At 40.3% G+C, this 144179-nt stretch overlaps 1 protein-coding gene across 1 annotated transcript; it reads right to left on the bottom strand.

The window, feature by feature from the left end:
- Window positions 1–40511: 40511 nt before the first annotated feature.
- On the bottom strand, window positions 40512–134286 carry SIAH3 (siah E3 ubiquitin protein ligase family member 3). Its single transcript, XM_045839243.1, has 2 exons — window positions 134065–134286; window positions 40512–41375 (listed from the first exon to the last, which is right to left on the bottom strand). Exons 1-2 carry the CDS (start codon window positions 134197–134199, stop codon window positions 40707–40709), a joined length of 804 nt encoding a protein of 267 aa, XP_045695199.1. The 5' UTR covers window positions 134200–134286; the 3' UTR covers window positions 40512–40706.
- Window positions 134287–144179: the final 9893 nt, after the last annotated feature.

The raw sequence follows: 144179 nt of genomic DNA, 5'->3' as shown, positions 1-144179 counted from the left end.
CAATACATTAAAAAGATTATACACAAATGATCAAGTGTGATTCACCCCAGGGATTCAGGATGGTACAATATTGACAAACCAATAAACATAATATGCCATGTAAACAGAAGGAAAGACAAAAACATGATCAATAGATGGTGAAAAAGCATTTGATAAAGTAGAGCACCCATTTCTGAGGAAAACACTCAGCAAAATAGTAGTACAGGTAGCATACCTAAACATAATAAAAGCCATATATAAGAAACCTACAGCCAACCTGATACTCAATGGACAGAAACTAAAATCCTTCCCACTAAGATCAGCAACAAGGCAAAGATGTCCTCTTTCACCAGTTAATTCAACATTGTATTGGATGTTCTAGCCACAGTTATCAGAGAAGAAAAAAAAATTAAAGGCATCCAAATTGAAAAGGAGGAAGTAAAACTATCATTATTTGCAGATGACATGATAGTGTACATAGAAAACCCTATAGGTTCTATCAAAAAACTACTTGACCTAATAAATGAATTTGGCAAAACAGCAGAATACAAAGTCAATATTCAGAAACTGAAGGCATTTTTGTGTACCAACAATGAAATATCAGAAACAGAAACTAGGGAAAAATCCCATTTAATATAGTATGGGAAAAATAAAGTACCTAGGAAAGGTACTTTAACCAAGGAAGTAAAAGACCTGTACTTGGAAAACTACAGAATAGTGAAGGAAGAAATTAAGGAAGACACAAACAAATGAAAGCATTTACTGTGTTGATGGGTTGGAAGAATGAACATCATTCAAATGTCCGTACTACCCAAAACAATTTATAGATTCAATGCAATCCCTATTAAAATACCAATGACATATTTCACAGATTTAGAACAAATATTTCAAAAATGTATATGGAACTAAAACTGACCCTAAATAGACTCAGCAATGTTGAGAAAGAAGAACAAAGTAGGAGGGATCACAATACCTGATATCAAACTATACTACAAGGCCACTGTAGCCAAAAGAGCCTGGTACTGGCATAAGAGCAGACATATATATCAAGGAACAGAATAGAGAGCCCAGGAATAAACCTATGTCTCTATGATGAATTAATATTTGACAAAGGGGCCAGCAGCATAAAGTGGAGTATAAATAACCTCTTCAACAAATGGTGCTGGGAGACCAGGAATGGTAAATACAAAAAAAAGGTGAAACTAGATCACCAGTTAAATGAATAAATTCAAAATGTATAAGAGATTTAAACATAAGCTGTGATCCCATGTAAGTCCCAGAGGAGAACATAGGCAGGAAAATTTCAGATACCACACACAACAATATTTTTGCTGATACATTCTCTAGTGCAAGAGAAATAAAGTAAAGAATAAACAAATGGGACTACACCAAATTAAAAAGCTTCTGCATGGCTAAAGAAAACATCATCAAAACGAAAAGGGAACCAACCGTATGGAAAAACATTTGCCAACAATACCTTAGAAAAGGGTTTGATCTCCAAAATATATAATGAACTCAAATGCCAGAAAGACAAAAAATCCAATTGAAAAATGGGCAAGAGACCTGAACAGACACTTCTCCAAGGAGGGCATAGAGAGGGCCCAGAGACATATGAAAGGATGCACAACATCACTAGCCATCAGAGAGATGCATGTTAAAACCACAATGAGATACCACTTCATACCGGTCAGAATGGCCATCATTAACAAATCAACAAACAACAAGTGCCGGAGAAGACGCAGAGAAAAGGGAACCCTAGTGCACTGTTGGTAGGAATGCAGACTTGTGCAGCCACTGTGGAAAGCAGTATGGAATTTCCTCAAAATGCTAATAATGGAACTGTCTTTTGACCTGGCAATTCCACTGGTGGGATTATCCCCTAAGAATCCTGAAACACCAATTCAAAAGAATCTATGCACTCCTATGTCTATAGCAGTGTTATTTACAATAGCTAAGTACTGAAAACAGCTTAAGTGCCCATCAATAAATATATCGGTCAAAAAACTGTGGTACATTTACACATTGGAATACTACACAGCAGAAAGAAAGAAGGAACTCCTACCTTTTGTGACAGCATAGGTGGAACTGAAGAGTGTAATGCTAAGTGAAATACACTAGGGGACAAAACACAAATACCATATAATCTCATCTGTAATAGGAACCTAGTGATCAAAACAAAGAAATGAGCAAAACAGAACCAGAGGTATGGAAACAAAGAATAAACTGACAGGGACCAGAGGGGAAGAGGAGGGAGATAAAGGAGGAGAGACAGGGAAGGGTCTAATTAAAGAACAAATATAAATGACCCATGGACGTGGACAACAGGATGGGTATCGACTGTGGGAGTGGGGCATGGGTGGGGCAGGGGAGAGCAATGAGGGGAAAATTGGGACTACTGTAATAGAATAACAATAAAAAAATAAAAATAAAAAGCGATCTAGTGACTGAACTAGAGTAAACATTCCGATGCAATCTTTTGCACACCGGTCCTATTCCCATACCTTACTAACTATATAGAACTCAGCAATCAAAGCAGGAGAGTCTTGGGAACAATTTTGGGAAAACATCAGTTAGGAAATCATCAGATTCTGTATCAGGAGCTGTGGGCCCCCTGTGTTGTCATTTAACTGAGAAAGGCACCTCCAAACTGGAAATGCAGTTTCTTCCATGGCATGGTGATGGTATAGTCATGCTATGGCTACTGCACAGTTCTTTGGAACTTGTGACCAGGTTGAAAGCCAGGGAGGTGTTGTCTATCTTCAATGGAGGCATTCTAACCTCTCCCTGCCCCACAGACCCCACAATGCCTCCTCTGCCTCACACAGCCATAGGTTCTTAAGGCACTGCAAACACCAGATGTGAAACGGTTTGGAATAAAAAGGTAGGAAGGAGTAACCCCCTCACCAAGGTTTGTGTTCATGCTACCTCCTTCTCCTGTTGTGGTTTAATGATTCAGTTGTGACAAAGAAAGCTGGATGTCTTTATGTCCCCAAAGGAAGTCATTCAAATTTGCAAAGTCTCCACTCCAGCCTGCAGGAGTCTGAAGGTTTTCTGGACTGATGCAGACCCCGGCTCATGGGGTCCACCACATTGTGGATGAGATGAGACAAATTCACACAGACTACTGAGTCCTGTGGAGGAAAAGGGACAGCATGGCTTTTCTCTCAAGAGGAGAAAAAGCCTCAGCCCTTGCCGTGACCGGCCTTTATTTCTTTTCTGAGCCTGTTACAAGATGGTCCTCATTTACTATGCACAGGTTCACTTTAGGTGGTTACCTTTTACAGAAAACAAAAATGCTGCTGCTAATCACATCACAGAAGAAGGATATTTGCAAATGCAAAGGGAAAAGTGGTTGAACCTGTTACACTCCATACTGGGGAGTTTTAACACAGACTTTAGGAAGTTACAGTAAGCACTTGCTGTCTCAATTTAGGGTGAGGGGGTTTTAGCAAAAGCAAGTCTCAAAGCAGCCTAGGTACAATGCAGGTCTGATTCCCCACAGGAGAACCTATCCGTGGGTGTGGGTACTGTGAATTGGACCTTGCTTTCCACTGGGAGCTGGGCCCACACCATGCAGAATGGTCTCCTACACTGGACCAAATGATCTCCCTCCCTCAGTACATATATTATTTTTTTAAATGTCTTTTATTTATTTATTTATTTTTAGAGAGGGAAGGGAGGGAGATAGAGAGAGAGAAACATCAGTGTGTGGTTGCTGGGGGTTCTGGCCTGCAACCCAGGAATGTACCCTGGCTGGGAATCGAACCTGAGGCACTTTGGTTCCCAGCCCGCGCTCAATCCACTGAGCTACACCAGCCGGGGCTAGTACATATATTATTTTAATATAATGAAAAAATACAGAGACATAAAGGGCTTACAATAGCCTCCATCATTCATCCTTTCAAGCATTGCAAGTATGTTTAGTAAACAAATAAAGTAATCCGTGAGCAAAGGGCAGGCTGCTCCATTATTCAGGTTATTAGAGAATCAGAATGGACAATGTTTACTTTATTATTATAGTTTTCCAATTAGTGGGAGAGCAATAGCAATAGCCCAGCTTGGGGTCTCCAGGGACATGTCTGAAATTTTATGTGCAGCTTAAAGGGATGTAAGAAGTTATCAGGTCTATGGCTGGTGCTAATTTTCCCCTTTCATTAAGGGATTAGGTAGAGAGCTGTGGATTTGAAGATTTAATCAGAGGAGCTACTGGAACTTTCATCACAGTTCCTGAATGAAGCCCATGCACCTCCCACTTCTGATGGAGCAGGTCACTAGATCCTTTGTGCTTAGATCTAGGCTTATCTGGGCTTTCTGGAATTAGTAGCTAAGTGCTCTTTGGCTGTTTCCTGCTCTGAGTCGAGTAAACCTTTCCTCCATTCCTGGCTCTATGACACCCTGTTCCTTGGCCATGAGTATAACTGAGGACACCATACTTAGCTGGACACCTGTTGTGCTCTAGCCAGCCTCTCTGCTCCTGTCCTCCACTTGTGCCCCTCACCTTCCAAGAAATGTTCTTCTTACCCCTTTTTTAGGCCACCACACTCAGCTGTCTCTTCCACCTATGGGTACAGCATTCTACACATGTCTCCTTCCTCTCGGGGCTCTTGTAGTTGTAAATAGTCCCTTTCTTCTAAAAAAATATGCTAAAAAAGGTATGCTAAATTATGATTATAACAGCAATTTATTTTAGAAAATGTTGATACAGAATATGAAATAAACTAACATTTAGCCTCACTATCCCAAAAGATATTCATTTTCAGCTCTTTAGCAATGGTTTTCATATATGCATATTCAGTTACTTTCATCACCTGACAGTACCGTGAGATTTTTCTCATGCCATTAACAATTTTTTTACATCATCATTTTATTTATTTTTAAATATATTTTATTGATTATGCTACTACAGTTGTCCCATTTTCCCCCTTCACTCCCCTCCACCCTGCACACCCCCTCCCACCCACATCCCCCACCTTTAGTTCATGTCCATGGGTTGTACATATAAGTTCATTGGCTTCTACATTTCCCATGCTATTCTTACCATCCCCCTGTCTATTTTCTACCTACCATCTATGCTACTTATTCTCTGCAGCTTTTCCCCCTCTGTCCCCCTTCCATTCCCCTGTTGCTAACCCTCCATGTGATCTCCATTTCTGTGGTTCTGTTCCTGTTCTAGCTGTTTGCTTTGTTTTTGTTTTAGGCATGGTTGTTAATAATGGTGAGTTTGCTGTCATTTTACTGTATGTTTTTTTAATCTTCTTTTTCTTATATAAAATCCCTTTAACATTTCATATAATAAGGGTTTGGTGATGATGAACTCCTTTAACTTGACTTTATTTGAGAAGCACTTTATCTGCCTTTCCATTCTAAATGAAAGCTTTGCTGGATACAGCAATCTTGGATGTAGGTCCTTGCCTTTCATGACTTGGAATACTTCTTTCCAGCTCCTTCTTGCCTGCAAGGTCTCTTTTGAGAAATCAGCTGAGAGTCTTATGGGAATTCCTTTGTAGGTAACTGCCTCCTTTTCTCTCTCTGCTTCTAGGATTCTCTCCTTAATTTTAATCTTGGCTAATGTAATTATAATGTGCCTTGGTGTGTTCCTCCTTGGGTCCAACTTCTTTGGCATTCTCTGAGCTTCCTGGACTTTCTGAAAGTCTATTTCCTTTGCCAGAATGGGGAAGTTCTCCTTAATTATTTGTTCAAATAACTTTTCCACTTGTTGCTCTTCCTCTTCTCCTTCTGGTACCCCTATGATTTGGATGTTAGAATGTTTAAAGATATCCTGGAGGTTCCTAAGCCTCTCCTCATTTTTCTGAATTCTTGTTTCTTCATTCTTTTCTGGTTGGATGTTTCTTTCTTCCTTCTGGTCCACACTGTTGATTTGAGTCCCAGTTTTCTTCCCATCACTATTGTTTCTCTGCACATTTTCCTTCATTTCACTTAGCATAGCCTTCATTTTTTCATCTAATTTGCGATCATACTCTACTAATTCTGTGAGCATCCTGATTACCAGTGTTTTGAGCTGTGCAAGTGATAGGTTGGCTATCTCTTCATAGCTTAGTTCTATTTTTTTTTCTGGAGCTTTGATCTGTTCTTTTATTTGGGCCATTTTTTTTTTGTCTTGATGTGCCTGTTATGTAGTGAGGGGCAGAGCCTTAGGTATTCACCCAGGCAGGGTAACCCACATGGCTTCATTGTGACACTGTATGTGGGGAAGGAGTTCCAGAGGGAACAATGGCACTTGCTCCACTCTCTGCCAGATTTCAGTCACTTTCCTCTGCTTCCCACAAGCAAATTGGGCCCTTCTGGTGCTGATTTCCATTTGGGTTGGCTTGTGTACATTCTAGGAACCCGTGGGTCTCTCCAGCAAACTCTCCTATGAGTCTGGGAGTTTCTCCCGCTGCAGCCTCAGCCCCCAGAGGTGTTTTACATCAGTGGTTTGAGGCTTTATTTCCCCACACTGGGACCCTGGGTTATGTGGTCCATCCTGCTTCCCAGTTTTGCCTGGTTTATCCGAGTGTGAATGTGGGACCTCTGGGTCCGCCAACCGCTGCCTCACCGGCCAGCTGCAGCCTTATAGGCTGTGCCCTATTTCACAATCCTGCCTCGCTGGGTCTGTCAGCCGCCACTTTGCCTCGAGTCCTCTCTGCTATGGCTGCCAGAGTCCACCCCTTTTACGGGTCTGGATGAATGTGTCTTCTTTAACTCCTTGGTTGTTGGCCTTCCATACAGTTTGACTTTCTGTCAGTTCTGTTTTTTGTTTTTGTTTTTTAAATTACTGTTCTTCTTTTGGTTGTGTGAAGAGGCACAGTGTGTCTACCTATGCCTCCATCTTGGCTGGAATTCCCACATCATTATTTTATGTGGCAGAGTAGTATTTTATTATATGGGTTTCTTGCTATTGTTTAAAAACCAATTCCTTATTTTTGGCCATTTAAGTAGTTTTTAAGTTTTCTTTCATGTAAACTGCCCAGAGATGAATGTGTTTGTGTATATCTATTGCTATTGCCTTAAGACAAATTCCTAAAAGAGGATTTGCTGAGTTAAAGTGCATGCCTAGTTTGAAGGATTCTGATCAGTGCTGGCTGACATTTTATCCTGTGTAAATATTGTTCCAACTGTCTTTGGCCCAGTGAGCAATTATATTTTTATGACTGCTCCCTAGTTTCATTAGGTAAACCTGCAAATTCCTGCAGGATGGAAACCACACCTCCTCTTCATGTTCCCACACCAAATAATGGGGAATAGGTCTCTTGTCCATACCCAGACAATCAAGTCTGGACCAGGTTAGGAACTCCCTCTCAGGGTTGTTCAAAGTGCAAGGTCAGTTCTGGTCGCTATTTACAATTCTAACATTTATTTACAATTCTAATATTTCACATATTTTTGGCATTAGTTTTGATTTTTTAAATATTGCATTAAAATATTACTTATCTTAGTAATTGATTTTTTGGTAGCCCTTAAATGTTTCAACTGAAGTAAATGCCTCACTCTTCTTACTTTCTTCCTGGTCCTGTGCCAGTTTGTGAAGTCTTCTCTAGTCCAATGCCACCTGCAATGCAAGACCTGCTTGTGCTGTTTAAGGTGCACATGTGAGATCATGGCCACTTAATTTGGAAGTTTGTATTTACAGGCAATAAAAACCCCAAGTCGAAGGTGAAGAGCTAGGCACTTTATTAAGAGAATGCAAAGAGAAAGCAAGAAGCAAGAGCATACATCACCAGACCAGAAATCACCAACACCCCAGCATAGATGCTGGGGAATCCCAGAGTCAGCATTCAAGGTAAGACTCAGAAAAGTTCTGAGCAAAGCATTTTTCCCTTGGGTGAGATTCCAAAGTCTTACTTTGGGGCCTATGTTTAAATAGTTTTTAAACAAAGGTGGCTACGTGCCAAGAGCCTTACATGACTTGGTTAACAGGTCCTTCTGGGAGAGAGGCCTGTTCCCTCCGAAGGAGCGGTCAAACATTAACAGTACTAGTCTCCCAAGGAGAAGGGCCCTTTCTCCCTGGGGGGACAGCACATCAACATTCTTGTTCTTACAGTAAAAGTCACAGTTTGGTCATAAACAGGGAGGATTCTTAATGTTCCTTTAACCCGTCACTGCCCTACTGTCCTGAATGACCTAACCAGATGATGATCAGTCAGTATGTTCTGGTGCTCTTTCTGCAGGAGTGAGTGTGTCTCCCCCTTTGTAGATGCATGTGATAAAAATGACAGCTCTGAGGGTAGCATCAGCTTTGGCCCCATGTATTGTTTTTCTATGGGGTGTCTGACGTTCCTGGAGAAGTAATGACTGATGCAGGACAAGAGAATGGGGGCCAGGTAGCTGGGTTCTGGAATTTCAATGAGCAGAAGTTTGATTTTGGACAGGAGGTTTAGTAGCACCCAAGTGATCCTCCCTTAATCTTCCTGTCTAAATTCCATGGGCATCCTGCCTCATGGTCTCCATAATTACTTGGTAATAATTATGATGTAATAATAGACACTGTTATTAAGCACTTACTGTATCCTCAAGAGCTCACAGCCAGGAGATGATGGGTCCTTATGTTAACTCAAGTCACTTGGCCAGGAAGTGTTTGCAAATAATGGCTCTGGGTTTAGCTTCACAGCATTTAAATCTAATTTGGCTATTTTTAGGATGGGTGACTTTGGGCAAATTACTTAAGTTTCCCTAAGTGAGCGTCAGTTTCCTCAGCTATAAAATGAGAATAATAAGAGCGCTCATTTTATAGGTAGTGCTTTGCAAAAAAAGTACCAAACCCAGTGCTTTCCACACAACAGGTGGTGTTTCAATGTCAGTATGTCAGAGGCAGCAGTGAGCCTCCAAAATCTGTTCTCTCCTTACATATAACTAGAATCTCCAGGGTTTCTTTCTGGGTTTATCGCTATACTGAATAATCACTCTTCTTTCCAGCACCCACAAGCCAGTATGATCATCCTAATTTCAACCCTTGAACCATAGGCTTAATTACAGAAAAGGCCTTAGAAATCATCTCACTATTTATTACACAATATATGGTTTGAGGCCCAGGAGCACAGCCAGGGGATAGTTATATATGTAGAATCTGAGACTCTATCCAGTCCTGTGAAATCAGAACCTACGCTTTTACAAGATCCTTAGATAATTCTTGAATACTCTAAAGTTTGGGAAGCACTTATCTAATCGAATTCTTACCTCTGTCTCCCCCTCCCCAGTTTACCTTCTCTCTTACATCTTCTTTTGAATCCCTACCCTCTTTGAATGTTCACAGCTAGCACTCTTTCTCCTTCTCCTTTCTCTTTGATATCCCCTAATCTAGGTTCTCAAGGTGCTCCTGCCTTGCCTCACATTCTAGACATCTCCAGTTGTCCAGGCTTGGCTGACTTATAGGAATGGTGATAGCTTATGTGAAGCCATGGTTACCAATTTCTGCAGTGACTGTAGTGTTCCCAAACCTCCATGAGTAGGGAACATGTCCCTGGTGGGCCCCAGAGGAGATTGTTATCAACATAAGTGAGTCTGGGGTTAGTTTAGGCATGAAGAAGGAACAAAAGTAAATGAAAGAGCTAGGATAGTTGAGTGATAACAGAACTACATCATGGTCACACCAGCCAATCCTCAATGATGCTAACAGAAAGCCTGGATACTATCAGAAAGGCTAAGAGGTGAAATCGTGGAATGACCTTTCCAGAGTTTGCAAAAGTCAAGTTGCTCTTTGATCCCTTTCTTTGTACTTAACCTTTTGCAAACTAGTCTTCAAATTCAGCTGAATCAAAAGTAGCAAATGTTAATTGAGCTTCTACTATATGCAAAGTTGAAGAAGTGATGGTTCTTGCCTTTCTGTTCACAAATAGAGATAGAGACATTTGTGAATAACTGGAACAAAAGAGGACCTGAGATGGAACTGATATAGGCACAGAAATAAGAGGAAAGATAAGTCCAGCTTCTGGGAAGGTGGCAGACACCCTGGCCATTGACCCAGAGGCCATGGGTCTTGCTTCTTCGAGGATAAAATCACTCTAATTATGTTCAGTTGGGTGATCATAGGGTTTAAGGGAATTGGAATTCATGTAATTTTTGGCTATCTAAATAGGATAATAAGGAAAAAGGAGGGTTTTAACTTTTTCATAAACATCACTATTGGAAGCAATCACATTCCTTTTTTATCTGTTTATAAAAATCTCTATCTTTCCAATGTACTATAAGACCCTTGACCAGAGAGATTTTGCCCACTTTGTTCAGGGCTGCTTCCTAACACTTTGAGAATGTATGTCTAGCATGTGGTAGACACTCACATGAAATATGTAGACCCACCCATTTGGATAACTTATTTCAATTCAACAAATAGTTATTGATTTTCTATTGTGTTGGGACCTGAGGACAGTATGGTGAACAGACACAGGTCCAGGAAATACAAAAACAAAACAACATACTACAGGTATTGTTATGGGGCAACAGGCTATAAGGAGCTCATAGCAAAGAGCCTATGTTAAATTGGAGATGTCAGGAAAGTCCTCCCTGAGGCACAAGGTGAAGTAGGAGTTATCCAGATAAATGGAGGTGGATGAACAGGAGGGAGAGCATTCCAGGCAGAAGCAACAGCATGAAGACTGAAAAGAGAGGGTGCAGCACAAATCCCAGGGCTGTGAAAGTTGCAGGAGTACAGAGTGTTGAGGGAGAGGGTGAAATAAGCAAGATGCAGAAAGTAGGATCAAAGTGGGCCAGGTGGACAGAGCTGACAGAGCCAGAAGGGAAAGTAGGCTGAGTTCTTGCACTGGGAAGCATTCAGACCAAGGTCAGGTGACTCTTGAGGCCCACAGAAGGGCAAATGGCAGTGCTGCATGTTGGGCCCTGATATGCTTGTGCATCAACACTGATTAGACCTGACTTGGGGGAGTGTTTACCCCATGGGTGCCCTGGCCCAAAACCCACTGCTGAATGTGGATCTCACTCTTAGCAAGAAGAAGATTGGCAGTAGTCATCCTGACTACAACAGTTCCACTGGGAGGGACTTTGGGGGTAGAAATGGTGACAGTGGGGATCGTTATAGAGCAGAGCTTTGGAAGTCAAATTGGTATTGCAGTATGGCCTTTTAAGAAATAGCCCCACTTATTCCTCATTGTTTCATTGATCTATGCTTTCATTTTATTTTTAATTATATTTTATTGATTATGCTACTACAATTGTCCCAGTTTTCCCCCTTTGCCCCCCTTCACTCAGCAACCCCCACTCCTTCAGGCAATTCCCACACCTTTATTCATGGCCATGGGTCATGCATATAGGTTTTCTGGCTACTCCACTTCCTATCTGTACTTTATATCCCAATGGCTATTCCATAACTATATATTTGTATGCCTTAATCCCCTTACCTCTTTACCCATTTCCCAAACTCCCCTCCCATCTGGCAACCATCAAAATGCTCTCTATATTTATGAAACTGTTCTGCTTATTTGCTTAGTTTGTTGTTTAGATTCAAATGTTGATTGTTATGTACTTCTGCCATTTTATTGTTCTTAGTTGTGATCTTCTTTTTCTTAAATAGGTCCCTTTACCATTTTATATAATAATGATTTGGTTACGATGAACTCCTTTAGTTTTTTTCTTGTCTGGGAAGCTGTACATCTGCCCTTCAATTTTAAATGATAGCTTTGCTGGGTAGAGCAATCTTGGCCGTAGGTCCTTGCTTTTCATGACTTGGAATATTTCCTGCCAATCCTTTCTAGCCTGCGAAGTTTCTTTTGAGGAATCAGCTAATAGTCTTATGGGAACTTGCATGTAGGTAATTCTCTGCTTTTCTCTTGCTGCTTTTAAGATTCTCTCTTTATCTTTAACCCTTGGCATTTTAATTATGATGTGTATCTTGAAGTGAGTCTCTTTGCATCTATCTCATTTGGGACTCTTTGTGTTTCTGAGACTTGCATGTCTCTCTCCTTCACCAAATTAAGAAAGTTTCCTTTCATTATTTTTAAAAATAGATTTCCAATTTCTTTCTCTTTCTCTTCTCCTTTTGGCATCTCTATGATGGAAATGTTGGTATGCTTGAAATTGTCCCACATGCTCCTCAATAACCTCATGTGGTTTTTTTTTTTTGGATTTTTTTTTCTTCTTGCAGTTCTGATTGGTTGTTTTTTGCTTTGTTATGTTCCAAATTATTAATTTCATTCTCAGCTTCATTTATTCTACTGTTGTTTCCTTATAAATTGTTCTTTATTTCAATTAGTGTATCTTTCATTTCTAACTGGATCTTTTTTATGCTTTTGAGGTCCTCACTAAATTCCTTGAGCATCCTTATAACCAGTGTTTTTAGCTCTGCATCTGGTAGATTGCTTATCTCCATTTTGTTTAGTTCTTTTTCTGGAGTATGGTTCTGTTCTTTCATTTGGGCCATGTTTCTTTGTCTCCTTATTTTGGCAGTCTCCCTGTGTTTGTTTCTATGTATTAGGTTGAGATGTTTTGACTCCCTGTCTTGATAATGTGGCTTAACACATTAGGTGTCCTGTAGAGTCTAGTGGCACAACCTTCCCTATTCCCCTATAACCCAAGCTGGGTACTCAGGGAGTACCCTTCATGTGGACTCTGTACACCCTTCTCTTGTAGTTGAGCCTTGATTGCTGTTGGCAAGTCAATGGGAGGGATTTACCTAGGTAGTCAGCTGCAAGGACTGGCTGTGACCACTGGCCACCAACCTCTGCCTTCTGTGGAGGATCAGTTGTATAGGAGCAGGGTGGTGGTGCTCCAATGTGGTCTATAGCTGTCCACTGAGTGCACAAGCTCTGGGGTTTTTTGGTGGTACAGACTAAGGTCAGCTCCCTCCTGTATTCTGCTTGGGGCCACCCTGCATGAGTTATAAAGCAACCTGAGATGGCTGCTACTTGTGCTGGGCTTGGAGATTTCCAGACAAAGCCAAATTGTGAATCTGGGCTGACTGCTGCTAGTGCCGGGCCTGAGGACACTTAGCAAGAGATACAGAGGTTGAGGACTTACTGAGGCTTTCTGTTGCATGTTTGATAGGTTTGAAGAAGTTATGAAACATGAGCCAAGAGCAGCCATTCATATCTTTGGTGGGCCCATAAGTTGGGTGATTTGGAGTCTTAGAAATCTCTGGATGAGCCAAACAGTGTTAGCCAGGTTGATGGAGCCTCAGATATGGCACCTGCTGTCGATTCTGTGACTCTGTGGGAGGAGAGTTCAGAAAAAGCTCAATGGCTTCTGTCTACCTTTCTGTCAGGGAGAGGCTGTCCCCCAGCTCCTGCCTTGATGTCAGACAATTCAGTTCTTCCTTGTATGCCACTGGTGTCTTTCAAGCTGCTACCCTGGTGCTAGAGCTCAGAGGGAGTGGATCTGAGTAAATTCATGTATGGATTTTTTAAGAGGAAATGCCTGGGACTCCAGAAGCTTCTTACTCTGATTTAATTCCCACTAGTTTTTGCAGCCAGAAGTTTGGAGACTTATCTTCCTGGCACTAGAACCTGGGCTAAGGGACCTGGTGAGGGAGTGGGACTTTTCACTCTCATGATATCATTCCTGAATCTTTATCTACAACACATGGATGTGGGACTAGTCCATTTTGCATCTCTGCCACTCCTACCAGTCTGGATGGATGTAGTTTCTTTAATTTGTAGTTGTCAGACTTCCATTCAACTCTGTTTCTGACAGTTCTGAGTGATGGTTGTTCTATATTTTAGTTGTAATTTTGATGCAGTAAGCAAGGAGGTGAGCCATGTTTTTCTATGCCACCATCTTGACCAGAGGTCTGATGTATGCTTTTAATTTCAATTAAAATAACAGGAGAAAAGTGCCTGGGGGAAATCTAAGCCTTCATTTAGCTCCATTAATAAGGCTATCAAGACTTTCCTTCCTTCAGTCTCAGCCAACTGGTCTTTCTCCAGAAATATTTTAAGTTCTAGCAGGATTTGCTATTTCAACTCAACTCAATAGCATTTTTGCTGTTATTATTTTTTTAATACTCACCTGGGGACTTTTTTCATTGCTTTTCAGGGAGAGAAGGAGGGAGAGAGAGAGTCACTGAGAGAAATATAACATGAGAGAAACATCAACATGAGAAAGAAACATCAACTGGCTGCCTTCTCGTAAGTGCCCCAACCAGAAATAGAACCCACCACCTGGGTATGTGCCCTGACCAGGAATCGAACCCATGGCTTTTTGGTCTACAGGGTGCTGCTCCAACCAACTGAGCCACACTGACCAGCGCTCAATAGCATTTTTAAAATTACAATTGACAATATTATGTTAGTTTCAGGTGTACATTATTGTGGTTAGACATTTACATAACTTACAAAGTGATCATCCCAATAAGTTTAGAACCCATCTGACACCATCAATAAATACTTCTTGAGCACATACTATGTCAAAGTGCTAGGTACTCAGGGGGCTATAAAGACCAATGGGGGAAGTCTTGGCTCGGGGGAGACACGCATAAGGGAAGAGATATGTAAACAACTAAATAATGATATAAGAAGGAGTGAACTGGCTGCTATAATGGGGCTTCTGAAAAGTGGGGGATCGGGGGAAAGGAAAGGCTTTGCTGAAGGATGACCCATGTACTGAAACTTGGAGGCCTGATAGAAGGGAAAGGCAATTCAATAGGAGGGAACAGCATAAGCAAAAGTCTACAGAAATAAACACACCCTAGGTACTGCAGTGTAGGGTGTGTAGTGAGATATGTGGAGGACACATTTGAAAGGGAGCAGGAGTGATCTCATTGTCATGGCTTTACATGTCACACTCTGGAGTCAGAATTGCCTTTCAAGACAGTGGGGAGACATTGAAGACTTGAAAAGAGGAGTAAAACTACTTTTACCTGTACTGAGATGATTGTGAAGGATGACAACTGCACATTCAACACTGTATAGTGGAGAGAATTTCATGTGGCAATTTGAATACCTTGAGTGATTCCGCCAGTTGTGATGTGATTTTCTGAAACCTGCACTAGTCTTAGAGAACCAGTGATATAGGGTAAGAATAGAGGATGCAAAAATTGACTGGAAAAGCTAGTGAGGAAAAGGGAACAGCTTAAGACACCTCTGGAATTTATAGTCCAGGCGGCAGAGAGGAGAGTACTACTTCATCAAATGCAGGGAACTTGAGAAGAATGGAAGTTTGGTGGAGATAACTCCATGCAGGTAGAGAATGCAGTTTAATGTTGACTTTGGGTAAACTGAGTTTGAGGTGCCTAGTGGACCTCTCCATATAGTGTTCAGGAATTTCCTGGAAATCCTTGACCATACACAGCATCAAATATGGCAGAGAGTTTGAGTAAAACAAAGAATAAGAAGAGGCCACTGAATTTGGCAATATGTGACTTGAGAGGGCCAAGGTAGTAGAGTTGTGAGGGATGAAGTAGAACACAGAAAAGGAAGACATTAGAAGTTAATGAAGTAGGAATAGCATATTTTAAGCAGCTGGATTGTTGCAAGGAGTGGGAAATGAGTGTGGATACAGAAGGTGTGTGTGTGTGTGTGTGTGTGTGTGTGTAGAGGTAGATGGGGAAATAGAAGTAGAGATAGTGAATTACAATTTATTTGGTATGAGTTCTGTTTTAGAACTTAGAGGGTTACACCCTAGTTAACACATTATAAAATTTGTTGAATTAATAAAAACAATATTAAGATTTTTCTCCTTAAGAAATTTAAAAGACATCTAGCCCAGTGTATTATGTGCACATATTTGGCACTTTATCACAATCAGTTGAATCTAGGCATTGTTTGGCCTTCCAGTAAAACAAATGTAACCTAGTTAAAGGATGCACTGGCAATTTAATTATTGTTTTCCAATGATGAGACCAAAGGATCTGAGTCACAGGAGGTGGCTGTTGGGCTAAACCTCCTTGAGGAAGCAGTAGACAGATTGCAGATATCATCCCTTTGATAGGGGACTCAAAACTTGGAAAATTTTAGCTTAAGGTAAAAAGCTATAAGTCTAGCAAGTAATGTGTGTGTTAAGCATTTGTTTCATAAACTACAGATAAGGCCCATCCTGGCTCCAAGGAAAAGCAGCTGACCTCCTGGGGCACTGGCTAGAGATTACCACCTGGGGACATGTTGGAGCATCCACTCCCCCCCACCCCACCTTGCCCCTGGTTTGGGAACAGCTAATTGTGGAGAACAGGAAGGCTGCAGCTTCCTCACCTAATCCTCCCTGAATTTCAAAGCCCTCACTGCACCTTGCTTGTCCTCCTCCACCCACCCCCCGCCCTTATAAAAGATCTGGCCAGGAAAGAGAAGGCAAGATGGTTTGTTAGGGTATGAACCCGCCATCTTCTTGGATCGTCGGCCATCTAAATAAAGTGCCCATAAAAAATTCAATCGCTGTCATTGCTTATTGGATTTGGTAGTGACAGATAGCCCAAACGCCGGTGTCTTTTCCGGTTACACCTTCATTTAGACATAGACAAAGAAAAATGTGATTTTTTTAAAAGATCATCTGCATGGCACCAGAATGGAAACCCATGTAGGGTTGAGTTGTGAGATTAAAATACTTAGAGGTTGATGTCAAAACACATTCAAAGGCACCACAGTCCCTGAGCCCCTTCCTCTGAGCCTGCTATGGAAAAATTTATCTAATTCTATTTTACATCTCTGACCTGCTGGGCTTATTACCTTGATTTTCTCCCATTTACCCAATTGTTTAGTACAACTGAATCAAGCTGACATTTTGATAATGGACTCCAGGATGGGGTCAGTTTTCAAATTTGGTATGGTTTTCCCTAATCTGGTTTTCATTGATTCCTAGAGTTGGTGGAACAGCGGAGGTTCTTTTTAAAGTTCCCAGGCAGGGACTGAGAACACTCTTTTCATACAGAGGCAGCTTAGATTGTTCACAGCTTCCTCTCTTGTAATAGCTCAGGAAGTGTAAATGGGTTGGGGGATGGGATGTGTGTTGAATGAAACTGTTTTGTAATTTCAAGGCATCCAAACAAAATAGATCCTTCAGAATGGTTTTATTTTCTGTGGTGATCCAGTCATGGGCACACAATCTCCTCCTCTTCCTTAACCTGTGTCTGTAGCCTTTTCCATTAGCTAATCACTAGCAGAAAATAGGATTTCTCACCTACAGATGGTGAAAAGAGAAGAGGCTAGGCTGAATATTAGGTAGAAATTACTTGTCAAGATTGATCAGTTCAGAGAAAATCCAAATCCCCTTTGAGAAGGCACAGTTGATATTTGAAGATTAGTGTAAGGATGTCCTTACAGATCAGATCCATTGTTTGGTTAAAATGTCTGAATATGCAGCATGTATGCTAAATGAAGGATTCATTTGCATTTAAATGGTCCATAAATAATTGGATTCTGCTCCAGAGATGGTAATAAACAAGTCCCCTCTCCATAGTTGGACTTGTGAGATGTGTGTTAGTGTGGATACCTTTCATATTGCTTTGAGAGTGCTATTGTTTGACAAGACACTGGGGAAGGAATGCATGAATCTATTAACGAAAGCTAATCTTTATTATAAGCTGAGATTTGAGTGAGTTGGCAGAGAAGTCTTTCATAATGTGAAGCTTTTGGCTTCCAACTCTCAGGAAAAAATTTTTTAAAGAAACAAAACATCAGTGTTGCTGCCATCATAGCAAGTCTGCTTTGTACCTTGGGGACAGTGTGAAGCATTAATTGCCATCTGCTTGCTGATTTTTATGACAGCATTAAGTACCTATGCTTGCCATCCAGCACCTTGGTGAGTATTTATAGCACACATTGGATGTGGAGCTCACAATGTACATTTGAGTTCATACTCTGAGAATTTCAGCTAATAAGTGGGCACATCCCAGTATTAGGATCACACAGATCTTTCCCTCCATGTCCAAGCTGATGAATTCCAGCTCTTAATTTGGCAGAGAGCTTGACACTGACAGTTGCCACTTTCCATTTGCAGTTATGTCATGCCTGTTATGTCAAAACTGTGACATTTTATGGTCTCCTTTTATGAGATTTGTGATGTTCTGTTCTTTTAAAGGCTCCAAGGGGGTGGCATACCTTGAATTGAGGGTAAAAAAGAAAGAAAGCTCAATCTATTAAATCCAGCTACATGTGAAATAAATATAGAAGGAAAATTATTCACCTTACAAAAAGATTTACAAAAGGGTTCTTAAAGTAATAAGTGTGAGATTTGGCATGTGATTTAGTTCATTTTTTCAGGAATGGGTCTATGGGCAAATGCAGTCTACTTAAAGGGTATTGGTGCTTCTTCAGAACATTCACCCCTTATTCCCCAGAACATACGAGCATGGGTATAATCCAGAATTCAGATGATAATGTTACAGGGTGCAGCCAAGAGGGGGGACCCAAATAAGGATTTGGAATGGGGTCCAGAACTCAAGGTGTCCAGAAGATTTTAGGATGTCCACCCTCCACCCCAGGTGTGGGTTGGGGGAAGGGACAAATGGAGCAGGGCCCTTGAGAGCTATTTAGCATAGCAACAGCCTTGCAGCTAACCTCAGGTGTGGTCATTTCGAATATCTATAACCTTTGACTGATTTCATAGATATGTGAAATAGCTGTGGCCATGCTCTGAGCCAGGGGAATGGAAGTAACTTCCCCACCAAGACGTAACTGGGGGGCAGGTCCCCTGAGTTACAGCATCCGCATAGGAGCTTGGAGATGATTGGCTCCATGACATGGGACCATGCCTGCCCAGACTCATCATGATGGCAGTCCAGTAAAGCTGGAAGGACATGAGTTCTGGCATGTGAGGCCGATGTTGGGAGGGATCAGAAATGGGGCTGAAGAGGAAGATTGGCATGGAGATTTAAACCCAGACCCGGCAGCCATTGGGGAGAACCATGTGGTTTTGGCAGAGTGGCGACTCCCCACTCCTTGCATCTTTGTGGAAAGAAGCACACAGTTTTGGCTGAGTGAGGACTCTTGTGGCCCTGGGAGAGAGGATCACGCAGCTGGAGCAGTGGAGAGAGGACCACGTGCCTTTGGCAGAGTGGGTACCCCCGCAGCTTTAGAAGGGGGAACCACCACTGGCTTTAGCAGAGATCCCAGCGAGACAGCTGAGGGTCCCAGGAACCCAGGGAGGTCTACCAGTCAAGACGGAGTACTGGGAATAACCAGGGACTGCCTGAGCCATGGACTTCTAGTTCCTTTCCTGAGATGCGGTACTCTGGACTGGGCAAAGGGGGAAGGAAGGGCTGTGTCTGTTTGTGGGTGTTTTAAGGGACTTTAGGATTTTGATGAAGACATTAGGTCACTGCTTTAAGTCTGTACAGCATTAAATAAACATTTCCTTTCCTTTTCACGAATCTCTGGCATTGAGAGACATCTTTCCTATAGATGATGGACATAACAGACCTGGGGGTTTCTTTCAGTAATAGTATATTGTTCCAGCCCTGCCTTGTTTGTTCTGTAACAATAACCTCAGTGGTACCTGCTTCTAATCCCCAGTGTTGTTCCTGGAACTCTAGACCTCTTATTATTTACTGGGACAATAGCATAACTTGGCTTGCTTGGCTCTTACTCTGATCTCCTTTGAGTTTGCCTTCCTGAGCAAAGAGCCTGAAATCTAAGACCTGTATTTCAATTTTCCCTGGCATTCTCTTCATATGATTTAGGGATTTGATCTTCTAGAAAGCACAGTGAAGGGAACAAACATACTGTTCCTTCTACCCTTGTGAGTTCTTAGCTAAAACTCCTGTAATAAAAGACGCATTAACAAGAGAAAAGCAAACAGAAGCTTATTAACTTTTATACTTTATGCATACATGGTAAATGTCCAGGAAAAATGAGTAATTCTCCAAGGTGGCTTAGAATCCAGGGTTAAATAAAAGAGGACAGGGGATATAGGCCTCTGAGGGGAGAGTAAATGATTTTGAAGAAAAACTAATGAGTCTTTAGAAGAAAAGATGAGAAATAGGGTAGTTTGTGACAAAGTTTGTCTGAGTGTGGTGTTGACTTGTAATATCCTCCCATGACAGGTCAATCTTCCCTGATTGATGAAATTGCCAGGGAGGGGATCCATAACAGTTGAGTTTCTTTTGGAAGATCTGTCTTTAGGTAGATAAGGGGAGTTCAGAGAAAACCTTTGCCTGCATTTGTTGATTTTTTAAGTGCTTATAGCTCAACATAAACAGTATACCAGTGTGACACATTTTGGGGTGTATGCCCTCCTACCTTTATTTCTTCTCAGGCAGCTGGGGCAGAGTTTCTGACTATAGTATCTGGTCCCTAGCATTAAGGTATTGAGCAGCAGAAAGCAACAGCTATGCTATTTCTGCTAGAAGAGTTTTGTGTTATAGCTGGATGTTCTCTCTGGATGCTCTGTCCTGGCTGTGACTCTCTGCCCCTCCTGTGAACTTCCTAATTTATTTTCTGTTTAAAGTAACAAGCAGATTTTATTGTCCACAACTAGAAGTCTTGAATAATATTCTCCCCCTTCTTGTGCGTCCTAGGTGGTTCACACTCAGGGCTGCAGTGTACAGCTATGCAGACTGTGACCCACACAACTGCAAGAGGGGACTATTCACACAGATTGGACAACTGTTTATGAATTGCTGTCCTTTTGAAAGCTTCTTTCTGTCCCTAAGATCTGCTGCTTCCACTGACTTAGTCTGGGCCTCACTCTACAGCTTATTCAGTAGCCACCCAAGTATGAAGAGATAATTTTCTATAAAGATAACAAATCTTTTAGCCCACATGACTTTCTCCAAGAGATTAAAACACTTTTAGGCTATATTTTATTCTATCTAGACACTTAGAAAAAAATCTCCAGGGGCTAGGTGTTTTAATCATGTGTACTATTTTCTATATTTTATGATGTTTTGACATCTTGGGTTCCAGAGGAACTGTCCCTTTCAAGGTTAGCTAACTAATTCCTAGAGACAGCAAACTTGCTGTGAGCATGCCTTTGATATGCAAACCAACAAATTCTGAATTTACACCCCAACTCTCATCCTTTTATCAGGGTCCTGAAGTCTAGGATACTATCCCCTGCCCTAAATCACCCCAGGGTCAAGTATGAGACAAATTGGAAACCATTCTTGTGGCCTAGAGCCCACTGAAATGATTCAAATACCCAATATGAAACCTGCTCAGCTCCTTATTCTGGTACCCCCATTCCTTCCCATGAAAAAAAACACAATAAAATCTTTTGCCCTTGATGCTTTCCCTTCACTCCTCCTGCATCCTGTGTGACCCTGTGGCATGGCATTCCTCCTCTTGGGAATTGTAAGTAATAAACTTTTTTTAAAAAAAGCAGTTGTCTTTGTGTCTCTTCTTACTGCTCCTGATTAAATAAAATTCTGGATACATCTTAAAACACTGGGAAAGCAGATATTTGAGCAGCATCACATAGTATCATATTCCAAAGTCTTTTTCTCTTGTGATGGACTGGATTTCCTAAGACAGAACCCTTGTATTTTGATTGTCTCCTGCTTCAGGGAAGTTAGTTACAGAATTCTCTATCAACGGACTCCTCCTAAATGCTGTACCAAAGCCTTCATCTTGATATTACGGACAGATCACTGCCTCTCAGTTCAAAAGTTCCTTTTGTCATTTAGTTCACACAACACAGGAACTATCACAAATAAGGCTCTCTGTGGCCTTGTAGAATCTCTAGTTATTCTAGAATCTTGGAGGTGAATACCATATTTTTCTGTCTATAATGCACTTCTTTGCCCAAATTTCTGAGGGAAAAATAAAGATGCACATTATACATGGTTATACTGACTACATACCCTGAATATAACAACCTGTGGGTAATGTGCACAAAAACATGGGTATGCATTATACACAGAGGTGCAGTATGCACAGCTAAATACAGTACATAGATTAAGAGTCTAATAGGACTCTAACTTTATTCTTATACTTAGGAAAAGCTCAAAATACCTGTATATTTTATTGTTATTCTGCTAAGTCCCTAAACGATTATGGCATTTCAGTGATGACAAACCCTAGGAATTATATAGTTTAGATATTTTTTACTCTTCATTGTTTGCTGCTTCTCCATCCAACTCTCTTCCCCTTGAATGAATCCCTTCTACCATTTCCAACATTTGATCATTCCATTGCATCTGTGTGAATGTTAATAGTTGTGTGTTCTAGTGCATGAGTCAACAAGCCATAGCCTGTGGCACAAATCCTGTCTGCTGCCTGTTTTTGTAAATAAAGTTTTACTGAAACAGTCACTTTCATTTAGGTATTATCTATGGCTGTTTTCACATTACATGAAAATTTTCACACTATTCAGGCAGAACTGAATAGTGGACATGTGGTCTGCAAAACCTAAAATATTTATTGTTTATTTATTAATATTTATTTATAGAAAGAGTTTGTCAACCCATATTCTAGAAGATAAAATGGGCTGGTAATCTTGGATATTATTTACAAATTCTTCAGGGACAATCTAAAGTTCTTCTATGAAGAATTCTTTAACTATATCAGCTGCCATCAAGCTCCTCATCAAAGCATGTCAGTTAATCATTTCTTTAACTCTGTATTATATAAGCCTTAATCCTGATGTCATGGACATCAAGATTGCTGTTGGTCAACAATTGTTCATGAATTTCTCATGTTTCTATACATACAGGCATGAACAACCGATTTGCTTTAGAACTATCTTTTCAGGAATGTTAATATAAGCATGGGAACAGTGACTCTTTTTAGAACAAATTTATTTACATTCCTGGATAGTTAAGGTAGAGGTACTCCCTTTTCAGAAAAGGTTGGCTTACATTCCAGTAGAAAAAAAAAGAAACTTTCCCCAGAGGGGAGGATAAACAGTTTTCCTAGGAATCCATATAAGATCAGAGTCTCCTAATCTCGGGATTCCTCTCCTGCAATGCAGCCCCCACTCTGTGCTCAAGCAATGCCTGGCCTTCACTTCATCATCCTATTGGAATTAGAGCTCAGGGAACCTGCACCAAAATTTTCTTTCTGCTGTAACTGATAAGCTAAGTACATTTGGGCTCATTGTCTCCTTACTGGCCAAGTCCAACCTCAGCTACTGGGCTGCTGCTTAGGAACTGCTGGTGTTTTGACAGTTGCTCAGTGCACATGTAAGTACATTTCTTTTGTCTCCTTGAGTACACTGAGAAGTTCCTTAGGGGGAGGAATCAGATCTTCTCTCCCCTTTCTATTTTTCAGCAACCCCAACATAGAGTAGGCATTCAACAATATTTTGTTACTCAAGCTAAAGACACCCAAACATTCTTTCCTGAAGCATTCTTCCCAGTGGCTCACAGAAACTTGGGATTATTTCTAAATTGCCATGATGTCTTCTGCCCAAGTGCCCCTGAGACTCTAGGATCTCAGGGCATTCTGGTCTTATTTTAAAGCAGAGGCAAGTTCCAGCCCACCACTGTCCATCCAGAAAACAGGCCCAGCATTGATGTGGCTGCAGGGTTGAAGGAAAATGGCCCACCAGCCCTGTGGCCAGAGGGCATTAGACATGATTTTGGTTCCCCAGACTGGGGGCAGAGTTAGCAAAGAGGAACCCTCTCTCCTGAGTGATTGCTGGAGGTAACAACTTGTATCCACAATAAAAATGAATACACAGGAGGAGGAAGATGGCAGTGAGGTAGGAGGGAGCACATTCCACTTCTCCCTACACATGGGAGAAAAACCTAGCCAATCTATGGAGGAACAGAGAAAACAGCCAACAGTACCCCAGCAGATATGAAAATAGGAGACCAAAAATTGTAGCAGACATTGAAAAACCAGATGGTAAGGAAAGTGCTTCAGGACAATAAGGTCCCAGGGACCAGCTTGGGAACAAGGGCGGCTTCAGCCCCAGGCCTGGTGCCTGCCAGGTCTGTCACAGGGTCCTTGGGAGAGAGCCAGGTCAGCTGCTCCCTCCCCAGCCAAACAAGGTTTGAGCAGCACTGGGAGAGACCTGGTTGCTTGAAGTCGCAGAGAGGGGAATAAGGACTAAGTGGCAAACACACATGGAATGTGAGCACCCACGGAGTCTGTGGGTGCTGGCTCAGGAGAGTTGAGAGTCACTCCGCGGAGGGCCCTGACCCTGATAGTCCCTGGTCTGGCAGGAGAATTGGGCTGTGCAAGAGGCCAGCCCGCTGTACAGAGTGAGTGGGAGGAATTTCTCAGAAAGAAAAAGTGAAAAGGGAGACACTACTTGGGGAATTCTCCTGTAGAAGTCACTCTGGCCTCCTCCCCACGGGTCCAGGCAGCGACCCAGGGTAGTGCAGAAGGCCCTGCGTGCCTCCATAGCACTGGGAAGGGTGCATGCCTGAACCTGTGGGACTGAGGCAAACTGGCTGATCACCCACACACCCGCACCCCAGCCCACAGTGGTAACCCTGGGGAAAGTGCGCTCTGAGGAAGGCCTGGATCCCAAACCCAAGGCACCGGGGAGAGGCGCCAGGCTAGCTCTGGGGAGAGTGTTTGTACAAGGCTGACTGAGTGGCCAGGCTAACTGAGTGCAGATTGGGAAGGGAGAAAAGCCATACCAACTGCCCCTAAGCCTGCTGCAGCCAGCAAGACCAGAAAAAACAGTTGCTGGGGGCTGTGGCCTGTGGCCTGCAACCCAGGCATGTGCCCTGACTGGGAATTGAACCTGTGATACTTTGGTTCGCAGCCCGAGCTCAATCCACTGAGCTACACCAGCCAGGGCTATTTTTTATTTTTCAATTCCTTTTTCCTTTCTTTCCTTCTTTCCTGTTTTATTCCTTCTTCCTTTCTTTTCAATTTTATCTCTTCTTCCTTCCACCTTCTGCTTTTTTTAAAATACCCACAAGTGAGACAAAAAAACCTGGAACTGTGAAAAGACCAGAGTTGAACCCAAAGAGGGGGCATCCCAACAGCTGAGACAGTGAGACAAATTTCACTTTGCTATTACAGAGAACCTGAAAGTTATTGTATATTTGTATTATTATTTTTTCATTATTCTTACATCTTTTATTTTAATAGTATTTTTGTATTCCTCTTTTTTCCATATAGTCTTCTTTGCTTGGCTGGTTATATTGAATCATTTGACAGGTTTCCCCTGTTCTCTCTTTCATAGTGTATTGCTAATTTACTGTCCTTCACTTCACTTACGTCCCATTAGCACACTACTCAAGGTCCTATACTCCCTATTCTTGTTATCCAGATCACAAAGATTCTGTCATATGATTGTTGCTCTAATATTATTGTAAATAATAGCTGTTCCCATACAATGGGAATCTAAATACTTCACAACACCCCTCCCAGATCTTAGCCCAATTCACGGTTTCCTGAACACTATTACTGTAGTGGTTAACTCTATTCTCTCACACACTTCACCTATTTACTATCCTTTACTCTCACCTTACCTCAGAATCTGACCTCCTTCAACCTTACTGCTTTCTAGATCCAATTCACAATCCTTCCCTCCCCAACAGGAGTCTTATCTTCTTTCCATCCTTTCTAAAAAGTGGCTAGTTGGGGGGAAGATTAACACTATACATAGCCAAAGGATCTCCTATCTCTTCTCTACTGGCTGCTACTGTAAATATCATAGAATACTCTTTAGCTGTCTTAAACCATTTTGCCTCCCCCTCCACATAAACCTCAATCCAGGACCTATCTGTAAACACAACTAAATAGTGGAGAAACTGTCCAGTACAAACAACTGAACAAGAGCAAGAGAGAATCCTCAAAACCTTGTACACATGGAAGAACCAGCTTCAACACAACCTTCCCTCACCAGCACAACAAAATACAAGAGGTGGTGGACAGAGTGACCCTAAGTTAACCAGCTGGTGGCAAGGACCCACCAAAAAAATACCCAACAACAATAAAAACCCAAAGACAAACACAGAGCCAATAAATGACAGCCCAAGACCAGTGAGCTCGAGAGATCAACAAGACTACACCACTGAATCTCACAGGTATTCTACTACAGAAATTCATACCATAAACCCAGGGAGCCAAAACAGATCAATTTAAGAACCTGAAGCTAACAAGAAGAGTCTCACAAACAATGGGAAGACAAAGAAAAAATCCCCACATGAAAGGAAAGGGGGAAGCCTCAGAAAGAATACTAAATGAAATAAAGGCAACTCAACCATCAGATATTGAGTTAAAAGCAATGGTTATCAGGAAGCTCAATGAGCTCACTATGAATTACCAGAAAGCACCAAGAAACTACAATGAACTCACTGCGAACTATGTCAACATGAAAAAGGAAATAGAAACTATCAACAAGGACCAAGAGGAAATGAAGAATAGAATTTATGAACTGAAGAACACAGTAGAAGGAAAGAAAAGCAGGGTCAATGAAGCAGAAAATTGAAACAGCGAGCTGGAGGAAAAGGAGAAAAAAAAACACCCAGAAAGAGCAAGAAAAGGAAAAGAGGCTCAGAAAGAATGAAGAGGGATTAAGAGAAATGCAAGACAATATGAAACTTAATAATATCTATATAATATGGATACCAGAAGGAGAAAAAGAGCAAGGGATAGAAAACCTATTTGAAAAAGTAATGATGGACAACTTCCCTAATTTGAGGAGAGAAAAAGTCACATGTAGGAGACTATTCTGCATGGCATGTGCCCAGCTCCCACTCAGAGATGCACAGGACCCACACCCATGGATAGGTTCTCCCATAGAGAATCAGGCCTGCAATGTGCCTCAGCTGCTTTGAGTCTTGCTTTTGCTAAAAACTCCCTCACCCTGAATTAAGGCAACAAACATTTACTGCAAAGTAACTTCCTAAAATCCATGCCAAACCTTCCAAGGACATGTGTAACTGGTTCAACTACCTTTCCCTTTTTATTTGCAAATATCCATCTTCTGTGATGTGATTAGCAGCATCACAGCATTACCTTTGTTTTCTGTAAAAGGTAACCACCTAAAGCCAACCAGTGCATAGTAAATGAGGACCATCATGTAATGTGGGCAGAAAAAATGAATAAAGGCCTGTAATGGTGGAGACCACGACTTTTGGCTCCTCTTGAGAGTGAAGCCACCCACTGTTTTCCTCCACAGGACTTGGCAGAACATGTGATGGTCTTTCCCCCATCCACAATGTTGCGGACCATACAAGACGAGGTCCACATCAGTCACACAAATCCAGGGAACACACAGAGTCCTAATCAAGAGGAACACAAAGAGGCCCACTTCAAGACACATCATAATTAAAATGGCAAAATTTCAAGACAAAGAGGGAATCTTAAAGGCAGCAAGGGAAAAACAGGAAGTAACATACAAGGGAGCCCCAATAGACTAACAGCTGACTTTTCTATTGAAACACACCAAGCCAGAAGAGAATGGCAAGAAATATTCCAAGTAATGAGAACCAGAGGTCTTCAACCAAGGCTACTTTACCCAGCAAGGTTCTCAATCAAGATAGAAGGCCAAATAAGAAGCTTCCCAGACAAAAGAAGTCTAAAAGAATACACACCTCCACCAAACCAGCCCTGCAAGAGATGCTAAAGGGCCTGCTTTAAGGAAAAGAAGGAAGGAGGGAGGGAGGGAGAGAGAGGGAGAGAGAGAGAGAGAGAGAGAGAGAGAGAGAGAGAGAGAGAGGCAGGTACAAAAATGGCAATGAATAAGTACCTATCAGTAATAACCTTAAATGTAAGTGGATTAAATGCTCCAATCAAAAGATATAGAATAGTTGAATGGATAAGGAAGCATGACCCACACATATTCTGCCTACAAGAGACCCACCTCAGGACAAAATACCCACACAGGCTGAAAGTGAAGGGCTGGAAATAATTTTCCAAACAAACGAACAGAAAAAAAAAACAGAGTAACAATACTCATATCAGACAAAATAGACTTCAAAAAAAGGGCCATAAAGAGAAACCTAGAAAGCCACTTCATAATACTCAAGGGAACAAACCACCAAGAAGACATAAACATTGTAAATATATATGCACCCAACATAGGAGCACTCAAACACATAAAAAAAATCTTAGAGGACTTCAAGAAAGATACTGACAGCAACACAATTATAGTAGGGGATTTTTAACACTCCATTGTCAAAAATGGACAGATCATCCAAACAAAATATCAACAAAGATATTGCGGCATTGAACAATGCCCTAGATCAAATGAACTTAAATGATATATACAGAGCCCTCCATCCCAAAGAAGCTAAATACACATTCTTTTCAAATGTACATGGCACATTTTCAAAGATAGACAAATGATAGGACACAAAACAAGCCTCAACAATTTCAAGAAAATTGAAATCATACCAAACATTTTTTTCGATCACAAAGAACTGAAGGTAAAAACCAACCCCAAGGAAAAAAACCCAAAACACTCCAAATCATGGAGATTAAATAGAATGCTATTAAACAATGAATGGGTCAAGAATGAAATTAGGGAAGAAATCAAAAGCTTTCTGGAAACAAATGAAAATGAACTCACAACAACCCAAAAGTTGTGGGACACAGCCAAGGCAGTCCTTAGAGGGAAGCTCATAGCGATACAGGCATATCTAAAAGAGATAGAAATATTTCAAACAAACAACCTAACCCTACACTTATAAGAACACAAGGAACAACAAAAAAGACAGCCCAGAGCAAGTAGAAGGCAGGAAATAACCAAGATCAGAGCAGAATTAAATGACAAAGAGACTAAAAACACACCTCTAAGGATCAATGAGTCCAGGAGCTGGTTCTTTGAAAAGATAAACAAAATTGACAATCTTTAAGAAGGCTCTTCAAGAAAAAAATAGAGAAGACCCAAATAAACACAATCAGAAATGAAAGAGGAGAGATTACAACTGATACCACAGAAATGAAAAGAATTGTAAGAAATTGCTACAAAGAACTGTATGCCAAGAAATTTGAAAACCTAGGTGAAATCGACAAATTTCTAGAAAAATATAATCTTCCAAAACTCAAAGAGGAAGTAGAAAGCCTGAACAGAGCAATAAGAGCAGATGAAACTGAAGAAGTAATCCAAAAACTCTCGACAACAAAATCCCTGGAATGGATGGTTTCACAGGAGAATTCTATAAAGCATTTAAGGAAGAGCTAACCCCTATCCTTCACAGACTATTCCAAAAATTCCAAAATGATGGAGACTCCCAAACTCTATTTATGAAGCCAGTATCATCCTAATCCCAAAACCAGATCAAGACACAACAAAGAGAGAAAACTTCAGGCCAATATCGCTGATGAACATAGATGCTAAAATCCTTAACAAAATACTGGCAAACCGCATCCAACAATACATCAAAAAGATCATATACCATGACCTAGTGGGATTCATCCCAGGGATGCAAGGATGGTTCAATATTCACAAATCAGTAAATGTAATACATCACATAAACAATAGCAAAGACAAAAATTACATGATCATATCAATAGATGCAGAAAAAGCATTTGAGAAGGTATAGCACCCATTTATGAGGAAAACACTCAGCACAGTGAGAATAGAGGGAGCATTCTTCAACATAATAAAGGCTATATATGAGAAAACTACAGTCAACATCATACTCAATTGGCACAAACTAAAATCTTTTCCACTAAGATCAGGAACAAGACAAGGTTGTCCACTTTCCCCACTTCTATTCAATATAGTGTTGGAAGTTTTAGCCACAATGATCAGATAAGAAAAGGAAATAACAGGCATCCAAATTGGAAAAGAGGAAACAAAACTGTCATTGTTTGCAGATGACATGATAGTGTACATAGAAAATACTATAGACTCCCCCCCCCAAACTGCTTGACCTAATAAATGAATTTGGCAAAACAGTGGGATACAAAGTCAATATCCAGAAATCAAAGGCATTTTTGTACCCCAACAATGAAACAGCAGAAGCAGAAATCAAGAAAAAAAACCCATTCAATATAACAAAAAGAAAAATAAAATACCTAAGAATAAACCTAACCAAGGAGGTAAAAGACCTGTATGCAGAAAACTACACAACACTGAAAAAAGAAATCAAGGAAGACACATACAAAAGGAAACATATACTGTGTTCATGGATTGGAAGAATGAACATCATCAAAATGTCCATACTACCCAAAGCAATTTATAGATTCAATGCAATACCTATTAAAGTACCAATGGCATATTTCACAGACATAGAACAAACACTTCAAAAATTTATATGGAACCATGAACAACCTCGAATAGCTGCTGCAATTTTGAGAAAGAACAGCAAAGTAGGAGGGCTCATAATACCTGATACCAAACGGTATTACAAGGCCACTATAATCAAAACAGCCTAGTACTGGCATAAAAACATGCACTTGGACCAATGGAACAGAACAGAGACCCCAGAAATAAACCCAAGTCTCTATGGTCAAGTAATATTTGACAAAGGAGGCAGCAACATAAAATGAAGTAAAAATAGCCTCTTCAACAAATGGTGTTGGGAGATCTGTACAGTCACATGCAGAAAAATGAAACTCGAGCACCAACTTACACCATACACAAAAATAAACTCAAGGTGGATAAAAGATTTAAATATAAGCTGTGACACCATTAAAGTTCCTCAGGTGAACATAGGCAGGAAAATCTCAGATATTTCATGCAGCAACATTTTTACTGATATGTCCCCTAGAGCAAGGGACATAAAGGAAAGAATAAACACATGGGATCTCATCAAAATAAAAAGCTCCTGCATGACTAAAGAAAACAGTATTAAAATGAAAAGAGAACCAACTGTATGGGAAAACATATTTGCCAATGATACCTCAGACAAGGCTTTCATCTCCAAAATATACAGAGAAGTTACACGACTCCACTGTAAGAAGACAAGCAACCCAATTAAGAAATGGACAAAAAACTTGAACAGACACTTTTCCAAGGAAGAAACACAGAGGATCCAGAGACACATGAAAAGATGCCCAATATCGCTAGCCATCAGAGAGATGCAAATTAAAACCACAATGAGATACCACTTCACGCCAGTCAGAATGGCCATCATAAACAAAACAACAAACAAGAAGTGTTGGAGAGGTTGTGGAGAAAAGGGGACCCTAGTGAACTGTTGGCGGGATTGCAGACTGGTGCAGACACTGTGCAACAGTATGGAATTTCCTCAGAAAATAAAAATGGAGCTGCCTTTTTATCTGGCAACTGCACTGCTGGGGTTATATCCTAAGAACCCTGAAACACCAATCCAAAACAACCTATGCACCCCAATGTTCATGCAGCACAATTTACAATAGCCAAGTGTTGGAAGCAATGTAGGTGCCCACCAGTAAATGAATGGATCAAAAAACTATGGTACATTTACACAATGGAATTGTATGCAGCAGAAAGAAAGAAGAAGCTCCTACCCTTTGGTACATCATGGATGGAACTGGAAAACATTATGCTGAGTGAAATAAGCCAGGCAGTGAAAGACAAATACCATATGAGCTCACCTTTAACAGGAACCTAAACAACAAAACAAACAAACAAGGAAAATGTAACCAAAGACACAGAAATAGAGGACAGGCTGACAGCGACCAGAGGAGAGAGGGTAGGGAATTTCAGGGGGAACAGGTAAGGGTTTACAGGAACAAGTATAAAGGATACATGGACAAAAACTAGGGGTGGGTGGAAATGGGAGGGATGTGGGGAGGGCTGGTGGGGTGGGGTGGGATTACAGTAAATGACAGAAAACTGTACATGAAGAACAATTAAAATAAAATTAAAAAAGAAAAAGAAATAGAAGGATTGAGTTAACCAGAGAAAAATAAATAATATATAAAATAAAAAGAATGCACTTTATGGATCCTTTCCTCCTAGGTTTACTAGATTTAGCAAATAGATATACCCAGTTCAATTTGAATTTCGGGTAAACAAGAAATACTTTTGTAGTGTAGCTATGAGCTATGTCCCAAATTTTTCACAGGTTATACTACATTTTTTTGTTGCTATTGTTTATCCAAAATTCAAATTGAAATGGGTGCATTGTATTGTATTAAGCAGGACTGTTCTTTGCCTTCTGTCCTCCAGCACCCATTTCCCAACTGAACTTCACTTGCAGCCTGTGACTTCTTCTCTAAATCAGCCCCTGTAATAATGTTTTTCTGATTCTTTTTTTCTGCATAGCACCTTTCCTGGGTTAGTCAGTGCAGAGCTGGATGTTTAGGACATGGACACAGACTTTCAGAACTTCCTTGAGTTTTGCTGACTGGCCTAGACCTTCTGTCATTGTTTGCAGGAAGCAGGACCATGAGCTCGGTGGTAAGCTCACCTTTTAAATGATCTGGAAGCATTTTGACCTATTGGGGTGCTTACTGTCCTATTCACCTGTGTTTTATTCTCAAATCTGTAATTCTCAGAATTGTCTGTCAAGTCAGATCTAAAAATCAAGAAATGTCTATTTTCTGTGTATTAATAAAAGTCAAACTGGAACCCAGAAGGAGGCAAAGAGAATAGAAAATTCAATTACATTCTAACTGGTTGGTAATCCATGCCCCAACTTTGATTCTTTTTTTCTAATAAATAATTAATATTTATAACATACAAGGAACTCATATAATTTAATAACAAAAAATGCCAAATAATATGATTTAATAATGGGGAAAAATATGTAAGTAGATATTTTTCTAAAAAAGACATACGAATATCCATTAGGTACATGAAAAGGTGCTCAACATCACTAATCACCAAGGAAATGCTAATCAAAACCAGAATGAGATGTTACCTCAATCTTGTTACAATGGCTATCATGAAGAAGACAAAAGATAACAAGTGTTGGTGAGGATGTAGAAAAAAGGAAACCCTTATATGCTGTCTCTATTGTTACAGCAATATCACTGTGTTGATAACATCTTGCTGTTTTGTTCCAGCTCATTGGTACCATGTTCTTGGTGATGAGAATATTTAAGATGTAATTTGTTTTGTGGTGAGAATATTTAAGATCTAGACTCTTAGTAAACTAGTATTATTAATAGTACTATTAATAGTATTACTAATCTTAGACATTAGACTATGTACATTAGATCCCTAAAACTTAGTCTCATAACTACCTTTCAACACTTTGGCCAACATCTCTCCATTTCCCTTACTCCATAGGTTTGGGCAACCACCAATTTACACTCTGTTTCTATGAGTTTCATATTTTAAACTCCACAAGTGAGACCATACAGTATTTGCCTTTTTTGACTTATTTTACTTAGCATAATACCCTCAAGTTTAATCCATGTTGTCATAAATAGAAGGACTTTCTTTCCCTTAATGACTGACTTTGATTCTTAATGGATGCTTTTCCTACCAGTCCCCTTGAGGAGGATGTGCAGAGTATTTCTTGTGTATGTCTAGGCTGATAAGAAACTAGTTTAGTGATTTCCTTTTCTTTCACCCCATAGGCAAGGCTTACATGGGGCTTAGCTCTGAGCTGCTGGGGAAAGTGGCCAGATAATTCACAGTCACTACAGAGGCCCCTGAAATATGACCCACCTCTGCTCAGACACTGCAGGAAGACTTGTAGGCGAAATAAATGCCCCCCCTGGGGATTCAGTAGGTAACTCCCTGTCAGGGCCAGGGACAGAGATTTAAATATGAATTATCATCCCAACCTGGCAGGGATTTGCAGGATCAGCCACTTCTGCACTCACAGGGAAGATTTACACAGTCCCTTCAGCAGAAGCAGGCTGTGGAGATTGCCACTGTGTGACACTCAGCACCAGGGACCGTTCCACTGGCCTCCATTAGCCAGACCTGGTCATGGGTTGTGGCTGATGAGCTCTGGCATTCTGTCTGCTCAGCCACTTCCCCCACTCCTCTGCCTCCACTGCTGTCCGCCTCCATCCCCAAATGACCAAAGAAGTGATCTCTCTCTACCGATTGGTTGTGGGGAACTTCTGCTAAACTCCCCTCTGCTATTCTTTTTGGACTATTTCCTGATTCTCAATCAGAATGTAACTGCGGCCACTTCCCTCACCTCCTTGTCTGCTTCCTTCCCTCTTGCAGGAGGACTAGCTCTCTTCTTCAGGTGATTTTATCTGCTCCTTTGTTTTCTGTGGCCCTTTTTTCATCAGCATGCTCATCTTTGGATTTGAGAATATAATGGTCAGCCAAACACCCACAGAAGATTCCTGTGGGGACAGTGTTAAAAATCAGAATCCTGATTCCACTCCAGACCTCTTGAATTAGAATCTCTGGTTCTGGGACCCAGAAAACAAATTCTCCAGATAATTCTTAAATACACTAGAGTTTGGGAACTAAAACTCTAGATTTCAGAGTGGAGCCTGGACTGTGCCTCCTTTTCCTGCTGAATTTCAAGCAATCAGTTTCTTCCTTCTTTCGGCAGAGTTTCTCTCTAGTACTGGCAATATTATGCACATCTTTGAGGGTATTTTAAAAAGAGAAGGGAGGGAATTTCAGGGGAAAAGGGCAAAGGGCTTGCAAAAACAACTGTAAAGGACACATGGGCAATAAGGGGGGTGTGGAAACAGGATGGAGGTGGGAAGACCTAGCGGGGGTGGGCTGGGGTGGGGGAAAAGGCAGAAAACTGTACTTGAACAACACTTAAAATAAAAAAGAAGTAGAAAATAAAAGGAAGGGCAAATATCTGGGACACTGTAGGGTGCAGAATTGTCCTAAGAGAGAGATGTCCTGAAAACTAACCTGGCTCATGAATAATCATGCTGGTTGTTCTGTCAGTTTTGATCACTCAGATCAATTCAAGTCATTCTCTATAAGCCTTTGTGAGAGCAGGACACAGGTTCTGAGAATAAGAAAGTAGGAAAGAAAATAGAGGTTAAAATGAATTGACAGGCAATAGGATTGAAACTCTTGCTCAGTCCTGATCTTGCGAGTATGTAATAGTAGACTGAAATTAAAGAATTAAACCATGAAGGCTCCCTTGACAACTGATCTATCTGATAAGCCCTGAAGTAAATTTCAGGGACACTGTCATCAGACAGAAGCAGGGGACAGCTGAGATAAGAGGCGCTGGGAGCAAGGGAGCCTGGGGAATGATAGCCTGTTTCTTTCTTTGCAATCCTGTGAGAAAGGCTTGGTACTTCTTCTCAGGGCAGCACCATATGCTGAAATTATATTGGGAGCAAATTAGGTGTTAGGGCTTTTATTCATCTTTTGTAGCACTTTCTTCCTTACATCCAATTATAATTTTAAAATGGAGGCAAAAATGAAAAGGAGAGGAAGATAAACATAATTCAAATGTGGCAGCTGGCAAATTTTTTAATTGTACTTTCCCTTGTAGCATTTCATTTCTATTCCCTCATTTTACATAGTCGCCTTTGGGGAGGAAAAAACCCCCGACAATAACAGAACAACTCTGAAGGGTTCAAGGAAACAATATCAAATGCAATTTAATGATATTTTTAATAGGAGACAGGGTAGAGATAAAGTAATGTTCTCAATTTGCTTTTTCTTGTCTTTAACATTGTAAGAAAGCCTAGAAAATTGTATATACATCAATTTAAGTGAAATGATTGTTGATTACCTTTCTCTTTTGTAATACCTTAAAAAAGGTTTAAAAATGGGGAGGGTATTTATAGTATAGCACTCAAGGTAAAATATTTTCATACAATATTGGAAAAGACAAACTTTAACTCATGGAGGTAACCCACGTGATAACCTCATTTGGGGGGAGAAAAATCAGTGTTTACCTACAACAGATCTCTTGGGCCTCTTTACAGTGTTTTTCTTGACTGGCCATTTTCCAGGTTAATACAATGGAAAACTCACCAATTTTTCAGGGAAATTTTCTGAACAAATACACTGAAGGTTTAACACTGTACCAGGAGTCTCTGCCCTTATTCTTGATGCTATTTATAGCTGCACTTTAATCAGAGCATAATTCTTTGATGTCCTGTCCACAGTCCCTTCCCCTTCTATCAGAAGTTGGATTCAAGTGGAAACTTCAACAAGCTCACCTCTCCCACCTCTTGCATTGAAACCACTGAGATCAGAGTAACTGATTCACTATTGGATTTGGCAACTCTGCCTGCTTCAAGGCACTCAGCCTACAGTTTCCTGTGACTTTTAGCCTAGTGGGAACATGCCCATAATTTAGAAAAGGTATTGCCCTGGGCAGGCCATGGACTGTGAAAAGGGTCCTTGGTGGATCACAGTAAAGTGAAGTAGCCAGAGTAGAAAGGAAAGGTGCTGGGCTCTGTTCACATGACTCATCTCTTGACTCATTCTCTTTGCTGTCCCTCAGCTTTGTGCTATGTAAGGTTCTTACTTTTGTGGTCACACATTTTATATGATGTTTGAAACCACTGCTCACTATGCCCTTCTCAGATGTTGGATATTTCCCATTTCTAATTTGAAAGTAAAATATTTCTTTTGATTGGGTTTTGGGCTACATGTGGAGATAAGAAAGATGACCTATAAGAACAAATAATAGGTGATACCAGTTTTGTCTTGGTTTTACCAATGGCCAATAGGCTGGTTTGTGGAGCCATGATTTTTCTATGAAAGTCATCAGCTAAAACTTCCCACACTAACAGCACAAGAAAAGGGTCTGGAGTAGGGCAAGGAATGCTCCAGAAGCAGCTTAAAAGTCTCAGAATCAACCTTGGCTGGTGTAGCTCAGGGAATTGAGCCCTGGACCTGTGAACCAAAGGGTTGCCAGTTTGATTCCCAATCAGGGCACATGCCTGGGTTGTGGGCAAGGTTCCCAGTAGGGGGCGCGTGAGAGGCAACCACACATTGATGTTTCTCTCCCTCTCTTTATCCCTCCCTTCCCCTCTATACAAAATAAGTAAATAAAATATTTAAAAAAAAGAAGTTTCAGAATCTCTTCTCCAGGATAGTTTGCATTTTCCCAATAATTTATTGTTTCACTGGCTTGGCTGTCTACTGTGCCTCTGTCAGTGTGGCCACCAAGATCTTGCTTCTCTATCTAAAGTCCCTATCCTACTGTGTGTATTAGAGATGGCTAGGCAGTAGTGTGCTGGTTACTGGTTAACAACTAGCTCTCTGAGAGGAAAAAGCCTAGTTTATAGCACTTGCCAATTTCCATAGTGCCATCAATACTACCATCATGGTCAATTTCAAGATATGTCACTGAACATGGAGTTGGGAGATGTGCTGTAGGACGTCATTATATAGTAATTTCGCCATACAGATATGATAAATGGAAATAACCTCTAAAGCACAGAAAATTAAAAAGTAGTGAAATTTCTCGTTGCTAGAAAGTGATGAGTTTTTAATATTATCTTTGCTTTATAACTTATTTAATTGTAAATTTATACAATTTAATTTTTAATGACTGTGCATAACATTTGGCTTGCAAATTCCTTTAAAGATTTAATAACCTCTAGCATACCACTCTGTCTTTGGGTGGGAAAAGAAGGAGAAAAAGTAGAAATGAATGAACACATTTAGTACTAAAGTACCAAAAAGCCTCTATGCCACTCAGACTTCATGATCGATCTTTCTGAGCCTTGGGACCATAGATTCACCGCAATGACAGTTGATATTGGTCAAGAGCCTGGATGTTGGAGATAAACATGCTGGGTTTCAGGCCCAGCTCTATCATTTTCTAGCTGTGTGACCTTAAAAAACTGTCTAACCTCTCTTAGCTTAAGTTTCTCATGGGTACAATGCTTGCTTCATAAGATTGTTACAGGAATCAAATGAGATAACAATATAGTCTAAGTAGTTAGCCCACTAGGTCACTTAGGAAACCCTCAATAAATGGTAGCCATGAGTACTAGTATTTCTAAAATGTCTACAGTAGATGTAGATAGTGATGGGATCTATCGCAGATGTGAGATCATGCAGAGACCGATTTTTAAAGACAATCTTTTTTGTACAGCCTGACCTTCCTTTCTGCAACAACCTTTATGTAGGATTTGCTGCAAGGGCAGAAATGTCCTCTCTACACCTCCTGAAGAAAAATTGTCCTCACAGATGCCTAAAATTCAAATACTGGTAACTTACTTCTTGCTGTTAAGTGCTGCTGCCTCCTTAGGCCTACTTTGAAAATGCAAATCCTCCTTAGAGGATGACCAGTTCCCAGGGCTCTATACAGGACAGACTCCAGGGAATCTAAGAGTGAGGAGCCTGGAGTGGGTGATGGGACACAGAAAAGGGCATGAGGGCACTGAAGACTCCACATGCTGGTTCCCACAAGCCCTCCCTCCACCTCCTCCCTGCTTCCAGATTGACGAGCTCTTTGAGATGAGGTGCCTCTAAAAACAAACCTCTCTCCCTGTTCCCCTTAGTATTCCAGGTCCAAGACCCAGTGGACCCTCAGGCCCACAGTCCACTGATGAGGGGGGAGCATAGTTGAATATTTTGAGTCAGTCTTCCTATTGCAAGAACACCAGTTTTGCAGTTGATGTACTGGACTCTAATTATGGTCCCAACCATTTGATGTGTGATTTTGGGAAGGTCATTTCATGTCTCTGAACCTTAACTTTTCTTAAGTATATTGAGGGCACTGGTGAGGATCAATCTGAGACTCAAATGAGGGAGCCATTTGTGATGATAAAGCTCAACACAACATGCTTTGTTGGTACCAATCTCTGTCCTTATTCATTGTTTTCAGCTGGCTCATTTTTCTTCCATTCTTTACATGTGAATATGGAGAAAAAGATCTTCTTGGCAGTACCACATTTCTATCCTTTATTCTAAAGGTTTCTAACAAACCAAAAATATCAGTTCCTATCTAGGATCCCTTATTTATAATAAAGTCTTGTGAGGAATAACAATAATATGAAAGTTATTCCTAGTTTGGCTTAGGTAATTTGGTACAACAAAAAGGCAGAGGTGATGTTTCTGGGAGCCCCAAGGATCTGTGAACACTATATTCTTATTGAAGTTTTTTTTAAAAATCTGGGCATCTGTGATGCTACACAAATGCTATCAAAGCAGTTGAATACCACAAACTAGAGGAAGAACTGTGGCTTCTAGACAAAACAGACTTACAGGCAAGGAGGTCTTAGGTTCCAGTTAAGGGCTTTGGAATAAAGCAAGGGGCCAGGTGAGCCAGTCTCTCCTAGTACTGACCAACTGGCCTCCACTTGTTCCTGCCTAACTGCATGGTTTGATGAGGGCAGCTGGTTCCCTGGTCGGATATTCTGGCCATGCTGAGAGAAAGGAGGTTGCAACTGGACATTTGCCTCCGTCAGTGACATAATAGTCATTGGCCCCTTTTGGGCTCTAAGAGAAAGAAACCTCAGCCCCAGAGTCTCAGCAAGAATTGTGTGACTAGAGGGGGTTTTATTATTAAATTTTCTATTGACTGGCACCACCCTTTGGTGTTTGGGGTATATGTTGGTGGCACAGGTGGTTAAAGGTCATTAAGGGAAGGGTGTTGTATTTCAGGATTATTTTTGGTGGGGACAAGATTGCTCATGGCCAGCCAGGGCAAGCTGCCTGAAACTAAGTACTCTAAGTACTCACTTTGAAGCTGGCCAGGATTCAGCCAAGGTGGCTGAGGTGAGGAAATGCAGCAGACAGCTGCATTTGGCTGGCAAAAAGCCTGCTCAGTTCTAATGAACCTTATGTAGAGTTTGGGTGCCATGCTTCTGCAGCGACTGGAGAGAAGCCAGGGGGAGAATAAAAACAACAAAAATGAGGCAGAAAATGGCCTATGGGGAAGGCTTACAGGTATTCAGCCTTGAATAGAAGAGACAAAGTTGACTAAACATGATATTTTCTTCAAATATATGAGATTTCCAGAAGATGTTGACAAATTGTCTGACAACTAAATAAGAGAAAGCCATCTATGTAGAAACAATATGGATTTTCATTCACACTGCAACAAGTGATTAATACATACTTGACCATTGATAACATTTGTGTGCTGAATGGGCCCACAGAGTCCATTGAGCAATTAAGGAAAGCAGAATGTAAGGAAAGGAAAGAGGACCCTCCCAGGTTCATGAGAAGCTGGCCAGTCCACTAGTTCAGAGGATGGGGCACAGACTCCAAGGTCCTTGTGTTTGATGGTGAGTGATGATTCTGGTTTATAAGGTACCAAGAGCACAGTGGGTTCTTTGCATGATACAAAAGTGCTCCACAGTAGTGAAAGGATTTATAACTTGATAATAAAACTCTCTGAAGAGAGAACACTCTCCCAGAGATGGGAGATTAATTTTATCCTTCATTTTTTCAGCTGCTTCTCTTTCCCCACATCTTGGCCATCATTTTTTACTACTTACACAAAGGAAAGCAAAGAGATTTTCAAGAAAGCACCAAAAATGTAAAGATTTTGATTCCAGAGCAAGAAAAGATGGCACAGGCTGAAAGCAAGTCCATGGCAGCCTGCCAAAAGACGGTTCAACATGTGTCCACTCCCCTGAGCCCTGGGATTGACCCAGAGGACTCAGTGTGATGTTGCCTCCAGCCCGGTGACCTGGCCTTCCAAGGGGATACCATTCCTCCACATCCAGGAGCACAGCTCTGACCCTGCAGTTCCTCGGAAGGTACCAGAGTGGTTTCCTTCCAACTTGCCTATTCTCACACACTTCAGTTAGTTTGCCTTGAAATGGACCAGAAGGAGAAGGAAGAAATGGTTTGGATTCCAAGTCTCTTTTCAACAGCCTGCTTCGTCGTGGTCTTGGTGGCTTTTGCTCATTTTGGAAGCTGGGGAGAAGGGAATTGGGGGTGATGAGTAATAACCATTTTTACTGAATCTGATTAAAAATGTCTATAAAATTGTTTCAACTAGTCAGGTCAAACATTAATTAAGATCTTTAATCACAGAATGTTTATATAATATAATGCTCAGTGCAGACAAATACTAGATATCATTAAGTACCTGAAACAACAACAAAAAAAAAAAAAGAAAGAAAGGAAAGAAGGGAGGGAAAGGAGGAGAAGAATAAAAAGGAGTCTGGAGTCCTGGGATCTGGAGATCTGAGGGGCACAGGCAGAGTTTCTTGAAGGAGTGGTGGCTGTGTATGAACCTCTGGTGGCCTCTTGCTTCACGTCTTGGCTTCTGAGGAGCAAACCTCTGTCATAGTGATAGTGATTCCTATGGCAAGGTTGCCATTGTCAGAGAAAAGCTGGGCTAGTGAGGTGTTAAGGATGAGGCAGTCCCCATCAGTGATCACTGAGTCCACACACTCAAGGACTGACCGGGGAGTGGCCTCCCATTTAAGACGCCGATGGTTTCTGTTGAGCTCCAGGCAGTAGGTGAAACAGTTAGCCTGGGTGGGGGTCCCAATCAGCATCATGGTGGCAAAGAACTGGGGGTGCCCTTCATATTTCTCCTGTTTCCTAAGCACCAGCAGAAAGTGGTGACCAAGGCAGGAGTGCATGATGGTCCAGTCAGCCGGGGCAGGGAGGTGCATGTCCATGGCCAGAAAGACTATCTCAGCTCCCTGAAGGATATCAACTCTGTGCATCTGCCGCAGGTGGGGCACCACCACCTCCAGGCGGCCTTCCCATTGGCAGGAAAACAAGGGGCACATGCAGGGTGTCACCTGGGTGGCATGTAGTTCTGCCTCCTTGTGGTGGAGGAGGTGAGGGTGGGCGTGGTGGAGGAGATGGTTGTGGGAGCCGTGGTGGCAGTGGTGCTGGCTGAGGTGGTGATGGGTGTAGCTGCCTTGCTCTGGTGCACTGTGAGTGACCACATGACAGCTGGACACATACTGTAGGACAAAGAGAAGAATGTTAGTAGGAGTGAGGTCAGTCTCTCAGCCTGGCTGAGACTCCCTTGGTGTTCAAAGTGTTAAAAGCAGAGTCTCCAGGGCAAGTAGAGAAATCTTTATTTCTTAATAAATGAGAACTGCAGGACTGTTTTCCAAAATGGCAGCACCATTTTACTCTCCCATTAGCCATGTAAGAGGGTTCCAATTTCTGCACATCCTTGCCAACATTTGTTATTATCTGTTTTGACAAATATTTTTGAGACAAAATTGTTTAGAATGCTTTGCCAAATTTAGATGCTGAATAATTGCAAGTCCTTTCTATGTCATTTCATTTCAGTATAGAACCTAAATCTACCCAATTAAAAACAGGAGCTCCTTCAAATGATTCCTTTTAGAAGAAGAGATTTTCCAAATATAATGGAATTTTTTTTTAAAGTCTAAAAAGAAAAATAAGGGATACAATGAATGCTTTAGGTGGTTGAGGTTCTGAAAACTCAGTCCAAGAAAATGTAATATTTGTGCCTTTTTGATTCTTTAATAAGATACTCAAGCAAAGGGCCAATTTCCCCCTGAACATGCAGTGTGATGGTCATTAGTTGCAAAGAACTAAAATTTTTTTTGATACTGTTGATATTTATGTGCAAGCACTGGAGGTCAATGAATTATTCCCCACCCCCATTTTATCATTGCTATCATTATTTTTAAAACAAAATTTTAATAAGTGCACATTTGTTCTTCCATTTCTTCCAGGGGTTGTGCTATTTTAGTTGTTCTTCTCATGGATTCTAAGGAAACTGGTGGAACACAGAGCTGGTTATATACTATTGGGCCAAGGTTCCCAGAGAGGAAGCCTCACCTGGGACTCCTGGGACATTGCCCACTAGGCACACTTCTGCTCTGTTCCAGGCTCACTGCTCTGAAGCAGCTTCCCAGGATCTCACCCCCAGGCAGCCCTCACCCAGAGACTCTCCTGTCTTTTTTTCCACATAGCAGTGTCTCCACAAATGCCCTCAAAAACACTAGGAGCTGTGATGACACCTTGTGAACAAGCATCACTAAACATTTATTGAGCACCTTCTATGGCCAGAACTGTTGTGCGTGGGTCACCGGCCAGCAGTGACCACAGAACGCTGTGGATGGCTCGACGATAAACACGCAAGAAAAAACACGCATGCACAGAGACAAACTAGTTTCTGTGGGGAAGTAGGGACGAAATGGCCACTCCCCCCAGTGGGGAGCGCGCTGATTTACTGTCCATACCTGCTTTTATTAGGCTCATTTTGCATAATAATTCAGGTAAAGTACAGTACTCATTAGGGGGAAGTAAGGAACTATAGAAAACAAAGAACTCTGCCAGTCTATTGAGTCGGGGTCAAAGAGCTGTAAGACTGAGGAACAAAATAACTTCCTCCTAAGACCCTTCTCATTCAACTGAGAGCATTCTAAACAAAGAAGGTTTCACAGTAATTTACATATTCTTTCTTAGGCCTGATCACCCTGGGGAATCTGCGCTTCTCAGTACAGAGCTGCACCACCCTGTCATTGTTTCAGGCTTAGGTGGAGCAAGGGAACTAAGGCCACTGAGAGATAAGGAGATTTTTTCCCAGACGCTGAGAACTCAGGCTATGTCAAAGCCGAGGAGTGAGGGTCCATCACCCCCTTTTGCTGCAGCCCCCCAAGTCCTTCTTTTGGGGGGCCTCCCAAAGTGATCGTGCCTGTCTTAGGTCGTTCCCCCCGTGGGGAATCTTACCTGTCTTTGGCTAACCGATCAAGCTTTTTGGGGTTCAGTTATGAATAAAGCAGCAGAAGCAGCATTCCTGCCAGGAAGATAAGCTTTTGTCTCCTTGCTGGCTTACAGTTCCAAGGGTGTTCCCTTAGCCTTAGCTAGGCGGGGGTTTCAGCCTCTGATACCAGTCAGGGCGGTTCCCAACACAGAACCTGCAGGTGCTAGGAGTACAGCCATGAACAAAATAAACATCACATTGCTTGGTGTGAGAAGTACAGACACTAGTATACACATAATTAATTGTGGTTTTTACAAGGGTCCTCTATCCACAAGAGTCAGGTGAGGCGTTTCTTTCACACTCACCCTGACTTGCTGCCAGAGTTTCTATCTCCCTGGGCTCAGAATGTGGCTAACAGCTGAGGCCTGGCTAGCTTCCTTCTCATCAGTGCATGCAACAGACAGGCACAAATACACACCCAGTGTGTTGGGAAGTCACCCTGGTGGTGGAGGTGACCTGTAGGCAAGTGGAGCCAATGTTGGTTCTGCTCTCTGGATCGCAGCTGCTGGATGGTCTGCTGTCACCCAACCTGCACACTCATCAGGACCATGAAGGAACATGCTGTGCCTGAGAATCCTGCTAACACTTACCTGTTAGTGTTAAATACAGGGAAGGGATGCTGCACTACCACGCAGCATCTACTAAGTGTTAGGCACTGTGGAAAGTGGGCATTTTTTGCATAATTATTTCATTTAATTTTCCACAGAAAAGACAAATATCCTTCTTAGAAGAAATAAAATTAAATCTAGCTTAGTTCTGCCAGACTGAGGAAGACAAATACCATATCACTTACAAGGAATCTGAAGAACAAAATAAGCAAACAAAATTGAAGCAGACTTATAGATACAGAGGGAGGCAGGGAAAAATAAGGTGATGGGATTAAGAAGTACTAAATGGTACTTCTAAATGGTTACAAAATAGATGTGGGGATGTAAGGTAAACCATAGGAAATATAGTTAACAATATCATAATAACTATCTATAGAGCCAGGTGAGCACTTTAATTACTAAAATTCTATGTAATTACTAATTACTAAAATTACTAAAAATATATTTTTGCCAATCTGACAAAAATAGTTATAATTTTGATTTATTTACATCAGGTGCCTAATGTGTTGGCTGTCATCATTTTTTCATTTGGCAATGTAAAGGAAAAGAAGTCAGTGCACCTGACTGAGTAGTCAGGTATTGCACACTTTAAAAATTCTTGTGGCACACCAGTTGAAAATCATTGACCTATATGAATGTCTATTTTATGTGTTGTACACCTGAAACTAATCCAAAATAGTGTTGAATGCAAACTGTAAGAGAAATATAATAAGATAAAGAATCTGGCTTAGTTCCCACCTGCCTGCTGGTGGTATGTATCATTTAGTCAATGAGTGAGGGTGGGGTGGGGGAGTTCCTCTTATTCATTGGGATTGTACAAGCCCAGGGCTCTCACACTCAATCAGCCAGGTGTGAGGGCCTCCTCCCAGGTACTTCCACCAGTTTCAGGTTCTGTAGAAGGTCAATCTCTTCTGCTGAGCTCAAGAGGATCTGGTCTTGGCTTCTCATGAAAAGTTCTAAACATTGTTCCCTCTCCCGGCCTCTGAAAGCCCCTCTCTCTTACTTAGTCTTTATAACAATCACAAAAGGAATACACTGTGTTTGCTTTATTGATGAAGGAACTGAAGAGAGAAGTTGAGTCACTTGACCAAGCACAGATTATAAGAGGTGTACCTGGGAATGGAGCCCAGAGCAGTTAAAGGTGACATATATCATAGACCGGAAAGATCACAGCCTGGATGTCAGCAGACTCTGGTGTGTTTCACACTTTACTTGTCCAGCAGTATGATTAAGTCAGTTTCCCCATCAGCAAAATATTTATCTCAAAGGATTATTAGGGAATACAATGCAACAATTCCTGACAAAAAGCTTTAAAAACACATCAAGTATTATATCAAGATGGCATTTCCACTTAGATGTGCTTTTGGGTAAAGACTTTGCAGGCTTCTGCCCCAGTCCATGCCTACTTGTGTCTATCCTGGTCAGCTGACTTTTGCACCTGGGTGGTAATCTTAGTCTGGGCTGAACACAGGCCACCGTGAGGGTCTGGAGACCCCAACATTGCACTTTACTTGGGGCCTCCTGTCACAAAGCTGACTATGATGACAAACATTCTGAAATTCCCATCTCAGAAGCAGTCTCTGGGCAAGTTATTTTCAACATGCCCTTTTCCACATCTTTTTTTTTTTTATCTTCTCCACCTTGTTCTGTGTAGCTAATATCAGCGGTGTGAAATCAAAGCCAAGGGAGAGTCTGGAAGAAATGCCTTGATCTCCCTTTCTTCCTTGCCTCCAAACTCTTGCCAGGGTCTCCCATTAGCTAAACCCAATTAGCCCAGGATTGACTCAGCAAGGGTCAGTTCCCTTTGGAAGGGGTACTAGGTGAGGCACACAGGTGAAGAGGGAAAGCCCACCTGTATGCAACTGTCTCTATTCCTTCCTCTGTGATGTTTGCTGAACTGACCATACTGGTCCTCCTAGGCTGAGATTTGACATGGCTAATTGGTGTGGGAAGGGTAGATCTATGTCTACAATTTATTAAGTCTTTGACAAACATATGTGTTCCACCTACCATGTACAAGGGGCTGAGAATGCTGAGCAGAGTAAGATCCTTGTTCATGACTTGGTAGCTCACTGCAATTATATATAATATAATAGAATGCAAAAATGCAGGATACAGTAAGGGCTCTGACAGTACAAATGGGGGAGATAGCTATTCTAGTCAGTGCAAAGTAACATTTACACTGGGCAAAGCATGATGGGTGAATGCTCTAACAGAATAGGCAAAAGATTTACCAACAAGATGAATAGCAGGTTATAAAGAGCTAGGTGTAAAAGAACATGGTACAGTTAAGAAATAATAAGTTCCAAGTGCCTGGTAGATGGAGAGCTTGGTAGGGATGGAAAAGAGGTGGGCCATGGTGCTGGAGAACAGTAACACACAGTGCCCAAGACTTGTGAGCTAAGCCAAGGCACTAAGGTGGCACCCAGTCCTTAGTGGAAGTTGGTGGGAGGGCCCAAGAGATAGAACCTCATGCTTTAGGGAGCAGCTGTGGGCAGGACCAACAGAGTCTGTTCTAAGCTGGTGCTCAGGATGGGGCCAGCCACCAAGTCCCCACACTAATCTAACTATTGGACCTTAGCAATGGTCATTGCACTTAGACTCTCCCATTGCTTCCTTTTGGCCTCATCTTCTACTGACCTTTTCATTTTTAATTGCTGCAGGGTAAAAAAAGCATCTAGGGGTGTAATCTAAAGTGACAGAAGTGAATGACTATGCAAATAGAGTGAGACGTTATAAATTCATGGAAAACCATGCACTTGCTATGTCCCAAGAAGGCACTGAGAATAAAAACAGCCTTACTCTTCGCTTCTTTTTGTTCCATCTTCTGATGGAAAATATATTTCATTTAAATATATTTTGGGTGAGTGAAGTCACAGAGCAGCTGGCACGGAGAAAGAATTCTTTTAATTGGCAAAATGCTAATCATTTCTGGAAAATGAATTCTAATCTTTTCATCTACTACAGTGGATGTATGAGTAATTACTTTCCTTCACTAAAGTGTTAGTGCAACATTAGTGTTATGCTAATTAAAATGAATGAACTCTTACAGATTGATAAACTCCCAATCAGTCCACAGATGCCTTCCTTCCACTAGTTGTATTTAACTGCCCATTTGGAAAAAAGATCTTGAATTAACCTTTAGAATATTGCACAAAATTGGGTTTAAAAATGTTAGGCTTTATGGACTGCATATAATTCTTTCCCCAAGCATTAGTGAGGCCATTGTGAGAGCATTAGTAAGACCATTACACCCTCCACTAAGGGTGTAATTTAATCTAAAAAATTTCCTTAATTTGAACAGCCACACCCCCATGGTTGGTAATGGCTATCCCTCTAAATTCTGTCATCCAGCAGGAAACGTGCCTTTGGAAAACTATGTGACACATTTCTTCAGCATCTGCTCCCTATGCTTAGAGGAAGTTTTGCCCTTCCACTTGTTTCCAGAAACATGGCATGCTAAAGGATTCCAGCTGAAGGAGGATTTTGTACCCACTTTCAAATGAAAGGCATTTGCTCTGAGTTTGTTTGGGCCCTTATTTGTGAGTTTTAAGTGCTGGACAAAGGGGGGATGGTATGGATGCATTTTACATACAGAGGGGAAGAGCAGATGTATGGAGTAAATTTCAGGGCAGAGTAGTAGGATAAAATCAAGGCCTGAACCAAGTTGGGAATCAGGTTGATTAAGAAGAGAGAATAATTGTAACAGTTCCCAGGTCCCAGGGTTAGAAAAATTCTCAATGTTTCTGGGAAAGACAGTTAAGGCTGATATTTGAGTGTTGTCCACTTCAATTTTCTGGGGTGCCCTGGTTCCCTACCTCTGTTTCTCAAAACCTAGCATGACTGTAAATATGTCCACAAAGCCCCAGAGGCTCTGAAATGCTAAAATAGAAAACAACAATGCAAATTTTATCACCCCGGATGGAGCATCCTCATTAGAAAGCGTATCTTATGCTCCTTTGCCCCCCAAATTATTTATACTTGGTTCACAATGGGTGAGATCTTCATGAAGATAGCATGATAATGACTATATTTTTCTTTAAACTACTTTAGTGCAGAGAATGTGATGTAATGTGTACATTTTTAACCTAAACTCTATGGGCTGTCAATTCCCTAATCAGGAATTCACATTTTGATGCAATCATCTGACATTTTATTGAAAAGGCCACACTCTAGAGATAATGACAATTGCCACAGTTAGCATCCATTTTTTTGATTCACACAAAATGCTGCTAATTAAGATTTCTGCAGAGATTTTTATTGGTGAAATTAGTAGTTCATTAACATAATAGATGCTAGAAATATCTCCTTGATGAAATTTTTAGTTTTTAAGCTATGAAGATTGGTTAAAATATTTCAGAGAGATTCTTTACTTTAGGAATGCATTCAGAATCTTACTCCTTAAGTATTCCTGTGTCTGGTCACTAAGTCAAGGATTTATGGCAGTCTTAAGAGGCAAGATGGCAGAGGAGTGCCACACTTATCTCCTCCCAGGACCAATATGAAATTACAACTAAATTGTGGAGAAATCACCCAGAACAAACAACTGAACAATAGTGAGAGAGAAGCCTTGGACAGACAGAAGAATCAGCTTCAGCACTCGCTGACTGCACCCACACAACAGTGTATAAGATGTAGTGGGCAGAGTGACCTTCAGTCAACCAGTTAGAGGGAATAACCTACCAAAGAGTGACCCAATGATAGTCAAAAAACAAATATATCCAGAGAGCCAACAAAAATAGCATAAAGGGCATCCCAACAGCATCAAGTTCAGAAGATCAAGGAGACTATACCATTGAATCTCACAGGTCTCCTACCATAGAATTTCACACTGCAAACACAGGGAGTCAATACAGATCAATTTAAGAAACAGAGACAAAAAAGAAGAGTCTCACAAACAATAGGAAGACCAAACAACAACAACAACAACAACAACAAAACCCAAATTAAAGGAAAGGAGGAATCCCCAGAAGGACTGCTAAATGAAATAGAGGCAAGTCAACTATCAGACACTGAGTTCAAAATAATGGTTATAAGGAAGCTCAATGAGCTCACGAGAATTACCACAAACTACAGGGAAACTATGAGGAACTTACTGCAAACTACAGCAAAATGAAAAAGGACATAGAAACTATCAAGAGCCAAGAAGAAATGAAGAATACAATTTCTGAATTGAGGAGCACATTAGAAGGAATCAAAAACAGGCTAGATAAAGCAAAGGATTGAATCAGTGAGAAGGAGGAAAAGAAAGGAAAAAAACTCCCAGAAAGAGCAAGAAAAGGAAAAAAAAGACTAAAAAAGAATAAAGAAGGGTTAAGAGAACTGCAGGACAACATGGAATGCAATAATATCTGAATAATAGGGAAAAATAGCAGGGATAGAAAACCTGTTTGAAAAAGTAATGATGGAAAATTTCCCTAATTTGATGAGAGAAAAAGTCACACAAATCCAGGAGGCACAGAAGGTCCCAATGAAGAGAAGCTCAAAGAGGCCCACTCCAAGAAAATCATAATTAAAATGGCAAAATTCCAAGACAAAGACAGAATCATGAAGGCAGAAAGGGAGAAACAGGAAGTAACATACAAGGGAGCCCTGATAAAGCTAGCAACTGAGGTCTCAATGAAAACAGTACAAGCCAGAAGCAAATGCCAAGAAATATTCCAAGTAATAAGAAGCAAAGGCTTGCAAACAAGACTACTTTATCCAGCAAGACTGTCAATAAAAATGGAAGGTGAAATAAGGAATTTTCCAGAAAAAAGAAGGCTGAAAGAATACACCTCTACTAAACCAGCAGTGCAAGATATGCTAAAGGGACTGCTTTAAGAAGAGTAAAAGAAAAAAGAAAAAGAGAGCGACACAGAGAGGAATATAGGTACGAAGGGAGCAAAATAGCAATGAATAAGTACCTATCAATAATAACCTTAAATGTGTTAAATGCTCCAATCTAAAGATATAGAGTAGCTGAATGGATAAGAAAACATCACCCACACAGATGCTGCCTACAAGAGACTCACCTTAGAACAAAAGACCTACAGAGACTAAAAGTGAAGGGTTGGAAAAAAATATTCCAAGCAAAAGGACAGACAAAAAAAGCCAGGGTAGCAATACTTATATTAGAAAAAATAGACTTCAAAACAAGGGCCACAAAAAGAGATCCAGAAGGTCACTTCATAATACTCAAGGGAAGAATCCATTGAGAATATATAAAGATATATGCACCCAACATAGGAGGACCCAATGTATAAGGAAAATCTTGGGGAACTTCAAGGAAGATATAGACAGCAACACACTTATACTAGGGGACTTTTAACACTCCACTCTCAAAAATAGATAGATCTTCCAAACAAAATATCAATATCAACAAGAACATTGTGGTATTGAACAATGTCCTAAATGTATGTATGTATGTATGTATGTATGTATGTATGTATATGTATGCACATATATATAATCTCCTTTCATCCCAAGAGAAGCAAAATGCAAAATACGCATTCTTTTCAAATGCTCTAGGAACATTTTCAAAGATAGACCACATGGTAGGACACAAAACAAGCCTCAACAAATTCAAGAAAACTGGAATTATATCAAGCATTTTCTTGGACCACAAGGACCTGAAACTAGAAACCAACCTCAAGGAAAAATCTCAAAAACACTCAAGCTTGTGGAGATTGAATAGCATGATATTAAACAATGAATGGGTCAAGAATGAGAACAAGGAAGAAATTAAAAGGTTTCTGGAAACAGATGAAAATGAACTCACAATAACCCAAAAGTTATGGGACACAGCCAAGGCAGTCCTGAGAGGGTAGTTCATAGCAATACAGGTCTACCTAAAAAAGATAGAAACATTTCAAATAAACAGCCTAACCCTATATATAAAATAACTTGAGGTACAACAACAAAGACAGTCCAGAGAAGGAGAAGGAAGGAAATAACCAAGATCAGAGCATAATTAAATCACATAGACTCTAAAAGCACAATTCTAAAGATCAGTGAATCCAGGAGGTGGTTCTTTGATAAGATAAAGAAAATTGACAAGCCTTTAAGCAGGCTCTTTAAGAAAAAAAGAGACAGGACCCAAATAAACACAATCAGAAATGAAAGAGGAGAGATTACATCTGGTACCACAGAAATACAAAGGATTGTAAGAAATTGCTACAAAGAACAGTATGCCAAGAAGTTTGAAAACCAAGGTGAAATGGACAAATTTTTAGAAAAATACAATTTTCCAAAACTCAATGAAGAAGAAGCAGAAAGCCTGAGCAGAACAATAACAGCTGACGTAATCGAAGCAGTAATAAAAAAACTCCCAACACACAAAGGCCCTGGGCCAGATGCTTTCGAGAGAATTCTACAAAGCTTTTAAGGAAGAGCTAACCCCTATCCTTCACAGACTATTCCAAAAACTCAAAAAAGATGGAAGACTCCCAAACTCTTTTCATGAAGCCAGCATCGTCCTAATCCCAAAACCAGATAAAGACACAACAAAGAAAGAAAGCTTCAGGCCAATATCACTGATGAACATAGATACTAAAATCCTCAAAAAAAAAATACTGGCAAACCACATCCAGCAACACATTAAAAAGATCATACAGCGTGACGAAGTGGGACTCATCCCAGGGATGCAAGGATGGTACAACATTTGCAAATCAATGAATGTAATATATCACATAAACAAAAGGAAAGACAAAAATCACATGATCATATCAATAGATGTAGAAAAAAGCATTTGATAAGGTACAGCACCCATTTATAAGGAAAACACTCAGCAAAGTGGGAATAGAGGGAGCATTCCTTAACCTAATAAAGGCCATATGGGGGACCTACAGCCAACATCATATTCAATGGGCAAAAACTAAAAGCTTTCCCACTAAGCTCAGGAACAAGACAAGGATGTCCACTTTCACCACTTCTATTCAACATAGTATTGGAAGTCCTAGCCACTGCAATCAGACAAATTAAGAAATAAAGGCATCTGAATTGGCAAGGAGGAAGCAAAACTGTTATTGTTTGCAGATGACATGATAGTGTATATTGAAGATCCCATAGACTCCACCAAAAAACTACTGAAAGTAATAAGTGAATTTGGCAAAACAACAGGATACTAAGTCAATGTCAGAAATCAAAGGCATTTTTGGATATCAACAATTAAATATCAGAAACAGAAATCAAGAAAAAAATCCCATTTACAACAACAATAAGAAAAATAAAGTACATAGGAATAAACCTAACCAAGATGGTAAAAGACCTGTACTCAGAAAACTACACAGCACTGAAGAAAGAAATTAAGAAAGACCAAACAAATGGAAGCATGTACTGTGTTCATGTACTGGAAGAATTAACATCAACAAAATGTCCTAATATGCAAAGCAATTTATAGAATCACTGCCATCCATATAAAGTGTCTCATATTTTTACCCTAACTCATAGTTTTCATGGTTATTAATTAATGTCTTACTTGAAAAAAATAGGAAAGACATATTTCACAGATAAAGAAGAAACATTTCAAAGATTTATATGGAACCATAAATGACCCCAAATAGGCTAGCAATTTTGAGAAAGAAGAACAAAGTAGGAGGGATCATCTTACCTGATATCAAACTGTATTCCAAGTCCACAGTAATCAAAACAGTCTGGTACTGGCATAATAACAGACACATAAATCAATGGAACAGAATAGGGAGCCCAGAAATAAATTGAAGCCTCTATGGTCAATTAATATTTGACAAAGGGGGCAGAAGCACAAAATAAAGTAACAATAGCTTTTTAAACAAATGGTGTTGGGAGATCTGAACAGCTATACGCAAAAAATGAAACTGGACCACCAACTTACACCATATACAACAATAAACTCAAGATGGATAAAAAACTTAAATATGAGTCACAACACCATAAAAGTCCTAGAGAACATAGGGAGGAAAATCTCAGATATTCCATGAGGCAATACTTTCACTGATATATTCCCTAGAGCACAGGTGGCAAACACAAAACCCAGGGGCTGAATCTGGTCCTCCACCTTGTTTTATCCAGCCCAGCACCTTGTTTCTACCTGGTGGCAGTGTTGAGCTCCTTCCTCCTAATTAAGCAGTAGTTACATGTATACAATCCTAAAATTATATTCAGCCCTTTGAAGGCAACCTTGAGGCTGACATAGCCACCAGTGAAAATGAATTTGACACCCCTGCTCTCGAGCAAGGGACACAAAGCAAAGAATAAACAAATGGGACTTCATTAAAATAAAAAGCTTCTATATGGCTAAAGAAAATATCAGCAAAATGAAAAGGGAACCAACTGTATGGGAAAATATATTTGATTTTTTAAAATGATTACTTGGACAAGGGTTTGATCTCCAAAATATATAAAGAATTCACACAACTCCACTCCAGAAAGACAAGCAACCCAATTAAAAATCAGGCAAAAGACCTGAACAGACACTTCTCCAAGGAAGACATACAAAGGGTCCAGAGATATATGAAAGGATGCTCAGCATCACTCGCTATTAGAGAGATGCAAATTAAAACCACACTGAGATAACTTTTCACACTGGTCAGAATGGCCATCGTAACCAAATCAACAAACAAGTGCTGGTGAGGTCATAGAGCAAAGGGAAACCCTAGTACACTGTTGGTGGGAATGTAGACTGGTACAGCTGCTGTGGAAAATGGTATGGGATTTCCTCAGAAAACTCACAGGCAAAATGGAACTGCCTTTTGACCTGGCAATTCCACTGTTGGGATTATACTAAGAATTCTGAAACAGCAATTCAAAAGAACCTATGCACCCCAATGTTCATAGCAGCACAATTTACAATGGCCAATTACTGGAAGCAACCTTAAGTGTCCATTAGTAAATGAGTGGATCAAAAAACTGTGGTACATTTATACAATGGAATATTACACAGCAGAAAGAAAGAAGAAGCTCCTACCCTTCATAACAGCATGGATGGAACTGGAGAGCTATGCTAAGTGAAATAAGCCAGGTGGTAAAAGACAAATACCATGTGATCACACCTATAAGTGGAACCTAATCTACAAAACAAATAAGCAAGCAAAATATAACCAGAGACATTGAAAATAAGAACAAACTGACAGTAACCAGAGGGGATGTGGGAGGGAATAATGGGGGGAAAGGTGATGGGTTGTCAAGGAACATGTATAAAGAACAGATGGACTAAGCCAAAGAGAAGTAGCATGAAAGGTGAAAGGTGGGGATGGCTGGGGTGGGGGTGAGTGGTGGGGGGGAATGAAGACAACTGTACTTGAACAACAATTGAAAAAAGAGATAGAGAAAAAAACACTAATTGGTAGGTACAAAATAGACAGAGGGATGTTAAGAACAGTATAGGAATTGTAGTAGCCAAAGAACTTATATGCATGACATGGACATAAATTAAAGGGCAGTTGCTAGAGGTAATGGGGGACTGAGTTGGGGAGGAGGGGAGAAAAATTGGGACAACTGTAATAGCATAATTAAATATATATATATATTTAAAAGTACTTACAGTATTCTGATGCCATCTCTAAGGGTATCAAAATTTTGCCTTTGATATATCACTGTATACATAGTTTCTTTACTGGTGATTAAAATTATATGAATTGAGCATAAAGACATTGTTTAGCAAACACATAGAAGACTTAAGAAGGAAATGAGTATTACTGATAAAACTGAAGAATAATCATTTTTGTGGACAAAATTTTTTAAAAGCAATATCCATGGGTAAAAACCTGTAAAAAGAGGTCCATACAGATGCCTACACACATGCTGGTCCTATGGCCTCAAAAGCCTCCTGGTCAAGCTGGTCATCTTATGTCCCTGGCTGTGTGACAGGGCTATGTGAGGAGCTGAGAAGGAATAGGTAGGTGGCAGTGTGAAAACAGAAACTGACTCATTCCTTGAGCTCCTAGGGCCCTTCTTTAGTTCCTACATCCTGGCTCTTGGCTGCTCAGCACTGGTTGCCTTATACATGAGTAGTTTCTGGCCTGTTGAGCACCTTCAGGATGGGGACTCATTGTTCACATGTCCTCACTGCTAGCACAGTGTTCAACACACAATACATATATGACACATATTTGTACTACTCATTGATGCATTAATGACAGCTTCATTCATGAGTATAATGCTAATTTGATTCAGCCACAGTTCCAATTGGTGTTGTCTGTTTGAGATCATCAATCCCTATAAAATATGGATGTTGCTTGTTTTCCTCCCTGCTCTGTGAGTCAAGCAACAGTAAAGATATGTCCATACAATTCACTACTTATTTCAACTCATATTGAAAATCACTAATTCATAACTTTCTTTCTTCAACTACGATGGAAGTCATGGAGGGCAGAGGCTGTGTTTAGTTTGCCCAGTGCTAGTCTGGTGATGGGCAAATTCAGCACTTTGTCTGGGGCCTAGCAGATCCTCAGTAAATATTTGTTGTTTGAATGAATGAATGATTTATAGATGGAACCCTGTTCTGTACCATATCCATGGAATGGCTATCTTTAGTTAGAGGCTCTTCTTGGCTGCTATAGAAATGTGTGTGTCCATGTCAGTTTATAGCTGTCAGCTCATCAGGAAGGTTTTCTGGTGGCTCCTCACCCAGAACCCAATAGTTATGAGACATAGAATATGCATAGGGCTTTGACTAGGAGGAGGTGCAGGTGCATGATCAGTTGCCATCATAGGAAGTCAAATAATAGCTTTGAAGAAGAAACTTTTCAGGCCAGAGAGATACTTTCTTTGCTTTTACTTGTTATAGAAATTACTCTAAATCTCAGGTATTCCCTTTATCAAAAGCAGATTATCTCTCAGAAGTTGTTTGGGAAGCTCAGTCTATTGGATCAACCAGAAAATCTACCTCCTAGACTGATCTAGACACTCTCTCTTTCCACACAAGGCAGGACCATTGACCCAGCAAGAGGCTGAATGCTCCATACTTCCTTCAGCCAAAGATCATTGGTTCTCCTCCAGCTATACTCCTCCTTATGAGATGAGGTGTTAACGAGTTGTACCCACCCAGGGGCCTTGAACTGGCCCTTCTAGACCATACTTTAGATATCCGGGATTTTAGAATTTCTTACATGATGGCTCTGAGTCAGTTTCCTGTAGACTGTGCTGTTCCTGGGATCCAACATCCAGAAGGTGTGGCCAATGGGTGACTATTTGGGGTCCTATGAACAGATCATGGATTTGTAGACTGCAGTGTCCATTTGCCTTTGCCTGAGGTTCATCACAGGATTATGCTTCATTTGGAAGAAAGTGAAACATGTCACTGGCTGGAGGCTGTGACCATCCAGATCATTATGAAGGTATTATTGATACTTCATTATTAATAATTATAAATTATTAAGGTAGGAGAGTAAAACATATTTTAAGTGTCTCCTACCTTGATTTTTACTTGTAAGTATTTAGACATATAGTGTATGGACCTTCATTTGCACTTTTGCCTTGAGCCCTGCAAATGTTAAGGGCAGGACTGCAATCAAACCACACAGCAGAGGAATGCTGAACCATCTTCATTTACTCTTTACCTCTGCCTTTCATCTGTGAGGTTTTGAGAATGCTAATGAGTTTTACAAATCTTGTAGATGAAAGATTTTTTTCTTAAAGGCAACTTTTTGTGTAGTCAAATTTTTATATCTGCAATTGGCAAGTGAAACCCAGTGACTCTGTGAGCTGTTTGGAGGTGAAAATGTAATGAATTGAAGACCATTAACTATGATCATCTCCGTAGGATGACTTCAGGACTGCAGAGGTGACTCTAGAGGTGTGCCTAGCATGCTGGCAGCATAACCTCAGCCAGTCTGGACACCTCTCAGGTTGTGGGCAACAGTATTGCTCAAGTAACGAGTGTCACCACAGTAGGAGTCAGTGCTGTAACCTTAGAGAGGTGGTGGTTTGCTAAAAATGGTCACATATGCAAATGCAGACTTCAGAAGCAGATATGTTAGGGGACGTGTTCAAAGAGGTGTGTCCTGGATGAGCTGAGACATTCTGATAGCCAGGCTGCCAAGGCCACATGCTATCTTTGTCTTATTCTTTAAAGACATCATGACTAGGAACTCATTCTGCTCTCTGCCAGAACTCTCTACCCTTCCTATCCTCTACCTCCAGCATACCCTTTGGCCTGTATAAATTGGATTCCTTCTAGGGAGTTTCTCACTCTGACTGGGTCAGGTATGTCTGTCCCATATTTACTTTATAATATGCAACACACTTATTCAATGTCCAATTTTCTTATTAGGCCATGATGTGAGCTCCAGGTGTGTGAGCATCTGTTTATCCTCCCAAAGTCAACAATGTTTAGAACATGGTAGGTACCCAAGAAACATTGTGGACAGGCTGAATAAATGATTCCTTCCTATTGACTTGTCACCTCAATACAATCTCACCATCTGACTGCCACCACAGAGGACAAGTCATTCTCATCACCTTTCTTGACTACTAGAATAGCCTCCTGGATCATCCAGATAGGCTCTAAACCCAATGACAAGTGTTCTAAAAGAGACAGAAAAGGAAAAGACACAGACACAGAGGAAAAGGTCAATGTGAAGACAGTTGAAGAGATTAGAATGATGTGACCACAAGACAAGGAATTCCAGGAGCCACCAGAATAAGAAACGACAAGGAAGGATCATCCCCAAGGGCTTTCAGAGGGTACATGCACATTCCAACACCTCTAGAACTGTGTGAGAATTATTTCTGTCATTTCAAGGCACTAAGTTTATTTGTATGGCAGCTTAAGAAACTAATACATGAGTCTTCCTGCATCCATTCTTGCCTTTTCTCACTAAATATTTTAATGGTTCTCTATCACATTCAGAATGAAACCCAACCAAATGCCTTTTCATAGCCCTCAAGAACCAACATATTCTATACCCTGGCTAAATCTCTAGCCTCATCTTCCCCCACTCCCATACTCCCTTGCTCACTCTGCTCTAAACACATTGACCACTTGCTATTCTTTGAACATGCTGTCTACAAGTACTACAGGGCTTTTGAGCTGTCTAATTCCTGTGCTTAGAACACTATCAAGAACCCATATGTCTCTCTCTCATGCTTTGTTCACATCTCTGTTCCATAATTACCTTCAGTTTGAGGCTGCCCTTTACTTACCTAATAAAAAAAGCCTCAGTCTCCTTATCTTGCTTTATTTTACTTCACAGCTTCTATAGTACTAAAGTAATCTCCCTTTATCTGCCAGGGGTATGTTCCATTGGATGCCAAAAACTGTGGATAGTAATGAACCTTATATATACTATGTTTTTACTATACATACATACCTATGATCAAGTTTAATTTAAAAAGTTGGCATAGTAAGGGTTTAACAACACTAATAATAAAATAGAACAATTATAACAATACAATAAAAGTTATGTGCGTGTGGTCTCTCTCAAAATATCTGGAATTTTCCGTTTAATATTTTCAGACCATGGTTGACTGCAGATAAGTAAAACTGCAGACAGTGAAACCATGGGTAAGGTGGGACTACTGAATATAATTATAATGTATATATAGTGTAGGCCACCTATTTATCTGTGTTCTACCTTTCCTACTGTAATGTAAAGTTCTTAGGAATAAGAACTTGGTTATATTCACTGCTTTGTCTCTAGAACATTATCTGGTACCTAAAAAAGCTCAATAAATTTTTCATATGGGATGAATGGATAGATTCTTTTGGGTCTTAAACTTTTCCATCTTAGAGGACCTCAGTAAAGTTTATATACCACTAAAAAGTTGGTGTGACTATTTCCATTCCTCCTCTCCCACGTCTCCTCATAAGAGTTTTGGGCAACTCTGACCTGGTGGATTTCTTGCAGCCTCTGACTGCTGATACTGTGGGACTGCTAGTGTCAGAAGGGATCTAGGAGGGAGATGGACAGTAGTATTTATTCATGTGTGTCCTTGATCCCAGGTGTGTCTGGTTTCCTACCTGAGGATTTGCCTCTGACCTAGATAACTGAGAATGCCTTCACTGTTATGAAACAGTCTACACAGGGGCATGGCTATGTCCTAGAGTCCTTCTGAGGATGATTATCAACTCACACCCATGTGATTATACCAGAGATGCACAAGTCGAGAGCAGAGGACCAGGTCATTTCACATAAAAGATCATGTTCTAACAGCAGGCTTAATTTACAATAATCCTCTTTAGCAAATTAGAACTTCCTATAAAACTGTCCTTAAAATAAGAAATGTGCCATTTGACCAAGAAGAGATGGAAAGACGGTGATGCAAAGTAGGAAGAAAACATGTTTGAAGTCTGAGAAACTTAGACATGAATTCTGGTTTTGCTACTAAAAGCTGTGAGAGTGTGGACTATTAACCTCTCTATGCTTCAGGCTCCTCATCTACAAAATTGGAATTGTAATGTCTCATAGGGTTTAAGTGAGGATTGAATGAGATACAAAGTACATTATATAGTACCTAGCCCAGAATCAGATATCATCATTATTGTTGTCATCATCATCATAACTATTATATTATTTTTGTTATTTAATAACTAGCTGATTGAGATGCCAGTTAAGGAAATTCACTCTACATAATTTCTAGACTCATCTGAATTGGATGAAATCACAGAAACACCAAAGTCATCAAGTCTCTTAAGCTCCATGATAACTTTCACCTAGTACCAATGTTTTCACTAGCAAAAAGCCTTTTACTGAGCATCTCCATTTCATCACTGGCTAATAGATGCTGATTGAAATGTATAGCATTATTTCATATATGTAAAGACCTAGTTTAGTGCCTGGAACAGAAGTGATACTCAAGAAATGACTGCTACGCCATCATCATTATCATCATTGTCATTATCATTTACAAGCATTTTTGTCAATGCACTGCTGCTAGAAAATTTAGGCAATCCTATGAGAAGATCTGGCCATTGGCCTTCCAGCTTTCCCACAAATGCACTCCTTTCTGTTCCGATAAGCATCTATCCCTCAGGCCTCTCATCTGTGGTGGCCAGGCTTGAATGGCATTGCACAGGTAGCAACTTCCCTTAAGACAAAATTTCCTTGTTTAGGAATCATCTCGTACTTTCTATATCCTTAAAATGTGTTTCCTGAGAGAAGCTTGCCATGTGTCTTTCTGCTTCCCAAGAGTCTCACACTTACACTGCTCCTTGCTTACTTGACATATGGCTATTAATATATAATTGACAAATGAAAATTTGGTAATGGTAATTATATTCATGTTGATCCGAACCACTATTATAAATAACATCTAAGTTCTGTTCTGTATGTGGAGTTCTGATATTTGTATGTGGAGGAGTTGATGAAAAAACAAAAGTATGGACATACCAGAATGACAAAATGAAACAGATCAACAGTATCAAGTGTTGGCAAGGATGCAGTGCAATTGAAATCTTGTATATTGCTAATGGGAATACACACTGGTACAATCACTTTGTGAAATTTTTCTGGCAGTATTAACTAAAACTACATATATGCCAGCCCCTTTGGCTGAGCAATTCTACTCCTGGGCATACACCGGCTGGGAAACAAGTCTCCATTGGGGTCTCGCATTTTTGTCCATCTTGCAAGCAAGGCATTGCATGTCTTTTGTTCCAGACTATATTTTCAAGGATATTTGTATAGAGAACAGCCTTAAAATACTGACACATTGACTCCCTGTGGTGCAAAATGCAGATTTTCTTATAGCCTTGGGACACAGAGATTTTCTCCCTCTAGAGCTAAGGGCAGATATGCTTATTATCCATTATAAAAGATTTATACTCCCTACGCTTCTGTAATGCAACCTACTGTATTTGCAGGCATCATCCAGCCTTATATGTATTGCCCTGTGGGAAGTGGGTCTCAACAAGTGCAAAAATGCCAAAACTCTGGCTGCTGCTATTGCTGTGGGTAACAAACTTCCCTTCATTTCTGCCAGTAAATCCATGAAACAGGGGTGAGCCTGCAAATAGAGTAATATCTCTGACTCTTTATAGTTACATTTAACATCTGACAGAATGGACATTATGAAATAGAAAATATATATTTACACAAATATTTATAGAAGGATTAACTCATAATTAATTCATTAAAAATACAAAAAACACCCAAATGTTCTTTAGATGGATACTTTGTGGTATAGTCACACAATGAAATGCTACACAGCTATAACATGAGAATAAACTACTACTATACACAGCAACATGGATGTCTTTCAAAAACTTGTTGAATAAAGAAAAGCTAGACACAGAAGAGTATGTACCCAATCATTCTATTTGTATGGAGTTCAAAACATGCAATTGTGACAGAAATTCACACAGTGGTTATCTCTGTGTGGGGGCATATTGACTGAGAAGAAACAAGAGGGAGCCTCTGGGGGAACAGAAATATTTTAACTCTTTATTTAGGTGGTGGTATATGGATATACATACATATAGAGATATAGATATGAATATCCACATACATATATATGTGGAACAATATGGAACAATGCACTAAAGATTTGTGCCCTTCACTGAATTCTAGAAAGAAAGAAAGAAAGAAAGAAAGAAAGAAAGAAAGAAAGAAAGAAAGAAGGAAGGAAAGAAAGAAAGAAAAAAGAAAGAAAGGAATGCCATTGTCTCCAGATCAATATTAAATGGGCATATTGTATAAAACTTAAGGAATAACCCTAGCAAGCCTTTTCTTTCATTTTTGCATGTGCTTATTGGACCATTTATTGATCTGGTTGCCAGTGATGATAATAAATAGGTGGACTGAAAGTTGGGAATGACAGTCACAACAGGGACAGGACCTGGGTATCTCCCTGGTTAACAGGGAGAATAAGAGCCACATGGGCTTAGAAGGAGGTCATGGCTGACACTCTCAGGGAGATGCAGGGCCTGAAAATCAGATGAAAGGCAATGCAGTTATTCATAGCCATGCCTGGAATGGTGTAGGCTTAGCCCTTTGGTTCTAGGGGCAGAAGTCTCCTCTCTGAGACTAGATTAGGGGATAAGGACTGAAATTAGTACCACAGCATGCCAAAGGATTAGAGGAAGCTAACGCTTGACTTTGGGGCATGTCAGCACTATAGCCATGAAAAGCTGAAGACAGATCTGAGTAAATCCACATAAGTTAGGTGGGGGCAGGTGTTTTGCTGACTCTAAAGCTTTTCCAGTCACTGGGTACATATTTAATAAAAATCTTAGGCTTGGGGGAAAGATATGGAAAGGCAGAAGGAGAATTGCTACCCCTTGGGCTTGGGAGGTTAGCAGTCTCTCCAGTCCCTAATAACTCATCCATCCAATATTCATCTTTAAGTTATTATAGTCACTGTGTGTCTCTAAGGGACACGTTTATTAGTGTCTGCTAAGATAATTGTCCAACATACTTCAAGGCAATTAAAATTGTGTCAATAAGTGTACTTCTTTCCAGAATTCACCACAGCTACATTTTAACATTGGTCTTGTTTTGTTTACATGTCCCCAGTTGGAGAATGTTTACTTTCTACAAGAATCTCAAACTGGTTCTAGGGGAAGGAGACTAACTTCCTGGGCTCAGCCATCTGCAGGCCAGGATGGTTGCAGCTCACACAATGCCTGCAGCTTGGGTCACTTTTGGGATCACACCAGGGGCTGGGCTTGAGCCCTCTTTCTGCTGTTTCCCATGCTCTAGAGGATATTGTAGAAGAGAATGTATGTGCAAAGCTTCAACTAACTGATCTAATGTACTGGATTTTATTCCCTGCACTTGCATAAATCTCCCACTGTGGCCCCTGGAATTTCACAAGCAGAAAAATTCTTTTCACTTCTCCACAAAGAGGGCTGGACCTGTGAGACTCAGACATGGCAGCGCACACAGGACTTACCTGGACATCTTCTGAAAAGGTAGTCTGATTCAATAGGTCTGGGCTCCTGGATGCCCAAGCTGCTGGGTCCCAGACCACATTTTGATGATTGAAGGGTTCAAGCAGATCTTCTCTGCCCACTTACATCCTTGTAGGTATCCCTTTTGGAATCAGATACACAGTTCTTAATGACCTCAGATATTGCTCTTCTTACCTCTCTGATTCTTTTACAACTTTCTATCCTAAGTATTTTCAACCTCTTATCCTAGGTACTGTTCAAAGTACTTTCATAACAAAGGGCTGCCCCATTCTGCAAGATATCAAGTTGGCTTATTAGTCATATGGAGTCCTCCTGCCCAGACAGAGCTTTGAACACAGACTTCACAGGAGGGGCAGGGGGAAGCATAGCTATAAGGAAATTTTTAAGTACCAAATAGGAAGTTGGTTTATCTTCTTTTTTTAAACAGTACTTAAATTCATTTTTAGGAGAGAGCTTAGCTTTAATTAATAAATTCTCCATTTTTAATAGCTATCTATAATCTCTTACTATTTAGTTTAATTGAATTTTCATGTTCCAAATTTAGAAGTAGCTACCTCCTCTTAGTTGTAAGTAGTAATAATACATAAGCAAATACCTTCTTCAGTAGCATCCATTGATTTCCATATCATCCTGCTGTTATGTAGTGAATTTGTTCACTAATTCACTCACTAATTAATTCAACAAATATATATTGAGCAGTTACCATGTGAGGTGTTGGGAATTAAATGGTGAACAAGGCAAATGTGGTCCCTATCATCACAGACCTGGCTTTTCTAGTAGAGGGAGAAAATGCTTTCAAGGGTCGGGAAGGGACCTGTAGTTGAATGATCAAAGTAGTATCCCATCCAGTGTCTTGGAGAAGACTGAGTACAAACTGTCCTGTCCTTTCTGTTTTCCTTCTCTTAATGTCAAATCCAACAGGAGGGGAGGAAGTAGAAGAAAGGTGCTTTAGATGGGAAGTGAGGAAGGAACTAGAACCCACTTTAATGGTCTGATTTTTATATAAATTATCTGTAAAGGAAAGGGAGTTTGGAAGGACTCTATTCTCTTCATACCTTCCCCAATTCCACAGCTGCTTAAAAATTCTTCCATGAATCTAATACCAGAGAATATTTTGGAAGAAAGTCTTCCTCTATACAACACAGAAATGACAAGTCCTCAATTCCAGCCCTGCTAATGAACCAGCCTCATGACAAAGACTCACATTCATTTGAGTCTCTTCAATTTCTTCCGAAGACTAGAACTTGGCACTTCTATTGCATTTGATCTTAAGCACTTAACACTTAACACTAACTCCCTGGTTACTGAGGCATAGTAAACCCAATTGTGTGAGAAGGGGTGGGGACAGGGCACATGGCAATGAAGACTCCTGAAGAACTGAGATGTGGTCACAGTTCTTTCATGCCTTACAAATCCGAGAGTAATTCTTTTTACTTTTCCATTCCTTTGTTTTCATGACTATAAAATGAGAATGACAGTGCTTGTTCCACTCCTAGAGGGTATGAGGAAGAGGTTAAAATGTGTTTTAAATTGTTTGGAAGAAAGTGTATGAACACAAATCATGGAAGGGTACGCCCAAAACATGATTGTCCTGACTGACACCTGCTGAGGGCCTGTGCTAAGCACATTACATGCGTCATCTAATTTAATCCTCCTCCTGGCTCCTGGAGGTGGACATTATTATCACTAGCAGTTTGCATATGAGAAAACAAGATGCAGAAAGGATGAGGATCTTTTACAAAACCTCAGCACTAGCAGTAGTGGAGCTATGTTTTGATCATTAGGAGTCTGGCTTAAGAGCACAGGAACTGAGTCCTCCAGAGCTTCCTGCCTCCTCTCTGTGTTTGCAGCCAGAGCTCAGTAATCAGCCTGTGGACTATCTGTAGCTCATATTTCATTTCATTCCAAGCTGACTTTTTCCTGACATCCAGTTCAGCTCATTAGCTGGCAAGAAAGCTCAGGGACTTAGAATCAATCCTAATATTAAGTATAGAGCAAAGCATAATTAGGAAGATAAATCTCTGGGGGAAAATGTATATAGCTTATTCCAAAGTCAAACATGGGAGATTTTTCCCATCTTCTAGATGATTCACACCACCATTCTCTTTTGCTAGTGCAGATAACTATGAGCTGATGATGTAATTTTTTTCAAAAATGTTTTATTCTGATTAAATGGAAATGTATTCTCATCACAAAATTGTTTAAAAAATTCAGCATTGTATAAAGAAGAGAATAGAAAATGCAGCATGCCACTATTCTGACAATATCACTATTAACATTTTGGTGTACACTTTTCTCAGTTCCTTTTGAACATAAATACCTAAGCATTATATGTATAGAGTTGTAAGCTGTTTTTTTTTAACTTAATAACTCACAGAACAATACATGTGAAAAAGTGTAGGTTAACATCATTGTTTTTATTGGCTCCTTTGGCCTTGGAGAACTCATAGGGAACTCATATGGATGTGGCATAATTGGTTTCATTCAGATCTGGCTAAGAGAGACACAATTGCTTTATGCATCCAATCAGTTATTAGAAAATTTACTTGGCAAGTCTGCCAGATTGTGGGGATAAAAGGAGAAATAAGATTTGGTTCAGATCCTCAAAGAGTTCACTGCCTTATTTCAGAGTCTCTGCAAAAATTTATTTTGTGACCCAATCTCATTGTCTTGTGTTGCCTTCTCCCTGTGCACATGGTCCATGAAGTAGTTTTGTCCCTGGTAGTAGTCAGGCCTTATTTGCTGACCCTCCCCAACTTCTAATCCACCCCCCATAATCCTTTTGCCTTTGGGTTTAACAGCAGCATAAAACTAATTTATAGCTCTTGTCAGGAAGAGGACAAATTTTCGTCTCAGCCCATTATGCAAAAAATACTAATACAAATGAATAATTGTTGACCCATGCTACCTATTAGAGATTGTGCTGGGGTCACCTCATTTGTTGTTTTAACACAAGAAATAAAGGGCCCTGGCAAGGGTTTCCATGGGGACTGAATTGGTAATGAGATAGACCTTCGTCTCTGTGGGTGACCTCTCTTGATGCCATGTCTATGGCAGGGAGGGTGATGAGACTTTACTCCCATAACTATCCCATAAGAAGGGCAGATTCTGCCTGTGTTCACTTTTGATTGTAAGCTCAGGGCCATTTCCTCCCAGGATCCTTATCAATCAGCATATGCCTGTAGGGCAACTAGAATATGTTGGACACTGTGTGAGCTATTGAGAGGGACATGGCCATTGACACTGCTGTTTTGTCCACCAGGAAACTTACTGGCACCTGCCATATGTGAAACCCTATATTTCTGAAATATAATATAAGAGTATATGGAATGAAGTAAGCTGCCTTCCTTTCAATATCAAATGGCTTCAGTTGTAGGAAAATGCTTGTGTAGGGGTGACCCTTGAAAAGGGCCAGAAACAATTGATGAGAGCTGGATAGTGGAGGGATGAGAGGAGAGCACTACTGGAGGATGAGGAACAGCTTGAGCATGGGAAGGAACTAGTCTTTTCATGGACTGGTGAGGGCCTCCACAGAATAATGAGAAATAAGGCCATGTAGAAACAATGCACCCAGATTATCAAGGGTTTTAAAAGCAAGAAAGGGGGAATAAAGAGAAGGGGGAGGGGGAGGGAGGAACAGATGTCACAACACTTTTGGCTGGTTTGGTATCCAATGACACATAAGCATCATTAAATATAATGTGCCTTCTAATAGAAGTGACTAAAAATTACAATGGAAATATATGTGTATAAAGCCTTTCATACAGGGACTCAACAGATTTATTAACACATTTTGTTGTTCATTCTTACACTATCTCTCTAGTCAAGAACTATTACCCCAAACCATCATTAGCTTTTTAAAAAGTGTTTTTCATACCCAGTGTCCACGTATTTTGAATATAGGTAAGGTCAGATACATTTGTCACCCAGGCGATAACATTTGCTGACTCATATTTCTGATATTCCAGGCATTGGTCTAGGCCAACTCATGAAGATATAGGAGGGTGCAGCCAGAGGGACCCCAAAAGAAGGATTTGTAATGGGGTTCAGAACTCAAGGTGTCCAGGAAATATTAGAAAGATATATAGGATGTCCTCACCCTCCACCACAGGTGTGAGTTGGGGGAAGGGACACATGGAGCAGGGCCATTCAGAGCTGTTTTGCATAGCAACTAACCTTTGCAGCTAACTTCTGGCATGGTCATTTAACATATCTATAACCTTTAACTGGTTACATAGATATGTTAAATAGCTGTGGCCCTGCTCTGAGCCAGAGGGATGGAAGGAACTTCCCCTCAAGATGTAACTGGGAGGCAACTCCCCCTAGTTACAGTGCCTGCAGGAGAACTTGGAGATGATTGGCTCCATGACATGGGGCTACCCCTGCACAAACTCATGACGGAGCCCAGTAAAGCTGGAAGAATATTTAAACCCAGACTTGGTGGCCATTAAAGAGAGAACCATGTGGTTGCGGCTGAGTGGAGACTCCTGCAGCCATGTAAGGAGAGGGAGCCATGCGGCTGTGGCAGTGGAGAGAGAAGCACGAGCCTTTGGCCAGAGTACCCTCCCCCCCAGCCATGAGAAAAACCACCACTTGGCTTTACTGGAGATCCTGGCAACACAGCTAATGGTGCTAGGAACCAAGAAAGGCCTACCAGCCGAGCATGGATTACTGGGAGGAACCAGCAGCTGCCTGAGCCATGGACTTCTATTTCTTTCCCTGAGATACGGTACCCCAGACTGGGCAAAGGGGAAAAGGAAGGACTGTGTGTGTTTGTGGGTGTTTTAAGGGACTTTGGGATTTTTGATGAAGACAATAAGTCATTACTCTTAAGTCTGTATAACTTGAATAAATAGCTCCTTTCCTTTTCACCAATCTCTTACATGAACAGCTATAATTCTCTGGCAAAGGGAAAGGTAAACCTAGTATAGGGGGACCCCAGGAGAAACAGGGGTCAATTTGGTAGCATTGTGGGACCCTCTTCCCTGGCGGCCAATCAGGGAAAATTGTGGGAGACCACATGTGCAGTAGCTTTAAAGTAATACAACCACTTGTACATATGCAGTAAAAGCCCACCAAAACTAGTCAGAAAGTATCTGCCCTATAAGAATAGAGTCCCTCCAGCCCATGAAGTCAATCTCTGCTTGGAGTTGGCCTGCTCCCATGTTCTCTGCTGTAAACTCTGGGTGTTCAGTTCAATTCTTTGTCCTGATCACTAAGAACCTGGTTACCTGTGCCCACCTGTGACAAAGACACTCAAGGGGCAGCAAGGCTGAGTTTTGAGGGAGATCCTACCTGTCCATTCTGACTCTGAAAGATGCAGGTAGCAGGAGGGAAAAAGGCTTTTTGAAAAGACTGAGATATTACCTAAAAGAATCAACTAGAAACTTAGCACAAAGAGTAAGAAAATTCAATAAAGTGGCAGGGTAACTGGAATCCAGTTTTTTTCAGGCACTGAGCCTGATGATGGGGGTGGTGAAGTTACAGAGCAAGGTGGAGTGAAGCAGGGAAGGAACTACTGAGTAAATGCTTCTTTTAGATCTTGGAGTATGGCCCTGAAGCAGAAAAGGCAGTGGGAAAAGCTTCTGAGTTATTAAGTTAATTCTTAGCAAAGATATTCAAATGCTAGATGGGGAGACACATTTGCTGTCACCAGGAGCCACAGTTCATGTTGTGTGACAGGAAGCGGAAATACTCTGGGATAATGCAGTATTTGAAAACATGAGGCTTTGGTGAGTCCAGGTAGCTGTGATTCTGCATCTAGTATGTTGCCGTGTCAAATTTATATGCATTAGGCAAGATAAGAAGATGGAATAGGAGTTCAAGATTGAAGCAACCATGGACTGTGATGCCTGCTCAGTAGGGTGTGAGTGTAACAGGGTGCAGCCAGGAGGAGGACCCCAAATAGGGATTTGAAATGGGGCCCAGAACTCAAGGTGTCCAGGAAATATTAGGATGTCCCTGCTCTTCCCCCACAGATGTGAGCTGGGGGAAGGGACAAATGGAGCAGGGCCCTTGAGGGATGTTTCACATAGCAGCAGCCTTGTAGGTAACCTCTGGCGTGGTCATTTCACATATCTATAACCTTTAACTGGTTTCATAGATATGTTAAAAAGCTGTGGCCATGCTCTGAGCCAGTAGAATGGAAGTAACTTCCCCACCAAGACATAACTGGGGGGCAGGTCCTCTGAGTTACAGTGCCTGAGTGGAAGCTTGGAGAAGATTGGCTCCATGCCATGGGACCATGCCTGCCCAGACTCACAATGGCAGTCCAGAAAAGCTGGAAAGATATCAGAGGGTTAGCAAGTGTAGCCGATGGTGGGAGGAATCAGAAATGGGGCTGCAGAGGAAGATTGGTGCAGGGATTTAAACCCGGACTCGGCAGCCATAGTGGAGAGAGAACCACTCGGTCTTTAGCAGAGTGGGGACTCCCTTGGCCCTGGGAGAGAGAACCACGTGGCTGGGGCAGTGGAGAGAGAGCCATGCGGCTCTGGCAGAGTGGAGACTCCCATTGTGCAGAGAGGACCACTTGGCTGTGGCAATAGAAAGGAGAGCCATGCGGCTTTGCCCGAGTGGGGACCCCTGAAGCTTTAGAAAGGGGAACCACCACCCAGCTTTAGCAGAGATCCTGGTGACACAACTGGTGGTGCCGGGAACTGAGGGAGGCCTACCAGCTGAGATGGATTACTGAGAAGAACCGGGGGTTGCCTGAACCACGGACTTCTATTTCTTTTCCTGAAATATAGTACCCCAGACTGGGCAAAGGGGGAAGGTAGGACTGTGTGTTTGTGGGTGTGTTTTTTTTAACATTTTTTAAGATTTTATTTATTTATTTTTAGAGAGGGAAGGGAAGGAGAGAGAGAGAGAGAGAGAGAGAGAGAGAGAGAGAAACATCAATGTGCAGTTGCTGGGGGCCGTGGCCTGCAACCCAGGTATGTAGCCTGACTGGGAATTGAACCTGTGACACTTTGGTTCATAGCCTGTGCTCAATCCACTGAGCTATGCCAGCCAGCGGTTTTGGGGTGTTTTAAGGGACTTTGGGATTTTGATGAAGACATTAGGTCACTACTTAAGTTTGTATAGCATTAAATAAACATTTTCTTTCCTTTTCATGAATCTCTGGCATTGAGAGATGTCTTTCCTCTGACAGCAGACGTAATGAATCGGGGGGGGGTTCCTTTTGGGTAATTGTATATTGTCCCTTTGGCTCCTTTTTGTTCTATAACATGAGTAGGAGTGATTTAATCCTCTAAGTAGTTTGAAAGTGAGGGCTGCACTTTATACAACTCTAGTGTTTTTCAGGTCACTGGTGGGTATGCAGCAAGTGGTCAGGTAGTATCTGTTCATATGCCTAGAGCTGGAGTGTATGGATTTAGTTTTATTCTTTTATTCACTCATCAAATTTAACCATCTTCCATGTGCCAGGAACTGAGATAGACCTTGATGATAAAATAAAAAAGAAGACCTAGTGTCTTCCCCCTAAAGAGAACACAGTCTGATGGAAGAATAGGCTGTAAAACAGAGAACTGCAATACATGTGTGGTTAGTGCTGTGGCAGAAATAAGTTTAGAGTGCTGTGGGAGCAGAGATATGAGGAGAGAAATCTGGCCAGGAAAAGTCTCATGGAGGAGGTGAGAGTTCAGTTAAACATTGAGAGGCAAATGGGGATTATCTTGTCAAAGAGTAGTTTATGGAGAGAGGGAAAGGACTTTCAGGTAGACAAAAAGCAAGAACCTCTGAAATAGAGTTGAAGGCTACAAATAGTTCAGCAATCCTGGGAGGTCAGGAGGTCAAAGTGGGAATGACAAGAAATGACACAGAAGAGGCCACTCAGTTATTATGTTCCTCAAAGAATTTTGGGTCTTGTTAGCAAGGCTTTGGTGGGCCATTAAAAAATTTTAAAGGGGATGGGGAAGTTGTTGACATAAACAATTTTCTTACCAAAAAATTGCCAGGTAGATGGGGTGGAATCTGAAGAGGAATATATGATAAGTAGCAGTTATAAAATGCATATTTAAGTTCAATCACATACAACTCCTTTAGGGATACATGTAATTGCATACTGAAAACAAATTGAATGTAACAATTAAATTATTGTTGGAACTTTTACAATAGAATAGTTTATATATTGTGTTTAAAAATATAATCACTATATTTTATTTAGGTATGTTCATTATTACTTAACATATTAACATCACTATAAATGCATATTAATTAAAACAATTTCTAAAAAGCAACAACTCCTTTTACATTGCAAATATTGTATTGTAAGATATAAGTTTGTACATTCAAGTTTTGTGCAATGTATTAGGTATTTTATATTACATTTTTATTTTGAACTCATTTTAGACTTAGAGAAAAGTTGCAAGAACAATACAGAGATTTCCCATGTACTGTTAATATAACTTCACCTACGGCTAACATCTTGTACAACCATCATGCAACTATCAAATTCAGGAAAATAAAATTGGTACCATATTCTTAACTAACTACAGACCTTATTCAAATTTAATACTAAGCTATTTACCCATATTTGTCCAAGAAATCACCTTAAGGGATCATGACAAGACATGACTAGTGACTGGGTGGAACCTGCATCTGGTGTCCTGCATGGGGAATCTGGGTTTAGTGTGCAGGACCTAACTTCTTGTTTCACATTTAAATTGTTCCGCAGGGGCTAGTGTGAAAAATGGGACATGCAAAGAGGTATCCTTTCCCTGAAAGAACAATGTGAATCATTATTAAAAGACACTATAAAAATATGAAATGAGAATCAGAGAGAGAGGAAATCTGTAGAAATTATAAAGCACTATTTTGTAGGAGACTGTTCTGCATGGCATGGGCCCAGCTCCCACTCTAAGATGCACAAGGTCCATGCCCATGATAAAGCCTTCAATACACCTAGGCCACTTTGAGTCTTGCTCTTGCTAAAGAATTCCCTCACCCTGAATTGAGGACATTTATTGCAGAGTAACTTCCTAAGATCCATGCTAAACCTTCCAAGGATGAGTGTAACCAGTTCAAGTACTTTTGCATTTTCATTTGCAAATATCCCTCTTCTGTGATGTGATTAGTGGCATTGGCTCCTTTGTTTTCTGTAAAAGGTAACCACCTAAAGAAAACCTGTGTATAGTAAGTGAGGACCATTAGGTAATATGCCAAGAAACCCAATAAAGGCCATTCACAGCAAGGGCCAAGGCTTTTGCTCCCCTTGAGAGAAAAGCCATGCTGTTCCTTTTCCTCCACCAGACTCAGTAGTCCATGTGAATGTCTCATTTCATCCATAATGACTTGGACACTGCGGGCCAGTGTCTGCATCACTATTTTGCTTCAGCTTATGCCAATAAACATCTACTTTCTCTAGAAGAGGTGAATTAACAAGAGTAATCTCAAAAGAGAAAGAAAATTTAAACATATCATTTGCTAAAAAGTAATAGGAAAAATTGTTGTTCCTCTCCCACAGCCCTCCCAAGATGCAACCACCAGGCCCACATGGTTTCATAGAGAAATTCTTTACCACAATTGTTACCAGATCTTTACCACACAGATGATCCATATCCTACTTAAATTGTATGTATGTGTGTGTGTATATATATATAAATATCTTATTTAAAATTAGACAGAGGGGAAGGGAGGAAGAAAGAGAAGGAGAGAAACATCAATGTCTGAGAGAAACTTCAGTCAGTTACCTCTCACACGTGCCCCAAGTGGGGACCTGGCCTGCAATTCAGGCATATGCTCCTGACCTGGAAGCAAATCAGTGACCTTTCATTTTGCTGCACAACATTCAACCAACTGAGCTATGCTGATCAGGGCTCCTACTTAAGCTGTTAAGCAGACCAAAAGGAAGTCTTATTTTTAGAAAAACATTATAATATTAATAATGAAATTTAATAAGATAGCACAAAAATAAAATTATAGACTAATCTCATTTATGAATATCAATGTGATATTCTAAATAAAATAGTAGCAAATAAAATACAGTAGCAGCATACTGAAAGAATGATATCCTTTTGCTAGGTAGTGATCATATCAGGAATGCAATGATGATTTAATATTTAGAAAGCTAGTAATATGATTCACCATATAAATACATAAAATTACACATTTTCCTTGAAGTTGAACATTTGATAAAGTGAAAAATGAAAGAAAATATCTGCAAATTGTATATTTAATAAGTGAAAAAGAAGCCATGTCAAGAGTGGTAGGAGGGGTGGAGATGTGGAATGGACAGGCCCCATATCTACTGTACAGCGATTAGTAAATGGGAGGGGTATCTCAGCTACAGAGATCCCCTTGAGGAACGAGGGGTCCTAGCCCCATACCGAGCTCCCCAGCTCAGAACTTCAGCACTGGAAAGAGAAGTCCCCATAACTTCTGGCTGTAAGAACCATGAGGGATTATGGCTGAGTGAGACAGCTCTTTATGGACAGAAGTGCTGACAGACACCATCATTCCTTTTGAGTCCTTCCCCCACCCAGTCTGCAGGCTCAGGCTGGGGCCAAGTCTGAGTTTCCGTCAACCTGGCTAACACAATTTACCCAGCCTTGCTGATTTCCTGAGACCCCCAGCCACCCAACTTGAGGGTCAGCACAAGCTACTTCCAGTGGCTTTTCCACACAAACAGCCTGTGTGCTAGGGACTTGCTTAAAATCTCTCAAAAGTTCACAAACCTCAACAAGCAGTTTTTGTCTACAGAAGGCTCTGTATCTTTTGCTAAGCAGCCCCAAGCCCAGAACTTATGGCAGATGGCCTCATTCATAGCTTAGCTTCTTCCAGGCACTTCTAAGACCAGCACGGGCGGCAGTCATCTGCACTTGTAGTTCCTACCAGGTGGAGCTAGACTGAGCATGAGCAGCAGTTGACCTTGACCTGCACCAAGACTCCTGAAAGGCCTCAGAACCAACACACCCATTGGCCAGTTTCAGACCACACCAGAGCATCACCCAACCAACTCCATAAATGACACATACACAAAGCAGACTTTACAGGCACTAGAGCCTGTGAAAGCAAATGCCACTCTTTGGCTTCAGCCCTTGAACAACAGCTCATCCACTGCAGTCATGACTGTTCCTTATAGACAGTCATCCTGAGGGTCAACAACTCCTGATATCACAACAGAAATCAAGGCTCAACTACAATAGGAGGACATACAAAATCTAAACAAGGGACATGCTTAAAACACCTGGATCAGAAGACCAGGGACATTGTGCCACTGGGCCCCACAGGACACGTAACTACATAAGGTGACTCTGCCAAGAGCAGGAGATATAGCAGATCTACCAAGTATATAGAAACAAACACAAGGAGTCAGACAAAAAGGAGGAGACAAAGAAACATGTCCCAAATGAAAAAAACATAAAAATAACTAAACAAAATGGAAACAAAAAATCTACCAAATGCAGAGCTCAGAACACTGGTTACAATGATGCTTAATGAACTTCCGGAAAGAGTAGATAAGAGATAGGAACCATAAAGATGGAGATAGAAAACATAAAAATGAACCAGTCAGAAGTGAGAAATACATTAAATAAATTATATAAAAATACATTATTCTTTATGTATTAAATAATACATTATTTAATGTAATATATGTATTATTTCATTTATTCATAAATAAATAAATAAATGAAATAAAGAATGCATTAAAGGGGATCAACAGTAGATTAGATAAAGCAGAGGATAAAATCAATGATTTGAAAGACAATGTAGTGGAAACTACCTAGTCAGAACAGCAAAAAGAAAAAAGAATTTTAAAAAATGAACAAAGTTTAAGGGGCCTCCAGGATGATATAAAGTGGACAAACATTCACATCATAGAGTAACCAGAAGAAAAAGCAAGAGAGCAAAGGATCGAAAACTTATTTGAAGAAATAATGACATAAACATTTTCTAACCTGGCAAAGGAAATAGAAAGACAAGTCCAGGAAGTGCAGAGAGTCCCAAAAAATATGAACCTAAAGAGGCCCACACCAAGACACATCATAACCAAAATGGCAAAGGTTAAAGACAAAGAGAATCCTAAAAGCAGCAAGAGAAAAGCAGTTATTTATGTATAAAGGGTACCCCATAATACTATCAACTGATTCTCAACAGAAACTTTTTAAGCCAGAGGGATTGGCATAAAATATTCAAAGTGATAAAAAGCAAAGACCTACAACCCAAACTACTGTATCCATCAAGACTATCATTTAGAATCAAAGGAGATATAAAGAGCTTCCCAGACAAGAAAGAGCGAAAGGAATTTATTACAATCAAACTAGAATTACAAGAAAAGTTAAAGGGACTTCTTTAAAAAGTATAAAAAAGATAAAAAAATATAAATCAAACTTGTAATAACTATATACCTATTAATAATTACTTTAAAATAAATAGATTGAATGCTTGGTTCAAAAGAGATAGGTTGGTTCAGTGGGTAAGAAAACAAGACTTATATAGATGCTGTCTACAAGAGACCCACTGGAGATTGAAAGACACATACAGACTGAAAGTAAAGGGATGGAAAATATATTTCATGCAAGAGGAATGAAAATAACAGACATATTAGACAAAATGGACTTTAAAACAATGGCTATAACAAAACACAGAAGAAGGCATTTCATAATGATAAAAGGATCAATCCAACAAGAGGATATATGAACCCCAAATTGTAGCACCAAAATATATAAAGCAAATATTGATGAACATGAAGGGAGATATGGACAATTATACAGTCATAATAGGTAATCTTAACACCCTATTGACATCAATGGATAGATCATCCAGACTGAAAATCAACCAGAAAACAGTGGCCTTATATGACACCTTAGACCAGATAGATTTAATTGATATCTTTCAAACATTTTAGCCCAAAGCAGCAGAATATACATTCTTTTCAAGAGTACATAGTACATATTCCAGGATAGAGCACATGTTAGGCCACAGATAAGTCTCAAAAAACTTAAGAAGATTAAAACCACATCAAGAATCTTCTCTGATCACAATGGTATGAAACTAGAAATCTATTATAAAAAGAAAACAAATAAACACCAACATATGCTACCTTCCAAACAAGAAAGGGTTAACAACAAGATCAAGGAAAATATCAAACAATATCTTAAGACCAATAAAAATAAAAACATAATGATTCAAAAACTATAGTACACAGTCAAAACAGTTCTAAAAAAGGAAATTCATAGCAATTCAGCCTATCTCAGGAAACAAGAAAAATCTCAAATAAACTATCTATGCTTACACCTAAAGGAACTAGAAAAAGAACAACAAACAAAGCCCAAAGTTAGTACAAGGATGGAATTAAAGATCAAAGTGTAAAAAAAATGAAATAGTCTAAAAAAATACAAAACATCATTGAAACTAGGAGCTGGTGCTTTGAAAGGATAAAGGAGCCAAATAAATAAAATCAGAAATGAGAGAGAAGTAACGGCTGAGACCATAGAAATACATAGAAGTTCTAGCCACAGCAATCAGACAAGGAAAAGAAATAAAAGGCACCCAAACTGGAAAGGAAGAAGTAAAATGTCACTATTTGCATATGATCTGATACTATATATATACAAAGACTCTACCCAAAATCTATTAGAACAGATAATAATCTATGAGAATGGATAAATTAATTCAGTAAAGTGGCAGAATACAAAAATTACTGTTCAAAAATAGGTTGCATTTTATACATTAATAATGAAACTTCAGAAAGAGAAATTAACAATCCTATTACAATTGTATTAAAAAACCTAGAAATAAATTTAACCAAGAAAATAAAAGGCTTTACTAGTAAAACAGTAAGAAATTAAAGAAAGAAATTGAAGAAACAAATAAAGGAAGGATAGGCCAATAAACATATGAAGAGATGCTCAACATCACTAATCATCAGAAAAATGCAAATTGAAACTACAATGAGATATCATCTCACACCTGTCAAAATTGCTGTTATCAATAAATTAACAGACAAGTGCTGGTGAGAATGTGGAAAAAAGAACACTTGGTGCACTATTAGTAGAACTGCAAATTGGTGCAGCCACTGTAGAAACAGTATGGAGGTTTCTCGAAAAATTGAAAATAGAACTACTATCTGACCCAGCAATTCAACTTCTGGATATTTATCTGAAGAAATTCCAAACACTAATTCTAACAGACATAGGTGCCACTATGTTTGTTGCAGCTTTATTTTATTTTATTTTATTTTCTAAGTATTTTTTATTGATTATGCTATTACAGTTTCCCCAATTTTCCCCCTTTATCCCCCCTCCACCCTGCCCCCCAACCTTCCTGCATCCCTCCCCCTTAGTTCATGTCCATGGGTTGTACATATAAGTTCTTTGAATCCTCTGGTTCCTATACCATTTTTATCTTTCCCTGTCTATTTTAAGCCTACTAATTATGCTTCATCTTCCCTGTATCTTTCCCTCCCATTCCTTCCTTCCCCTTTCCCACTGAACTCCCTGTGGGTGATGTCCATTTCTCTGATTCTGTTCCTGTTCTGGTTGTTAGTTTAGTTTTTGTTTTCATTGTTTTTCTTTTCTTTTAGGTTCATTTGTTGATAGTTACTAGTTTGTTGTCATTTTACCGCTCATATTGTTTACCTTCTTTTTCTTAGATAAGTCCCTTTAACATTTTACATAATAATGGCTTGGTGATGATGAACTCCTTTAACTTGACTTTATCTAGGAAGCACTTTATCTGACCTTCCATTCTAAATGATAGTTTTGTAGGATAGAGTAATCTTGAATCTAGGTCTTTGACTTTCTTGATTTCAAATACTTCTTTCTAGCCCCTCCTTGCCCACAAGGTTCGTTTTGAGAAATCACCTGATGATTTAATGGGAATTCCTTTGTAGGTAACTGTCTCCTTTTGTCTTGCTGCTTTTAGGATTTTCTCTTTATCTTTAATCTTGGGTAACTTAATGATGATGTGCCTTGGTGTGTTCCTCTTTGGGTCTGACTTTTTTGGGACTCTCTGGGCTTCCTGGACTCCCTGGAAGTCTATTTCCTTTGCTAGATTGGGGAAGATTTCCTTCATTATTTGTTCAAATAAGTTTTCAATTTCTTGCTGTTGTTCTTCTATTTCTGGTACCCCTATAATTCAGATATTGGAACGTTTCAGGTTGTCCCAGAGAATCCTTAGCCTCTCTTCTTTTTTTTTTTTTTGCATTTTTGCTTCTTTGTTCTAACTCAGTTGGTTGTTTATTTCTTCCTTTTGTTCCAAATCACTGCTTTGAGTCCCGGTTTCCTTCCTGTCACTGTTGGTTCCCTGAATATTTTGCTTTATTTCATTTTGGGTATCTTTCATTTGTTCTTTCATTTTCAACCAAGCTCAGTCAGTTCTGTGATCATTTTGATTACCAGGGCTTTAAATTCTCCATCAGATAAGTTGGCAATCTCCTCATTGCTTAGTTCTGAGGTTTTGCTGTGTTCTTTCATTTGGGCCATACTTCTTTGTCTTGGTGCAGCTAATAAGTTGTAAGGGGACAGGTCCTTAGATATTCACCTAGGCAGGGCAACCTCCTTTGCAGCCCCGAGGCACTGCCTGTGGGGGAGGGGCCTGAGAGGGAATGGTGCAGCTCACCCACTGTCTGTAGCGCACTTTTCAAAGAACTCTGGTGTTGGACTGGGCAAAACTCCCACCAAGGCAACCCAGCCTTAGCCCACAGTCAGCTCTGAGTCTCAGTTTTCCCCTTAAGTCAGCCCCTCCTTCACAGCCTGCTGAGCTCAGCATCACCCACTGAGCTGAGCATCAAGCCCCACCCCTCAGCCACTTGGCTGAGGTTTTTCTTTTTTCTTTTTTTTTTTTTTTTAAGATTTTATTCATTCATTTTTAGGGAGGGAAGGGAGGGGGAGGGGGGGAGAGAGAGAGAGAGAGAGAGTGAGAGAGAGAGAGAGAGAGAGAGAAACGTCAAGGTCCGGTTGCTGGGGGTTATGGCCTGCAACCCAGGCATGTACCCTGGCTGGGAATCGAACCTGGGACACTTTAGTTCCCAGCCCGTGCTCAATCCACTGAGCTACGCCTGGCTGAGGTTTTTCTGAGTCCACCCGCATGGTCCTCCTTACTAGTCTGGTTGTTCTGGTTGATTTTTTTCTTTAATTCCTTGGTTGTCTGAGTTACATGCAATTTGATTTTATGGTGCTTTTGGTTGTTTATTGATTTTATACTGGTTGTTATCCTCCTTTCGGTTGTTCGAAGAAGCGAAGGGTTTCTACCTATGCCTCCATCTTGACCAGAACTCTACCTCATTGCAGCTTTATTTTAAATAGTCAAGATATGAAAACAAGCTAACTGCCCATTGATAGTTGAGTGGATAAAGAAGATATGGCACAAATATACAATGAAATATCACTCACCCATAAAAAAGAATAAATTTTTTTCATTTGTGAAAACATGGATGGAGCTAAAGGATATTAGTTGAGTGAAATAAGTCAGACTGAGAAAGACAAGTACTATATTATTCTACTTACATGTAGAATTTAAAGAACAAAATAAACAAACAAAAATACCCTCATAGATAAACAGAACATTTTGATGTTTGCCAGAAGGGAGGGAATTGGGGGTTGATTATAAAAGAGAAAGGGATTAAGATGCACAAGTGCCCAATTTTAACAACAGTCATAGGTATGTAACAGGGTACAGCCAAGGCAGGGGGCCCAAATGGGGATTTGTAATGGGGTCCAGAACTCAGGGTGTTCAGGAAACATTAGAGAAAAATATATGCCCTGGCTGGCGTAGCTCAGTGGATTGAGCACGGGCTGCGAACCAAAGTGTCGCAGGTTCGATTCCCAGTCAGGGTACATGCTTGGGTTGCAGGCCATAACCCCCAGCAACCGCACATTGATGTTTCTCTCTCTCTCTCTGTCTCCCTCCCTTCCCTCTCTAAAAGTGAATAAATAAATAAAAAAAAGAAGACAAAAAAACCACTTAAGTTTATAAAAAAAAGAGAAAAATATATATATATGATGACCTCACCCCCAGTCTGAGCTGGGGGATGGTACACATGGAGCAGGGCCGTTGAAAGCTGTTTTGCACAGCAACAGCTTTGCAGCTAACCTCTGGCATGGTCATTTAACATACAGTATCTATAAACCTTTAACTGGTTTCATATATATGTTAAATAACTGTAGCCATGCTTTGAGCCAGGGGGATGGGAGTGACTTCAACCCAGAATGTAACTGGGAAGCAACACCCCCTGGTTACAGTGCCTGCGTGAGGGCTTGGAGATGATTGGCTCCATGCCATGGGGCCATGCCGGCCCTGACTTACTGTGGAAGCCCAGTAAAGCTGGAAGGGTACAGGAATGCTGGCAGGTTTAACTGATTATGGGAGGAGTCAGGAATGGGGCTGCAGAGGAAGACTGGCTCGGGGATTTAAACCCAGATGCAGCAGCCAGGATAGGAATCACCACTCGGCTTTGGCAGAGGGCAGGATCACGAGGCTTTGGAGGAGTGGGGACCACGTGGCTTTGGGTTTCTCCCTTTTGCCACATGGCTTAGGAAGCAGGAGGGATTTTGCCTGGAAGAAAAGGGGTGAAAGGACTCTTGCTGGTGGGCCATGGGGAGGTGCCACAAGGCTTTGGATTAACTGGAGATTGTGGTGGCAACACAGCTGATGGTGCCAGGAGCCTGAATCATGGATTTCTATTTCTTTTCCTGAGATATGGTACCCTGGACTGGGCAAAGGGGAGAAGGAAGGATTGTGTGCATTTGTGGGTATTCTAAAGAACTTTAGTATTTTAACGAAGACACTAAGTCATTACTCTAAGTCTGTATAACTTTTAAATAAATAATTCCTTTCCTTTTCACCAATCTCTGGCACTGAGAGACGTCTTTCCTCTGGTGGTGGGCAAAGTGAACCTAGTACTGTGAGGGAACCCCCGGAGAAAAAAGGGGGGGTCCTTTTGGTAATAGTATTTCATTCACAACCATCCTCCCAGTCTGTTCTGTAACTGTGGCACATTTACACAATGGAATACTACACAGAAAGAAAGCAGAAAGAAAGAAGGAACTACCCTTCATGACAGCATGGACGAAAATGGGAAGCATTATGCTAAGTGTAATAAGCCAAGCAGTGAAAGACAAATACCATATGATCTCACCTATAAGTGGAACCTAATCAACAAGACAAACAAATGAGCAAAATAGAACCAGAGACTTGGAAATAAAGAACAAGTGGACAGTGACCAGAGGGAAGTGTGGAGGAGAATAACAGGGGAAAGAAGAGGAAGGGGTAAGAAAAGGAACACATACAGAAGTCTCATGGGCATGGACAATAATGGGATTGATCGTGGGAGTTGCAGGGGATGGTATTGGGGTGAGCAATGGGGAAATGGCAGGACAACTGTAACTGAAGAACAATAAAAAAGATAAAGGGAAAAAATAAAAGTAGTCATAGGGATATAAAATATAGCATAGGAAATATTGTCAATAATAGTGTAATAACGATGTATGGTGTTAGATGGATACTAGATTTTTAAAAAGATTTTATTTATTTTTAGAAAGGGGAGAAACAAGAGAGAGAGGGAGGTAAACACCAATGTGTGAGAGATACATCAATCGATTGCCTCTTGTACGCCTCTTGCAGGCCAAGTGGGGACCTGGCCTGCAACCCAGGCATGTGAACTGACTGGGAATCAAACCCAGGACATTTTGGTTTGCAGGCCGGTGCTCAATCCGCTGAGCCATACCAGCCAGGGAAGGTGAATACTAGATTTATCAGGGTGATCACTTTGTAAGTTATATAAATGTCTAATCACTATGTTGTACACCTGAAACTAATATAATATTGTATGTCAAATGTAATGAGGATATGAAGAAATTGAAACCTTCATTCATTGATAGTGGAAATGTGAAATGGTGCAGTTGCTTGAGAAGACATTCTGACAGTTTCTCAGAAGATTAAATATAGCATTATTGTATGACCTACTCCTAGGTATATACCCAAGAGAAATGGAAACTTATGTTCTCACAAAAACTTGTAGTTTTATGTTCCTAACAGTACTATTTATGACAGCCGAAGACTGGAGAGAACCAAATGTCCTTGAACTGATAAATGTATAAACAAAATGTAGTATATCCATTCAATGGAATATTATTTGGCAACAAGGAGTGGAGTATTAATATATATTACAATATGGATAAAACTTGAAAGCACTGTGCTAAGTGAAATAATCCAGTCACAAAAGATATAAATTGTATGATTCTACTTATATAAAATATCCAGAACTGGCAAATCCATAGGAACAAAAAATAGCTCCACAGTTGCCAGGGCCTGGAGGAGGAGAAAATAGAAGCGCTTGGTACTGGATATGGGTTTCCTTTGGGGGATGATGAAAATGTTCTAAAATGAGTTAATGGTGATAGTTTCATAACTCTGTGAAGATATGAAAGCCAACTGAATTATATACTTTAAAAGGTGTGTGAATTATATCTCAATAGATTGTTATAAAAATAGGACTAGATAGAAACTTTCTTAATGAGTAAGCTGGCATCATTTATATGGGCGACAGATATCTGGAACAAGTCAACAATATTCACTGTACTCTTATTATTTAACATTTTAAAGAAAGTAGACTATTGAATTTGATAGGAGAAAGAAATAGAGGTATGAAAATTTGGAAAGGGGAGGATCAACCAGAAAATAATTATAAAAATGAAGGAACTCAATAAAGTACAAATTTCATAAATATATATATTAATAATTTTTATATATTCACAAATTATACCTAAGAATAAATTTTATAAGAAATATTCACAAGCTACAAGAAGAAAGCATAAAATGCTACTGAAGAACACACAGAATTGAATAAATAAAATATATAACCTATTCATGGGTAGGATGGTTCAATATTATAAATGTGTTGACATTCCCTACATTTAACAGGATCATAATAAATAACAGTGAACCCTCATCTACTGTGGAAGTTACATTCCAGACTGCTGTGATAGCTAAAAATCCATGAAATAGTGGCGTTATATTTACTTTATTATTTACATACTTTTAAGGCTTTATAAACCCTTCCCACACTCCTATAAACCTTTCCCACTCTCTTATTAACCTTTCCCACACTCTTATAAACACTTCATATGCTCTTAAACACTTTCTACACTCTTAAACCTACATAATTTTAACAACATATAAAATTCCATATGGGTACTCACCTTGCTATAGTGAGGGACAACTGTATACCAATAGATTAAAAAACATAATTAAGCAAGTTGATTTAAAAATAGAAAAAATATCTAAGAAATATTTTATATAAATAATAAAAATATAAGTATATTTAGGATTTTACTGATAAATGAATAGTAGTGAAAAAGATTAGCTGACCACGTGTAAAACACAGAATAAAGTTAGAATAGTTAAAATAATGTAATTCTGGTGCATGAAGAAACAAGCAGATCAATGGAACAGTAGAGTCCATATAGGCCTATGGGTCTATTTAATAAATTTAGTAGAGCAGAAAGTAAGCATTGCATATCACTAGAGAAAAGAATATTCCAGCCATCCTAATAAATTTTAAAACCTGTACCCCCATTCATCCAAAGAGGTACAGAAGTAAGCTGAGAGAAGGCTTGTGAGAGAAAGAAGATAGTGTTGTGTGGAGAAGTGAGGACACAGCAGTGACCTTCTTGGACTAATGACCAGAGACCAGATGGCAGCAAAAACTCTTTAGTGGATATTAGTATGGATCAATGACAATGGCTAGAAAGAATGCCTACCAATTCCAGCCACTGACAGCACATAAGCACAGTATCAGCTCACAAGAGCTACTTGTTAACATTTTGGGAATTTTGTGAGCTATTAAACATAGCCAGTATTCAAATTAAATCATGTAAATTGACAACTAGGTAAATTATTTTAAAAACAAAGGTAAACTAATCACTTTCTAATTATGTTACTATTGTATATGTTCTTAAGGTTATTTACATATCTATAAACCTGTGTTTGTATTTTTATGTATGGTGGAAATACTAAATAATGGTAAGCATCTCTTTCCCAAGTTCATGTACAATGGCACATTGATAGCTTAAAATTAGCCATGGTGGAAGTGCTTATGCCATGGAAATTGGCAAATGGTGAAAATCAGGGATAGATTTCCTGTTTTATAATTTTTTAAAAAAATTTAATTGTATAGAGTAGATTGAGGGAAATGATGGAGAAATGCTAAGAAGGCAAACTAAACTTAATAGTGTGTCATGTATATAGCTGTTATTTTGTGTTAAAATAGCACTAAAAATTGAGAAAATATTATTTTAATATTCTAAAATTACCTGATTCATCCAAGAAGTCATTCTTGTCATTGATGAGTGATATTCTGACATTTACCTCTACTGTTTCACTTTTATCTTGTTAACATAAAAGAAAACATCAATCAACATTTATATGGAAATCACACACATTAATCAATAATGTGGTGACATCTCATTGTAATCTGATTTTGTCAAATGATGGCTGAATTATAACTATAGGCTGTTTATGGGTACAAGCAAAACCAATCAGGCATTCTGTGTAGCTATATGGGATTTAAAATGAAGAATATTTTATATTTTGTTATTCTTTTAAAATTGTGTCACATATTCTTTATATTAGTAAAATTTATGATAAATGTATGTACATATGTATGTGCATACTTTTTTCCCCAAAGAGCTGATTGTTAAATATCTACCAGGACCTTCATAGGCCCCTCAAAATGTGGACACAGCCCTCGGCAAAAGTGAGAAATCTTCAACTTGACTAAGATTAAGTTTCCACTCTTGATGGAATGGAAATCCTAAGTATATATTAATATTCAGTTGTGGAGAAAAGAATGTTGCATTATTACACAACTCAAATTGTAAATATATTTAAGATTTGTACACATTCTCATCTGAAAGAGCTTAGTTGAGCAAGCAGCCTCTGAATCCAGTGTACCCGTTTATGCCTTCAGTGACACATCTCACATGGTAAATGAATGGGCTTCCAACTCTGTTAAAACAATATTGATAGTCCCTTCCTAGTCCTGACTCATAAAAGAAGTCAATGAGGACCATAATTCTTGAAGTGAACATAAATCCTGAGGCTGTCCTGCATGACCTCTGACCTTACAGTAGCTGCTGCCTTAAGGCAATTGGCTGAGCTTCTGGGAGTTAGGGTGGGGGAAATGTGGATGTTGGAAGCTCCACAGAACTAAGACCTTTCAGTGGACTCCATAATTTCCATTCAATGTTTAAGGCTACATTGGAAATTTATAGAATGTGGTTTGGAAATCATTATAAGTACTAGACACTTTTTGGGGGTGCCTACTGATCTACAGACTGAGAATCTCTGGACATTATAAAAAATGCCCCAGATAAGTTGTATATGCCCACTGAAGATTGTGACCTGTGCCTCAAGGAGAAATTATGAGGCATGACTTCTGCATATGGACAGAATCAGCTGCTTCATAATTGCAAGGAAGTTTCAATCAAGAGTATCAGTAACTGGCACAATTTTCCTCTAGCCTGGCCAAGACTTGAATCAATGAATACTGAGCTGAAAAGTGCCCCAAGTATTTACCCTAGAATGTTCTATCTTCCTAATGACATAGTAAAATGTCTACGGTATTATAGTAATTAAAAATAGAGCAAGGTAAGATCATATATAATAATGCTATTTAATGCTCCTCTTATAAAAATACAATCAAACATATTGCATTAAAACTTTGCTGGAAGCACAAACACCAGAATATTAATCATGGTTATCTTTGGGTGGGATTATAGGCAATGTTTACTTAGTGGTTGTCTATATTTTACAAGCATCCTTATAGAACACATACTGGTTTATAATTAAAAAATAAATACTTTTTAAAAGTACATTTTATTGATTATGCTATTATAGTTGACCCATTTTTCTTCCCTTTGTCCTCTTCTACCCAGTACTCCCATTCTCTCCAGCAATCACCCCCCTTAGTGCATGTCCATGGGTTATACATATAAGTTCTTTGACTTCTCCTTTTCCTATACGATTCTTAACTTCCCTCTGCCTATTTTGTACCTACCAGTTATGCTGCTTATTCCTTGTACCTTTTCCCTCATTCTCTCCCTTCCCCTGCCTAGCTGACAACCCTCCATGTAATCTCCATTTCTATGATTCTGTTCCTGTTCTAGTTGTTTGCTTAGTTTGTTTTTGTTTTTGTTTCTAGGTTCAGTTGTTGATAGCTGTGAGTTTGTTGTTATTTTACTGTTCATGTTTTTGATCATCTTCTTTTCTTGGATAAGTCCCTTTAACAATTCATATAATAAAGGCTCAGTGACGATGAACTCCTTTAACTTTACCTTCTCTGGGGAACACTTTATCTGCCCTTCCATTCTCAAGGATAACTTTGTGGGGTAATCTTGGATGTAGGTCCTTACTTTTCATGACTTGGAATACTTCTTTCCAGCCCCTTCTTGTCTGTAAGGGTTCTTGTGAGAAATCAGCTGATAGTCTTATGGGCACTCCTTTGTAGGTAACTGTCTCCTTTTTCTTTGCTGCTCTCAAGATTCTCTCTTTATCTTTAATCTTTGGCAATTTAATTATGGTGTGGCTTGGTGTACACCTTCTGGGGTCAAAATTCTTTAGAACTCCTCTCAATTTCATGGACTTACATGTCTATTTCCTTCACCAGATTGGGGAAGTTTTCCTTCATTAGTTCTTCAAATAAGTCTTCAATTTCTCACTTGTCCTCTTTTCCTTCTGGCACCCCTATGATTCAGATGTTGGAATGTTTAAAGTTGTTCCTGAAGGTTCCTAAGCCTCTCCTCATTTTTTTTGAATTCTTGTTTCTTCATCCTGTTCTGGTTGAATGTTTATTTCTTCCTTTTGTTCCACATTGTTGATATAGCCTTCACTTCTTCCTCTATTTTGTGACCATACTCAATCATTTCTGTGAGCAACCTGATTACCAGTGTTTTGAGCTCTGCATCCAATAGGTTGGCTATCTCCTCATTACTTAGTTTTTTTTTCCTGGAGTTTTGATTTGTTCTTGCATTTAGGCCATATTTCTTTGTCTTAGTGCACCTGTTACATTGTATAGGGCAGAGCCTTAGGTATTCACCAGGGGGTAGGGGGCAACCCACTTTACTTGTGTTGTGGTGCTGTATGTGGGGAAGTAGTTAGAGTGGTTAGAGTGGTTAGAGCAAGCTGCTTGCTTGTCTCTCTTGCTGTTGTCAGTCACCTCTTCCATTTCCCACTAGTGATTGGTGCCCTTCCAGGTGCTGCCCTGGTGCTGATTCCTGAGTGGGTGGGCTTGTGTACATTCTAGAATCCCATGGGCCCCTAAAACAGACTTTCCTGAAAGACTGACAGTTTCTTTCACCACTGCAGATTTTTACAGTCAAAGGTTATGAGGTTTTACTTTCCAGGTGCTGAGACCCTGGGTTGCATGGTCTGTCCTACATTGGGATTGCTTACTCCCCAGTTGTTCCTCCCAGTTTTTATCCACATATGAATGTGGGAACAGCCAGTCTGCCAGCTCCCACATTGTTGTGTGTCCTCTCTGCTCTAGCTGCCTGTCTCTGCCCCTCCTACTGGTCTGGATGAATATTTCTTCTTTAACTCCTTGGTTGTCAGACTTCCATACAGTTCAATTTTCTGGCAATTCTGGTTGTTTTTTGTTTTTAAATTGGTTGTTATCCTGTTTTGGTTGTGTGAAGAGGAAAGCATATCTACCTACACCTCCATTTGGCCAGAAGCTAAATACTGTTTTTAAAATAATGTCTATGTGTATGTTTAGGGAGAGAGGGAGAGAGAGAGAGAGAGACAGAAAAAGAGAAAGAGAAAGAGAGCAAAGCAAAAACAAAACAAATGAACACTTCCATTTAGAATTTTTCCTATCAGCAGCCCAAGCCCAGGGCTGTTATTTAGCCATGGGCTCCCTATTTGTGCTAGTCCTAACCTACAACACCTAAACTTCCTAAACCAATGCAGTGTCCTAGTACAACACATTGAAGATAATTCAGCAAGGACAGCTGAGAAGCCTTCAGCTTAAATCACAATGGCCCATAGTCAATGTTCTGGACCCTCCCAGAAAACTAATGTATGTGTTCTCCTCCAGGAGACACAAGGGTCCTCTAGTTGCTGAATGCTTCCTCCATCTTCCACGGAGGTGACAAAAGCAAGCCCAGCCCTATCTCTCATGCATTATGATGCTCTAAAATGGCTAGAATGGATGAATGAACTTCTGCTTCTCATGGGAGTCAGCTTTCACACAGTGTCCAGAGGAGGAATGGTTTGCACCAGGAGCTCATATATATTTTTACTCTGGTATATGTTGTCCAGCTGATGTAGTGCTGCTGCAAACCACTCTGTATACTTAAAACCCAAGAGGTAGTTTTCAAACCCTGCTACCAGCAGCTGGCGTTTAGTGGCTTAGACATGGAGTATTGATGGGTCTTGGAATCAGGAAATCCACCTCAGGAAATAGAAAGATGCAGCAACAGGAACCAATGTACCACTGAAATTTTAGCCCAGCATTTTCCTGGAGCTCATTGGTTTCTTTCCTAGGCTTGGAATCAGAGGCAAACTTTTAGAGAAACAATATACTGCTATATGCAGGTGAATGATAGGGGTCTAGAAATGATTGTCAACTCTACAAGAATGTTTACTTTGAAAAAATTCTACTCCTGAGATTTGGCTGTGCATTGTCACTACTAGTTCAATTACAAGCAGTTTCAGAGATGTGAAATAAAACAAATTTCCCCTGGGCCCTCTGGTTTGTCTCTCCATGGATCCTTAGTTAAAGTGTAGGCTGCATGTACAGAAGGGCCTGAGACAGAATTTCCAGAACTTAGGCACAGAGTCAGAAAGAAAGAGAATGCACAGCTTGCATGTCCATATCCTTCTGGTTGTATTCAATGAAAGTATCATTGGGGAATTATTCTGTTATACCCAAGAGAGTTATAAAAGGGAAAAGCTACAAGCATGAGTTTTGGAGACTTGGAGTTGACCTCAGGTTCAACTGCCCATTTGCTGTGTGATCTGAGCTTTATCTATAAAATTAGGACAAGAGAATTTCTGTCATAGGGTGATTTCAAGAATTAAAAGAGAGATTCATGTACCTTAGCACATTGCCTGGGACAGAGCAGATGTTAATCAGTGTTGGTGGTTGATGATGATGTTGATAATCTGAACTCAGTGAGGAAGGACTAGTTAGAGGGGTGAAGGGTGGTAGTAGTTGGTACTTTGGCCATGATGGAGGCAATAAACATTTCCTAAGAGAAATAAATGTTTCAGCCTAGCTAGATTTTGGAAACCCTATAATTAGCTTTGTTGATAGGACAAATAGACAATCTGAAAAGGTGTTTTTAATGCCCTCTAAATGAACCTAATGGGTGATATTTTATATGCATCTCAGGAAACCAGGATCTTAGGCTATAGGGTTATGGTGGGGAAGAGGAGATAACTGCTTTCCTTGTCACCTGCTCCAATTTCTCTTTCCATGGGCCCTAGGGCTGTCTTCTCCTGGAGTTTGCTGCTCTTGGGTTTAATTTTTGCTCTTCACATATATCAAGTCCTACTGCCTTAGGGCTCAGAGTTATTTTGGAGAAAGAGTTTCCTAAAGAGAAAGTGATTTGTCTGTGGGAAGCCAGAGAACTGATAACCTGGTCCTGCTGTGAAAAGGTTTAAGAGCCTGAGCCAGACTCCTGTGGGAAGGCTCCATGTGAATTTTCAGAGATGCCTCAGCTACTGATGGGAAAGGAGATGTCACCTGGGCATGGGTGCTGATGCTACATTTAGAGAACAGGAACCAGACCCTCCCCATGTGCTCCTTTTAGCCCAAAGTCACTCATCCAAAGGACAACTGTTAGCATGGGTAGATGGAGAAGAAACAGGTAAGTCATGTTTGAGCAGATGCAGGAACTTCTTAGGAAGAGCTGGCAGTGGAACACCAAGTTGTTTGATGCAGAAACTTGTCCTGAAGGTTGATAATGCAGGGCCACACTTGGGAATATGTCCCAAGCTTTCTGGTTTTCATTGGGCAAACACTTAAATGATCTCTTTCTCTATTCACCCAAACCCCAGGAGAGAGGACAGACAGACCCTGTGTACCAATTTTATAGGTAAGAAAATAGAGTCTGAGAGGTCACATGCCTGGCCTAAGACCTCATAGCTAAGGCATGGCAGGGTGGTGGCTAGGATATGGTCCATTTCTAGTTTATGCTTTTATTATTATTTTTTCACCTAAAAGAGGGTAAATGCTGCATGAAGAGCTTCCCAGAGGACTCATGGCACTTTGTTACCAGCATCCCATTAATCTTTACAGTCATTCTGGACCAGCAGGTGGCTGATATTATAATGATTGTAATGATCATTATCATGACATAGAACAATGAGAAACCTGAGGCATAGCTTCCTCAGTGCCATACTTTTTTTGTGACACATATGGATATTTACAGGGTCCAGCAGAAGTAAGGCCTGCTTCAGTGTGGTTGGTAGGGTAATATGAGTGTAATAATTTATAGTTTTAATTGAAACATTTACCTAAAGTGTCATACAGTGTGCTTGAGTGTGATATTGTTACAATAGAGAATTACATGTTTATAATTATGTAATAAAAGATTTTGTAAAAAAAGGGGGTGTTATTTGTACCAGACTCTGTACATTATGTATGTGTGTATACACACACATACTCACACCAAAGAGCAACCAAGTGAGGCAGATTTTGCTGAGTTCTGAGAACAAGGCCTGAGATCCCACCACTAGTAAGCAAGACTTCCCTAGGATTTTCTAATGCTCTAGTGGCACAAAAGTCTTTACAGATGACATGCACAGGGAGTTAACACAATTAGAGAAAGTTTGGAGAATCTTCACAGGCTCAAGTGCGGGCAACAAGTAAAGGTGTTGAGCTACTCTTGGCCTGGAAATGTGAGGCCACAGTCAGTCCTAAGAAGTAGAAGGAAGCCAGTGAACTGAAGCCCAACCTGGCCATCTGAGCTCCTATGGGGAATGCTGGGAAGTGCCCGTGCTGTCAGCACTGTCCACACTCGGAGGCAAATTGGCCAGATCCAGTGGGAGTGTGGTGAGCACACAGCTGGCCTCAGATCTCTACTCTGTGATGCTCTCATGTAGCTGAGAAGGGGAGGTGATAAGGGTGAGAAAGAGGCTGTTTGGTGGTTTTCACAGCATAGGAAGTGAGAGGGAAAGCCCTGGACTTGGTGCTGGGGACCTTGATGTCATGGTCTGAACTTTTGTGTCCTCCCAAATTCATATGTTGAAATCTTAATGCCAAATTTGATGGTAGGTGGGGCTGTTGGGGGATGCTTAAATCCTTAGACTGGAACTGTCATGTATGGAATTAGTACCTTATAAAGGGGGCTCCAGAGAGCTCCCTTGCCCCTTCTGCCATGTGAAGCTACATGACCCAGCAAAGGGCCATCACCCAATCATGTTGGCACACTGATTCTGGACTTCCAGCCCTCAGAACTGAGCAATAAACTACTCTTTATAAGATGAGCAGTCTATAGTAATTTGTATTAGCAGTCACAAGACTAAGATGCTGGAGAACATTGTTCCAGCATGTGATGCCTCTTTGGCCACCGTTGTGACGACCTCTGCCTAGCCTTACAGAGTCATTCATTTTTTTTTTCATTTGCTATCTGTCCTAGTTCAAGTTGCTATAACAGAATACCATAGAGTGCTTAGCAACAATTTATTTCTCACAGTTCTGGAGGATGGGAAATCCAACATCAGGGTGCCAGCAGATCTGGTATCTAGTGAGGGCCCTCTTCCTGATTTGCAGTTGGCCACCTTCTTGTTGTATCCTCACATGGCAGAACAAACCTCAGTCTCTTTCTCTTCTTATATAGGCACTGATCCCATCATAAGGGGGGTCTACTCTCATAATTTCACCTAAACATAATGACCTCTCAAAGGATCCACCTCCTAATATCACCCCATTGGAGTTTAGAGTTTCAACATATAAATTTGGGGTGGAGTGCAAAAACATGCAGTCCATAACACTCATCCACCCTTTTTAGAAGTGTTTTTGTAGAATAGTTCCTAAGATGCTGAGAGTTCAGTGGGAGGAACTGACAAGTTATTAAACAATTACATTATATGTGAGAAATGCCATGGTTTTGTGTGCCAGAGGATATTTAACAGAAAAATCAATACCATCTTGAGATATTGAGAAAGGTATCTCAGAAGAAGTGACCTTTCAGGAAATGAGCATGAACTGGACAAGCAACGAGAAACAGGACAGCAGACTTGCTGACATGTTGCAATCTGTAAATTTTATTCTCTCTCACTAATGCAGATCTTGGCTCCTTCCCCAAACCCCATGCTGTTCATATCTTTCTAGGCTGCTGTGGGAAGTCATGAGTTTATTTACACACAAAGATCCATCAATGCGGGTGCTTGTTGGAGAGGGGCTGTACTGACTGATGCATTTTATCTTTCTGAATGTGATGGTTAATTTTATGTGTGAACTTGGTTAGGTCAAAGTAGTCAGATATTTGGTCAAACAGCAATCCAGATGTTTCTGTGAGATATTTTTTGGTGAGATTAACATTTAAATCAGTAGACTTTGTGTAGAGCAGATTGCCCTCCATAATGCAGCTGGGCTCGTACAATCAGTTGAAGGTCTTAAGAGAAAACAGACTGGCTCCCTAAGGAAGAGGGAATTTTGCCTGCAGACTGCCTTCAGACTCAAACTACAATATCCTTTTTTTTCCCAGCCTGCTGGCCTACCCTGCAAATTTTGGACTTGTCAGATTCCACAACCACATGAGCCAACTCCTTAAAATAAATCCTTTCTTTCTATAAACAGAGTTCTTTCCCTTTTCTATAGATAAATAGGTAGGTAGGTAGGTAGGTAGGTAGGTAGGTAGGTAGATCCTATTGGGTTTGTTCTCCAGAGAATCATGACTGGGATAATTGCCTGATACATGTGAAAGCATTACATCTTATCTGCTAGAAAAAATCAGGCTTTTTGGCTTTTTTTGCTGATTAAAGGCATTCACACTAAAATCTCAGAGGCTTTGTTAAAAAACAAAAACAGAAACAAACAACAACCCTGAATTCCATTCTTTTCTCAGCCTGGAATGAGACTCTAGAGTCTAGACAAATCGATTAACGTTCTGGGAGCTAGTTTCTTAATCTATCACACAACTGACAGAGGCCATTATATGACATGGATGTACAGGGGAATCTTATAAAAATGACAACAGATACTCTTTGTGTAACATTTTCTAGAAGCCAAGACCCTCGTTAGGCACATTACATACATCATCTCACTCAATGCTCACATGAAAGCCATGCGTTAGGAATCATAATCAACTCTGTTCTAGAGATGGGGAAAATGAAGCACAGAGACACTCAGTTGCATTTCCCAGACTCACAGAGGTAGTTGGAGGCAGGACTCAAGACCAGGCAGCCAGGCTGGGTCCTTCTGCATTACCACTCTGCTGGACCTGGGCTGAGACCAGAAGGAGCTAAAAGTGAAGGTGCGTCTAATTTGTGTTTCTGTTCTGTGCCACTATATTGCACACATCCAGGGGCCCTCTTCTCCTTTCACAAAGGCTACAGGGGATGGTGCCCTGCAGTCAGACAACCTGATGGCCCTATTTCTGTTGGTTCTTCACTAGACTGGAGTGAAAACAGTGAAGTGTAGTTTATCCAGTGAAACTTGTTAACATCACAGCAAAAGAAGAGAGGTGTTTATAGCCACTTATTTCCACTAACTTGTGGACTAGAAAATTATGTGTACACATCTATTTTTAAAAGCCTTGTTATAAACTAGGACAGTTGAGTTATAAAACCTGAGGAATGACATTGATCAAAATGTGAATGTCAACACTGCCTCCACAACAGAAGCACTTTCTTCCTTACTTTTAGTTATGCTTTCCCCACTCTGCTCACCTTCGCCTCTAAGTATGGTGAAGGTTCATGGGGCTGTTCTCTGACACCACATGCATTCAGCAAGGAGCTGCCTTCACTTTGGGTGGCATTTAACTGCTTTTCACCTGCTCTGAGACAGCCATTCCCAATGTGGCTGGGGAAGATGGCTCAGAGGACAAGGACCATGAAGGAGGGTTTGCTGTGTACTTCACATACCTAAAGGTAGTAGTAGCTCTTATTACCAACTGGGCACTTATTTCATTGAATCAGGTAATACTATTTCATTGTTAAGAGTTAGTACTAGGCAACCAAATTGCATCTCTGTTACTTACTAGCTAGTGCCTTAATTTCCTTATAGGCAAAATAGGGATAATAATAATAATAATGCCATTGGCCTTTTCCTATTACTGAGGTTTAAATGAGTTATTTATATAATGCACTTCAAATAGTGTCTTAATCATTGTAAGCACTTTAATATGTATAACAAATATTAATATTTAATGTTTACATCATTTCATATTTATACATATATTTCCTCCTTTCAGCTACATTATGAATCAGGCAGCCTTGCTATTTCCATTTTAGAGATGGAAATATAATCTGAGGTCTGTTGGAGCCCTAAACCCACACTCTCAGCCTCTGTGCACCTGATGAAATCTCCTGCATATGGAAGACTGTGCTTGTTACAAACATTGCAGCAGGTTCTGTAGGTGCATCATTCCCCTGGCACTTGCCCTTCCCAGATATACTGATCCCTTCTGACTGCAGTGCTTGCGACTGCTCCAAGGCAGTTTTGAAATAGGATGAGAAGAAATTGGGGGAAAACTACACAGATTCTTCCTTCTTGAGGGGATAACTCTGAGATGTGTTTCACATCATCTCCCATGGGTCCCCAGAGTGACTGTGCCCCAGTCACCTGCAGTGTGACTTGCTCAGGTATGCACCTTGCATGGCTGTCCTCCTGAAGAGTAGGCAGTTCCAGAGTCCACCTGAACATCATCATTCCCTGCTCCTGCCACCTCCCTCCCCTTCCCTGCCAACATTCTAAATACCCTCCTGCAGAGAACTCTCTGCCTGAGCTGCTTCTTCCCAGGTCTCTGGTTCCCTGAGGTTTCTCTCCTCCCACCCCAGATTCTGGAGTCTTTGTATTGACCTCACCAGGGAACAGGTCAGGTGTGGGGCTTATTTTTGTCATGTTATTGCTGGCTTGGTTTTCAAGGAGGCTGATCCTGGCCTGCTGAGCCTTTTTACTTGATTTTCCCTCTTCCCCTGGCTAACCCAGACTCTCCCACCAGGACTTGCTGTTCCTTGCCCTGTGCTTTGTGTACACACACACACACACACACACGTGTGTGGGAATGATGTAGCTTGAGTTATGTTCCTGAAAAAAAATGTTGAAGCCCTAACCCCCCCAGTGCTTGGGATTGTGAACTAATTCTGAAATAAGGTCTAATAAATTAGATTTACCTGGTTTCTTATCTCCCTAACTCAACCATCAGCTGTATTGCCCAGGATCTAGTACAATGCCTGGCACATTGTAGGCAGTCAAAAAAATGTTGGTTCCATTAGAATAGACTTTAAAGTGGATAAATCACTGGACTGAATTTTAGTGTTGTTCTAATTAACTATAACAAAGATCCAAATTATGAGCAAGTATTATTTCAATGGTTTGTGGACCTCTTAATTACATCATCACCTAGCTATGGCCCCAGGAAATACCTGTTCATTAACTGGTTTAATAATCAATGAATATTGATTATTCATTGATTAATGAATAATCAATGAATATTGATTATTCATTGATTAATGAATAATCAATGAATATTGATTATTCATTGATTAATGAATAATCAATATTCATTGATTTCTGTGGGGCAGAAAGGCAGTGAGGGGGTATTTGTTGCTTAGCAAACTGGGTAGGGAGAGAGAATAAGAGCAAATGTTCACTGTGAAATATCTGGAGGTTCTTTTTCCAGGGCCAGATAAATTCTTGGTTGTTATCTTTCAGCACCACCCTTCAAAAAGCAGAGGTGAAGACCTGAGGAAGAGCCAGCAGTGATTTATGAGGACCATAAGCAGCCACCATGCTATAGGGAATTCATCATACCTGTCTTCCTAGCATGCACTATATGCCTCTGCTCTTGGACACATGTGTCCTACTGCATGTTACTCAAGGCATCTCAGAGGAGAAGTCCGGCTCCTGGAGCTATGGGTCCAAGCTCCCCAGCATTAGCCCCAAAAACTGCCCTGCTGCTGTGACATTGGGGTCTCAACTCAGACCTGTATAACATTCTGTTCTCATATCAGTAATTTGGGAACAATCAGCAGAAAATTTGTGTCTTTTTGAAAGGTGATTTGTGGACTTGTTCTTCAACTCCAACATAGATTTCTTATTTCCCTAGTAATTATTCATTACTTTATAGTAGTAGGCAGCTCATTGGTTCATGTGAAAACACACTGAGCTAAAAGAACTTCTCTTGTAAGAAAATAAATAAACTGCATTTGAATTTGAATCTTGTCTCATCTAAGCTTTAACTCTGAAGTATTACTTATCAGTGTCATAAAAATGAGCTAAAGTTTATATTATCATATATATATATATATAAAGACCAGGAATAAAGGTGAGAATAATATTAATAATATTAATAATAATAATCAATAATAATATAATAATAACAATTGGATTTCTGGCCAAGATGGAGACATAGGTAGACACATTGTGCCTCCTTGCACAACCAAAAGAAGGACAACAACAACTTTAAAAACAAAAAACAACCAGAACTGACAGAATATTGAACTATATGGAAGTCCAACAACCAAAGAGTTAAAGAAGAAACATTCATTGAGATGGTAGGAGGGGTATCGTTGGGCAGCCAGGCAGAGAGGACTCGCAGCAAGGCAGTGGCTGGCGGACCTGGCGAGGTGGCGGATTGTGGACTGGGCAGTCCCATATTTGCACACAGATAAACCAGGAGGAACAACTGGGGAGCAAGATAGATTATACAACCCAGAGTTTCAGGGTGGGGAAATAAAGCCTCAAACCTCTGATTAAAAACATCTGTGGGGGTTGAGGCAGCAGTGGGAGAAACTTCCAGACTCACAAGAGTCTTTGTTGGAGAGATCCACAGGGTCATAGAATTTACACAAGTCCATCCACCTAGGAATCAGCACCAGAAGTGCCCAATTTGATTGTGGGTAGCTGGGAAAGTGGTTGAAATTCAGCAGAGAGCAAAGCAAGCAGCATTGTTCCCTCTTGGACTCCTTTTACATAAAGTATCACACTGCAGCAATGTGGATTGCCCTGCCCTGGTGAACACCTAAGTCTCCTCCCCTTCCTACGTAATAGGCACACTGAGAGAAAAAAAATGGCCCAAATGGAAGAAGAGATCAAAGCTCCAGAAAAAATACAACTAAGCGATGGAGAGATAGCCAACCTATCAGTTGCACAGTTCAAAAGAATGGTAATCAGGATGCTCACAGCATTGGTAGAGTATGGCCAAAAATTAGATGAAAAAAATAAAGGCTATGCTAAGTGAAATAAAGGAAAATGTACAGGGAACCAACAGTGATGGAAAGGAAACCAGGACTCAAATCAATGGTGTGGACCAGAAGGAAGAAAGAAACATTCAACCAGAACAGAATGAAAAAACAAGAATTCAAAAAAATGAAGAGAGACTTAGGAACCTCCAGAGCATCATTAAACATTCCAACATCCAAATCATAGGGGTGCCAGAAGGAGAAGAGGAAGAGCAAGAAATTGAAGACTTATTTGAACAAATAATGAAGGAAAACTTCCCCAATGTGGCAAAGGAAATAGACTTCCAGGAAGTCCAGGAAACTCAGAGAGTCCCAAAGAAGTTGGACCCAAGGAAGCACACACAAAGGCACAACATAATTACATTACCCAAGATTAAAGATAAGGTGAGAATCTTAAAAGCAGCCAGAGAAAAGGAAAGAGTTACCTACAAAGGAGTTCCCATGAGACTGTCAGCTGATTTCTCAAAAGAAACTTCGCAGACTTTGGAAAGAAGTATTCTAAGTCATGAAAGGCAAGGACCTACATCCAAGATTACTCTCTCCAGCAAAACTATCATTTAGACTGGAAGGGTAGATAAACTGCTCCCTGGATAAGATCAAGTTAAAGGAGTTCATCATCACCAAGCCCTTATTATATGAAATGTTAAACAGACTTATCTAAGAAAAAGAAGATGATCAAAAATATGAGCAGTATAATGACAATAAACTCACAGTTATTAAAAACTGAACCAAAGACCAAAAAAAAAAACCGCAAAGCAAACAAGTATAACAGGAACAGAATCACAGAAATGGAGATCACATGGAGGGTTAGCAGTGGGGAAGTGGGTGGAGAGAGAGTGTGGAAAGGAACAGAGAATAAGTAGCATAAAAGGTAGGTAGAAGATAGATGGGGGAAGGTTAAGAATAGTATAGGAAATGGAGAAGCTAAAGAACTTACATATATGACCCATGGACATGAACTAAAGGAGGAGGAATGAGGGTGGGAGGGGGTGCGCAGGGTGGAGGGGAATAAAGGGGGAAATGGGACAACTGTAATAGCATAATCAATAAAATATATTAAAATAATAATTGTCTTTGGACCATGAGATTATGGGTGATTTAATTTTTTATATTATTGATTTCCAAATTTTAAAAATGTGTATTTTTTAAAGATTTTATTTATTTATTTTTAGAGAGGGAAGGGAGGGAGATGAGAGAGAGAGAGAGAGAGAGAGAGAAACATCAATGTGTGGTTGCTAGGGGTTATGGCCTGCAACCGAGGCATGTACCCTGGCTGGGAATCGAACCTGGGACACTTTTGGTTCCCAGCCCATGCTCAATTCACTGAGCTACGCCAGCCAGGGCTAAAAATGTGTATTTTTTTATAGAATCAGGAAAATATTACTTTTTTAAAGACTCAGTGCAGAAGCCGGGCGTGCAGCAAGTCTGGGAGATAAAAACTCATTCTTGTTCTGAAATAGGAAGAACTGTTTACCCTCACCTGAGGATATGTTTATTGATTTTAGAGAGAGAGGAAGGAAGAGAGAGAGAGATAGGAATGTGAGAAACATCAATTGGATGCCTCCTATACATGCTCCAACTGGGTATTTAACCCGCAACCTAGGCATGTACCCTGACCGGAAATTGATCCTGCAAACTTTTGGTGTATGGGATGATGCTCCAACCAACTGAGCCACCCAGCTAGGGCCAGAAATAACTGGTTTTAAAGCTGCCTCCAAGACTTCCACCAGCAGCCTTAAATATTACCTATGGGTGGTTCTATTTACATCCTTTATTAGAATGAAAACAAAGAACAGAGGCCACGTGATTTTCCTTGGAAGTCTATGTTTGGATCACTCTAGAGGGAAGAAAACACTAGGGCCTCTTTTAATGCCTCTCTGCACAAATAGATCCGCCTTAGATTTGACTGGTCCCTTCTGCTATGTATTAGAGCTGCTAGTTATTATGTGAACCTTAGTAGAAGATGGGTACCCTGTTCCATGATAGCTCTGGATCTACTTGCATAGTAGCATAATTACAACTCATATTTGCATGATGCTTAAGAATGTCTCTTAGCTTTAATTATATAACTGAAATTGTCTGGGGAGCTTTTACTACTCAACCTCATCCCCAAAATGCTAGCTTAATCTGTGTGTGATGCTCCCTACCCTGGAGTCCTGTGAAACCTCCCCCAGATTGTTCCAATACACAGCCAATTCTGAGAACCTCTGCTTTCCCAAGAGTTTTTAAAGCCCTTGTCCACTATTTCCGCTGATCCTCAGAACCACTACAGGCGAGGTTAGTCTGCCCCAGTTTCCCAGGCGAGCTTTTTATAGCCATTGCTTTAGAAACCATAAGTCTCATTCTGCCCCTGGAGTTTTTCCAATTTTCTTTTACTTTATGAAACTTGACATTGATATGCCTTCCAGTTCTAAAATTCTCCAGTTATCTGAATGTATACTCTATGCCCTAGAGAACTTGGTGTGTTCTGTAATGTCCCAAGCAATGGAAACATTTCGGTGTCAAACTTTTGCTATCTAAAGACATTAAGAAACGTCTCCTTCTTTCTTACCACCACTATCCAACCCTCTTAAGGGAGAGGCCAAAACCACAAATGCCCATAGAGCAAGCAGGTATTGTGAAAGTTTTCGTGGTTTAGTTCTAAAAGTCCCACAAGTGTCGGGGTTGGTGCTGATTTCTATAAAAATAAGGGTGTCTGTCTCACGAAGGCGTTGGCAAATTGTTTATCAGATCTGAGTTTTCTTCTCTGTAGTATCACTGAGATGAGGTTTTCATGGCTTACATAATAAACCCTACACAGTTCAAAGATACGCTTTCTTTCATTTCATCTTCACACTAACCTAGGGCAAATTTTTATATCCCATTTTTACAAACTAAGCAAATTTGACTGAAAGAGCTTTAAATGACTTGTTCAAAATTGCACAAATAAAAACAAGTAGAACTTGGTTTTAAAGTCAATTTCTATTAGTTTCCAACCCTTTAGTTGTTTCACTATTCCATATTAAGTTCTCTAAGAGCATCAGTAATGTTCCTTGCCTCGAAGGGTTGTTAGTAGTATTAAATGTGATAAACCCAGCAGCAGTCTGGGCACCTGTCAAAAAGTGTTGCTATTAAAACAAGTAATAACAGAGTAACTGGTACAAGGAGATTGACCAGACCCTTAGGCAGAGGAGGGTCTGAGTGAGGGAGGGTTTACAGGAAACACTGGAAGTGGTGGGACTAAAGCCCCACACTGCTAGCATGGCATATGACAGATTTACATACCCCTAGGCTGAGGCAGTGTCCCTAGGTAAACAACCAGGGCGGCAGTGTCATGTTGCCCTGGCAACTGAGCTCGTGCAGCAAGTGATGACAGATTCACCACCCCAGGCAGAGACGCCACAGGAGGAAGCCTTGCATGGAGTTTGTGCTGGCTGGAGAGGGTGATTGATGGAGAGAAAAAAACGCTACTACTCCCTTCTGCAACATGGCGGCAGGAGGAGGTGCAGACTTGCCAGCCTAGCCTGACAAAAGAACAGATTGGTTGGGGAGATGGACTTACTGGAGCACATGGAATTTGGGGCCCAGAGATTTAAAACAGAAGGAGGGTCAGAGACTTGGCCCTTCTCCTTCCCCTTGCTCACCCTGTTGGCTGATTGGAGCATTTGTGGACCGGAGGGCCCTGGAAAATGTGTGGTCTAGCAGCAAATGTGGCCCCTGGGCATGGAAAGTTGTGGTGGTGGCATGACTGCATGGGTCATGCACACACAGACTCCAGAAGGATGCCTGAAGCTGGACTTCAACTGAACAAGCTAAACTGCCTGGATGGTCATGTTGCCATTCTCAGCATTTCCCAAAGGACATTAGTTTAAAGAGGAGAAGGAACTCCAGGTACATCCTCAAACTAATCTGGCAAAGGGCAGTGGGATTTTTTTCTGGGTGCTCGGGAGGGGAGGGGTTCAGAGGCAGAAGCCTACCATTCTTCCAAAATTAAGTAGCTTTTGAATAAATGATTTCTTTCCTTTTTTACCAAACCTCTGCCTCTGGAGTTTGCTGATAGGCAGTGGGCTGTAGAACCCCACTTTTATTTGGTAACATAACCATGGTATTCTTAGGATTTTCTTCCTTCTCTTTCCCATCTCTATAAGCTGAAGGGTTTAGACCTGATCTAATTAAAGCACAATATCTGGAGCTTTAAGCAGTTATACAAACATGAGCAGAGAAAGGACAATGGACCAGGAACAGAAGATTTCTAGAGCAGAAAGTCCTGGGTGCCTAGCAACGGGCAAAACTGGGAAAACAAGGACTTCACCCTAAGAGTGACCTTCCTCCCCTGGCATATCACTAGCAATGCGGTTTTGATGCCCTGATCTTTCATATTGCTAGTCATGTGGTTCAGACCCACCCCTGACCTTTCCTTCCCTAGCATATTGCTAGTCATGTAGTAGATGCCCTTGGAGGAGGGCAAAGAGTGTCCTCACATGACTCCTGTGTGGGGGACCTTGCACCACCACTCCCTTAAGCATTAGCCCCATCTAGCTTAACATCTAGGCCTCAGTTGTGTTTTAGCTGTAGGCCAAGAAAAGCAGCAAAATCAGACTTACATCAGGACCAGCTGTAATGGCTAATGATCCTCTGTCCTGGAGCCAGTCAATAAATGGAGACCCTTACCCTGAAAGGACACACCTGGAAAGCTGATGAATATTCTATTGGGATCCTCCCATGAGATCTCCAGAAAAATGCCCTCAGAATGAAGATGCAGGGTGGCTCTCCCTATAGAGCACACCCATGCCTTTCCCCACTCCCTTTCCCCAGGCACATTTTCCTTGCCTCTCTCTTTCTTATAAGCTCCAAGGGCCCTTCTTTTGCCTCTGTAACTCATTCCTTGAAGCTATTTCTTATAGAGCTTACTTCTTCTACCTCTGTGACTTTCTAAATAAACTGTTGTATGAGTTTGAGTCTTGACTCTGAATTCTTTCTTAGCCAGAACTTGAGTACTGAAATTGCTGAGCTGAGGTCCAATTACCAGTAACATTCTGGTGCTATTTTTGCCACCACCAACAGATCCCAGGATTCAGTATTTTACAATTTTTTACAGCTTCCTAGATAAGTCTAGCATGCAGGAAGACTTGGGAAGCATTGGTAGAAAACATACCATGTGCTAATTTCTCAGGACCACCAAACTGCATCACATAGAACTGGCACATAAAGAAAGTGGTGTGATGTACTGACTTATAAAAGTGCACTGGAATGGGAAAATCCAGCTCTACTGCTTATTAGAGAAAGGGACTTATTTTCTCTGTGCCTTAGGTTCCTCAGTTATTAAAAAACAAAAGCAGAACAACAGGTCATCTTCTACTGTCTCCATCACTGGGCTGAGAAATAAATGAGAGACCTAATGTGCTCTAATGTGTTCACATTAATGAGTGCCAAATGTTTTGCAAGGGTAACGTGGTATAACAGCTTTAGTGGTGCTTAATAAATAATTATTGATTTTCACAAAATCTCACCAGCTCATCTTTTCTTCGCCCTTAAATATAAAGCTGAGGGAAATAAATAAGAAATATAATTGCACCTCACGTTTCAGGACTCCCCAGGTAGTTTACATTAATAGGTCTCTTCAGCTGTCCTCTAAGTGCAAATAATTCCTGGGCGTTTTGATGGTAGCACTTTCTCCCAGAGATGAACTGACCCCAGCTAAGAGCCCGAGTCCTTCCCAAATCTCATTACAATCAGCCTGATGGCAGACAGGCTTTAGAATGTAACAAAATTGGAGCTTTTAAGTCATTATCTTGACTCTGGGAGAATCGCATTAATAAATGGAAATAAAGAAGGGAAAGAAAAGGCAGGGAAGGGAGTGTGATCTCTCTGTCAGAGCTTTCTACCACACTTCTCACCATAACAAACCAGAAGGGAAATTGATTTCACCAAAGCCAGGAGCCCAGCTCCCAGTCAAGCAGGGGTATGTGCTTAGCATCACCTCAAGGTGGAAGGTGTCATATCTCAATTGACCCTTTCACCTTTGCAGATTAGTGCTCCAGATTACCTACTTCTTCCAGCTCACCTTCCTGCCAAAGGTAAAGATAAAGGAGAATTAAAAAGTCAGTGTTTTTCTGAAATATCTTAGGGAGCAAGAAGTGACTTCAGAGGCAGCATTTTGTGTTGCTGAACTATTTTCCTTCTTGCTGCTTTCCTGAGCTTCTGAGCTTACTCATCACCTGTTCATTCATTCATTCATTCATTCCAGAAACATTAGTGCACACCTGTCACAGGTAAGGCACCAGGTAGGCCCTGTAGAACATCCAAAGATGAAAGTCCAATCATGCTTCTACTTCCTACTTATCTCCTGGATCAACTCTCTTTCCTACCACCCAGCCCCCTCAGCAGTGTGGGTCCTTGTCATTTCTTTTCTGCATATTGTGATATCTCTAGTGAGTCTTCAGTCCATCTGTAGTCCTCCCACCTAATGGTTCTCACTGCTAACACCTCTCCCCATTCATTGCCCCACCAAGGAGTTCCCAAAGGACAAGGTCAGGGACCCTTCTCAAAAACCCTCTGTGTCTGTGCAGACCCTCCCCTTTCCCCATGTCATACTTGCTCCAGTCACACACTCAAGCCTTGGGGCTTTTGTCATTATCCTGCTTTGTCTATAGCAGGATCCTTCTTTTTGCTTCCTCCTTGCTACCTGGATTCATCCTCTAAGACCTAGGTTTCCTCCAGAGGCTCCCACACATGTAGGCAAAGCCCAGAACCCTCAGCACTCCAAGGTCCTTGCCTTCCTTCCTCCAGACCTCAACACCCTAGATCTGTGTCTTTCTTCTTAGTTGCTCCTCAGCCTCTGCCTAGAAGGTGTTTTTCCCTGAGCCTTTCAGAGCTGGCTGCAGAACCATTATTTTCATTCAGATTCAAGTGCATTTGCAACTTATTTAGAGAAAGCTTTTCTGGATGACCCAGTCCACAGAAGCTTGTTTTAATTCCCTGTAAAATACTTACTGTTACCTGATATATTTATGTATTATTTTTCCCTCCCTAGACTACATTGTAAACCCCATGGGATCGGGGACTGATTTATCTTATTCACTATTATATCTCCAGAGCCTAGGACAGTGCTTGACATATAGTAGGTGCTAAGTAAATATTTGGATGGATGGATAAATAGTCATGTCTGAAAGTTAAGCTTTCGGAGCTGAGATGCTATTTATTTTCTCTCATAGTGCCTGGGATGGTGACTTGTTCTTGGCAGGACTGAAGGTACAAATGTTCCCCTTAAAGCTTCTAGGAATCAGTGTCGGAGCCTACTTCTTCTTTTGAAGTTGAATTAAGAGAACAGTGTACTTTAACAGAAGTACGATATAATAAGGAAGGCATAGTCCATATATTTTTTTGAGACCCAAAAACTGCTATCCCAGCTCACCTAATGTAAGAATAGTCAAAATCTCTTCTCTACCCCTGCTGAGCTTCCATGTGGAATGAGATTACAGCCAGGATATTACCATAAGGAATCAAATGCATCCAGGTCCAGGCCTCTTTGGGGGTCCAGGTGAAGTCCACTGTCAGAGCAAACAAGGTCTTTCTCAATAAGCCAAATTCAACAGTGTGCTCCAGTTCCCTTAGGACTGAATCCAGTCACATTGTCATACCTGATGATGAAGAGCAAACCTGCTTATCAAGCAGAAAACTCCACACCTAGACCAATTGTGGTTTAAAAGAAATTGGTTAGTGAATACCAGTGATACTGACAAAATAGTAGGGAGGAGAGTTTTAGGCAGAACTTACTCTGTTGCATTAGAAAAACCTTACTCTGAAAAAAGTCATACATTTCAAAATTGTGTAAACAATAATATAAGCAGAGACAATTTAAAATGGAGCAGGAGCTGCCATGCCAAGAAAAGGAGCTTCCTTGCATGTGTTATGCCTCAAATCTTTGGGAGGTTAAAATGGGGCAAAATAATCTTTGGGCTGGGCCTAAGCAACTTTGTTTACCAAAGAACTCTTCACAAAGATAATGAGAAAATGGATATGATTATTGGACTAATGACTACTGAACTGAAAATTAAAAACATTGCTGAGAATTAACATCATTGTGTTATGCTACCAATAGAAATGTCTTGTTTATATTAATGTAACTGTTCCCTTTCCCTTTCTCCTAAATACCCTGTGCCTTTGTCTCCTAACTAGAGCATTATTTAGGCTTCTGCCTGAATTAATGATTCCCAATTCTTATTGATCTAAAATAAATGCTTATTTGCCTTTCACTTTGAAAAGCCTTTTTAATTTTAAGTTAGCAGTTTCTTACATTGTAATAAACAATAGCTTACATAGCTAATTTTATCAATATTAGCTACATTAACTACAATAGTTAATAGTGGGATCGCAGACTGGTACAACCACTATGGAAAACAGTATGGAATTTCCTCAGAAAACTACAAATGGATCTGCCTTTTGACCCAGCAATTTCACTGCTAGGATTATATCCTAAGAATTAAGAAAAGGGGAAGGGTTTACAGGAACAAGTATAAAGGACACATTGACAAAAACTAGGGGTGGGTGGAAATGGGGGGGATGTGGGGAGGGCTAGGGGGTGGGCTGGGATGGGAGTAAAAGACAGAAAACTGTACATGAACAACAATTAAATAAAATTAAAGAAAGAGGATAAGTAGCTTGCTCAAAAACATAGAGCTGGCAAGCCCAAGCTGACTGACTCCAAAACTTCTTGTATATAAAGTGCATTGATCTCAGGCATGCAAGATGGTGAATTTTAACATGTGCATGACCCAGTAACCACCACTCAGATCAAGATACAGAACACTCCCAGTCTCCTGGAAGCTTCCCGCATGCCACTCCTAGGTAGCTCCTCCTCATGCCCCTCTCCAGGTAACCCTTCTTCTGATATCTACCTCCATCAGTTAATTTGAAGCAAAATAATCTTGTTTGTTTCCCTTCCTGCATTTTATCTTTTTCCTCAGAGAAGACCATAGGGTGCTTCTTTTTCTCCAGTCTGCTAATAAGTCATTATTTAGAACAGCAATTTCCCTATTTGGAGTAGCAATTTCCTTGAATTTTTAGAACTTTCAAAACACAAGAACCATTCCCCTCTCTTGGTGAAGACTTCCTTTCTGCCAGACTGAGGTTCAGGCCACCCCCTGACATTAGGGAGACCCAAGACAAAGGTCAAATAGAGGCCCATAAATATTTGTCTAGATGTTTCAGAGTTACAAACTAAGCCAACAAACTGTTAAATAAAGTACACTTTTCTTCCTATCTTGATAAATAGACATCTTTATATCATGTTAGAAGGCCAGTCTTGAATTTAGAGTGCTCAGAGTTCTGGAACATGGTAGTGGAGACAGTCAGCTATGGCTACCCAGCCTGGGCACCCCATTGTCTTTTTCTTCCCATCTCTGGCTCCATCTCATACCTGATATATGTATGTGGCCACCCCAGCCTGTACATCTAAGTTCTATTCACAGTCTCCATAAAAAAAAGAATCCTTGACTCCATGTGAAGCCTAAGGGAATGCATGCTGGTGGCATAGCAAACCCTTGGGAGGGCAGATTTGCAGAAGACAAACTCTGCCTAACCAGAGAGAGGCCTGGAAAGGGAAGTGAGAGCTCAAGGTAGGGACCATCACTTGGGGCTGCAGATCCTTTGCTCCATGGGGCAAGGAACACCCTGAGAAAGGCGAGGTGAGACCTGCAACGCTTGGGGTTTAGGATGCCCTTTTGTCTGGTCTGAGGGTGGTTCCACAGAATTGAGATCAACTGTCTCAGTCTAACGGCAGTTCTCTTTATTGTCAAATTCACTTCATCCAGCATATATTTATTTACTGAGGGCCTATTATAGGCAATGGTGTGAAAATGGAGAAATTAAACAGACACCATTCCTGTTTTCACAGTACTTATGTGTCCCAGGGGAGTTAGATATTATTCAAATATCCCATCACTAGAGGTTGCACTTTGAAGAGAAGGAACATGGGTTTTTAAGAGCATATAACCAAGGCACCAGACTGGGCCTGGGTGATCTGAAAGGCTCACTTTGCATAGGTGGAGGAGCATTCCAAAGGCCCAGTTATGGTAGGGAGCAAGGTGAATAGTAAGGCTGAACCAGCCTCAAGTGGTTGAGAGTGAGAGAGAAGTGTGCAGTGAAGCCACCCGGGCGATGTTCTGCTATACCCAGCTTGTTCAGGTGTTTTACCTTTTTTTAAGTTAAGTTTTTAAAAAAACATATGCTTATACATATATATCAAAACTTTTTTCTACTTTTAGTATCTTTAAGTGTACAATTCAGTAGCATTAATTACATTTACAATGTTGTGCAACCACCACTGCTATTTTCAGAACTGTTTTTATCACCCCTACAGAAACTTCCATTAAGCAATAATTCCCCATTTTTCCTTCCCCTTAGCCCTTGGTAAACTCAAATCTAATTTCTGTCTCCATAAACTTGTCTATTTGAGATATTTCATGTAAGTGGAATCATGCAATGTTTGTCCTTTTGTTTCTAGCTTATTTTACTTAGCATCATATTGTTAAGGTTCATCCATGTTGTAGCATGTATCAGATTTTCATTCCTTTTTATGGCTGAATAATATTCCATGTATATACAGTCTATATTTTGCCTATCCATTCATCTGTTGATCAACAGTTGGGTTGTTTCCACCTTTTGACTATTATAAACTATGTTGGAACAAACATTAGTATACAAATACCTGTTTAATCCCATTTTCAATGGAGCATACTGAAAAGTGGATTTACTGGATCATCTGATAATTATATGTTAAGTATTTGAGGAACCTCCATACTGTTTTTTATAGCAGTTGTGCCATTTCATATTCTCAGCAATAGTTCACAAGTTTTCCAATCTCTCCACATTCTTAGCCAACACTTATGATTTTCCATTGACTTTGCTTTTACCCTAAGGGCATTAGGTCTCAATCCATTCTCAGAATCTACTCTGACTCAGATTCAAGTCTGGCAGGCAATCTGGGGAGTCCTCATTTGTGGGGGTACTTTGAGGAGCATGCCTTCCAATTAATTGAAAGAATTCAGGGGAATCCTGATCATCATCTATATCACCAATGTTACCTAGAAAGTGGGTGGTGGAAGGTGTTATATTCAGCAAACACGAGAACAAATATCGGAGACTTTCAGGGTATCAAAGATGTTACTTTATTGGCCAAGTTTAACCTGCGCAGGGGCGAACTCTCAAAGTGTCCAGCGACACGGTGCCCACAAGGAGCTGCAAACGAGAGCCGCGCCCGAGCGTTCACATTCAGGTCCTTATATAGGGATTTTGGCGCCAGAAAGCAAACATTCCACAGAAGCTGAGGCAGTGGTTAGCTATTTGCTTACAGAGACTGTGCAGGGGAATTTCAAACCAAGCATTCTTACAATAGGCAGGAAGGCAGGATGTTTGTTTAGTAACCTAGTAATCTAACTAGCTAGGTTCCTATTTCTTCATGGTCTAAGATTATCCCTACTCCTTACAGAAGGAACCTGGATAAAAATTGGGAAGCTTTTTAAAAAAATACATTTTATTGATTATGCTATTGCAGTTGTCCCATTTTTTCACCCCATTATTCCCCTCCTCCTTGGACCCCCTCCCACCAGCATTCCCCCACCTCGGTTCATCTCCGTGGGTCATACATATCAGTTCTTTGGCTTCTCCATTTCCTACATTATTCTTATCCTCCACCTGTTTATTTTGTTCCTATCATTTATGCTTCTTATTCCCTGTACCTTTCCCCCCATTCTCCCTCCACCCCTTCTCCACAGACAACCCTCCATGTAATCTCTATTTCTGTGAATCTGTTCCTGTTCTAGTTGTTTGCCTGGTTTGTTTTTGTTTTTTTAGGCTTGGTTGTTGATAGTTGTGAGTTTACTGTCATTTTGTAATAGGGTGCAGCCAAGGGGGGGGACCCAAAATAGGGATTTGGAATGGGGTCCAGAACTCAAGGTATTCAGGAAATATTAGGATGTCTTCACTGCCCCCCACCCCCCAGGTGTGGGTTAGGGGAAGGACAAATGGGGCAGGGCCATTGAGAACTGTTTTGCATAGCAACAGCTTTGCAGCTAACCTCTGGTGTGGTCATTTAACATAGCTACAACATTTAACTGGTTACATAGATATGTTAAATAGCTATGGCTGACAGTGCTCTGAGCCAGGGGAATGGAAGTAACTTCCCCACAAAGAGGTAACTGGGGGCAGGTCCCCTGTGTTACAGTGCCTGTGTGGGAGTTTGGAGAAGATTGGCTCCATGATATGGGGCCACCTGCCCAGACTCACGAAGGCAGCCCAGTAAAGCTGGAAGGGTATGAGAGTGCTGGCAAGTGTAGCCAATTGTGGGAGGAGTCAGAAATGGGGCTGCAGAGGAAGACTGGTGCAGGGATTTAAACCCAGACACAGCAGCCCTGGGAGGGAGAACCACGTGGCTTTGCCAGAGTGGAGACTCCCACAGACATTGTGCAGAGAGGACCACGTGGCTGGGGCAGTGCAATGAGAACCACGCAGCTTTGCCAGAGTGGGGACCCCTGCAGCCTTAGAAGGGAGAACCACCACCCGACTTTAGCAGAGGTCCTGGCAACACAGCTGATGGTGCCAGGAACCAAGGGAGGTCTACCAGCCGAGACAGATTACTGGGAAGAACAGGGCTGGGGTTCAGGGAAGAACTGGGGTTCAGGACTGCCTGAACCATGGACTTCTATTTATTTTCCTGAGATACGGTACCCCAGACTGGGCAAAGGGGGAAGGAAGGACTGTGTGTGTTTGTGGGTGTTTTAAGGAACTTTGGGATTTTGATGAAGATATTAGTTCACTTCTTTAAGTCTATACAGCATTAAATAAACATTTCCTTTCCTTTTCACGAATTTCTGGCATTGAGAGATGTCTTTCCTATAAGTCGGTGGACATAATGAACTTGGGGGGTTCCTTTCGGTAATAGTATATTGCCTCCCCCCCCCCCGCCGTGTTTGGTAACAATTTGACTGTTAATAGTTTTGATCTTCTTTTTCTTAGATAAGTCCCTTTAACATTTCACATAATAAGGGCTTGGTGATGATGAACTCTAATTTGACTTTATCTGGGAAACACCTTATTCACCCTTCTGTTCTAAATGAAAGCTTTGCTGGGTGATCTTTGATGTATACGCTTGCCTTTCATGACTTTGAATACTTTCCAGCACTTTCTTGCCTGCAAGGTTTCTTTTGAGGAATCAGCTGATAGTTTTATGGGAACTCCTTTGTAGGTAACTGCATCCTTTTCTCTTGCTGCTTTAAAAATTCTCTCCTTATCTGTAATCTTGGCTAATGTAATTATGTTGCACCTAGGTGTGTGTTTCCTTGGGTCCAACTTCTTTGGGATGCAGAGCTTCTTGGACTTCCTAGAAATCTATTTCTTTTTCCAGATTAGGGAAGCTCTCCATTATTTTTTCAAGTAAGCTTTCAGTTTCTTCCTATTCTCCTTCTTCCAGCACCCCTGTAATTCTGATGTTGGAATGTTTAAAGTTGTCCCAGAAGTTCCTAAGCCTCTCTTCATTTTTTTTAATTCTTGTTTCTTCATTCTGTTCTGGTTGAATGTTTATCTCTTCCTTCTACTCTAAACCATTGATTTGAGTCCTAGTTTCCTTCCCTTCACAGTTGGTTTCCTGTACATTTTCTGTTTTTCACTTTTCATAGCCTTTACTTTTTTCTCTATTTTGCAACCACACTCAACCATTTCTGTGTGCATCCTGATTACCAGTATTTTGAACTGTGCATCTGATAGTGTGGCTATCTCTTTATCATTTTGTTCTATTTTTGGAGCTTTGATCTGTTCTTTCACTTGGGCCATATTTTTATGTCTCAGCAGGCCTATTACATAGTAAGGGGTGAGCCTTAGGTATTCGCCAGGGTGGGACAACCCATGTGGCTGCATTGTGGGGTTGTATGTGGGGGAGGGGTCCGAGAAGGAACAATACTGCTTACTCAGCTCTGGGCCAGCTTAAAGTCACTTCTTCCATTACCCACAAGGAACTAGGGCCTCTCTGGTGCTGATTCCTGGGTGAGTGGGTTTTTGTACATTCTAGGACCTTATAGGTCCCTCCAACGAACTCTCCTGTGAGGCTGGGAGGTTCTCCTGCTGCCTCAACCCCCACAGGTTTTTTCAGTCAGAGATTTTGAGGTTTTATTTCCCCATGCTGGAACCCTGGGTTGTGCAGTGTGTCTCACTCCCCAGTTGTTCCTCCTGGTTTATCTGCATGCAAATGTGGGACTAACCACTCCTCCAGCTGCTCCCTCACCCTGTCCTCCAGCCACCATCTTTCTGAGAGCCCTCTCTGCCCCAGCTGCCCCTCTCTACCCCGCCTACTGGTCTGGATTAATGTTCTTTTTTAACTCCTTGGTTGTCAGACTTCCATATAGTTCAATTTTCTGTCAGTTAAGGATTTTTTTTTGTTTTTAAATTTGTTTTTGTCCTTATTTTGGTTGTGTGAGGAGGCAAAGTGTATCTACCTATGCCTTCATCTTGGCTGGAAGTCCCAAATTGGGAAATTTGTGAAGAATTTGGGACCTCTTCCATGAGGTACTCATTAAGTAGGTGTCTTTTGAGGGTTTTTAAAATCTCTACATAATAGCGCCACTCTCCATAGCAGGCCCTCAGCAAATAAACATACACTCATAGCAGAAGCTTGACAAATAGACACATGAATGAATGGGTACTGCATCTTCTCTTCCTCCTTCCCCATTATCCATAGTAGTTCAGCACTCAAAGACCTGGCAAGGGCTCTATTTGCTTTGGAGCCCACAGACTCCTGTCTAGTAGACCCAGCAAACCATCCTGGGTCTCTTTTGGTCCTGAACCATTGCCTTTCATGAGTTATTCTAAAGGGTGTTCATAGCTCTGCAAGAAATGAGAAAAAATAGACATGTTGACTCACTCTTGTCCTTTTTAGAACAGGCAGGGATAAGCAAACAAACGAAGGATGAGAAAGGGGGTAATTTATCCAAATAATATTCTCTACCCATTTTGTGATTTAAAGATCACAGAATACTTTGCCAGATATTTTCTCATTTGATCCTTACAATAAGCCATTAAGGTTGGCAGGGTAAGTACTACATTCCATCTAAGGTTTTGCAGGAGGGGACAGATTCAGAAAGGAGAGATGACCTGCTGAAAGTCAAATAGGAAGTGTCAGGAAGCTTCTGCCCAGCTGCAGCTTCCTCTTCCCCACAAGTGATGACTGACCCCTGCTTTGCTGCCCTCAAACCTGCTTGGGGCATCTGGAAAGATCTCAGCCAGACTTTTAATGATCAATCAAAAGGGTTTTTTTGTTTGTTTGTTTGTTTTGATGTATCTGCACAGACTTTTGACTAGTCTTCTCAAAAGTTGTTCTTGCAGAATGCTTTCTTAAATTTTGCCCAATCAGTACTAAGGTAAAAAACAATGAAAATACACCCCTTTCTATTCTCCTTTTTTCTGTACTAGCCAGCCTAGTAAAGCCAATCTCATTCCCAAAATTCAAATTGGAAACTACTTTCTGTTCTCATTAGTTTGAGTTGTAGCAGTCATTACATTCTAAACAATTAATCCCTGAAGGCCAATTTCTTACTAGAATTATCCTGGACTCAACAACTGGTTTTCTTAGTAGTAAAACTGAAGCAATTATTCCTGGCATTTGTAACTAAACATGCTGTGCTTGGCACTTTACAATGTTTTCATTATAATTGAGTTATCAATATTTATCTCTATGAGGGGAAAGAAAAAGCTCTTCAATAGTGAAGGCTCCCAGTCACACAGACCTGTTTACTGACATCAACAGGGTCCCTGGGGCTTCTTCCTTTTGCTGGGAGAAAAGGAAGAAAACCCACAGGCCCCAAGCCCTCTGTGTTCCAAGAAGAGGATTATTTGAGAAGTAATGGAAAACTAAGGGGAAGTGGAGGCAGAAGGCTTTTCAGTTACAAGGCTCCCTGGGAGCTTAGGGCCCATGGCTGAGATAGTCTTTGTCCTCATCCTCATGGGGACTGTCCCCTAGGCTTCTCAGCTCAGTGTCTGTGGAACAAAACCTTCCTTCCAAAGCTGGGCTACCTGGAGTAAGTGCTAGGAACCTGGTGGGGTCTGTAGCATTCCTCTTTCCTTTCAGCAGGGAAAGCAGGAATGCTCTGGATGGGAGACTCCAGGACAGGCAGGTAGATGCCTGTTTACCTGCTTGTGAATTTACCTGAACTTAGGGATCCTGGACAGGTGGCATAAAAGAAGACACAGGAGGAGCTTTGGCCAGGTTCCTGAATTCACTCACAATCTTGGCTCCATCACTCACTGCTGTGTGAGTGCTTACGTCTCTGTGCCTCATTCTTCATCTGTAAAGTAGTGGTAATAATTGCTATATGTCACAGAGGTTATTTTGATGACTAAGTGAATTAATATTTGTAATTAGAACAGCATACCCAGCACATAGTAAGTGCTTTGATGAATTTTAAAAATAATATGGAGTGGCATCTCAAGCAGACAAAGCAACACCTTCAGAAGCATTTGAAGGCCCATGCAAAGATGTTATTCCTTGGACAACAGAAGAATAGAAGTTTTTGGAAAGAGCTTTGAAAATGTACCCAGTAAAAACACCTGAAAGATGGGGGAAAACAGCAGAGGCAATGCTTTGAAGGACAAAGGAGGACTGCATGAAATGATATAAGGAACTTGACAAAATGATAAAAGCAAAGAAAGCTGCTCAAGAGCAAGAACTGAATGCATGTAGAGCCAAGAAAAGACTCACAACAATCTTTGTTGTGTATTTTTATAAAAAATCTGAAGATACTATAAAAAATAAAAATAAGCTTTCCTTTAACAACTAAAGGGGCTTTTAAATGTTCTTTTGTTCTCTTTAGGTCTCAGTCCACAAGATAGGCTATAAACATAGAAAGAGAAAGATTGATTGCCCTTCCCCTAAGCCACAAAGTCCTCTGATTCATTTGAGTATACCATCAAACCAATTCCAAACCCATGTTTATTTATTTTTTAAAATATGTAATCTTTTAAAAATACTATTTATTTATTTAATTAATTTTTTTAGAGAGGGAAGTGAAGGAGAAAGAAAGGGAGTAAAACATCAATGTGTGGTTGCCTCTAAAGAGCCCCCTACTGGGGACCTAGCCTGCAATCCAGGCATGTGCCCTGACTGGGAATTGAACCAGCAACACTTTGATTCATAGTATGGCATTCAATCCACTGAGCCACACCAGCCAGGAACAAACCTGTGTTTCTTTAAAAGCCAATCTTTGGCACCATTGTGGGAGTGACATTCCCAGAATCTCAAAAAATGGAACTTAAAACATTTCTCAACAGCATGTAGAGAACTAATCTTCAGATGATAACTCCTAACCAGTTAAATTTAGAGCAGCTACTATATAATAGACGAAAGCCAGGACTGCCAGACTCCTTTCTCCTTTCACTGTATCACCATCAGGACCTATGGACTGAGTGTGTCTTACATCTGATAATGATAATAATGACAACAGCAGTATTAATAATAGCTATCACCCATGTAGCATTTTTTCAGTGCCAACTGTTCCAAGCACTTCAGTATTTATAACAAGCCTAGGAGATGGATACTATTATTATCCCCTTTTTGCAGATGGGAAAACTGAGGCATAAAAAAGCTAAGTTGCAAATCTAAAGTCACAGGACTAATAGAGGCAATAGTTAAACCCAGGTAGTGTGACCCGAATCCAACACTTGCTATTACACAACTTTCTTCTATCATTGACCCCAACAATGAGCACAGACCCAGTTCGGGCTAAGAAAACCCAACACTGTCTTCAGGCAGAAGGGATCTGGGTGGTTTGGGACCAAGTTTCACTACTTGTCTAGCACTGGCTTTGTAACCTGCCGGTTTTCCTCATAGAGAGTTTCTAGCTAAGAGCAGGCTTCGGGCAACAGGCTCTGTCTCTTTTTGTGTTCTTGAGCCTCTGTCTTGACAGCACACTTAGTTCTCCCACTTCCTTGCCTTGTTCTCCTTGCCTTGGTCCTGAGCCTTCCATTTACAACTCACATTTACTAAGCACTACTATGTGCCAGTCATGCATACTAGGCCTGGGGACAGAGAGCCCTCAGCAGACCACAGAGTAGGCCACATGGGCTGCTTCCTGCTGCTGCCTATTCCTTACTTCAGCCAGTTGCCTGGAATTCTTCCTGGTAGTCACTTTGCAGGTACCAAATCCTGCCTTCTTGAATGTACCCATGTGACCTCAGAGAGTAAGAGGGAATTGCATTTGTCATATTTACCTACTTTAAAAACAATTTTTACTGAATTTATTGGAGTGACATTGGTTAATAAAATTATATAGCCTTCAAATGTACAATTCTGTAATAAATACATCATCTGTATATTGTGTTCTGTGTTCACCATCCAAAGTCAAGTCTTTTTCTGCCACCATTTAACCCCCTCTACTTTTTTCTATCTCCCCCAACCCTTTCCCTCTTGTAAATACCATACTGTTGTCAGTGTCTATGAGGTTTTATAGCTTTTTTATTTTTTGCTTAATGCCTTCATCTTTTTCAATGAGCACCCCCAAACCTCCTCCTCTCTGACAGCTGTTAGTCTGTTTTCTGTACCTATGAGTTTATTTCTATTTTGTTCATTAGATTCCACATACAAGTGAAATCATGTGGCATTTGTTTTTCTCTGACTGGCTTATTTTACTTAGCTTAATATCTCCAGGTCCATCCTTGCTCTCACAAAAGGTAAGATTTCCTTCTTTTTACATCCAAATAGTACTCCATTGTGTAAATGTACCACAGCTTTTTCATCCACTCATCTACTGATGGGCACTTGGGTTGCTTTCAAATTTTGGCTATTGTAAATAATGCTACAATAAACATAGGAGTATATATATTCCTTTGAATCAGTATTTCAGGCTTCTTCAGATATATTCCCAGAAGTGGAATCATTTGGTCATAAGGCAGGTCCATTTTTAATTTTTTGAGGAAATGTTATACTGTTTTCCATAGTGGCTGTACCAGTGTGCATTCCCATAAAAAATGCAAGAGGATTCCCATTTCCCCACAACGTCATCAACACTTCTTTGCTCATTTATTACTAGTATCCATTCTGACAGGTGTGAAGTGGTATTTCATTGTGGTTTTAATTTGCATTTCTCTGATGATTAGTAATGTTGAGCATCTTTTTATGTCTATTTACCATTGTATGTCCTCTTTGGAGAAGTGTCTATTCAGATTCTTTGCCTATTTTTAAAATTTTGTTTATCTTTTGGCGTTGAGTTTTATAAGTTCTTCATAAAATTCAGATGATAACGCCTTATCAGATATATTGGTATGTTCTCCCATTCAGTGGTTCCCCCTTGCACTCCTTTGCTGATGGTTTCCTATGCTATGCAAAAATTTTTTAGATTGATGTAGTCCCACTTGTTTATTTTTTCTTTTTTCCCCTTGCCTGAGGATATGTGCCAGAAAAAAATATTGCTATGAGAAATGTCTGAGATTTTACTGCCTATGTTTTCTTTTAGGATTTTCATGGTTTCAAGTCTTATCCATAAGTCTTTAATCCATTTTGAGTTTGTTCTTGTGCATGGTATAAGAAGGTGGTCTAGTTTCATTTTTTTTTGCATGTTTCTGTCCAATTTTTCCAACACCATTTATTGAATAAACTATCTTTACCCCATTGTATGTTCTTGCCTCCTTTGTCAAATATTAATTGACCATAAAGTGTGAGTTTATTTTGGGGCTCTCAGTTATGTTCCATTGATCTATATGCCTGTTTTTATGCTAGTACCATGCTGGTTGATTACTATGGCCTTATAGTATATAGTTTGATGTTATGCCATGTGATTCCTCCAAATTTGTTCTTTCTCAAGATTGCTGTAGTTATTTGAGACCTTCTGTAGTTCCATATAAGTCTTTGAAACATTTTTTCTATTCTGTGAAATATGCCATTGCTCTCTTGACAGGAATTTTATTGAATCTATAGATTGCCTTGGGTAGTGTGGACACTTTAATTACATCAATTTTTCCTATCCATAAACACAGTATATGTTTTTCACGTATTTGTGTCTTCTTCAATTTCTTCTTCAGCTCTTATAATTTTCTGAGTACAGGTCTTTTACATCCCTGGTTAAATTTATTTCTGGGTATTTTATTCTTTTAGATGCAATTTTAAATGGGACTGTTTTATTAGTTTCTCTTTCTGATAGTTCATTAATGGTGTATAAAAATGCAACCAATTTCTGGATATTTATTTTGTGTGCCTGGAATAAATCCCACTTAATTATAATGAGATTATAATTAATCTCATCATTAAAAGTTCATTTGTGAACTTTTTTAATGTATTGCTGGATCAATTTGCTAATATTTTGTTAAGGATTTTAATATCTATGTTCATCAAGGATATTGGCTTATAATTTTCATTCTTTATCCTGCCTTCATCTGGTTTTGGAATTAGGATAATGTTGGCCTCATAAAATGAACTTGGGAGTCTTTGTTCTCTTGAATTTTTAAAATAATTCAAGAAAGATAGGTGTTAGTTTCTCTTTGAGTAGTTGGTAAAATTCACCTGTGAAGCCATCCAGTCCAGAAATTTTGTTGGGAGTTTTTTGATTGCTGCTTTAATTTCATTAGTTATAATAGGTCTACTTGGATTTTCTGATTTTTCCTGATTCATTATGGAAGATCATATGTTTCTAGGAAGTTATCCATTTTCATGTAGATTATCCAACTTGTTACCATATAGTTATTTATAGTATATTCTTTCAATTTTTTTGTATTTCTGTGTTTTCAGTTGTTACTTTTCTCTCATTTATGATTTTTCTTGAGAAGTCTGGTTAAAAGTTTATCAATCTTATTTATCCTTTGCAAAAAACGCCCCCAGCTCTTTGTTTCATTAATCTTTTAGACTCTATTGATTTTTAGATTTCATTGATTTTTAGACTCTATTTCATTTATTTCTACTCTGCTCTTCATTATTTCCTTTCTTTTACCCATTTTTGTCTTTGTTGTTCTTTTTCTAGTTCTGTTAAGTGTAAAGTTAGACTGTTAATTTGAGATTTTTGTTGTTTCTTGAGATAAACCTGTAATGCTATGAATTTCCTTCTTAGGACTGCTTTTGCTGTGTCCCATAGATTTTGGATTTTTGTTCTCTCATTTTCATGTGTTTCAATGCATCTTTTGATCTTGTCTGCCTTGATCTTGTTTTTAACCCATTTAACGTTTAGTAACATGTTATTTAGCCTCCATATTTTTGTTGTTTTTCATTTTTTTTCTTGTGATTGATTTCTACTTTCATAGCATTGTGGTCAGAGAAGATGCTTGATATGATTTCAGTCTTCTTAAATTTATTGAGATTTGTTTCATGTCCTAACATGTGATCTATAGAAAACATTCCATGTGCACTTGGAAATAATGTACATTCTGCTGCTTTGGAATGAAATGCTCTGAAGATATCAATTAAATCTGTTTGATCTAGTGTGTTATTTAAGGTCACTTGTTTCCTAGTTGTTGTTTTTTTGTCTGGGAGCTCTATTCATTGATGCCAATGCAGTGTTAAAATCCCCCACTACGCCTGTATTTCTATTGTTCTTTCTCATTACGTCCATCAAGATTTGCTTTATATATTTAGGTGCTCCTATGTTGATTGCATAAATGTTTATAAGGGTTATATTCTTTTGTTGGATTATTCCCTTTATCATTATGCAGTGTCCTTCTTTGTCTTTTATTACAGCCTTCATATTAAAATCTATTTTGTCTGATGTAAGTATTGCTATCCCAGGTGTTTTTCTTGTTTTCAATTTGCATAAAATATTTTTCTACCTTTTTACTTTTAGTCTCTGTGTGTGTCTGTTCTTCTGAGGTGTGTCTCTTGTAGACAGCAAACATATGGGTCTTGTTTTTTTTACCCATGCAGCTACCCTATGTGTTTGATTGCAACATTTAAGCCATTTACATTTAAAGTGATTACTGATAGGTATGTATTTATTGCCATTTTAATCTTTGTAACTATGGTGCTCCTCCTCCTGCCCACATCCTTTCTTCTTCTTGTCTGAACGCTCTTTATTTTTCCTTCAATTTTAAGTGATAGCCTTGCTGGATATTGTAGTCTTAATTGTAGGTACTTACTTTTCATCACTTTGAATATTTTATGCCAATATTATCCTTGGCCCAAAATATTTCTGTTGAGAAACCAACTTAGAGTCTTATGGGAGTTCCCTTGTAGGTAACTAACTGTCTTTTTCTTGCTGCTTTTAAGATTATTTCATTGTCTTTAACCTTTGCCATTTTAATTATGATGTGCTTTTGTGCGGCCTTCTTTGGGCTCATCTTGTTTGGGACTCTCTGTGCTTCCTGGATTTGTGTGATTTTCTTTTTCACCAGGTCAGGAAGTTTCAGTCATTATTTCTTCAAATAGATTCTCAATCCCTTGCCCTCTCTCTTTTCCTTCTGATATACTTATGATGTGGATGTTGTTTTACTTCATGTTGTTCCAAACTATATTCATTTTTTTAAAAAATTTTTAAATTTTTGCTTCTTTAATTGGGTTTTTTTCTGCTACCTTGTCTTTCAAATTGCTGATTTAATTCCCTGCTTCATCCACCCTACTTTTTATTCCTTCTAATGTATTCTTCATTTCAGATATTATGTTCTTCATTTCTGACTGTTTCTTTTTATGGTTTTTAGTGTCTTTTTCATGCTACTGAGGTCTCACTAAACTTTTTTTGTAGTTCTAAGTTTCTTGAGCATCTTTATGAACATTGTTTTTGAACTCTATATCTGGTAAATTGCTTGCCTCCATTTCATTTAGCTCATGTTCTTTCATTTGGGTATGTTTGTCTCCCCATTTTGGCTGCCTTTTTGTGCTTATTTTTACATATTAGATAAACCTCATATGTTATCCAGTCTTGGTAAAGTGGCCTTATGTAGTAGGTATCCTGTTTGTCCAGTCACACAATCTCCTTGATCACCTGAGTTGGGTGCTCCAGAAATGTCCTTTGTGTGGGTTATGTGAGCCCTCCTGTTGTAATCGAGTGTTGTTTGCTTTTGGCTCATTCATGCATGGGATCAACACTCAGGCTGTGAGGATCAACCTCAGCCACAGTGTATGAGCTGCTGTATAGGTGCTGTCCACACTAAGCAGAATTCGCCTCAGCATGATCTGGTGTCAGCTGATATATCCCTTTGCTTATGTCTCTAGTGAAGCTAATTGGATCCTGCTATGATGTTATCTAAAGCTGGCCACTGGGTGTGTTGGTTCTGGGGCCTCTTGGGAGGGACTCTCATGCAGTTCAATATCAGACATTGCCTGTGACTGAACCTGGGCAACCTGTTTGGAGCTACAAAGCAATCCACAGTTTGTGGCTGCCTCTGTTGGGTCTGGGTGTAGCATGCAAAGGACCAATCTCTGCACCAAGGGTGGCTTCCAGTAATACCAAGTCCAGGGACAGGCCCCCAAAAAGCCCTAGGCACCCTGAGATCTGACTCTGACTGCCTATGCCTTCTGGCTGCCTCTTAGGCTCAATCACTGAAAAAGCCTCTTGTAGTATTCAAATTACACAAAAAAAGGTTCTCAGTGGGTTAGCAGGTAGGGGCAAATGGTGTTCACCAGATATATACAGGTTCAATCTTGGTGCCAGAGCTAGATCTGAGGCCACTCAGCAAAAGTTCCTCTCTATACCAAGTCTAGCTGCCACTTTCCAGATGCCTGAAGACATTTGTGGTAGTATGGAATTTTAGGAAACAAGTTAGGCCAGCAGAAATTATTGGTCCCAAACAAACCAAGATTTGGCTGTGTGAAGTAAGGACTCTGTACTGCCAGGTGTGCAAGGGACAAATGGCTCCCATCCTAGAGCCACACAACTCAGTCTGTCCCAGATTCTACCAGTAGCCTGAGCTCAACAGGTTAGGGCCACAAAGAGTCAGGCTTGGGCAAAGAGGGGAGGATTGATCCCTGACCCAAAGCCACACAACTTAGTCACTGACTCCTCTGAGTATCCCTGGATCTCTACACCTCTGCCCAGGCAGCTGACTCCTCAACAGGTTGTGAGCTCCACAGGGTAGGGCAACAGGGAGTCAAAGGGTAGGGCTATTGTGTTCCCTGAGGCTGATGCCTTAAGGAGGGGAGTGTTCCATCCAAGAAAGAAGGCATCTGCAGTGTGGGAGAGGTACTCAGCACAGGGATCTGGAGGCTGTTCCTTCAGTTCTCTCTCCATAGCCACAAACCCCAGTCTCTATTCACATGACTCTAGTTCTCTTGGTCTTCCCTACCTTCCCTGGAGCCCAGAGTGAGTGGCTGCAAAAGAGATTTTGTGCATTGGTCCCTTAAGAGAGCACCTATGTCTCTAGGAGACTCATATCTCCTTGGTGGACAGAATCTGCTGACTTTCAAAGTCAGATGTTATGTGGGTACCTCTTCCTGGCTATGGTGCTCTGGGCTTGGGATCTGGGGATTCAGGGGAAGCCTTTGTAGCTAAGATATCCCTCCAGTATTCCAGCTGCTGCCCATTGAAGCCAGGCCAGTACTTTCTGTGAATCCATCCTTCCTACTAGTCTCATGTGGCTTCTTCTGTAAATCCTTGGTTTTAAGACTACTGCTCAGCTAGTCTTTGGTTGGTTATTCAGGTTGATTGTTCAGTATTTTAGTTGTAATTCCAGTTTTGTCCTGGGAGGAGGTATACCTTCCACCTACTCAGCTACCATCTTGGATCCCTGCCATATTGATTTACTAATGGTCAGAGGCAAATGTGAAAACATCCACTGTCCCAGAATGGTAGTTTCCAGTTTTCCCTGGATTGCTCAGCCATCCTGCTGTTGTGAACCATCACATCTGCCTGGTGTTGTGCCCTGGTCCTTCATAACAGTGGCCTTGTCCTCTCACATCTCCCTTTCTCTTCCCAGGTCCCTTTGGGAGATCTGAAGTATTCAAAGGAATTCATCTCATTAACTCCACACCCAGATTACAAAAATAAAGAATTTGATATAAAGAATTTGAAAGACTCATCTGGTGATTTTGGATAAATTAATTGAGTCATTCCCCATTGGGAAAATTTGTTCCTTCTCTGAATAACGGGGCTCTTTTCCTTTTATTTCAAACTCTTTCTTACCCCCAGAGATTCCCCTATAACTTACTAGTCGAATAATGTCATTGCTGTTTCCTGCAGACTTCCTTATTTAACATGGAAAACAAATGAAAAGAAAAAGGAAGGGAAGGAGGGAGAAAAAAAAGAAATCAGTGTTTATGAGGGGGTCTACTATGTAACTGGCATTGGTCTCAGGGTTTTTGCATGTATTTGTTGCATTTACTTCTCCTTAATTTGACGTACGTCTTATTATAGACAAGGAAAATGAAGCTCAGAGTTGTTAAATAACTTGTCATGGGTCACACAATTATAAATATTGGAAGAAAATTTAAAGTCACATCTGAGCTCCAAAGGCCATGATCTTTCCAGTACATTGAGAGGTGTTTAAAGTACATCCATGGAATTTTACTTTAGGTTAGGTCCATGATTAATAGGCTAGGTCCATACAATTAATCTTGCATTCTCCATTTTATTTATCTTGTCGCTCCATCATTCAGTGTAAATTGCTTCAACCCCCTTTTGAAAAGAGGCAGCATGTAGATAAGGCCAATGGTAAAGACCCATTGCTCCACACCAAGGTCACCTCAGAGGGAGGCACAGAGCAGTGTCACCCTCTGACCTGACAAATGAAGAAGCCAAGGTTAAATGATTGTTCCAGACCCTACAGGACTGAGTCAGATGGCAGATAAAAGCTTAGATTCTTGGTTCTAAGGAAACTTCCTCTGTCAAGTATTTTCAAGGTGTAGGTGGTAAGTGTGTGGGAGATTTCCTTTCTGCATCCAATTTCTCTTGGATTCTCAGAGAGCCTTGTGTATCTGGCACTTGCTTCAGTAAGCACTCTGGGAAGGGTCCAATTGGCATTTATTTAATTACTATAAACAGATGTATCACTTTGGCTTCAATGAGGCAGCTTCTTAATGTGCCCATCAGCTTTCCTACTTGTGGGAATGCCTGGCAGGGCATGGGCATGGTAGGCATGCTTATAGTGCACACACTTGCCCAGTTGCCCTCCATGCCAACCCCCAGGGACATTGTGATGAGCAGGTGTCATGGGGGCCTGGGAATGGTGGTGAAGGCACATCACTCATGTGTGAGTCATTTTCCTCACAGAGTTCCTTTAACTCCCTCCACTGCAGTGTCCACTGTGAGCCCTCTGCAGCTCTGTGTGACTTTTTTCAGATGTCAGGACTGATGAATGAGCCTGAATTCTGAGTTTTACTTTGGTGACTTTCCTCCATAGCTCCTGAATGAGTGTTCAGACACTCTTTGATGTCAATATAAGCCCTGACCCAAATCTCCCCAGCTTTCACACTGGAAACAAACCTCATAAACATTCCACTTTCCTCCAATAAGCTCAAGTCCTACCTAGATGCTTACTTTACTCAGTTCTTCCAACAGCATTTTTGGAAAGAGAAAATGTTTCAAGGGCATTAAGGGAAAGGTTTACTAGATATAAAGGTATATAGGTTAAGTTAAATTAAGTAGAAAATGGTCATTAAAATTTTCTCCTCTTTGCTTTAAAAAAATAAACTTACTAATAAAGTATGGTTGTTAATGAGAAAAGAAATTTCAAAAGCCTATGGATCTCTTAGAGAACAGGTATGACATGGTAAGAGCTACATTTTCTTAAGAGACATTTTGGTTTTAGTATAAAAGGATTTCTTTCTTTTTTATTCTTTTCTCAAAGAAAAAGTGACTTTTTTAATGCTATCCCAATGCTAACAGAGCATTTGTTCCTATTGTCATTGAGAAGCAAGTCAATCACATGTCCCAGATTTAGGGGTGACTTCTAGTTTCAGAGGGCCAGTTCATTTGTCAAATCATGTAACCCATTTAAAAAAAATGGTCATGGAGCACAATTTATTTTTCTGCAGGATAATTTCGAGTCAGGAATTTAGGTAAAGTTCTTGCAAAGGTTTTCCTCAAGTATTTTGTGCAAATCATAACTTTTATTGAGCTTGAATATAGACAGTTGGAAGCTTCTAGACAACCAATCCTATGATCAAGAGGGAGAGATAGTATAATATAGGGGTTAAAAGCACTAGCTAAACTCCACCACTCATTTGGCATGTCCTTGCATAAGTTACTTAATCTCTCTGTGCCTCAGTTTCCTCCTGAGTAATATGAAGATAGACCAATGACAATGTTTTGAGGTTTTTAAAAAAGGTAATTAGCTCAGGTAAATTTACTCAGCACAGTTCTTGGCACTTAGTAAATACTCAATAAACATTAGCTAATAAAAAATATGCATATGTAGACTTCATTTGGGTGTCCCTGAAGTATAGCCTGAGATAAGGTGTTGGTTGGAGGAGTTTATGGGGGGGGGCGGTGATTGCAGGAAGCAGGAGGAGGGAACAAAGTCACTGCTATAGACCACAGAACTTGATTCCACTGGCAACTTAGAGGAGCCTAGGGCATACTTCCCATGGTCATCCACCAGCACCTGGAGTATCTCATGTGTGTGTGATGTTTATACATATGAGGGTGAATAAGACAGAATTCCAGATCAATATTTTTAAATGAAATATAATACACTCAACATTAGTCCTGTGGCCAAGCAACTTGGCTCACTTTTTGTTGTGAAAAGAGAACACTAAGGGGTGACATATAAGTAAGTTCTTAAAAGCACAGTAATTTAATTTAAAAATATTCTATCACATAGAGCAATGTAACATTGAGCAAGCTCTTTAACCTTTTTCTGCTTTAATTTTTCTGTATAAAGGAGAATGATAATAACATACCACTTCCTAGTGGGAATTAAATGCATATCACTTAACACAGTTTCTGTGTTTAGCAAGCCTTCTTGTCATTTTGCAGTTGTTGTTCTTCTTACCGTATGCATAACTGATACAGTAGAAAAACCATTGTCAGAGAGTTTTAGAATGTGTAGTTGGTTTACCTTAGTGTAAGTCACAATACACCCCTATTTATAGAAAGGGAGCCTGAGATTCTGACTGGCTGCTTGCCACAGGCTTCCCAGCACATCCTTGGCAAGGTTGTAGGAGTTTGATCTGAGGAGCCATGGTGTCTGGCTGCAAAGCTGGGCAGATAGTTAGACTTGCTGGCCAGCCTTTTGTAAAATCTGGTATTGATTTAGGTTTGGTTCCATCTTTGTGGGACCTTCCTAATGCCAAGAAAACCCCATCTCTCCAAACACCATCTGCAATGGCCTTTCTCCTCCATAGAGAACACTCTCTGGTTTTATCCTGGAAGGCCTGGCCCTTTCCTGTCCATAGGCTACTCTTTCCTGTCTAGAGTTCCCAGTGCTGTGGCTGGAGACACTAGATATAAAGGTATAGGCTGCAGCACACAGCTCCCTACTAATCATGGATTTGTGATTAAAAATACATTAAGTGAACAAGAAATTATTGAGATACAGCTTCTGGCAAGGAAAACTGATGTTTCCAGTTAGACCACAATTCTAAATTATCCACAAGGACTCTATTATTTGGCTAAAAAACATTAAGCTGGTTTCGAATCCATTTTCTGATGGCTCTTTTATCCCAGGCCCACAGTCAACATGAAATGTAGCATTTGTAGGAGAACTTGATCCATCCAGTTATTTAAAGTCCAGAGTTATGGCTTTGTGGCTTTGATGACTTCACTTGGATCCTCAATCTGTCTTTGTTATATATATATAGTGCTGGTACTTTCTCTAGTACCAGCACTAGAGAAACAAGGAATATTTTCTCATTTTAATGCCCACCATTGCCCCACTGGTTTGTATCCTGGAAAGTTCCCGAACACAAGGATCCCCTGTGAAGATGTTCAGCATTGCCATGGGTCATGTTAAAAGGCAGTGTCCTTAACCAATGCCTCACCCCCATCAGTGTGGTGACACAGATAGAGCAATGGATTCTGCCCCTCATCATCTGTGACTTTGAGCAAGTTGCTTTATCCTTTTAGGCCTCATCTGTTAGACCACAACCTAGAACTAGTGTCTCATTCTGGCTATCTTAGCTTGAACCTATTATTCTTCAAAATTCTGGTCACTACAATGACAGGTCCTTTTACTGCTGACAATTCCCTTTCTTGCCTTCAACATCCTGCTGGAATAGGAAAAGTTTGGTCTCCATATGAGTTGAGCAAAAGAACCTTGGTTGCATCTTGAGCATCAGATAATATCTCTAAGGGACTCCATTTAATAGTAATGGTGGTTGCCATTTATGGAGTATTTATTATGTGCTAGGTCCTATGCTAAGCACTTCATGCATACATGTTATTTCATCTTCACAACAATTATTTTATAAGTGAGGAAATGTAGTCTCAGGGACATGACAGCATTGGATTCAAACCAGATCTGTCTGACTCCAAAATCCGTACTCTAGAGCCTCAACTAAAATGTTGCTCTTCTTTCCTCAAACTACTTTCTCCCTTACCTCTGTCCTGAGACTGGAGCAGACAGTCACAGATTGGGTGAGGGAGAAGGGTCTTGCTCATCTCTAGTTTTTCTTCCTCAATGCTTGGGTCCAGGCTCCCCATCCACCAGGCTTTGAATCCTGTGACCTTGCATTGCATTTCAGAGATCACTAAAGGTGCAAAGAAGTTGGCATTTCAGAATCACTATCAGTTGTATGTATATGTGTATATGTATGTGTCCATAGAAACAACTTAAGCTGGAGTTCATGGAACTCAGGTTAATGGCCTAGCCTGCTACTTTTTAAAATTCTCTGATGACAGAGGGATCCAGGAATTCATTCTTGGCTCAGAAAGGTCAGAGTCTCTTTCTCATTCTCTCTCCCTCGATTCCAGGGCTGCAACCTCCATTAAGCATCTACCTGCTTCCTCATCTCCACCCTACTCAGACTGAAGCTATATCTCAAGGTGGAATGAACTGAAGGGCAAAGAGAAAATATCCAATCTCCAAGGGAGTGTAAGATTTTTGCCCACCTACCTCTACCTACCCCACTGAATCTCTCAGTGATGTCACTTGGCCTCAGATCTACCTCTCTGGATCAGATGCCCCTCACAGAGCCTGTGTGCTCACTCAGCTGCTGCTAATGAAAAGAAGTCATGCATAAGTCATGAGGGACAAGTTTCAGGCTGGGTAGGGAAAGGGACTGATCTGCACGGTTGGCTCCTGCCTCTATGAATCACAGGGGACCCAACTCTTCAGCCCCTGTTCCAACATAGGCACCTTGCTTTCCTGAGACTCAGCCCTTCTCCCATTGGACTGCTAGGCTCAAAATCCAAGCAGGATATGTGTTTTCTTTGAAATTTAGCATTAAGGACAAATCTGGCTTTTATGTAAGGCAAGAAATTGTTCTATTCAAAATTCTCTTCAAGGCCAAGGGCAATTTACATACCAAGGAACAGTAAGCACTGAGGCTTGCAGAGATGGAAGAGGAAAGAGCCAGGTGGCATCGTGGGGAGTGGACACCAGCTTCTGAGGAGCCACTTTGATTGTAATGACCCTATTGACAATAACTGCTGTTTACTGACTCTCATTGGTGGCAGACATTTTCCGTTTGTGACTTTATTTAATCCTCACAGCCACCATAAAATGTAGGCATTATTTTCTCTTTTTTATATATGAGGAATGGAGTCTTTGAGAGGCCAAGTTATTTTTTCAAAGTCACATATCAGCAAATGGCACACAATCTGGAATTGAACTCAGGAGTGTCTCTACCAGAGCCCAGGTTTCCCCCCTGCACCAATTGTTTCTCTCTAAATTAATCTGGCAGATCTATAAGATATGCACCAAGACAGATGAAATTGATACAAAATGATATTGGATGTAAACTGTTATTGAAAAATAAAATTTAAAAATAAATAAATAAAATACACACCAAGGGCAAAGTATAAAGCACTATGCTTTTGTCTATGTATCTTGTTATCATTTGGCTTTAAGATATGATGAGCATGAATCATGTAAATTATATTACTTTTAAAAGAGTTTGAAAAAAGAAGATTTATGGAGGAGGTAGAGGAAAAAGGGAGGCTAATAATGTAAAGGCTCCAATTTGCTAAGAAAATGTGGGACTGGTAAAGGGGAAATGGTAGAGTGTGGGACACAGCTCATGGGGTCATACAGCTGGCCTAGAGCAGATGGATGAGGCACTAGAAGGGGGCCCCCAAAATTGTCTGTTCTCTCAGAGTGTACCCATGTAAGAGCCATTTAGTTTGGACTAATTTGAGGGCAGTCCAGGGCAGTGCGGTGAATGTAGGTCTGCCATTAGGAGACTTAAAGTTTATTTCCAATTCTGTCAGGAAATAGGTCAACTTTACAAAAGTTCTGTGGTGGATTGAATGGTGGCTGTCCAAAACATATGCTCATAACCTATTGCCTGGAACATGTGACTATTACCTCACATGGCGAGAGTGAATATTATTTTATATGACTAAAGGTGTGATTAAGACTCTCAAGAGGAGAAGTTTATTTTGGGTTATCTATGTAGACCCTGAATGTAATCTCATGTATTCTTACAAGACAGAATACACAGAGGAGAAGACACACAGAAAAGAGAAGAAGACAACGTGACTACAGAGACAGAGACTGGCATGATGTACCCACAAGGTGAAGAACACATAGAGCCACCAGAAGCTGCAAGAGGCAAAAATGCAGATTCTTCCCTGGTGCCTTGGAGGGAGAATGGTCTTGCTAATACCTTAAGTTTGGACTTCTAGCCTCCTGCACTATGAGAGAATACATTTGTTGGGTTTTAAGCCATTCAGTTTTGTGGTAATTTGTTATAGCAGCCATAGGAAACTAATACATGTCACTTTCCCTTTCTGGTCTCAGTATCTTTGACTGTAAAATAAGATTTAACCTCCCAATTCTGACATTCCCCCTGTTACTCCCTGAGCCACAGACCCCTGTGGGAGGTCAGGTTTCCATTCTCTAGGTTGACCCCTTCCATGTGACATTAATGTCTGAACAGGTCAACTTTTCCCTTTGGGGAACAGAGGTGGTTGAGTCAACATGACTTTGCTAAGGGTAAAATACCTTCACAGACAACTAATTTTTTTTACTGTTAGTTGCTAGAAAAGTATTCAACCTTACCTCAAGGCAGGCATCTGAATAACTCTGACTTCCATGTACATTTTTAAAAAGCTTTCAGTATCTTCTTCCAAATAGTCTCTGCAGCTTTGGGAACCATGATTAAAGGAGTTCCATAAAATTACTTTGGGGTTGCTGGGTAAATGCAGTACAGAGCTAATTGAGTCACTTCACCTCCATACCAGCTTCAGTCTTTTCTGCAAGTGCATCACTAGCAGTTCACCAAATGACTGCTCAGGGCTCATGGCATCCAGTTAAGTGACTCAAGAGTCTCATTTGCAATTACCATTAACCAGAAAAGGCTCATTACTGCCTTGTGCCCACAGAATACAGTGTCACACAATATTCACAAAAACTAAAGGGCTGGAGGGCTGGAAGAGGCTACAGGGGAAAGCTTTTAGAAATAAGGTCCTGGAGTGAGCTTTATCTGCTCCAGCCTCTCTCTGTCCCTCCTTTATCCTTTCTGCCCTCAAAAGTGCGAATGAGCTGTGAAGAAACTCCAACCTGAACAGCAGAAAGCAGATGATATTATTTCCAGAGGACTCAGAATGAGACTCTCAGAGGCGGTTGTGTCAGTAACTAAGTAACCTACAGAATTAAACAACTTTGTTGGAGCCTTTAACTGCTTTAATAAGGTATTTAGGCTGAACACTCCAAAGGCCACCTCTAAATCTCTAAAGACAACACTCAGATCTTTAGCTCTCATTAGACTGCCTGCTGCGCTGTGTCAAGCAGAGTTAGTGAAAGCCCCATGGCCCATGGAATTTCAAAAGAAAATTCCATAAACACTAGGGGTAATGTTGGGCTTTGCCACACTTTTCTCCTCAGCTCCCTTATTTAATGATCCTCCTCCTCCATGCATGTCCCCCACCATTTCCTCTGTGAGTCATGCAACAAACTTCATCCACACAGACTGGTCTTAGAATGAAAGGCAAGTGCATGTTTCAAGTAATGGTACTAAAATGCCCTAACTTTAGATTTAGTATTTGTCATTGACCTATATATCCTTTCCACCATTGTGTATGTGTGTGTAAACCCAAGGTTAACAGGTTACAATAGAGATGAGCTCTGAGGAGGCTGCATAGAAAGAGGCATGAAGAACCTCCCAGTAGAGATGAGGAGGTTACATCTTCAGACCTGGATGCTGGTGAGGGCACTGTGGGTCTCAGCAATATGTTGACACTAACAAGAGCCTTTCGTAAATTTGTGAGAAAGCATCTTAATAGTCTTCTTTCTGAAACTGATTTATTAAGGGATGTGGTTAAGAGGAGGAAGTTGCCCAGCTGGCCTTAGCTTGGCTACTATTTGCTTGAGAAGGGCTGAGGGGTGACCCCAGAGGGGCTCTGGCTGCAGCTACAGACCCTGCCTATGAGTCCCTGAGTGTAAGAGCTGGGCAGTTCACACCTCAAAGTGCACTTCTGGAGTCGGGGCAGAAGAGAGGAGGGCTGCACATGGCAGGGCATGATAGAAGCAGTTAGTGTGGATGGGAGAAGAGCTAGGAGAGAAAGACTTTTTGGATTTGGAAACAAACAAAAGATACAAAGGAGAAAGAAGAGCTGAATCCAGACCAGGTGCTGGAGCCCTCACTGGTTCCAGCCTGACGCCTCAGTAAACTCTGTGAATGGAGAAGCAGAGGGCAGTCAGCCAGGAACACTGGCTCCTTGATGGTGGTCACTTTCATGGTGTAGGAAAGAGAAGTAGGGGGCATCATCTGTGCCAGGAGCCCTCCCTATAGGCAGAGACTGACAGACAGACACAGGGAAACAGACTATCCTCAGAGACAGCTCTGCTATGGATTATTCCCCTACCTGGGACTTGCTTAAAGCAGAGGCCCCTCATATTCCAGGCCAGGGTGGGGTTAAGTAGCATAAATTGCTTTAACCAGGGTGCCTGCATTCCTGGGAAGTCTGCTTTCCATTTAGAAGGAAAGGCATCAGCTTTGAAGGCATCCCAGGTTACTGAGTTATCACCACAATAAGATTGAGAATGATGGTGACCTATACAAACACGATAAATACATGATTTTCTCTGCTCAGTAAGTGGATTTTGATTATAACTCAGCACTTGCCTGAGGTCCTAATATACTGTTAGCATTCTCAGAAAAACTCTGTAAGGACAAAGGACAAAAATGATTCCACAAAACATAACAAAACTAAAATATCCACAGACTTCCAAGCCCTCTTATGTAGGTGCATGCCACCTAGAAAATTAAAAGTAAGGTTGCAGTCTGTCTGTCCTTAGTCACCATTTCATGTACCAGCCTGTCACACAAAGTGTGGGGAAGTACCAGAGAGCAATAGCTGTTCTGGGTTAACATTGCCACAGCTTTTTTTTTCTTTAAAATAATTTTTCCCATGTAGATCATATCTTACTATATCCCAGGCATATTTCTGTGGTCTGTCAATGGAAATTAATGCTTAGAAGGAGCACTTTTCTTTGGAGGTTTTATACACTTTTTAATATAAGTGATGGAAGCAGCAATGCTCCTGTGGAATTGTTCCTTTAAAGTTGCTCTGCCAATGACTGTTAACCCTCAGGCTTGAGAAACAGGAACCTGATGCACCACCTGGACCATGAATGAACACAGGGTGCTTATCAGGCCTCCATGGAGACAGCATGGGCTGGAGAGGTCTCTCTGCCTGGCACAGCCTCTGTGAATCTTATTAGCTCTGCTGCCCCCCTGGTTGCATTAGCATCACTCAACTTGCGGTGCTTATCTGCAATGACACTCATCTGAGCAAAAGCTGTTAAGTGTGTGTGTGTGTGTGTGTGTGTGTGTGTGTGTTTTATGGGAAGTGAAAAGCCAAATGAGAATGTACTTGAAAATGTTAGCTATGGAACATAGCCTCTCAAAGCATATGTCACCTATTTTTATGTTACTGTTTATATGGTTTCTAAGTTGGCTAAAGGCTTTACATGATAACTTTTGAAGTTCCTAATGAATCCCTACATATTATGTGCAATAACATATTTTTTGGAGGAGAATGTTATAAAGCACATCTGCCTCTAGTATCTCTTTTCAGCCTCGCAGAGCTGTGGAGGAGGCAAGATAGGTATTTATTTGTATGTTCATTTTGAAAGTGAGAAAAGACTCAGAGAGGTTGAGTCTTTTGAGGTCACACAGCTGATCAGAGCTGACCCATGACCTCCAACGTTACTCTGGACTCCTGGGTTCAGGCAGCAGGATTATTTGTCAATACCCAGGCACAATATCCAGATCACTAAAAATTATGCACAAATACATTTCATCCCACCCCACAAGATCTCAGCACCGCTCTTGTCCTCTATTGTCAGCTGTAGTCAATGAACCACATAAATTCAAACTTTGGAAATGTTAAATGTCATAAATAATTTTTAAATGTATTAAAATGCAAAACAGGAGTAAACAAAATTTCTTGCCCTAGAGAACTAACTAATGTAAAGTGACAAAACAATGGGAGTTTGAATGTGGTCTCAAAAGTGGCCATGAAATGGAATTCAGAATCATATTTTAATATGTATCTCTTACACTTGCTTTGCCAAGGATGGCTGGTGATGAATTCTCATTTATAAAAATAAGCCATAAAGTAAAAAAGCAATAGTAAAATGAGGGGAAAGAGATTGAGAGAGAGCACAGGGATGAGACAGTGAGAAAGGTTGTGTGAGATGGTATTAGTCATAGCTTGGGAACCACAGAAAGGTAAGTCATGATAGCCATTCCAGAGGAGTCCATCACCCCCCACCCAGGACCATCATTAGCAATGGCCTGAGAGGATCCAAGTAGCTGTCCCTCCTACAGACCTGCAGAAGTTGTGGGGTGAAGTTTAGAGGCACCTATCAGCGTGGACCTGCAGTGATCCAACTGAGAAGAGTCTAACTCTTCATAGGAGTTTATAAAGTGATAAGCAACAACCAGCACCCTTCCTGACCAAGATCAATGATCAGAATGACAGATCTATCCTCATAGGTGTTATTCCAGCACTCTCCTTGTAGACATGCCCTTCCACCTGTTACTCAGCGCTGGGTGTAGTGAGGACAAGAAAGGAACTCCTAATGAGTCTATCATTTATTTTAGTATAGAGTAATGGTGGCTAAGTTTCACATTTGGGGAGTGCAGCTGCACCCTGCCCCTCCACTACTGCACTGCTTTTCCATTTTTCCCCACCACCCCTAGCTAGTGGCTCTTCATTCATTTCTCCAACAGTTTTGGCCCGGATGTGGTGCGGTCCTCTGGCATCCCATTTTTTTTTGCTGTTCATTTAAAGAGCATTGACCTGAAGTCACAAATGCAGATGCAACAGCACTGGACAAGCTGTCAGGTGGCCATAGGCAACACAGCACCCGCAACCATCTGCAGTGACTCAGACTGTAGCTCAGAGGGGGTTTCCTTATTATACAATTAAAGCAAATTCTGCCTCTTCCAGTTCTCAGTGAAAGGGGTGAGGGGGTGGAATAGGGGTGGGGGGTATCTCCTTAGCAGAACACAAAGAAGACAAACTCCTGACATCTTTCCTCTCTCTCTCTCTCTCTCTCTCTCTCTCTCTCTCTCACACACACACACACACACACACACACACACACACACACACGCTGAGTCTGAACCCAAGGAAAAATACTTTGTAGAAAGAGCCCCCTGGCCAGCTCTTAGCCCCTTGTCTGATTGTTTCTGCCAGCGTTACTTCAGCGTTAATTAGAGGGGGCTTCCAAAATCCATGTGCTTACCTACTTTTGCAAACACATGAGCAGGCTGCAATCTCTGTAACTTTTCAAATACTGTCTATTGAACATTTGCCCACAAGTATTTTGGAGGGTCGCTCCCTACTTCCTCTACCACCTCTACCTCTGACTACACTCTTGTGTTGCCAGTTTGGAGGAAAGAAACTAGATTTTCACTCCAGTCGTTCCAGCCAGTCAGGAGAAAAACCCACGGTTACAGAGATCACCAAGCCACTTAAGAGAGCCAGAAGGAGCCAAGGTAACCACTCTGGGTCCCAAACACAGTCCTAGCACCCGCGAACCCGCCTTTGCCAGGAGCTCCGTGCATGCGCAGGAGAGTCACTGACGCCCGGAGAAAGGACTTGAATCCGAGCGGCGTGTATATAAAACCATAGAAAGCAACTCACCTTTATGTTGTGCCTGGGGTTTACCACGCAGACAAGTTGCCCAGCGGTGGAGAAAACCCGTTTAGCCTTGTAGTGCTGAAAGCGGAGGTGAATGAGATCTAACACAGCTCCAAAGCACTGGGTAAAGAAAAGCATCACAACTTTTGGGGGTTGGTTGGCACAGGAAGGCAGCGGAGGCAGCTGTAAGTCTTTGGGGCTCTGGAAGGAGCACAGCCACTGAGACACTCCGCTCCAGACCGGCTTAGCGTGCCTTCATATTCATCATCAAAATAAAACGGTTAGAATCTTGCAGCAGTGAGGTGGCCAATCAAAAGGACAGAAACGTTATCCTTGAGGTGAAGAGACAGCCAATAAGAAATGCCTCCCCTACTGAAACTCCCGGATGAATTGAGCTTGGCGTAGAATGTATTATTGAACATTACCATAGATCAGCACATTGCATTTATCTTGTGATTACAGCCTACCATACATAATGCAGGGGAGATAGGCTGACAAAATTGATTGCTTAATGTGTCTCCATTTATTAATTGACTTAATTTGACATGAGAGCCTTTCTTAATGCACTGGCAAAAACGTAAAGCGTTTAAACCTCCAAATAGTAAAACAGCCTGTTTCAAAGTAGGCAGATGGATAACGCAGATCCTGTCTCGACTCACCAGAGCTGCTTGGGAGAAAATCAAATATTACAAGATTCCTCTGATTCCAGATAAGGATTTGGCAGATGCAGAAACGTTCATCTTTTAATCTTGCTCTCTATCTCTGCAATTTGGGTTTCAATCCCTTGAAAAATCTTACTCTCCACTCTCTCTATATAATCCTTGGACAAGAAAAACAAACAAACATTATATGTATACATATAATATATATAGTTATATATAACTATATATAATATATACAACTATATATAATTACACATATAATATGTAATTATAATTATGTATAATATATAATTACTATATAATAATATATAACATATAATTACATATATATGTAATTAATAAACCTGAAAATAATAAAGCTAAAAATGCATTGAGTATGCTTTTAAAAATAATGGAATACCTGATGCATGAATGCACACACAGAAAAACCTACAGAGGAAAGTGGTTTGTAATCAGCAAAATAATTACCATGTGGAGGGTCTTTCCTTGTCATTCATTTTCATTTGTGGGCAGCAAATTGCTAATTAATCACTAGGTTGTTGGATACATTAAGACAGAGATTAAGGGCACATACACCACATCATTTGCTTGTGTTTGCGAATGCCAGCAGCACGTTTCTGTGCTGAGAGGGCAGAGGCATGCCAGTCCTCAGACTGTCCTCCTCTTTCCAAATGGGGCTAGGGGTTGGCTGGTAGGTGAAGGGCATGGGGGAGGTTTCCTACGTCCAACCACAGGTTCTGAAAGAAAGGTTCCTGAGCAGTGCATGAGGAATCAGGGTTCCTTGGGACAGTCAGCCTTTGTGACTAAAGCATGAGAGTAGAGTGTGTTTTGTCTTCCTTCTTCAGTTGTTTACTGAGAAGTCAGCCCAGATCCTGTGTGCCTGGGTGAGGATGGGCCTTGTGGGTGAATTGCACCCAGAGTTGTGAGCTCATTGCTCTTTCCGTAACGGCTCTCATTTTGCTCTGGCTACAGTGTGTGATTTGTAATATATGAAAGTGTACATCTACCTGGGACATCTACTCTGTGACCTGGTCAGGCAATTGAACCAACAACAAATTAAAATATAGGAAAAAAAATGAACAGGTTTACTGAAACCAAGGCTAACCCAGGTGTTAGTTTTAATTTGAATTTTAAACTAATCTGAATGTTTTAAGAGACAAATCAGCCAATCACCAATTAAAATGGAAACTTTGTACTTTCTAAAATAATTGCACTGGCACAGACCTAGAAAATGACAACATTTGAATTGATTAGGACCTCATCAATGTGGTACTTTATAGGACATGAGTTCCTGCTCTCAGTCATTAAATAGTTCATAAATAAGCTTGCTGACCCACAATACCAGAATTTGCTCTCTAAAGTTTTTATTTTCCAAGGTAATGAACAGTTTAGTGTTCAGCTGGAAAGCATTCAATGTTCTGTTTTTGTCCTACTTTTTAAAAAATAAAAGTGAGATCATAATCCCATAGGTTTCATAAAAATACATTTCATAATTCATAAAGGTCCAAACTTCCCTTTTCTCCATCCTGTGTTAGAATGGAACTATTGTGTTTTTGTTTCTGCCTTTGTGCAACCTCAGTCAAGTTTTTTGACCTCATTGAAGCTTGGTTCCTACATCTGTAACAAGGGAATGATCAAAATGTATTTCTTTCAAGGCCACTCAGAAGACAAGGATGATATATCTAGAAGTACCCAGCACAGTGCATGATTCAAAATAGCCTCTCAGTACCTGAGTCTAATGAGCATCTTGGTGGAAGAGTGATTATTTGGTAGCATGTTTTTTCTTCTGCTCCATGAAATGTTTTTCCCCACTGATATTCATGTTGTCCTCCAGGGCCATGCAAGCAGAGGGCATGATAAGAGTAAATTTGGCTCCTGCTATGTTCTTAAAGGTTAGTGTTCCTGACATTACCTAGAGACCTGGCCTGGGAGCGAGGGCTGAAGGGCAAAGGAGTACACATTGATATCGGTGGTGAAAACAGTGCCACACACCTGCTATTATGGTTTCATTTCCTTGGTCTCAGACTTGACCTCTTGCTCTAACTCTGTATTCCAAACTGGTCCTACATTACTCCCTTTTAAAATATTAAATATTATATGATCTTACTTATATATGGAACCTAATCAAAACAAACAAGCAAGCAAAATATAACCAGAGACGTTGAAATAAAGAACAAACTGACAGTAACCAGAGGGGAGGGGTAGAGAGATAATGGAGGAAAATAAGGGAAGGCCCATCAAGGAACTTGTATAAAGGACACATGGACAAAGCCAAAGGGGGTAGGTTCAAGGGTGGGAGGCTGGGATGGGTGGGGTGGAGAGTGTGGTAGGGTGAAAATGGAGACAACTATACTTGAACAACAGTAAAAATAAAAATTAAAAAGTATTAAGTACATCTATCTGTTTTCAGAATCAGTCCTGAAAATAACCAGTCATTGGAAAATGTCTAAATCTCATCCTAATAATAGATGATCTTTTAATGTCCCCAAGATAGGATGGCACAAACTAGCTTTCAGGTAGATATTTTGAGCTGTGTCTACCTCTTATTACTAAGTTGACCCCTCCTCAATAGCCATACCTAGCCCCTCATGCTATGTCATGATACCTAGGGCTCCCCATTCCCCTTTGTGACAACCAGGTTTACATTTTATCTGGACTAGAAAGTCTCTGCAGTTGGTAATCAGACAAATCTGGATTCAAACTGTACATTGTTACTATTACTTTTGGTAAATTAATTTCACTGATGGTTAGTTTTGTTGCCTGTAAAGTAATTCCCTTGAAGTTGTTTAAAGATTAAATGAGATAACATAGGTAAAATGACCAGTCCAATGCCTGGCCTTCATAATAACTTAAATGAGAAGTTATTGTTATAACTATTATCATCTTTGCATCAAAAATGTTTTTGTCCAAGTTAACCCAAACTGTTGGTGAAGATGTGGAACAACTAAAATTCTCACACACTGTTGCAACCCACTTCAGAAAACTGTTTGGGTGCATCTACTAAAGCCAAATGTGTAAATCCTATAAGGCAGAAAGTCCACTCCATATACCCAACACAGATGTTAGCATGTGCTCACCAAAAGACTCGTCTAGGATTTTCATCCCAACATATTTCTAATATAGTTTCATAGCAACTACATTCAAAATTATTAAACAACTGGAAAAAACCTAAGTATCTATTAACAATTGAATGGATAAGTTATATCACTTTTTCCTCCTTTCCTTAAATACTACATAAAAATGAAAAAGAATAAACTATTTTTACATGTGACAATGCAATAACATGGATGGATCTTGCAGATATAATTTTCAGGTAAAGAAGACACACATAAAAGAGTACATGTTGTGTGATTCTATTTATATGAAGTTCTAGAGTGGAAACATAAATTTATGGGGTAGGAGATCAGGAGAGTGGTAACCTTGGCAAGGGGTGATGGCTGAAGGGGACATGAGGTAGATTTTAGAAAGCTAGAAGTAGTCTTTTTTTTTAATCTGTGCTCTAGTTTCATGACTGTTTTAGGTTAAATAGTTTCCTAAAAGTAGATATAATGAAGCCCTAACCCCTAGTACCTCAGAATATGATCTTATTTGGAAATACAGTACAGAGGTAATTAAGTTAAAATGAAGTCTCAATGTGAGCTTTAATCCAACATGACTAGTGTTCTTATAAAAGGAGGGAATTTGAATATAGAGACATACACACAGGGAGAATGCCATTGGAACATGAAGACAGAGATTGGGGCAATATATCTACAAGCAAGTTAGTAGCACCAAACATAACAAGCAAACCACCAGAAGCTAGGGGTAAAACAAGGAACAGATTCTCCCTCCCATCCTCCAGAAGGAACCAACCCTGCTAATGCTGACCTGGACTTCTAGTCTTCAGAACTGACAGTAGTTGCCTGTTGTTTAAGCCACCCAGTTTCTGGTACTTTGTTAAGATAATATTAGGAAACTAATACAATAAATATGTCCAATTTGTGGTAATTCTCCAGGCCGTGAAATTATGATCAGTGTACTTTTCTGTATGTGAGCGATATGTACCAAATGATACTAAAAAATGTGAATGAGCACATAACTGAATTTTGAAATAGGTACTTCATAAACATTTTAAGTTTATTGATGTAATCACAAAGGGAAATACTTGATTATGTAAAATGTTAAACTCTGTATGTCAAAATAATGTGTAACAACTGAAAATGAAAAATCCAAAATATTAGGGGATATATTTGCAGCAATTATGAGAGCAAGAGATATGTATTCCTATTAAATAACCCTTGTACATGCATTTTAAAGAACTAAAATTACATAGAACAAATAGACAAAATATATAAACAAAGTACACAGAAGAAGAAATTGAAAGATTAATGATTAAATGAAAAATGTTCAATAGAAGTAGAAATCAAGAAGAAAGAAATTCAAATTAAAACAAGATACCATCTTTTACTTGTCAAATCTGTACTTTTTTTAACAATAATATCCAGTGCTAATGAATCATCTGTAAGACTGACATTCTCACGTGCTGTGATAAGATTAACAACAACAAACATTTAAATGGTTGGTATATTGTAAATCAGGTACTATGCTAAATACTTGCACTATGTAGTCAAGTACATCTGTAGTCAAATAGTCCAATATCTTATTTTTCTTTTCACAAGAACACCATGACATAAGTATTTGCTCATTTCCAGACAAGGTGGCTGTGACTCAGGAAAATTAACTTGTAGGAGGTCACTCAACTAGTAAATGGTAGAGGTAGGATTTGAACCCAGATTTCTCCAGTGCTATACTGAGATTTACTGCTTTTGAGAGTGTAAGTTGTGTTTTTTTCTTGAAAGCAATTAGACAATATGCATCAACTGCCTAAAAAGATTCAGAAATGTTGACTTAACTAAATTTCTAGGAATCTGCTCTTATGACACAACCAAAAATGTCAACAAAGATTTAAGTACAAGGATGTTCATTGTTATATCACTTATACTACTGGGAAAAATAGAAATAACCAACATGTTCACATAAAAGTAGCCAAATAATTTAAGGTACATCTATCCACACAACATGGAATAAATTATAGCTATAAAAATATATTCCTGTCCCTGGCTGGTATGGCTCAGTTGGTTGGAGCATTGTCCCCAAAACTGAAAGTTTGTGGGTTTAATCCCCTGTCAGGGCATATACCTAGGTTGCAGGTTCAATCAGTCAGGGTGAGCATGTGAGGCAACTAATCAATGTTTCTTTCTTACATTGATGTTTCTCTCTCCTTCTCCTCTCCTCCCTCTCAATGAAAAAGGTCCTAGGATGAGGATAAAAAATGATTTTTAAATGTATTTCTGGGGAAAAAATTAGAAAAGCATGCATAAAGAAAAAACTAGAAACCTTCACATTATCCCTCAGTAAGTGACTAATTGAATAAACTAAATACACCTATAAGAGGTCTTCCCAGAAGGTATCCAGCCATGTAATATGAAAAATAGAGGCATTTATTGAATAAGATATAAGATACAAGAAACATTGTACATAGGACAATGACACCTCAGTCTCTTTCAAAATAGGCACCTTGGGATCTCACGCAGTTCTCCCGATTGCCATCAGCTGCCCTGTTGTATTTTCCTAACTCTCATTGATGGTCTGAAATCTCTTCCCTTTCAAAGGTGATTCTAGTTCTGGAAAAAGCCAGAAGTCTCAGGGCACCAAATCTTGAATGTAGGGGGCACTGAATCACCTGGGAGATTTGATGTTTTTCCAAAAAACTCCGCATGAGACATGATGCATGAGCAGGCACATTGTTGTGATGAAGCTGCTAATCACCAGTTGCCCATAGCTGTAGCCTTCTGAATTATCTCAATAGTTTCCAAGGAGGAATGTTCAGCCTTAACACAAAATCTGATGCAGATTCATTGTTCTACTGGCTCAGTCATTTTTAATGTGATTGCCACACAGTACATGTGCTCACTCAACTGCATCTACTATCCCGACTGACTAGTACAGTGAAGTTGTCATTGTTCACACAATCACATTCCAGTCCACTCTTCTTAGCTACCAGGTTACATCAATGTCATACAAACTGTTCTCATTTTATTAACAATGGCTGAACTTTTTCCAGACAGACTTTGTATAATGGTGACTAGTAGCCATAAAAAGAAATCATAATTATTTCCTAATGTTGTTATGGAATGAATTCAAGATATATTAGTAAATTAAAACATGTGACAAATCATGCACATAACGTGCAAATATGTATCTTAGAATATATATTCATTTGTTATTTGTGTTTTAAAAGTGGGATAATAAATAAAAAACAAAAAACAAAGTTACTTACAGGGAAGAGAAGGGATAAGGTGGAGGGGACGGAAATGGAGCTAAACATCTCTGAATATATCTTCTTCTATAGTCTGACTTCCAAACCTTGAACCTATCCCTGATCTGTGAGGCTCAGTTAGTTGGACATTTTCCCACAAAGCAAAATGTTGCTGACTTGATTCCTGGTCAGGGCACATGCCTGGGTTGTGGGCTCGGTCCCCAATTGGGGCACATCCAAGAGGCAATTGATAAATGTCTCTCTCACACATTGATGTTTTCCTCCCCCCTTTCCCTCTCTCTAAAAAATATATAAAATCTTTAAAAAACAAAACTTGAAACTATTTTATAAAATTAAAATTAAAAAGAAATTCCCTTAAGTCAAAAGCAAAATTTAAAAACTTAACTTTTTCAGTTGGGTGGCATATGCACACAGAAAGGACAATTTTAAGTGACTCTATAACACAGTAATATGACTATAAATTCTTAGTAAAATATACATACTCTAAGGAAAAAAAGAAGTTTAAAAAATTAACTACTTTTAGTAGTTATATTGTTGGTAATAGTGCTTTAAAAATATATTACCATCTTTAGAAAGTGGAGCCTACTCCCCCTTTCTTGAATATGAGGCAGATTTAGTGATGTGCTTCTAAGGAAAAGTATGGAAATCATGATGTATAACTTCTGTGGCTAGATTATCAAAGGAATTGCACTTTTTTCATTGTTATCTTGGATTGCTTGCTCTGGGGCCAGCCTTCATGCCATGAGAACATTCCACTAGTTCTCTAGAGAAACCCATATGGAAAGGAACTAACATCTCCTTGCCATTGATGATGTTAATGAGACACCTTGGAAACAGATCCTTTAGTCTTGGTCAAGTCTTCAGATAACTGCCACCCTGACTAAATTCTTTATTGCAACTTTATGAGAAACTGCTCACCAGAACTATCTAGCTGAGCTGCTCTCAAATTCCTAACCTACAGAGACTGTGACATAATAAATGCTTCTATTGCCTTAAGCCACTAAGTTTAAGTATGATGTGTCATGCAGCAATAAATAACACAAAATTTGTGCAAGGAGTAGGGTGCTACCATAACAAACCCCTAAAATTTAGAAGTGGCTTTGGAATTGGGCAGTGGACAGAAGCTAAGAATGTTAATGAAAGGTTAAAGGGCCTTGAAAACACTGCTAGTAGAAGAACAAGGTGAAGAAAGGCTTATTTTGAAGAGTTTCTGAATATGGCTTTGTCTGAGTAGGCTACAACAAGAATTACCGAAGATCCATAAAGATTTTTTAAAAATTAAGTTGGCAGGAATATTGTACCACAAGTTTGAATTGGAAGGGGCAGAGTCAATATAAAGAGGACTTTGGATCCTGAAGCTTCTATAGGGAGGGAGCAAGCTGAGAAAACTACATCAGAAAACAAGGGTTACCTTTAATGAAAAAGAAAGAATGATGTAAATAGAGAGGGAATTGACTGTGGGAGAGAAGGGTGGGTTGGGTGGAGGGGCAAAAGAGAAAAAAAATTGGAACAACTGTAATAGAATAAACAATTAAAAAATCATAACATTAAAAAAAAGAGTGATGTAGAGGGTGGAAACAAGAGCTCAGGAGCTGAAGCCTAGAGCTATGAAGACTCAATTTTAGGCCTTGTGATCTAGTTAAGAAACTTTCAACATTTGCCCTGATGGATTTTGCTATGGGGCAGAGGCTCCTGTGTGTCTCCTGTTTTCCTCTATTTTGAATGGGTGTGTGTGTGTGGTAGGGGGTCCATAGTAGTTATCCTATGCTTCCCCCATGATTGCATGTTAAGTGTGTGCATGTGTGTGTGTAGTTGGCACATAAGTTTTCTCTTTAAGTCATAGCTGTTCACATTGTGAGGGGTTGTTACTCAAGAACCTGTACTCTAGGACACTTGAGGAGTCTTCTTCACACCTGAACCTGATGTAAGTAACAAGATCCTGGACTTCAAGCTAATGCTGTAAAAGAATGAGACTTTGCCCCTGGCTGGCATAGCTCAGTGGATTGAGCGCAGACTGCGAACCAAAGTGTTGCAGGTTCAATTCCCAATCAGGGTACATGCCTAGGTTGCAGGCCATGACTCCCAGCAACTGCACATTGATGTCTCTCTCTCTATCTCCCTCCCTTCCCTCTGTAAAAACAAATAAATAAAAATCTTAAAAAAAAAAGAAATTGACTTTGGATATCTCACACATTTCCACTAAAAAAAGAATGAGACTTTTGGGGGTGTCTTTGGAAGGGATGAGTATATTTCACATTTGCAATATAAATAAGTTGCAGTCAGAGAGTGGAAAGAAATATGTCGGCAAATTCTTTCACATTCCTCTTTCAATGGGAGGAGGTTAATTCTCCTTCTTTTGAATATGAGCCAGACAGTGTGAATCACTTATAACAACAGAATCTGATAGACATGACAATGTGTGATTTTTGAGGCTAGATAAAAAAAACTGTTATTTATACTTTGCTGTCTTAAATTACTCATTTTGGGAAAAGCCAGAACCCATGCTGCTGTGAAGACCCACTAGCAGCCCTCTAAGATCTGCTGAAGACTTCTGTCAACAACCAGCATCAATTTGGTAGCCATGTAACTATGCCCTCTTAAAGGAAGGTCTCCAGCACTAGTTATACCTTTATAAGACAGCAGCACTTGCTAACATATTATATACAATGTGAAAGACTCTGACCCAGAATTGTGCAGCTAAGCTGCTTCTGATTTGCTGATCCTGAAAAAAAATGTGATATAATTAGTGTTTATTGTTGTTTCAAACCATTAACTTTTGAGGTAATATGATGTGTGTGTATTGTTGGTGAAGCAAATGAGTAATTATGTTGGTGTCATTGGCCTAAGAGAAAGGATCCACAGGTGTAAGACTGATGAGTTAAAGAAGATACTGTAGTCTTGACTGTAAACAGCAATAATTGCAATAGTGTACTTTATGTTAAGGAGCAGGTAGAGGAAGAAGAGAAAGAGGAGAAGGAGAAGGAAAAGGAGAAGAGAAAAAGCAAAATTTCTTATTTTGTTCACAGAAAAGACCTTGAAAAATAAGTACCTTAAAATCCAGATTGTGGTTTTTATTTTATTTATTTATTTACTTATTTATTTTTCAATTATTTTATTATTGTTCAAGTTCAGTTGTC

The sequence above is a fragment of the Phyllostomus hastatus genome, unplaced genomic scaffold (genome assembly GCF_019186645.2).
Source record: "Phyllostomus hastatus isolate PE091 unplaced genomic scaffold, TTU_PhHast_1.1 phas_contig_29, whole genome shotgun sequence".
Classification (NCBI taxonomy): domain Eukaryota; kingdom Metazoa; phylum Chordata; class Mammalia; order Chiroptera; family Phyllostomidae; genus Phyllostomus; species Phyllostomus hastatus.
Note: the sequence above shows the minus strand (reverse complement) of the source record. Positions and strands in the feature narration are given on the sequence as shown.

What these genes read in the sequence shown, in the direction of transcription:
- SIAH3 (XM_045839243.1), bottom strand. Translation starts at nt 134,199, where the DNA reads ATGCTTTTCTTTACCCAGTGCTTTGGAGCTGTGTTAGATCTCATTCAC. An exon ending in ACCCCAGGCACAACATAAAG is followed by an intron (nt 41,376 to 134,064) that starts GTGAGTTGCTTT and finishes TTTGTCCTACAG; the next exon opens with TATGTGTCCAGCTGTCATGT.